General features: G+C 41.8%; 2 protein-coding genes across 2 annotated transcripts; one reads left to right on the forward strand and one right to left on the reverse strand.

Annotated features, from left to right (window-relative positions):
- Window positions 1-2,000: 2,000 nt before the first annotated feature.
- puf60a (poly-U binding splicing factor a) lies at window positions 2,001-64,344 on the reverse strand. The gene is made up of 11 exons (XM_029642269.2): window positions 64,246-64,344; window positions 47,498-47,593; window positions 39,173-39,262; window positions 32,767-32,817; window positions 32,296-32,457; window positions 25,128-25,220; window positions 24,827-25,040; window positions 15,561-15,751; window positions 13,936-14,041; window positions 6,085-6,332; window positions 2,001-2,711 (listed from the first exon to the last, which is right to left on the reverse strand). Exons 1-11 carry the CDS (start codon window positions 64,264-64,266, stop codon window positions 2,412-2,414), a joined length of 1,572 nt encoding a protein of 523 aa, XP_029498129.1. The 5' UTR covers window positions 64,267-64,344; the 3' UTR covers window positions 2,001-2,411.
- A 22,130-nt stretch (window positions 64,345-86,474) lies between these two features.
- On the forward strand, window positions 86,475-101,618 carry tmub1 (transmembrane and ubiquitin-like domain containing 1). The gene is made up of 3 exons (XM_029642270.1): window positions 86,475-86,571; window positions 93,912-94,603; window positions 100,557-101,618. The coding sequence occupies exons 2-3, from the start codon at window positions 93,957-93,959 to the stop codon at window positions 100,906-100,908; spliced, it is 999 nt and encodes a 332-aa protein (XP_029498130.1). The 5' UTR covers window positions 86,475-86,571; window positions 93,912-93,956; the 3' UTR covers window positions 100,909-101,618.
- The last annotated feature ends 12,215 nt before the right edge of the window (window positions 101,619-113,833 follow it).

Genomic DNA, 113,833 nt, shown 5'->3' on the forward strand with positions numbered 1-113,833 from the left:
TGTATGGCTCATTAGATTCAGGTAGCATCACGGTTGAATTTTCAATCAAAACTCTAATCAAATTCAGACAAAGGCTTTTGAATGACACTTCCAGTTTTGGCGGGACATACCGGGTAACCCAGGAGAAAATAGATTTATTCTTGGGATGGAACATTGGTAAAATACCGGGAAAATATTCAACCCACCATCAAGGCTTATTATAAAAGCAGGTGACAGCACGCCTTAATTGGCAATGGTCTTGGTAAGAGTGTGAGGAGGAGTGTAGAGGAGTGTGCCAATATATTTTGCATAATGCTTTCTTGACTAGAGGAAAAAGGCTGTGGATTTTAATCCCACATGGGGTGGATATATTTTTTTCTTCAAATGCTTTATTTAAAATATTCATCCCGTGCCCACACCCAATTCTGAAAAGTGAAAGTATAGCTGTGAGAGTGGTCGCCCTGGTAGTAGATGTAGGTTTTCATACAGTACCCAAGACCTACCGATTGTCTCATTCACCCCGAAACTATTCCCTAGGTCATTGCTGTAAATGAGAACGTGTTCTCAGTCAATTTACCTGATTGAAAAAGGGTTAAATAAAAAGAAAATACCAATCTTGTGAGTTAATTTGACCATTGGAAAAGGAGCTACTGCGTAAATACTGCAATGTGGGCAGGATGCACAATTGAGAGGATCCTGTTGGGCTGTATCACCGCCTGGTACGGCAACTGCACCGACCTCAACCACAAGACTCTCCAGAGGGTGGTGCGGTCTGCACAACGCATCACCGGGGGCAAACTACCTGCCCTCCTAGACTCCTAAGGCACCCAATGCCACAGGAAGGCCAAAAAGATAAATCAAGGACAACCACCCGAGCCACTGCCTGTTCACCCCGCTATCATCCAGAAGGCGAGGTCAGTACAGGTGCATCAAAGCAGGGACCGAGAGACTGAAAAACAGCCTCTATCTCAAGGCCATCAGACTGTTAAACAGCCATCACTAACTCAGAGAGGCTGCTGCCTACTTTAAGAAAAAATCACTGGACACTTTAATAACTGGATCACTTGGCACTTTATACAATGCACTCTAAATAATGCCACTTTAATAATGTTTACATATCTTACATTACTCATATCACATGTATATACTGTATTTTATACCATTGCACCTTACCTATGCCGCACGTCCATCGCTCATCCATATACTTACATGCACATATTCTCCTTCACCTTTATATGTGTGTATTAGGTAAAAAAAAAACATACGCTACCAAGGAACCAAATGTTCTAGCTGGGCTTGGTGCTGGTGTTACTGTAGAATGGAACATAGCAACCCCTGGGCATATTGGTTTATTTGTCTTGTCTGCTTCACTAGCAAGAAGGCTCTGTGTTCTGGCGGTGATAACGTTAGCTAGATCAATTTAGCCATCTATGTGTCTGTCTATATCGATCTCTCTCTCGATCTATATACCTATCTGTGTGTCTGTCTATTCATTTGCAATTTTGCAGTGCTGAAATGATCTAGTTGACTACACACTGCTATTCCTTTAGCTACATTTATTATAACGAATGGATTGCTGTACGTTTCAGTAAGCAACCATTTGATACATGCCTTCAATTGCATTAGCCTATTATTGAAATATTTGTCATTCAGTGATATTTATTCGCACAGTAATTCTTTAGGATCCATGAAATGTTTGTTAAGAAAATGTGCATGCATAGTGGTGGGTGTTGTGAAGAGATGTGCAAAGTGACATCAAAGTTTAGAACTTCCACAAGGATGGCAACAGCTTAGTAACAGGCGCTGCCTAGCAACCATCATCACGCGAATTGCTTAGCTTCGAGTTATTTTGTTTGGTGCAACAGGTGTAAATTCTGATCACAAAGTTGGACAAAACTATGTCTGACCTCGCATTTAAAACCAACTTTTTTGTTGTTGTTGTTGACCAAACTAGACTAACCGACCCCTGCTCCCTGTAGTTTCTTTCTGGATTAATATCAATAATCAAAATATCAAACCACTTTATGAATTCATGAGGAATTTATTGTTTTGGGCAATTAATACCAAGAGCTATATAACAAGAGAACCTTTGTAGAATTGACTTAATCAAAAAAGGTGTAACCGAAATAAAACTAAAATCAGGGAAATGAAACTGAAAACAATACAAAAACAAATATCCAGCCCTTCACAGTAGGCCACAATAATAATTAAAAAATCCATTAGCGTCTCCTTGCTTTGTCGGTGTCCCCAAACAGGAGCATTAATAATATTAATATCAACATTGATAAAAAAAATAAAAAAAACAGGTTAAAAAGAGGCCAGCATCACCTACAGTGGTGCGTGGCAGCCTTGTCTGTGTAAGTGTGTGAGGGAGAGAAACACCAGAGGTTGTGGTCGTAGTAGTAGAGATCTTTCAGAAAGGTCAGAACGTCTTATGCAGATAAGTCGCTGTTGTCAAAGCGCTCCTGGTCGTACACCTCAGCAATGACCTTGCGACCTCCAAACCAGCGATTATTGAGTGCCTGGATGGCCTTGTTCATCTCTGCCGCCATGGAGAACTCCACAAAGATCTTGACAATAACCTCCGCATCATCCTCCTCGCCCTGCTTTTCCTGGTAGATGATGACACGGTTGACAGCACCAAACTTGCCGCACTCCTCAGTCACCTCACCCTCCAGGTCATCGTCGATGTCCTCTGGTCCTACCATGTTCCGCAGCACCATCACCGTCGACTGGGCACAGTGGAAGAAAAGCATTATTATTGTACAATGTATTATTAAAACACAAATATGTGTGCTACCAGTTACTTTCTTGATCAGAGAAAACACTGACGGTACAGTTAGTTACCCACACGTTGCGACTATTAATGTTGTGGAAACTTTTCAGAGAATGCAACTGTAGCCCTTGTGGCTAAACTGCGCACTTTCAACCCCAACCAGGGCTCCAAACGTGACCACTCAGTAAAATTGTGCGACCCTTTTACTTGGCTGTGCGAGTTCAAGTTTTAATTGGAAGCATCGGCTGCACAACCTACTTGATCACCTCAGTTAAAACTTTGGGAGGCTAAAACCATGATTTGGTGAAAATTTGGTGCACTATCCTCATGTAGGGCTGACCCCATTTAGTAGACTGGTCAAATATTTTGGTCGACCAAGATTTTTTGGGGTTCAGCAGTTGCAAATATATACGGTACCAGTCAGAAGTTTGGACGTGCCTACTCATTCCAGGGTTTTTCTAAATGTTTTACTATTTTCTACATTGTAGAAATCTATGAAATAACACATATGGAATCATGGAGTAAACAAAAATATATAAAATATATTTTAGATTCTTTAAAGTAGCCACCCTTTGCCCAGATGACAGCTTTGGACACTCTTGGCAACCAGTCAAGGTAGTCACCTGGAATACATTTCAATTAACAGGTGTGCCTTCCTAAAAGTTAATTTGTTGAATTTCTTTCCTTCTTAATGCGTTTGAGCCAATCAGTTGTGTTGACACATGGTAGAAGATTGCCCTACTTAGTAAAAGACCAAGTCCAAATTATGGCAAGAACAGCTCAAATAAGCAAAGAGAAATGACAGTCCATCATTACTTTAAGACATGAAGGTCAGTCAATGCGGAACATTTCAAGAACTTTGAAAGTTTCTTCAAGTGCAGTCGCAAAAACCATCAAGCGCTATGACGAAACTGGCTCTCATGAGAACCGCCACAGGAAAGGAAGACCCAGAGTTCCCTCTGCTGCAGAGGATAAGTACATTACAGTTAACTGCACCTCAGATTGCAGCCCAGATAAATGCTACAGAGTTCAAGTAACAAACACATCTCAACATCAACAGTTCAGAGGACACTGCGTGAATCAGGCCTTCATGGTTGATTGCTGCAAAGAAACCACTACTAAAGGACACCAATAAGAAGAAGAGACTTGCTTGGGCCAAGAAACACAAGCAATGGACATTAGACCGCTGGAAATCTGTCCTTTGGTCTGGAGTCCAAATTTGAGATTTTTGGTTCAAACGCCTTGTCTTTGTGAGACGCAGAGTAGGTGAACGGATGATCTCTGCATGTGTGGTTCCCACTGTGAAGCATGGAGGTGGTGGTGTGATGGTGCTTTGTTGGTGACAATGTCTGTGATTGATTTAGAATTCAAGGCACACTTAACCAGCATGGATACCACAGCATTCTGCAGCGATACACCATCCCATCTGGTTTTCGCGTAGTGGGACTATCATTTATTTTTCAACAGGACAATGAACCAACACACCTCCAGGCTGTGTAAGGCCTATTTGAACAAGAAGGAGAGCGATGGAGTGCTGCATCAGATGACCTGGCCTCCACAATCAACCAACCTCAACCAAGTTGAGATGGTTTGGGATGAGTGAAGGAAAAGCAGTCAACAAGTGCTCAGCAAATGTGAGAACTCCTTCAAGACTGTTGGAAAAGCATTTCAGATGAAGCTGATTGAGAGAATGCCAAGAGTGTGCAAATCTGTCATTAAGGCAAAGGGTGGCTACTTTGAAGAACCTAAAATATATTTTTATTTGTTTTACACTTTTTGGGTTACATATGTGTTATTTCATAGTGTTGATGTCGTCACTATTATTCGACAATGTAGAAAATAGTAAAAATAAAGAAAAACCCTGTGTCCAAACTTTTGACTGGTACTGTATATTTTTCATGACATCTGTCGAAATCATGTCTGTCTCAGTGGACTAATCCATTGTGCAGGCCGCTGGGATGGCACACCAGCATCACCAGTAGTACATTAGCCTTTAATTCCAATAATGTCTAATCTACAATGTTTGTTTGGTTACGGTATTTTCTGGTAATGCATTAATAATAATATATTCAGTATTTTACAGTTCTCATTGTGGAAGTGGACACGTTTACGGACCGGACCGCACAACCTAGGCTACACTTGTGAGGAAGACGTTTTGTCAATATATTCATTGTCTTTTGTTTGTGGCTCTCCTGTCAATGTTGAGTTAGGATGCGCATCTGACTATGCATAGAAGTAGGCCTAGGCTACCTGGCCTGCATGCAAATGTAGGCCTATAAATGTGCACATTTGGAGATCTGATAGCATTTCTGAACTCACCACCACTGTGGAGCTTCTCAAAGTAATGTTTTCTCCACCTCAAACAGCAAGTAAAGAGCAAGTAAATTGAGAATGACAATAGTTCCTTAACCTTTTTGGGATAGGGGGCAGCATTTTCACTTAGCGTGCCCAGAGTGAACTGCCTCCTACTCTGTCCCAGATGCTAATATATGCATATTATTATTAGTATTGGATAGAAAACACTGAAGTTTCTAAAACTGTTTGAATGATGTCTGTGAGTATAACAGAACTCATGGCAGGCGAAAAGCTGAGAAAAATCCTACCTGGAAGTGGGATATCTGAGGTTTATAGTTTTTCAAAGCTTGGCCTACCGAATACACAGTGTCTCTGGAGTTAAGTTGCACTTCCTATGGCTTCCACTAGATGTCAACCATCTTTAGAAACTGGTTTGAGGATTCTACAATAAAGGAGGGGCTCATCAGACCCGTTTGAGTCAGTGGTCTGGCAGTGTCTAATGACCTAACATAATCATATGTTGTGCTTTTGCTGTAAAGCATTTTAGAAATCAGACATGATGGGTAGATTAACAAGATGTTTATCTTTCATTTGCTGTATTGGACTTGTTAATTGGTGAAAGTTACATATTTCCCAAAAATATTTTTGAATTTCGCACGCTGACTTTTCAGCGGAATGTTGTCGAGGAGTTCCGCTAGCGGAACGCCTGCCCTAGAAAGGTTTTAATGGGAAGACAAAGATTAGCTCTCCAGTTGGTACAAAAATACTCAAGGGCCATTTTCACTAAAGTGATGTTACAAGTTAAATTACTTTCCCATTGTTCCTCAACTATGACGTACCATTTTGTAGCTCTAAGTCTCTACTTTTATCCAAAATAATAAACACAATTTCAAATTTTGCTACATAAGATCAAATTGAGCCAGTCGGTCACAAATATGGGCTAGTGCCACAAGGGGAAAAGGTTAGACTGGAGCACTGCTAACTCATCCACTGTGTTCAAGAAGAAGAAAAACCCCAGGAACATTTCAACCCACCTCTTGCTTGCGGAGCAACTTCTGCATGACCATGTGTCTGGCGCTGCTCCCGGAGATGCTCATGTGCTCCTGCTCACTCAGCGGCTCCTGGCCCGTCCCGTCCTGCAAGGCCTCCTCCTCCACTTCCTTCTTCTTGGCCTCCTGGGCTGCCACCAGAGAGGTGACCAGCACCGGTGGTAAGGCCAGCACTGGGTTGACCAGGCCCACCTGAGGTAGCACAGGCAAAGCGGGCCGCACTGGGGTTACCCCTGTAAGAGAACGGAAGGAGGCAGCACAAAAAGGTCAAACCCCCCCAAGGTTGGACAGCCAACAGAGGAGCCTCCCCAAGCCCTAAGCCAGTGGCAATGGTGGGAAAACCCCTCAGGGGCTTTTCCCAAGATAACTGGCTGGGTTGGCTCCTGTCTAGCAATGTTTAATTGTGACACGACAGCTCCCTGTCAAGTAAAAGGGTGCTATCGAACTGGAGCTAGCAATCATGGTATTGGAATGTTGTGTCCACTAGCAGGCTGTGACTGGACTGACCACATTTGTTCTGCTGCATAAGGAACATTTCCACGTGATGTTTGGGGCTGGCAAAAGTTAGATGGCAAAGAAACTCTATAGCAAAGCCTTCCAAACCCCTTCTAAAGCTCTACCATCTATTCCAGGTAAATATGGTTTTCCTAGTCCATTAATCTTTGTCAAGTAAGTGTTAAAGCGGCAATCAGCAGTTGAATCAATAAATAAGCGTCCTCCTCTCCCTGATTCGGTAAAAAGCTGAGGGAGGGGGCTGGAGAAATATAACCACTCTTGTGAATAGACAGAGCTATGGATGCAAAGACTGACCATCCAGGATATCAAAAGTATCGTTTTAACCAGTGTTTGTTTACATTTACTTTGATTCCAAACATTGGAGTAAAACAAGCTTATATATTTTGGGTTCTGGTGGAGTACATCAGTTGAACTAAGCTCAGGAGGCATTTATAAGTTAGTGCCTTCAGAAAGTATTCATACCCCTTGACTTATTCCACAGTGTGGTGTTACAACCTGAATTCCAAATGGATTAAAAATATTTTTTTCTCTCACCCATCTACAAACACCCCATAATGACAGAGTTAAAATGTTTTTAGAGTTTATTGAAAATTAAATGCATACATTTCTAATTTCCATAAGTATTCACAGCCCTGAGTCAATAGTTTGTAGAAGCACCTTTGGCAGTGATTACAGCTGTGAGTCTTTCTGGGTAAGTTTCTAAGAGCTTTGCACACCTTGATTGTGTAGCATTTGCCCATTATTCTTTTCAAAACCTTCAATCAATTTGGTTGTTGATCACTGCTAGACAATCATTTTCAGGCCTTGCCATAGATTTTTTCATATAGATTTAAGTCAAAACTGTAACTCGGCCAATAAGGAACATTCACTGTCTTCTTGGTTAGGTTATTTTCATGCTGAAAGGTTGCTACAAATAGAATGCATTTAAAAAATATTTGTATATTCTGTAAAGGCGTCCTTTTCCTCTGTCATTTAGGATCGAATTATGGAGTAACTACAAAGTTGATCCCATCCTCAGTTATCACAGCCATTAAACTCTGTAACTGTTTTAAAGTCAACATTGGCCACATGGTGAATCCCTGAGCGATTTCCTTCCATTCCGGCAACTGAGTTAGAAAGGACACCTGTATCTTTGTAGTGACTGCTTGTATTGATACACTATGTGTGGGGTACAGACATTACTCCTGAACTTATTTAGGCTTGCCATAACAAAGGGGTTGAATACTTATTGACTCTTGACATTTCAACTTTTCCTTTTTAATCATTTGTAAAAAATAATGAATAACATAATTCCACTTTGACATTATGGGGTATTGTGTGTAGGGCAGTGACTAAAAAAACAAAATGTAATCAATTTTAAATTCAGGCTGTAAAACAGTAAAATCTGGTAAAAGTCAAGGGGTGTGAATACTTTCTTAATGCAATATATATTCTTCAAGAATCAATGGGTACATCATTAATTCACAATCCAAAAATGGATGTAGCAACTGCAGACTGCCCCTTTAAAGGGGAAAGGGAGGAGGGGCATGGGATGCAAACTAAACACTCCTTACAATAAAATGAATGTATTCAAATGAATCCCCCCCACCCTCTAACCACCCTGGTTGTAGCTTCTTAATGGTCATGTTGATGCATACCAAAAGTAAACTCCACAAAACACACAGGATCTGAGACTCACTGGCCAATAGGAATGAGGGGCTATGTTTATGAGGGGAGGGGCTAGAAACAGTCCTCTTCACACTTGGTTGGTCAGTGTGCAGCAAAGGGGAGGGATTAAGTGGCCACTGTCGGTGCGATTGTGGAGTCAAGAGAGGGAGGGGAAGAAAGGAGAGAGAAAAAAGAGAGAGACAAGGAGAGAAGAGACAATAAAAGAGAATCTATTAGTGGAGTGGTCCTCCGACAGGCTATGTACAACTAACACACTGTAGGAGACAACAGCAGCCTGAAAAAAGTACAGAGGCAATTCCACTTCAGACAAAAAAATATCTATATGCACCGGTTTAATTCCTCATCTCGTTTTGGTTCCACCATATAACATTATAGGGTGTTAACAGATGGCATCACTAAGTGTAACGCTACACCAGCGGTGTCAAACTCATTTTACCCCGGGTGCCGCAGTCGTTCTTCATTGAGGTCCGGAGGGCTGCACTGAAAATTGGTTATACTTACTTGCCAACAAAGTTAACAAAAAATTGTCCTCTATCCATAATTTTTTAAATGTTCTATGCTCCCTGACACTTCTAGCAAGCTGGACAGTCAAGAAACTATGAATATGGGTCCATTATTTCTACACAGTTTTGGTTTGTTTCAAGTCATTTTAAAGCATATTGAGTTCGTTCCCCCCCCCCCCCCCATAAAATATTTTTTTTCTATAATTCTTTACTCAAACCAACCCGCGGGCTGGATTGGACCCCCTTCACTGGCCAGATCTGGCATGAGGGCCATATGTTTGACACCCCTTACCTACACAGAACTGTCTCTCTTCTTACTGAACTCAAAACAAAGTGAAAGGCATTGAGATGCCAATTGATAGTCATTTTGGGAGAATGGTTAAAACCCTAATAAATGCAATCTTTAATAAGAGTTTGTCAACAACCTGTAGTTGTTAATATAGGCAAAACACATTACTTCATGTTTGGTCCCAAATATGTCAACTGAACAGCCCCTCTATTTGACTTAAAAAGACTGCTACAAAATTGCGCGTTTACAGCGTTGTTTTGGGAAATGGCCTCTAAATGACCACATAACACAGCTAACATAAATCTTATAATATATGTTGCATAAGCTTGTCTGTTGCCAGTACCTGGATTTGTCCAATTCATTCCCAATGACCCTACAACTGTCCAATTCTGCACTTACCTGGGCATCTGGCCTCTTTTCATACACACCAACTCACTGTCTCACTCTGGATAGCCCATGCAGTGAAAGGCATGCTAATAAATGCACACATTTCCTTCGCCAGCCAATGAGAGGCACATTGTTCAATGGTGGTGCAAAGAGGGTGTTTAAAAGTAACACTTATTTTTCTGATTCAAGGCCAAACAAAAGGCTGAGTGTGAAAGCTGCCATGACCAGCACCTGCTCAACTCAATTTCTTACTGTCCAATCTTCCATCTTCCCATTTCAACTCAGTCCACAAAAGCTAGCCTGGTGGAACAAGCCTGATTGCTGCGTTCATCATTCTATTTCACTTCACATATTAGCCTGGCATTCGTCCTCATTGAAACTGTTTGAGCCATTGTCTGTTATGAGGGAATTATACATAACTAAATTGGCAGTGATTGAATCACCTTTAACCAATCAGAGGACAGACGGGCATATTCAAAGCACTATATTTGGCCACAGGGTTTTTGACATAAACCCAGCCACTGTTTCTATTTGGAGCAGCCATTTTCTGGCATATTCCAAACACACATCTGTTGAAGAAAGGCCAGAGTGATAACAGCAGTAAAACAGAATCAGGCTGTTTACAGCAGCGATCAGATTCCTCTACCACCCCCCATGATGTCCTTTCAAATCGGTGAGGTTACCAGGAAGTAAGAGTTCCTCTTTCCACATCCCCTTTAATCTTCTGCTAAATCCCAAATGAACCCCCACAGAACTTCTTCATGGCCAGTAAAATGATTCTCTACACAATGACTGCTTGTTTTGCCACATAAACTGAAATTAGGAAAACTATTTGAATTTTGCAAACAGGAAAAGGCAGAGATATTTCTGCATATTGCAAATTTCATTTGGCTCTATACTCCAGCATTTTGGATTTGAGATCAAATGTATCATATGAGACGACAGTACAGAATGTCAACTTTTATTTGAGGGTATTTTCAGACATACATTACCATTTAGAAATGAATGCACTTAATTTATCTGTAGCCAGGTGTACACATTTTCACTTGTGTATTAAAGTAGTCAAAAGTTTACAAGTTGGTCTCATATTCGTAGCACGTGTCGCCACAAACTTGTTGGATGCATTTGCAGTTAGTTTTGGTTGTGTTTTGGGACATTCTTTGCCCATTAGGAACTGAATGGTGAATGGAGCAATTTTCTTTCTAAGTAAAATGTTTCTGAACACTTTGATATTAATCCTGATAGCATGATTAAGAAAAATCATGAATAAATCATTATTAATCACCAATACCAATAGGAGGGGCATCTAACTTTCTCACTCATCATTATTAAAATTGTATTTATGATTATCCATAATCTTGGTAGCATCCGCATTAATATAGAAGTGTTCAGAAACATCTATTTTTACTTTCAATAAAAGTGACTTCAAAATGACAATACATTATTCACCATTCAGTTCCTATTATGTAAAATATAATCCGAAACACGAACAAAACAAACTGCAAATACATCCAACAAATTTGTAGTCACATGCTTGATGTAGTCATTGGGTGCAAGGAAAATGGGACCAAATACTACATTTTTGACTACTTTAATACACTATAAAACTATATGAATTTGTCAAAATACTTTCAAATGGCGAGACTAGATACTAGTGCTGAGCAATTAGTGTTTTTATGGTCGGTTCGGTTTTGATATTAAACAAATAAAAAATGCATTATGTGGGTTGAATGATACACAGAATAAAACAATTGATGGTATAACTGTCCACTACTATCACTTATTAGGCCCTAACCTTCATTTATTCACACTACTTAAATGATATGTATATTTGTTTTTGGTACGATGACTATTATTGAATTAATGATGATGGTAGAAACGGCCTATTACTGCGTATCACTTATTGATAAACTATCCTTTAGTCACATAACTTTACTTTAACCCCTGTAGGTCTAAGCCCTTATAGCTCAATATCTACTAAGCTAACATACAGAATTGTTTTAAGATGGTCATAAAATGGATCATTTACCCACTTGATTTTGAATGAGGCATACACTACCAGTCAAAAGTTGTAGAATACCTACTCACTCAAGGGTTTTTCTTTATTTGGACTATTTTCTACATTTTAGAATAATAGGGAAGACATCAAAACTATGAAATAAAACATATGGAATCATGTTTGGCTTGTAGACAGCTTTGCACACTCTTGGCATTCTCTCAACCAGCTTCATGAGGTAGTCACTTGGAATGCATTTCAGTTAACAGGTGTGCCTTCTTAAAAGTTAATTTGTGGAATTTCTTTCCTTCATAAATGCGTTTGAGACAATCAGTTGTGTTGTGACAAGGTAGGGGGGTATACAGAAGATAGCCTTATTTGGTAAAATACCAAGTCCAAATTATGTCAAGAACAGCTCAAGTAAGCAAAGAGAAACGACAGACCATCATTACTTACTTGAAGGTCAGTCCATATGGAAAATATCAAGAACTTTGATGATCTTCGCATGTGTGGTTCTCACTGTGAAGCATGGAAGAGGAGGTGTGATGGTGTAGGGGTGCTTTGCTGGTGACACTGTCAGTGATTTATTTAGAATTCAAGGCACACTTAACTAACATGGCTACCACAGGATTCTGCAGTGATATACCATCCCATCTGGTCTGCGCTTAGTGGGACTATCATTTGTTTTTCAACAGTACAATGACCCAAAACACACCTTCAGGCTGTGTAAGGGCTATTTGACCAAGAAGGAGAGTGAAGGAGTGCTGTATCAGATGACCTGGCCTCCACAATCCCCCGACCTCAACCAAATTGAGATGGTTTGGGATGAGTCGGACCACAGAGTGAAGGAAAAGCAGCCAACAAGTGTTCAGCATATGTGGGAACTCCTTCAAGACTGTTGGAAAAGCATTCCAGATGAAGCTGGTTGAGAGAATACCAAGAGTGTGCAAAGCTGTCATCAAGCCAAAGGGTGGCTATTTGAAGAATATAAAATATATTTGATTTGTATAACACTACATGATTCCATATGTGCTATTTCTTAGTTTTGATGTCTTCACTATTGTTCTAAAATGTTAAAAATAAAGAAAAACCCTTGAATGAGTTGGGTGTTCTCAATCTTTTGACTGGTAGTGTATATCAAAATAAAATCAAAAAATGTGAGCAAACATTGAATTTGGCCTTTACTGCTAGATCCCATAGAAACGCATTGAATAACACATTTGTACATGGCAAAACAGACAACTATCAATGAATTCGATGTATTTCGGTTAGAGATACCTAAGCAACAGCTCTCTATCGCTCTTCCTCTCCATGTCTGTCTGCTGGCCCCCAAGCGAGCCTGGGCAAGTACCAATGAGAACAGGCATCTGTAGGTGTAGATTGTAGTTGGTGTAGATCATTGTAGTCAATTACCACATTTTCCGCACTTAACTATGATGAATATTGATTAGCCTGTTGAAAACCACATCTTTCTACAACCTACCACAGTTCATGCTTGATTAAATTGAAGATGCCTAGAAACTGCTTCTCCAATAGAAATCCCGATCACGCTTGTAGGGGATGTCATGGCAGCGTTGGCTAGCTAAAGCTCATGCGCAGAAACAAGCTCATGTGTAGTCATCGGGTTTAATGGTTATCTCCCGCCGAACTGCGCATGTGCAGGCCGTCAAATCAAAGGCACTTCATCGATATAAACTTGTTTTTGACGAAAATTAAAACATGTTAGTTTATCACTTTCACGAGGTTGGCGTGTTCAGTTACTTAAGAGATTGGCTCGAATCAAGGTTGTGCGTTTAACTTGAGAAACTTAACAACAAAGAGTTTTTATTTTCTCCAATTCACTTCCCAAACCCCTGCCTGGTCTGTCGAGTCTGCTTCGCGAAGCATTCCCAGAAGTATCGGGATGTTGGGTCTCTGGGTTTAGAAACTCTGTGATTAGATTTCTCTCTGGAGAAACGGTGTGTTGCGCTCACAGAAAAAACCGAACTAAATGGAATTCAAATAAGTGAAGTTATTTCAAAACCGTAAATAAATCAAAATTTCGGGATAATCACTCAGCACTAGTAGATACATAAAGTGCTTTCATTTCTAAATGGTAAAACAGATACAGTATGAAAATAGCCTCAAATAAATAATACATTCTGTACTGTTGCCTCAAACATTTGATCTCAAATCCAAAATGCTGGAGTATAGAGACAAATTGTTTTGCTTTACTGTCCAAATACATGGCGTTGACTGTATATACTTTACTAACGACTCTACTCCAAACCCCTCCCAACTGCACAGGCATGGCCAAGGTCCTTAGTAGTAGAAACATTGCCATTAAACTTTTAGGAGCTTTTAAACAGTATACTTTATTCCCAATTGGAATTGTTGGTAGCCTGCAACCATGGAGGCTTGTTGGATGTGCATACACTTTTCTTTAAACAAACGTGTGTGTGTGTGTGTGGGGCTGGGGGTTGAGGTGCTTGGCTTACCTGTGATGACCCCCGGGGCCTGGGCTGCCATGACGGCTTGGGGCAGGCCACCCAACTGTTGAGAGAGGAGGGCGGGTCCAGCCAGCACCGATGACCCAACCGTCTCCTGGAAGAACAAAGCCAGACATGAGGGTACACCACCTGGACTGTGCCAGTGACGACAAGGACAGAAAATGAGAAAGGCAAAAAAAATTGAGTCGGGATAGTCTGTCCTGGAAGACCAAGGTGTGCATTGTTTTTTGTTTTCTCCTCCAGCACATTAGTGCATTTTATATGGAACACATCAGTCATGCGCGCATTCACGTGCGTACTTAAATTTGAAATATAATATATTGAAGTGGACACACGTAAAAAAATGAGGAGTCGGGATCTGGGGCTCACTGGGGACACCCTCTCCCAAAGGAAGGGGGCAATGCAGCGAACTTAAAGTATCTGTCCAGTGTTCCAGATTTAAATTAAATATGACCTAAAATGTATTACAATATGTAATAAATAGATGTCCTTTCCAATTTTTTTAATTAAGGATGTTAAAAAGCAGTTTCTCTGTGCCCTGGTTTGGGTGCATAACAGGAAAAAAAAGAAGAAAAAAAGCCTGCTGATTTGCCTGCTCAGCCAATTAGATGAACATACACTTGGATGTTCAAATGAGCTCCAACGTGGGGTCAGAACTACCCCGGCAGGCTTGCCCTTTGCTCATGCTGCAGCAAACCAAGTGAAATAGTATGGATGGATTCAGTATTTGAAAACATATGATGGAATTACTAGGCACTTTACTAAAACAGCAATAAATACAGACTGTGTCATTTCTGTCCATTGCTTTGTCACTACTCCGTTAGAGATGATCAGCTTGAGCTAAGTAAGGTGCAGAGTCACTGATCTACAAACAGTATTCCCTGCCAAATAATAGGTTTTGTGCAATTCCCAGAGCTACGCATCCCCTGATTTAGGCAATTCCCCCACATGCACAACCAGACATTGATTGATTGGATACCGCTTGTGTCAATTAAAGACAATTCCCTCTGATTTTCTACCTGCAGCAACACAAGTTGATAATGCTGGATATACCAGTAAAATCAAAGTGCCTCAAAAAAAGTACCTAAAATGCAAGGCCCCAGTTATGTTTTGCCTGTGTTTGTTTCCAAAAAGTACCTAAAATGCACGGCCCTAGTTATGTTTTGCCTGTGTTAGTTTCCAAAAAGTACCTAAAATGCACGGCCCTAGTTATGTTTTGCCTGTGTTTGTTTCCAACAAGTACCTAAAATGCATGGCCCTAGTTATGTTTTGCCTGTGTTTGTTTCCAAAAAGTACCTAAAATGCATGGCCCTAGTTGTTTTGCCTGTGTTTGTTTCCAAAAAGTACCTAAAATGCATGGCCCTAGTTATGTTTTGCCTGTGTTTGTTTCCAAAAGGAAATAAACCCTGTCAGTTTAATATTTCATATACACAAATGACAGCTAATATTAATTGGGACTTACTGAGTCTGGCTTTATGAAACAATACATAATTCAAAGAATATGTCAGAGCTTGAATTGAAATTGAATCTCGAGCCAAAGTAAATTCAATTTGCAACTGACCCCAACAGTGGAAAATAGTGTCTACTAAAACGAGGGCACAGACAGTACTGACCTGGGCAGTGATTTTGGCTGTGGCAGCTGCAGCCGCCACAGCTGCAGCAGGGGGGAGTCCGCCAGGTGTGGTCGGAGTGAGCAGGGGCATGGGGGGGGTGACCGCTTTGCCCACACGCAGGTATTGACCCCCTAGGTCAAAGAGATTCATGGAGGAAACTGCATCCTGGGAGGACTGAGCCTTGTCGTACTCTAACGGGTGGCAGATGGGAAACCAAAGAGATTCAATTAGGGCTGGAACAATTACATATAACTGTGTAACCAACTGTTATGGATGAATACCGCCATGAAAATAAAATAACCGTCATACAGTAAATAAAAAAATTAAAAAATGGCTGAAGACGGGACGGTTGGGAATTTGTGCGTTTGAGTCCGTTTCTGCTGTAACATGGACTCTACACGGTGATTAAACTTTGTTGCTCCTTGCTAAAACAAGAAAGGTGTTGTAGCAAACAAGTCTTTGGTTGCCTAGGCAACGCCCCCCATGCAGTTAGGAGTGGAAAAGAGGAGAAAATGTGCGGCGAATTCCATGACTGTCACAGCCCTAGATTCAATACCTGATTGTCTTATTAGGGAGGCATGTTTAACAGATGCATAATATAGTACTGGCATGAATATTATTATAACATAATTGCTATTACCTGATTATCACCCAAAGTTATGATACCTGCACCATTAAGGGGTTCGTTAAAGAACAAACCCCAATGTGGTAATGCATACGAGTGCCGTAGCCTACTCTGCAAAATGCACAACACATTGTATTACTGTCGGTCACACCATAGCCATCCCGGACAGAACATTAACTAAACTCAGCAAAAGAAGAAACGTCCTCTCACTGTCAACTGCGTTTATTTTCAGCAAACTTAACATGTTCAGATATTTGTATGAACAAAACAAGATTCAACAACTGAAATATAATTCATGCTAGCTAGCTGAATGGAACTGTTTTGATTTGAATGCAACAACACCGGAGAAGCCTGAAGTGAGAAGACTGCCCGAATGGAAATGAAATGACTTGAAATAGTGAAGATTTTCTACTCTGGGCCTACGCGCCATTGGTGGCATCACCCAAGTGGGTGCTACACAAATATTAGTGGAAGAGTAGCTAGCTATCTACAAAGCCCAATGCACGGAGTTCTCAGTCAGTCTCTGACTTTTAGATGAACTGTCTTCAAAGTAATGACTCGGGACATCAGGTTTGATATGAAAGCTTATTTTAGTAATAATACTTGTTCACGTTACATCCATCCACCACAGACTGTCCAGGAGTTGGCGGATGCTTTAGTCCAGGTCTGGGAGGAGATCCCTCAGGAGACCACCTCATCAGGAGCATGCCCAGGCGTTGTAGGGAGGTCATACAGGCACACTACTGAGCCTCATTTTGACTTGTTTTAAGGATATTACATCAAAGTTGGATCAGCCTATAGTGTGGTTTTCCACTTTAATTTTGAGTGTGACTCCAAATCCAGACCTCCATGGGTTGATAAATTTGATTTCCATTGATCATTTATGTGTGATTTTGTTGTCAGCACATTCAACTATGTAAAGAAAAAAGTATTTAATAAGAATATTTAATTCATTCAGATCTAGGATGTGTTATTTTAGTTATTTAGTCAGCCACAAAATTGTGCAAGTTCTCCCACTTAAAAAGATGAGGCCTGTAATTTTCATCATAGGTACACTTCAACTATGACAGAAGAAAATGGAGAAAAAAAATCCAGAAAATCACATTGTAGGATTTTTAATTAATTAATTTGCAAATTATGGTGGAAAATAAGTATTTGGTCACTTACAAACAAGCAAGATTTCTGGCACTCACAGACCTGTAACTTACTTCTTCTTTAAGAGGCTCCTCTGTCCTCCACTCATTACCTGTATTAATGGCACCTGTTTGAAGTTATCAGTATAAAAGACACCTGTCCACAACCTCAAACAAAACTGTAGACCTGCACCAGGCTGGGAAGACAATCTGCAATAGGTAAGCAGCTTGGTTTGAAGAAATCAACTGTGGGAGCAATTATTAGGAAATGGAAGACATACAAGACCACTGATAATCTCCCTCGATCTGGGGCTCCACGCAAGATCTCACCCCGTGGGGTCAAAATTATCACAAGAACGGTGAGCAAAAATCCCAGGACCACACGGGGGGACCTAGTGAATGACCTGCAGAGAGCTGGGACCAAAGTAACAAAGCCTACCATCAGTAACACACTACGCCGCCAGGGACTCAAATCCTGCAGTGCTAGACGTGTCCCCCTGCTTAAGCCAGTACATGTCCAGGCCCGTCTGAAGTTTGCTAGAGAGCATTTGGATGATCCAGAAGAAGATTGGGAGAATGCATTATGGTCAGATGAAACCAAAATAGAACTCTTTGGTAAAAACTCAACTCGTCGTGTTTGGAGGACAAAGAATGCTGAGTTGCATCCAAAGAACACCATACCTACTGTGAAGCACGGGGGTGGAAACATCATGCTTTGGGGCTGTTTTTCTGCAAAGGGACCAGGACGACTGATCCGTGTAAAGGAAAGAATGAATGGGGTCATGTATCGTGAGATTTTGAGTGAAAACCTCCTTCCACCAGCAAGGGCATTGAAGATGAAACGTGGCTGGGTCTTTCAGCATGACAATGATCCCAAACACACCGCCCGGGCAACGAAGGAGTGGCTTCATAAGAAGCATTTCAAGGTCCTGGAGTGGCCTAGCCAGTCTCCAGATCTCAACCCCATAGAAAATCTTTGGAGGGAGTTGAAAGGTTGTGTTGCCCAGCAACAGCCCCAAAACATCACTGCTCTAGAGGAGATCTGCATGGAAGGAATGGGCCAAAATACCAGCAACAGTGTGTGAAAACCTTGTGAAGACTTACAGAAAATGTTTGACCTCTGTCATTGCCAACAAAGGGTATATAACAAAGTATTGAGAAACTTTTGTTATTGACCAAATACTTATTTTCCACCATAATTTGCAAATAAATTCATAAAAAATCCTACAATGTGATTTTCTGGATTTTCTTTTCTCATTTTGTCTGTCATAGCTGAAGTGTACCTATGATGGAAATTACAGGCCTCTCTCATATTTTTAAGTGGGAGAACTTGCACAATTGGTGGCTGACTAAATACTTTTTTGCCCCACTGTAGCTCAAGTTGGGAGGGTTCACACCTAGTTCGGCTATTAGACAATTATTTAGTAAAGGTTGACTAGTCTATTGTTCAGCTAATAGCCCATCCTGCTACTCGTGTGAAAAACTAATAATAATACTTTTCCCCTTTCCACATGTTAAAGATTCCAATTGATAAAGTGTTTTAACCACAATCAGACCCAACCCCAATTAATACATTTGGGCACAGTCGATTGTGTGCTGGACTTCGGGCTAGATTGTTGAGGGTTCGAAACCTGCTCCCTGCTTGTTTCATTATATTATTACGCTGGTCTAAGACAAATAGCCTGGATTGTTACTCCCATCTCATTCCCCACCCTCTTCCACGTGTCATTCTGCACGCTTGTGGGTGTGCTGGCAGGATGTACTGTTTTTTATTCTGTATATATGAATTACAAATCAGCCTTTACTTAAATAGTTACAATGTGTAATCATTGATGTCTCAGGAGCAGGAGTGGTAAACACTGTTGAAGTGTATAATGAATGAGTTTGATACACCTAGTATTGGATATGGCTGAATTTTCTTTTGCTAAATAGCGATTTTCGTAAATTTACTTTTTGACAACAAAAATATGCACAATTGTTTATCTCTTCGACTTCTGTAACCGTAATAGCCTTGGTTTCATGCATGTTAACATTAGAAGCCTCCTCCCTAAGTTTGTTCTATTCACTGCTTTAGCACACTCTGCCAACCAGGATGTTCTAGCTGTGTCTGAATCCTGGCTTAGGAAGACCACCAAAAATTCAGAAATTTTAATTCCAAACTACAACATTTTCAGACAAGATAGAACTGCCAAAGGGGGCGGTGTTGCAATCTACTGCAGAGTTCTGTCCTACTATCCAGGTCTGACCCAAACAATTTGAACTTCTACTTTTAAAAATCCACCTCTCTAAAAACAAGTCTCTCACCGTTGCCGCCTGCTAGACCACCCTCTGCCCCCAGCTGTGCTCTGGACACCATATGTGAACTCATTGCCCCCCATCTATCTTCAGAGCTCGTGCTGCTAGGCGACCTAAACTGGAACATGCTTAACACCCCAGCCATCCTACAATCTAAACTTGATGCCCTCAATCTCACACAAATTATCAATGAACCTACCAGGTACCTCCCCAAAGCCTTAAACACGGGCACCCTCATAGATATCATCCTAACCAACTTGCCCTCTAAATACACCTCTGCTGTCTTCAACCAAGATCTCAGCGATCACTGCCTCATTGCCTGCATCCGTAATGGGTCAGCGGTCAAACGACCTCCACTCATCACTGTAAAACGCTCCCTGAAACACTTCAGCGAGCAGGCCTTTCTAATCGACCTGGCCGGGGTATCCTGGAAGGATATTGATCTCATCCCGTCAGTAGAGGATGCCTGGATATTTTTTTTAAATGCCTTCCTAACCATCTTAAATAAACATGCCCCATTCAAGAAATTTAGAACCTGGAACAGATATAGCCCTTGGTTCTCCCCAGACCTGACTGCCCTTAACCAACACAAAAACACCCTATGGCGTTCTGCATTAGCATCGAACAGCCCCCGTGATATACAGCTGTTCAGGGAAGCTAGAAACCATTATACACAGGCAGTTAGAAAAGCCAAGGCTAGCTTTTTCAAGCAGAAATTTGCTTCCTGCAACACTGTCAAAAAAGTTCTGGGACACTGTAAAGTCCATGGAGAATAAGAACACCTCCTCCCAGCTGCCCACTGCACTGAAGATAGGAAACACTGTCACCACTGATAAATCCACCATAATTGAGAATTTCAATAAGCATTTTTCTACAGCTGGCCATGCTTTCCACCTGGCTACTCCTACCCCGGTCAACAGCACTGCACCCACAACAGCAACTCGCCCAAGCCTTCCCCATTTCTCCTTCTCCCAAATCCATTCACCTGATGTTCTGAAAGAGCTGCAAAATCTGGACCCCTACAAATCAGCCGGGCTAGACAATCTGGACCCTTTCTTTCTAAAATGATCTGCCGAAATTGTTGCCAGCCCTATTACTAGCCTGTTCAACCTCTCTTTCGTGTCGTCTGAGATTCCCAAAGATTGGAAAGCAGCTGCGGTCATCCCCCTCTTCAAAGGGGGGGACACTCTTGACCCAAACTGCTACAGACCTATATCTATCCTACCATGCCTTTCTAAGGTCTTCGAAAGCCAAGTCAACAAACAGATTACCGACCATTTCGAATCTCACCATACCTTCTCTGCTATGCAATCTGGTTTCAGAGCTGGTCATGGGTGCACCTCAGCCACGCTCAAGGTCCTAAACGATATCTTAACCGCCATCGATAAGAAACAATACTGTGCAGCCGTATTCATTGATCTGGCCAAGGCTTTCGACTCTGTCAATCACCACATCCTCATCGGCAGCCTCGACAGCCTTGGTTTCTCAAATGATTGCCTCGCCTGGTTCACCAACTACTTCTCTGATAGAGTTCAGTGTGTCAAATCGGAGGGTCTGCTGTCCGGACCTCTGGCAGTCTCTATGGGGGTGCCACAGGGTTCAATTCTTGGACCGACTCTCTTCTCTGTATACATCAATGAGGTCGCTCTTGCTGCTGGTGAGTCTCTGATCCACCTCTACGCAGACGACACCATTCTGTATACTTCCGGCCCTTCTTTGGACACTGTGTTAACAACCCTCCAGGCAAGCTTCAATGCCATACAACTCTCCTTCCGTGGCCTCCAATTGCTCTTAAATACAAGTAAAACTAAATGCATGCTCTTCAACCGATCGCTACCTGCACCTACCCGCCTGTCCAACATCACTACTCTGGACGGCTCTGACTTAGAATACGTGGACAACTACAAATACTTAGGTGTCTGGTTAGACTGTAAACTCTCCTTCCAGACCCATATCAAACATCTCCAATCCAAAGTTAAATCTAGAATTGGCTTCCTATTTCGCAACAAAGCATCCTTCACTCATGTTGCCAAACATACCCTTGTAAAACTGACCATCCTACCAATCCTCGACTTTGGCGATGTCATTTACAAAATAGCCTCCAATATCCTACTCAACAAATTGGATGCAGTCTATCACAGTGCAATCCGTTTTGTCACCAAAGCCCCATATACTACCCACCATTGCGACCTGTACGCTCTCGTTGGCTGGCCCTCGCTTCATACTCGTCGCCAAACCCACTGGCTCCATGTCATCTACAAGACCCTGCTAGGTAAAGTCCCCCCTTATCTCAGCTCGCTGGTCACCATAACATCTCCCACCTGTAGCACACGCTCCAGCAGGTATATCTCTCTAGTCACCCCCAAAACCAATTCTTTCTTTGGCCGCCTCTCCTTCCAGTTCTCTGCTGCCAATGACTGGAATGAACTACAAAAATCTCTGAAACTGGAAACACTTATCTCCCTCACTAGCTTTAAGCACCAACTGTCAGAGCATCTTACAGATTACTGCACCTGTACATAGCCCACCTATAATTTAGCCCAAACAACTACCTCTTTCCCAACTGTATTTAATTTATTTATTTATTTTGCTCCTTTGCACCCCATTATTTTTATTTCTACTTTGCACATTCTTCCATTGCAAAACTACCATTCCAGTGTTTTACTTGCTATATTGTATTTACTTTGCCACCATGGCCTTTTTTGCCTTTACCTCCCTTCTCACCTCATTTGCTCACATTAGATATAGACTTGTTTATACTGTATTATTGACTGTATGTTTGTTTTACTCCATGTGTAACTCTGTGTCGTTGTATCTGTCGAACTGCTTTGCTTTATCTTGGCCAGGTCGCAATTGTAAATGAGAACTTGTTCTCAACTTGCCTACCTGTTTAAATAAAGGTGAAATAAATAAAAAACATTAACTAACACATTCCTCTCAATTGTGAATGTTTTGCTTGACTCATAACTACTTACATCTGCTTCCCCCGTAATGTTTTGTCAGCCATCTTTGCTGAAGTCACCAGGAACGGGTGGCCCGTGTCAAATTCGTCATTGGAACCACTCGATATGATGGCAATATAAAAACCTTGGGACCCAAATGCATAATGAGTGCTCTAACTCCCCCCTGTGGTGGTCTGCAGCAATGAAGCCGGGACGCTGGGTACCTCTAAGTCCTGCGGGGTAAACTTGCAACATTTTAAAGGAGAAACCACTGTAGTTATTCCCTTCCCTAGTTATTGATTGCAAGGCAATCAAACAAGTGAAATGCCTGTAAAGGGACAAAGTAGAGTCGCAATTCAACGGCTCAGACACGAGACGTATGTGGCAGGGTCTACAGGCAATTACACACTGCAAAAAGAAAACCAGCAATATCACGTACACCGACGTCTTGCATCCTGGTCTTTCTGACAGGCCGCCCCCAGGTGGTGTAGGTAGGAAACAACACCTCCACTTCACTGACCCTCAACGCTGGGTCCTCACAAGGGTGTGTGCTCAGCCCCCTCCTGTACTCTCTGTTCACCCATGACTACGTGGCCATGCACGCCTCCAACTCAATCTCAAGTTTGCAGACGACACAACAGTAGTGGGCTTGATAACCAACATCGATGAGACAGGGAGGAGGTGAGGGCCCTCGGAGTGTGGTGTCAGGAAAACAAGCTCTCACTCAACGTCAACAAAACAAAGGAGATGTGTGGACTTCAGGAAACAGCAAAGGTAGCACCCCCCTATCCACATCGACGGGACAGTAGTGGAGAAGGTGGAACGTTTTAAGTTCCTTGGCGTACACATCACAGACAAACTAGAATGATCCACTCACACAGACAGAGTCGTGAAGAATGCGCAACAGCGCCTCTTCAACCTCAGGAGGCTGAAGAAATTTGGCCTGTCACCAAAAACCTTCACAAACTTTTACAGACGCTCAATTGAGAGCATCCTGACAGGCTCAATCACCGCCTGGTACGGCAACTGCCACCACCCATCAACCGCAAATCTCTCCAGAGGGTGGTGCGGTCTGTACAACGCATCACCGGGTGCAAACTACCTACACTCCTAGACTCCAAAAGGCACCCGATGTCACAGGAATGCCAAAAAGATCATAAAGGACAACCACCACCCGAGCCACTGCCTGTTCACCCCGCTATAATCCAGAATGTGAGGTCAGTACAGGTGCATCAAAGCTGGGACCGAGAGACTGAAAAACAGCTTCTATCTCAAGGCTATACAGCCATCACTAACACAGAGAGGCTGCTGCCTACATAGACTCAAATCATTGGCCACTTTAAATAATGCCACTTTAATAATGTCTACATATCTTACATTACTCATCTCAAATGTATATAGTGTATTTTATAGCATCTTGCCTGTGCTGCTCGGCCATCGCTCATCCATCTATTTATATGTACATATTCTTATACCATCCCAATATATTTGTGGGTATAATGTAGTTGTTGTGGAATTGTTAGATTACTTGTTAGATATTATTGCAGTCGGAACTAGAAGCTCAAGCATTTCGCTATTACCATCTGCTAACCATGTGTATGTGACCAATAACATTTGATTTGGATTTAATTTGAGAGATCCTTGATGAAAACCTGCTCCAGGGTGCTCAGAACCTCAGACTGGGGCAAAGGTTAACCTTCCAACAGGACAACGACCCTAAGCACACAGCCAGGACAACGCACGAGTGGCTTCGGGATAAGTCTCTCAATGTTCTTGTGTGGCCCTGCCAGAGCCCGGACTTGAACCCGATCAAACATCTCTGGAGAGACCTGAAAATAGCTGTGCAGTAATGCTCCCCATCCAACCTGACAGAACTTGAGAGGATCTGCAGAGAATGGGTGAAACTCCCCAAATACAGGTGTGCCAAGCTTGTAGCGTCATACCCAAGAAGACTTGAGGCTGTAATCGCTGCCAGTGGTACTTCAAAGTACTGAGTAAAGAAAGGGTCTGAATAATTATCATTATTTTTTTTAAATACATTTACAAAAATGTTCTAAAAACCTGTTTTTGCTTTATCATTATGGGGAATTGTGTGTAGACTGAAGCTGTAACTTAACAAAATGTGGAAAAGATCAGAGGACCAAACGCTCTGAAATAATACTAAACCAAAAAAATATATATCTTTGTTGATTTAACTGCATTATTTTATTTGTTTCAAGGGGGTTAGTTTGCAACCAATTTGACGTCGCAGTCTGGAGATGTTTTCCTCACCAATAAAGCCGTAGCTCTTGTGTTTCCCTGTAGTGGGGTCTCTTGCTAGAGTGCATGACTTGATCCGGCCGAACGCCTCAAACACACTCTTGATGTCCTCGTCCGAGAGGTCGGGGTGCACAGACGCCACGTATATTCGGTTGAAGGCGCGTGCCTCTTCTGCCAGCTGGTCAATGATCGGCTGGGCCTGTCCGATGTTGCTCGGTCGTCCCACCTTAAAGTGTGATGCGTTAAAATAGTGTAGTCATGGCATTGAGCAAAAAAATCTAGTTACTCTTTAAAAATTGACAGCAGAGCTCACCTTAATGTTTCTCCCTCCCAGCATAACGGAGTTCATCTGCTCAAGGGATAGCTGGGCTGCCTCAGGCACCTCATACTCCACAAACGCAAAACCCTGAGGGACAGGGGAACAACAAAAAAGTCAGGCTTCAACCTGAAGCAGGGAGACTGGTCTTTGCAAAAGGGATTTACCTGTTTGGGAAACAATGGCTATACACTCTGAAGAAACTTCAGCTAGGACTAAAATTAAAATACATTTGTTAGGGTTTATTTATTTGAACCTTTTTGGGATAGGGGGCAGCATTTTACTTTTGGATGAATAGCGTGCCCAGAGTGAACTGCCTTCTACTCTGTCCCAGATGCTAATATATGCATAGTATTATTAGTATTGGATAGAAAACACTGAAGTTTCTAAAACTGTTTGAATGATGTCTGTGAGTATAACAGCACTCATATGGCTGGCGAAAACCTGAGAAAAATCCAACCAGGAAGTGGGAAATATGAGGTTTGTAGTTTTTCAAAGCTTGGCCTACCGAATACAGTGTCTATGGGGTCAAGTTGCACTTCCTAAGGCTTCCACTTGATGTCAACCGCCTTTAGAAACTTGTTTCAGGCTTCTGCTATGAAGGAGGGGGGAATGGAAGCTGAATGAGTCATGGGTCTGGCAGAGTGTCTCAGGCTCGTGACGCGCGCTCCTGACAGAGTTAGGTCTCGTTCCAGTGCTTTACTTCAGACAATGAAATTCTCCGGTAGGAACAGTATTGATGATTTATGTTAAAAACATCCTAAAGATTGATTCCATACATCGTTTGACTTGTTTCTACGACCTGTAATGGAACTTTGAGTTTTTGTCTGGACGAAGAGCTCGCGCCTCATGAAGATGGATTACTGGGCTGAACACGCTAACAACAAGTGGCTATTTGGACATAAATGATGGACTTTATGGAACAAATCAGTAATTTATTGTCGAACTGGGATTCCTAGGAGTGCCTTCTGATGAATATCATCAAAGGTAAGTGAATATTTATAGTGTTATTTCTAACTTCTGTTGACTCTAACATGGCGGATATCTCTCTGGCTGGATTGGGCTCTCAGCACCGTTCTCAAATTATGCTTTTTCCATAAAGTTTTTTTAAAAATCTGACACAGCGGTTGCATTAAGGAGAAGTCCATCTTTAATTCTGTGAATAACACTTGTATCTTTTATCAATGTTTATTATGAGTATTTCTGCAAAATCACCGGATGTTTTGGAAGCAAAACATTACTGCACGTAACGCGCCAATGTAAACAGATTTTTTTATATAAATATGCACATTATCGAACAAAACATACATGTATTGTGTAACATGATGTCCTATGAGTGTCATGTGATGAAGATCATCAAAGGTTAGTGATGAAGATCATCAAAGGTTAGTGATTAATTTTATCTATATTTCTGCTTTTTGTGACTCCTATCTTTGGCTGGAAAAATGGCTGTGTTTTTTTGACTTGGCTATGACCTAACATAATCATATGTTGTGCTTTCGCTGTAAGAAATTGGACATGATGGGTAGATTAACAAGAAGTTTCTTTCATTTGCTGTATTGGACTTGTTATTGTGTTAAAGTTACATATTTCAAAAAAATATTTTTGAATTTTGCGCCCTGCCTTTTCAGCGGAATGTTGTCAAGGGGTTCCGCTAGCGGAACGCCTGTCCTAGAAAGGTTTTAAGAGGTATGGTAGCTGCAACTACCATCAATACTCGTGGTTAATAACTTACTCCTAATTACAAGAGATTGCTTACAATTATATTGCAGGGCAGGAATATTGATGACTGTAACACACTGCACCAACAACATAAAGGGGAATTCCACCGCTTTTCAACCAAATTTTCATTATCTCCAGCACAATACGAGTGTCTACATACACCGAGTGTACAAAACATTATGAGCAACTGTTATTGAGAGAATGATCAGATGAAAGCTATGATGTCACTAAGCTTATTGATGTCACTTGTTAAATCCAATTTGATCCGTGTAGATGAAGGGGAGGAGACAGGTTAAAGGATTTTTAAGCCTTGAGACTTGGACTGTGTATGTGTGCCATTCAGAGGGTGAATGGGCAAGACAAAATATGGTAGTAGGCGCCAGGCGCACCAGTTTGTGTGTCAAGAACTGCAACGCTGCTAGGTTTTTCATGCTCAACAGTTCCCTGTGTGTAGCAGGAATGGTCCACCACTCAAAGGACATCCAGCCAACTTGACACAACTGTGGGAAGCATCGGCATCAACGTGGGCCAGCATCCCTGTGGAACGCTTGAAACATTGTGGAGTCCATTCCCCGACAAATTGAGGCTCTGCTGAGGGCAAAAGGGTATGCAACTCAATATTAGGAAGGTGGTCCTAATGTTTTGTACACTCAGTGTATGTGAAAGCAGCGCATTTCAAGTTTTGTCTAACAAATTTCTAAAGTTAAAAGGTTCTACCCAATGACATCATCAAAAGTTAAACCATTTTAAAAACAATGATTTTCAAACACTGAGATTCGCGGTGACGGTAAGTTCAGATAAAAAAAATAAAAAGACAAATATACATTTGCAAAATACCAGTAAAGTAATACTTGACACCCAACGTCATAACACATTACGACACAGTAATAACAGCTGACATACCTTGTCATAACCTGTTATAATATAATCATAACACTGTCATGATATATTTAGACCTGTTGTGACATATATTGCGTTATTTTATGGCTGTTATGACACCTAAATAAGTGGCAAAACCTACCACACAAGGCATTACATTACACCATAGCCTACATGTCAACTGTATGTTTTAGTTATATAATTATTCTTTAAATTGACCATGTTAAATTATCATTGTAATTGCACACACCTACCCCAATATTCTGTTGCTGATGACTGGGCTGAATGCAGGAGCAGATTTCAGGAGCAGGACGAGACACCCTCTTTTTGATTGATATAAGGGCATGATGATGGTAATAATGCTTTTTGTTAGTGTCATAAAGTGTATTTTCTTATTCCACGTAAAGTGACACAGTATGGTCATAATGAGTCATGAGAGTGTCATAAATTGTTTTATCTACCTACATGTTATTTAAAATATGATGGGAAAAAACAACTAAAGAATGAATTTATGAGAAACTTTCAAACAAAAGGAATCTTCTTGGTAGGGAAAAAACTCATTTGAATAAATATGTATATTGAAACTCTTATGTAGGTGTCATAACCAGCCATAAAATAACGCAATATTTATCACAACAAGTGTAAATATATGGGTCGTGACAGTGTTATGGCAATGTCAGGTTATGACAAGTTATGTCAACTGTTATGACATGGTTATGTCACGGTGTCAGGTAAAGTGTTACCCAAAATAATGCTTTTTATTCATTGATGGAAATACCAGTCGATGTGCTCCAACTTCAAAGGCAAATACACTTCATAGGCTAATAAACCCCAAAGCTGCTTGGAAATTAGTGTGGTGTGTGTCTTTCACGCAAAACATAAGGGACTTCAGCTAGAGTAAGTGTACCCCGACTCAAAATCGGCAAAAATCGTGTTCATTATCCTTGTTTCTAGTGTGCCTGTGAGAGGTGATTCTTTCTCCAAAACAGTAAATACGGCCCAAAGATCACATCCTTCTTGAGGACAAAGTAACGAGGCTGACGTGCATCAAGTTGCTCCAAGGAGTTCAAAAGTTTTGACTTCCCAACAAGAGCAGCTCACTTTGAGCAGGCCAAGGTTGGCCACAAACGCAAGTAAATTAGAGGCAAATTATTGTGTTAGTCAGGCCCAGTCCTAGCAGTTCTGCTGCTACCCTAGGCAAGATCAACATATGCATCATGTATAGTATAAAGATTTGAAATGGATTGATAGACTAGAGTAATGATGTGTATCGTGAGCAATTGGTGCATATCAGTTGAGGTTATTCAGTAGCACTTGGAAACGAAACATCGCTGCCAACTATTCAGATTGGAGAGTTACAATGTTGTCATCACTAGGCAGCCAACTACCTATAGTAGGAAACAGTTGTATCAGTAAGTCATGTATAATCACACGACTCGAGTCACGTGACACGAGTCTAACCCTCACCCTAACCCCACGATAGTTCAAATTACAATAAACATTTACAACATTTACAGCCTAATTTCTATTCTGTTATGATGAACTGTGATGTCACAGAGAATCAGGTTTTAGGACCGTATCTTTTTAATCACTGATTAATCACAGCGCTGTTTTCACATAAGACTCTAGTTTGGTGCTGAAGATAATGAATGAGGTTGAAAAGTGGTGGAATTGCCCATTAATATGGTCAAATTAGAGCCCAACCAATATATGGATATTGGCATGTTAACTATATATCAGCTAATAATATCAGTCAACATCCACTCCCTTATTCTACTGTATTTTCTAATCTGAGCTTCTGGTGAATCAATTTTACAACCAAACAAAAAAAACTGACATATTCATGTGTAGTTGTAGCATGAGGTGTAGATCTGTGGTTATGCATCATGTAAAAAAGACTGTTGTTTAGTCATTTTAAAGAATATACATAGCTCTACTCTTATACTTCCAATATAAAGAATTTTCATGAAGCACTTGCTGTTCTGCCACAAGTGTCATCAGATGCTGCTGCTGCCGCTCTTGCATTCAACCCAACATTACAAAGTAGCGATTGGCTACACTGCTCAGTCTGATCCAACGTTAAGAGCCAATTTCTGAAAACAATTCCTTTTTGGTAGCCTGGTCCTCCTGGCTTCAGAGTCTGGGAGGCCATTTTGATGCTAGTCGGCACGATGAGTCGATAATGAAGTGCTTTTACTGATTAGTTCCCCTCTGTGTCGTTCTCACTCAAAAACCCACATGTAGGGCCCTATTAAATCCACCATGCGGAGAAAGCGGACAGAATCACGGTCCAGATGTTCAAATGGAATTAAACAATATTTTAAAATGTGTTGACGTTAGTAGAAGATCAATAAATTGTATTAAACTTAGTCGAAAAAGTATTGTTTTGCATGATTTTCTCTCAAGACATGAAGAAAAATGTATCAAGGATTAACATTTCCTACAATGTTCTGAAAAAGCAATGGCATGTTAATTCCCCTGTCTGTGTAGTGCTCACTTTTGTCTCTCACTTTGTGTAGCCAGTTAGCAATGCTAATGACAAACGTCTTGTGGGTAGAGAGGAAGGCCTTCAACAAAACCTTCTGAATTAAATGTTAACTGCAAATTAGGCCTACCGGGCAGAATGATATCATGATTATTTGTATCAATCGGGTGGGCATTTTTTTGCAAACTATGCCATCACATGTGCAGTACAGAAACATCGTTAGCCAAACATTCCTCTTGTTAAATGCACAATTAAAGGGGAATTACAAAAAAAAAAATTGTGTGATTTATGCATTGTTATGGACTCATCCAGTTGTAATTTTGAGTCACAAAATAAAAAAGATTTAAGAAATCCCAAACCAGGAAAACTAAAACCGGGAAAACCGATTTTGGGAAAACACAAAGATTTTATAGGGCCCTGCACATGCAGTCACACACAGCGCCCAAACGGCAACCCCTTCCATTACAACGATTACAAAATCCAATCAAAACAGCGAGAGGTCTCAACCCCCCAATAAATGCATGCACTTTTTGAGAGTAGAATATGGATTAATAAGGAAAGGGTGTCCAGACCATTGGGGCACAGCTCCTCTCGCTGTGTCACGTGGTCTGTGCGTCAGCCAGGCTACCGGTTTGGTGCAGCAGTCTACAAATACAGTGCAGTGAAAAAGTATTTGCACCCTTTTTGATTTTCTCTATTTTTTCATACTGAATGTTATCAGATACTCAACCAAAACCTAATATTAGATAAAGGGAACCTGAGTTTACAAATATGTATATATATATTTAAAGTATACTAATTTGATTTATTTAATTAACAAAGTTATGCAACACCCAATTCCCCTGTGTGAAAAAGTTATTGCCCCCTTACACTCAATAACTGGTGGTGCCACCTTTAGCTGCAATGACTGCAACCTCAGACAGATGGCCTGACATTCTCCTGTAGAATTCTCTGATAAAGAGCAGAATTCATGGTTCCTTCTATTAAGGCAAGTCGCCCAGGTCCTGAGGCAGCAATGCATCACACTACCACCACCATGCTTGACCGTTGGTAGGAGGTTCTTAATGTGGAATGCAGTGTTTGGTTTTCACAAAAGATAATGGAGGCCGTCTAAAAAAATTCTACATGAAAATGGATAAAGCAACAAATTTGAAGTTTTGTACAGACCTAATCCCAATTAAGATGTTGTGGCAGGACTTGAAATGAGCAGTACATGCTTGAAAACACAAATGTCGCTGAGTTAAAGCAGTTCTGCATGGATGAGTGGGCCAAAATTCCTCCACAGATACGTGAGACTGTTAAACAACTACATGAAGCATGTGGTTGGAGTCATTGCAGCTAAAGATGGCACAACCAGTTATTGAGTGTAAGGGGGCAATTACTTTTTCAACACAGGGGCATTGGGTGTCGCATACCTTTGTTTATGAAATAAATTAAATAAGTAATAAATATGTAACTGTTGTGTTATTTGTTCACTCAGGTTCCCTTTATTTAATATTATGTTTCGGTTGAAGATCTTATAGCATTCTGTAAATATGCAAAAGTAGAGAAAATTGGAAGGGGGGCAAATACTTTTTCACAGCACTATACATCAACAAGCTGCAAAAGTAGCTTTCAACAGGTTTAAACATTTAGAGACAAGCTTGCTTACCTAGTATTTCAGCAAGCTAGCTAGCAACAAGTTCAATCAGCTGATATACACAAAATGTGTGTATAATAATTAAGCTAATTCTGCCTGTGTCAGAGATTCATGCGAGACCTCAGTAATTCCAGAAATTAGGAACTATGTTTTCATTTTCTGTGGCGGATGCTTAAAATATAACAATTTTTATTCCACGACCTACAAGACAGGTCGGTTGAGGGACGAGCGTTGCACAGGAGTGGCACCACCTGACGGAAGACAATGATATTGGTCGGGCTATAGTTTAAATTATACACAAATGCAATAATAATAAATATCCTTACAACATTGTGGGTAGATACAAAGAACATACAGTAAAGGAATCCCTCATTCAACAGCTGAGTTCAGCTGAGGAAAACAAGTCTGGGATGTTCTAATGTTCAGTTGTGAAATCTCACCTTGTGTTTCATTGTAACAGAGTCCCAGGACATGTCGATGCTCTTGATGGGGCCGAACGGAGCAAAGGCCTGCCGGACCGTGTCCTCTCCCAGCTCGTAGTAAATGGAGCCCACGTACACTCGGCACATGATGGCTAATGCTCGCTGTCTCTGAGCCGCTACCTACAATAGGAGGAAACTGCTTGAATATAGCACTGACTTGCTGTTCCACTGTATATTACAAACACAAACACTGACCAAAGACACACAAGAATTGGAGATCGGTGGAATTGCTTCCTTCAGTTATTGACATTCCATATTGCATGGACTTCACGCCATTGATTGTGTAATTGAATAAAAAAAATAGAGAAAATCATGCAAAGATTCTCTATTTGACACTGGTTTAACAACAAGACATACATGTTTGATAAAAATAACATTTTTTAACATAAGTTTTTAGTTTTTAACATAATAAATTATATAACAGCTTACCGATTGTAAAGGTGAGAGGGGATCGCCAAAGCCCATTGTCAGCGATGCCATCTAAGAGAAAAAGTATACCTTTATACATTTAAGGATAAAGGCCCATCAATGAAAAACTATTCTAAAAAGCAGCATTGAAAGTAATTGAGTCATGTTTTATACTATACCGAACAAAAATAAACGCAACATGTACAGTGTTGGTCCCATGTTTCATGAGCTGAAATAAAAGATCCCAGAAATGCTCAATGCGCACAAAAATATTATTTAAAAAAAATGGCACAAATTTGTTTACATTTCTCCTTTGACAAGAAAATCCATCCACCTGAGAGCTGTGGCATATCAAGAAGCTGATTAAATAGCATGATCATTACACAGGGATACCTTGTGGTGGGGACAATAAAATGCCACCCTAAAATGTGCCGTTTTGTCACACAACACAATACCACAGATGTCTCCGGTTTTGAGGGAGCGTGCAATTGGCATGCTGACTGCAGGAATATCCACCAGAGCTATTGCCAGAGAACTGAATGTTAACTTCTCATACTCCCCAGTGGGTGGGCATCAATACTCATTTCAGGAAAGTAGATGTATGTCGCACGTCACTACTTCCCAGGAGCAGCCATCGAACGTAAACATTTATTTCTTATCAAAATGTGTTTTATGGCAGAAATTCCTTCTGGACAGGTGAACTTTCATATACCTTACTTAATAACACACATGTACTCCATCCATATATATGAATACAATTTTTTAATTACGAGCATAGTTGGCTTAGCCACAGAATAAGTTAGGAACCTTCCCACTAGCCATGGGTGGGCTGGTCATGCCAGGGGATGAGTTTGGATTGGTCTGCCATGTAGCATGATTCTGTCTATAACATGAACTGTTCAGTATGTGTTGACAGTCCTTTGTACCCTGACTTTCTGAAAGATATCACGTTAGCCATTGAGAACTACAAAAGTTTTGCTACTTTTCTCAACAACATTGATTCCCTGAATTTAGCAGCCGCTATCGACAAATCAGTTGGAAAAGTGATGTGCTTCTCTCTGCACACGCCACGGTCAGTGTGAATAGGAGATAATTCCTTGACACAACGCTGGCCAAAAACAAGATGTAGCCACTAACGAAACAGAGTTAAATATTTCCAGTCTGCTGTGAAGTGTTAATCCATGTATACAGACGGTTAAGAGTCTAGCTACATTTTCAGATATAAGTTTAATTTAGTCAGAAAGTATTTTTATTGCAAGTTAAAGTGTACTGTTAGTGAGCTAGCAAACGCTAGCTTGCTGGCTTACTAGCTAACGTTATGTGTATGATCTATGTAGTAATATTATTTCAATCAGAAATCCATTTAAATGTAAATAACAGTAGTGAGGCTAAATGTACAGGGGGAACCAGTACAGAGTCAAAGTGCGCGGGCACAGATTAGTCGAGGTAATTGATGCAATAAGTACATGTAGGTAGAGTTAAAGTGACTATGCATAGATAATAAACACAGAGTAGCAGCAGCATAAGAACAGGGGGAGGGACAATGTAAATTGTCTGGGTAGCCATTTGATTAGCTGTTCAGGAGTCTTATTGCTTGGGGTAGAAGCTGTTTAGAAGACTTTTGGAACTAGACTTGGCGCTGCGGGAGCGCTTGACCGTGCAGTAGCAGAGAGAACTGTCTATGACTAGGGTGGCTGGAGTCTTTGACCATTTTTAGGGCCTTCCTCTGACACCGCCTGGTATAGAGGTCCTGGATGGTAGGAAGCTTGTCGTGCCCTCTTCACGAGTGTCTTGGTGTGTTTGGACCATGATAGTTTGTTGGTGATTAGGACACCAAGGAACTTGAAACTCTCAACCTGCTCCACTACAGCCCCGTCGATGAGAATGGGGGTATGCTCGGTCCTCCTTTTCCTGTAGTCCACAATAATCTCCTTTGTCTTTATCATGTTGAGGGAGAGGTTGTTATCCTGGCACAACATAGCCAAGTCTCTGATCTTCTCCCTATAGGCTGTGTCATCGTTGTCGTGATCAGGCCTACCACTGTTGTGTCGTCGGCAAATGTAATGATGGTGTTGGAGTCATGCCACCTGGCCATGCAGTCATGAGTGAACAGGGAGTACAGGAGGGTGACTGAGCATGCACCCCTGCCGTGTTGAGGATCAGCATTGTGGATGTGTTGTTCCCTACCATTACCACCTGGGGGCGGCCCAGGATCCAGTTGCAGAGGGAGGTGTTTAGTCCCAGGGTCCTTAGCTTAGTGATAAGCTTTGAGGGCATTATGGTGTTGAACGCTGAGCTGTTGTCAATGAATAGCATTCTCACATAGGTGTTCCTTTTGTCCAGGTGAGAAAAAGGCATTTCTGGGACATGGGTGTTGATGTGAGCCATGACCAGCCTTTCAAGCACTTTATAGCTACAAACGTGAGTGCTATGGGACGGTAGTCATTTAGGCAGGTGACCTTAGTGTTCTTGGGAAAAGGCACTATGGTGGTCTGCTTAAAACAAGTTGGTATTACAGACTCGGACAGGGAGAGGTTGAAAATGTCAGTGTAGATACTTGCTATTTGGTCAGCGCATGGCACTTAACCAGCATGGCTACCACAGCATTCTGCAGCGATACAGTCTCCCATCTGGTTTGCACTTAGTGGGACTATAATTTGTTATTCCATCAGGAAAATTACCCAAAACACACCTCCAGGCTGTGTAAGGGCTATTTGACCAAGAAGGAGAGTAATGGAGTGCTGCATCAGATGACCTGGCCTCTACAATCACCCAACCTCAACCCAATTGAGACGGTTTTGGATAAGTTGGACCGCAGAGTGAAGGAAAAGCAGCCAACAAGTGCTTAGCATATATGGGAACTCCAAGACTGTTGGAAAAGCATTCCCCATGAAGCTGGTTGAGAGAATGCCAAGAGTGTGCAAAGCTGTCATCAAGGCAAAGGGTGGCTACTTTGAAGAATCTAAAATATATTTTGATTTGTTTAACAATTTTTTGGTTACTTCATAATTCCATATGTGTTATTTCATTGTTTTGATGTCTTCACTATTATTCTACAATATATCAAATGGTAAAAATAAAATAAAACCTTGCATGAGTAGGTGTGTACAAACTTTTGACTGGTACTGTATATTAAATCCAATTTGTTTTGGTCAGCACATGGTTAGCAGATGTTATTGCAAGTGTAGCGAAATACTTATATCTGATATTAGCTATGCTGTGTCTGATTTTGCTTTCCCTGTACAACACAACTATTCTGGCTTCAGACATGGTAAAAAGCCATGCGGCCACAGTAGTGAAGGTTGGGCGATCCCAGATCAGAAATGCAAATGAAAACCTACAACTACAACAGAGAATCTGACAAAATAAGTATCCCCAGATATCTGTACCCATTACCTCCGTACCAGGTTCTTTATTCCCAGTGAGGACATTGAAAGAAACATAAGTCACTGTAGTCTGAAGCAAGTGCCTGGCACCATGAAGTTGCATTGCATCAAAACCGTCAACGTAGTGGCAACCAGAAACCTCTGTTGCTTCTTGGATTCTTGTCTCCATGGGATTGGAGTCTGTGAGAATGGATGATATTTTGCGCAATGGAGAAAGGTGAAACTTCCCAGTCTGCGTGGTACGTAACACATTGCTTACATTATGCAAATCACGTGTTTTTTTGTTTCCATACCAGACCTTTGTAAGATGCCAGAGACCAGATGTACCAGAGACTAGGTGTACCTGATGTACCAGCGGCCAGATGTAACAGAGACCCGATGTATCACTGGCCAGACATACCAGCGGCCACACATACCAAAGACCAGATAACAGTGACCAGAGTATTGAGTGTGGTAGTGGTGAAGAGATCTAATAATGTCATCAAGCCAGAGAAAATGCTGTAAGTGAAAATATGGTATGCAATCTAACACACACACACACACACATCACATTTTGACTGACATGTAGATGTTGTTGCTAGGTGGACTTTTATTCCTGTAACTACACATGTAGATGTTGCTGCTAGGTGGACTTTTATTCCTGTAACTACACATGTAGATGTTGCTGATAGGTGGACTTTTATTCCTGTAACTACACATGTGAAGCAGCAAGAAAATCAGATTTAAATATATATCAAACCATTTAGAAATGTTGACCCCAATGTCATATATTGGCCCCTTTATTTATAGAAAGATCCATATATATATATATATATATACACAGTGGGGCAAAAAAGTATTTAGTCAGCCACCAATTGTGCAAGTTCTCCCACTTAAAAAGATGAGGCCTGTAATTTTCATCAGAGAAAAAACTAGAAAAAAAATCCTGAAAATCACATTGTAGGATTTTTAATGAATTTTCTCAGAGGATCCCGCAGGTGAAGAAGCCAGATGTGGAGGTCCTGGGCTGGAGTGGATTACACATGGTCTGCGGTTGTGAGGCAGGTTGAATGTACTGCCAAATGCTCTAAAATGACATTGGAGGTGGCTCATGGTAGAGAAATTAACATTCAATTCCCTGTCAACAGCTCGGTTGGACATTCCTGCAGTTAGCATGCCAATTGCACGTACCCTCAAAACTGTGTGGCATTCTGTTGTGACACAAAACTGCACATTTTAGAGTGGAGCACCTGTGTAATGATCATGCTGTTTTAGCAGCTTCTTGATATGCCTTTCAGGTGGATGGATTATCTTGGCAATGGAGAAATGCTCACTAACAGGGATGTAAAACCACTTTGTGCACAAAATTTGAGAGAATACTTTTGTGCGTATGGAACATTTCTGGGATCTTTTATTTCCGCTCATGAAAAATGGGACCAACACTTTACATGTTGCGTTTATATTTTTGTTCAGTATAGTTCATATAGTTTTGAAACCAAATTGACTTTGAGGGTAATATTCAATATTATGTGTAGTTTTGAAAATGCCACCAGAGGGTATCAGAGTTTAACGAGTTAATACACTTCTAGAGAGCTGAAGCAAGAACAGACACTTTCTTTGGGAAATGTACCGTTACTAGTTTAGTGATATTAATCTTACCTTAGGCCAGTAATACAGCATCTACCATGAGCCCATGTTTACTTTTTAGGCTGACTAGCATCTACAGAGTTGCAATGTTCCATAAATTGAATGACCAAATCATGAGAACATTATGTTTGCTATAACCTTGCAAATATTCTGTATATCTTTTTTCGTTTAATGTCTACAATCCCATTTTATCTCCAAGCTTGCTATTAGATACCCATAGAGTCCCAGTCATTGCGCTAACGCTCGTTAGTACTACCGCACACTTCTTCCACACTGGACACGCATACATACAATTGGTATCCACAAGTTCATCTACTTCATGGAAGTAGATAAAGGGCCTCATTGCCAACATATGGAATTGTTATAAGAAGGATAATTTAAGTTTTGATTTTGAATTTTAGGACCCCTTGGGGGTCACTAAACTACTTCCACTCATTTTTTAAACTGGTACCGGGCTACCTTCAGATGAGACATGTGGGCTTCCACCATGTACGTGTTCTTGAGAGTCTCACCTTTCCATAGACTGGTCATATTTTAGTTTGTAGGCCAAACCGTTTGGACGCTACAGATGTTTTTGTGAGAACCCCGATTTTCGGGATGACTCATGGTCCAGCAGCATACCACCCTGCATCCCACTGCTGGATTTCTTCTGAAGCTCAGCAGGGTTGGTCTCTGGATGGGAGACCAGATGCTGCTGGAAGTGGTGTTGGAGGGCCAGTACGAGGCACTCTTTCCTCTAGTCTAAAAAAATATCCCAATGCCCCAGTGCAGTGATTGGGAACATTAAACGGGTGTCATGACTCTCTGTTGTCACTAAAGATCATATGGCACTTATTGTAGGGGTGTTAAAGTCGGTGTCCTGGCTAACTTCCCAATCTGGAACTCATACCATCACGGCCACCTAATCATCCCCAGCTTGCAATTGGCTCATTCATCTCTCCCCTGTAACTATCCTCCAAGTTGTTGCTATAAATGAGAACACATTCTCAATCAACTTACCTGGTAAAATAAGGGTTACATAAATTAAGTCTGATAAACACAGCTGTAGATCGGCCACCTTCCACCACAGATGCAGGAGGTGAATGCGGTGGATTGAGACCCAGCCCATGCAAAAAATGTATCTCTGTTTAATCAGACAGATTTTGATGGGGATTTTTGTATTATGCTAATTCAATTTACGCAGAGGTGCAGACATCTAGGTTGTTTGTTTTTTCAACAGTAAATAACTTTGTATGGCTGTATTTGTTTTCCATGAAGTGGGTAGTACGTTGTGTATAACATTTAAATATGTTAAATGTTCCAACAAAATGTGAAGACTGCAGGGGTTCTCAGCACGGTATGAGGACGGAAGCTTGGTGGACAGGGCTGACACCCCACAAATGAGGCCGGTGCAGTGGTGCCAAGGTTCTCCTTACCTGTAAGTTGGTGAGCTGCTGTTGTTGATGAGCCAGGGTCTGTTTGACCAGCACACTTTTAATGCTTTGCTCCATGGCATACTTCTTCGCCTGCAGGCAAATGAAGGGAAAGAGAAGAGGTTGACATTTTCAACATCACATTAGTGACATGATACCAGAAATGTGACCTTTGATACCAATACCAGCCTGCACACTTAGTATCAGAATACTTCATAGTCTATACCGCAACGAGAAAATGCCTCAGTTAAACTGTACTGTTACTGTATAAAACAAATGTAGCCAACTCTTCATCTGGAGAGCTACTGGGGTGCAAAGCTATTTTCCCAGCCATGCTCAACACACTCAGCTCATCAGGGTCCTGTTGAGTATCTTATCAGTAGAAAATGGTGTGTTAGTGCAGGGCAAATATTGTCAAAATTATATTTAGCAATCGAATCACATTCAAATATCAATTTGTTTGCCACAATGGTCTAAGAAAAAAAACTCTTCAGGTTTATCTCTCATTGGGTGTTGTCATAACTCTCCTGTGACGATCTGAAGGATCAGGTTACAGTGGGTCCGCTCTATAGAATAGCATGTTCTCTCTCGAAGAGGGGGAGAGCAGTTGGCTGTTTTATGGCGGTCGTAAAATATGCTGCCTCTATGCTCTGTGGTGTTTGAGATTGGAATGTAAAACTGTGGAACACAGAGAGACACTTGGACAATTAAACATTTGAATAATTAAACAATATTTATATTTTTGAGAATGTGGGAATTGGGTATTTTAAGAACAATCCGGTCAACGTTGTTTCATTTGGTGACCTCATTACTGTATCTCTGTGTACACTTTTCAATGATCAGATTTACATCTAGATGTTGGATAAAATGAATGAGTAAATATGAAACTATTTGTGAAAAGATGTGATGTGTGCCTTCTAAATTAGAATTGTTATTTTTATAAAGGTTTTAACCAAGTCAGTGGCCATGTGGGCATAGACTTGGTCGGTATCATGGAATGCCCCCTTCTTCCAGAGTATAAAATCCACTTCCTACAAAATGTACATTAAGTTAGAGAACGCCGGGATGGAGTCCCCACGTTGGAATGGCTCCAATTCTATAGGGCATTAGACCAGACAGCGTGCAGGTGAGGCTACATGGCTGACAAATGGTTTAAAACTACAAGACCAGAAAAGCACGGAGAGGTAGCTACATGTGAATGGTTAAGAACTACAACTCCATATGCCGAGGAGAGCATACAGCTATAAAGCTAAAAATGGTTCAACTCTAAAACATTGCTACAGAAGGAGCCAATCTTAGACAAGGCCTTTTCAGTCTGCAGCTGAAAATGTACCTAACCTAGGAAGAAGAATACCAACATTTGGAAAAATACTTTTCTTGTCGACTCTCTCCAGCAGATGGACCGGCGACCACAGAGAGAGACAGCAAGACATACACTCGTAAATACGTAAATTGCTACTCGTAAATACGTAAATTTGTTTTCGAATGAGTGGTTGTTCATATTTAAAGTATTAGCAATTTCTATGAGTGTAGTTATCAGCTATGAGTTTCCCACTCTTGAGCGGTCCCCACCCCTTTTCCTTTGTTTACCTAGACGTCATATCGGTTTCATCGACTCGGGACTTTTTTTTGTATCATGTAGTAACCCATGTATGAACTAATTGTGTGTGTTTATGCAATTCAGTGATTTATTTATTTACTAATTAACTTAATCATTGAGCCAATTTGTATATCGCTGATTCATGATTTAGGTGGGGGTTCGTGCAGATATTCAAGGGTTTGCGACATTCAGTAATGAGACTGAAGAGGTAATAATAATACATTAATACAAGACTGTCCCCGATAGGATATGATAATATCTGAAGAGTTATAGTCGGGATTTGAAACTATAAACATTCCCGTGGTGCCCCGACTTCCAAGTTAATTCAAGTTCCATGATTAGTTTTAATCGTGGAATTAAATTACTCAGATAATTGATTTGATAAGATAGTCAACGACACAACATAATGATGCTCCCATGCGAGGAATCTAAGATAAAATGAAGCATTTATTTTGATTCAGCCTATATAAAATTGGAAAGCAGATTGCATTACGCACCCATATTATATTATACAATTTGGGAGTTGTAGACAGGATTTGTTGACGTGTGTTGCCATTTGAACAATACAAGGAAGTTCCCTCTGTCTTGTTTCTCTGACATAGTCGGTGTAGGGTTAAGATTACACTTATAGTGCTAATTATAGAAATCTGATAAATAGACGCGTTGGGCCAAAGTGCTATTTCTGTCTCTCGTGTTCAGAAGCGGGTAGACTCGGTCATTATTAATGTCAAGAGCGAGGACATAGGGCCAGCCGATTGAAATTTGAGGTCATATTACCCTGACCAATCGATAATTCTCTGTCCCCCACGTTTTCAGCAGCGTGAGGAGACCACGGTGTATTTCGTTGTTTTCTGCGCATTCCGGTTAAAACATCGCAAAAATAGCGCCGTAAAGGGTTTGAATGGAAGGCTTTATTAGTAAAATCATTCCCTTGTTTAACTTGTTATGGCTGGGGGCAATATTGAGTAGCTTGGATGAATAAGGTGCCCAGAGTGAACTGTCTGCTACTCAGGCCCAGTTGCTAATATATTGCATATTATTAGTAGATTTCGATAGAAATGATGATGTCTGAGTATAACAGGACTCATATGGCAGGCAAAAACCTGATAAAAAATTCAACCAGGAAGTAGGAAATTTGAGGTTTGTAGTTTTTCAACTCTTGGCCTATCGAATAGACAGTGTCTATGGGGTCATATTGCACTTCCTAAGGCTTTCACTAGATGTCAACAGTCTTTAGAACCTTGTTTGATCCTTCTACTGTGAAGTGGGGGCAAATGAGAGGGGAATGAGTCAGAGGTCTGCCAGAGAGGCATGAGCTGGCCACGCGCGCGTTCATGTGATAGTTAGCTTGCGTTCCATTGCAATTCTACAGACAAAGGAATTCTTCAGTTGGAACATTATTGAAGATTTATGTTAAAAACATCCTAAAGATTGATTCTATACATCGTTTGACATGTTTCTACAGACTGTAACGGAACTTTTTGACTTTGTCAGCTCCTAGTGATCGTACGTCATGAATTTGGATTAATGAACTGAATGCGCTAACAAAAGGAGGTATTTGGACATAAATGATGGACGGAAGAAAAAAAAACATTATGTGGAACTGGGATTCCTGGGAGTGCATTCTGATGAAGATCATCAAAGGTAAGTTAATATTTATAATGCTATTTCTGACTTCTGTTGACTACACAACATGGCGCTGTACTCTCTGAGCGCTGTACTCAGATTATTGCATGGTGTGCTTTTTCGGTAAAGCTTTTTGAAATCTGACACAGCGGTTGCATTAACTTCATAGTCCGCCCCACCCCGTATGCGGGTTCGTGACTACAGCCTCAAGCTCATTACCATAACGCAACGTTAGCGATTTCTAAAAATCGCAAATGAAATGAAATAAATATGCCTGCTCTCAAGCTTATCCTTTTCTTAACAACACTGTCATCTCAGATTTTCAAAATATGCTTTTGAACCAGAGAAAATCAATCATTTGTGTAAGAGTGTTGATAGCTAGCTTAGCATTTAGCGTAGCATTTAGCACGCAACATATTCACAAAAACCAGCAAAGGAATAAAATAAAATAATTTACCTTTGAAGAACTTCAGATGTTTCAATGAGGAGACTCTCAGTTACATAGCAGATGTCCAGTTTTTTGCTCCGTTTTGTTACTATGCATTTGGTTACCGAAACTAACCGAAAATTCAGTCACCTACACGTCAAACTTTTTTCCGAATTAACTCCATAATATCGACTGAAACATGGCAAACGTTGTTTGAATCAATCCTCAAGGTGTTTTGTCATATATCTCTTCATTGAAATGCCGTTCGTGGAAGCATGCTTTCTTCTCAGAATCGCATGGAAAAATACCAGTAGCTGAGTTTTGCGTACCAATTTCCACGCAGGACACCGTGCGGACACTTGGCAATTGTAGTCTCTTATGGTCAATCTTCCAATGATATGCCTGCAAATACGTCACAATGCTGCAGACACCTTGGGGAAACGACAGAAAGTGCAGGCTCATTCCTGGCGCATTCACAGCCATATAAGGAGATCATGGAAAACGTAGCTTCGGAAATCCTGTTCATTTCCTGGTTGCTGAAACATCTTGGTTTTGCCTGAAGGTTTTGTTCTAGGGCACTCACAGTGAAAATCTTTGCAGTTCTGGAAACGTCAGAGTGTTTTCTTTCCAAAGCTATCAATTCCATGCATAGTCGAGCATCTTTTCGTGACAAAATATTGCGCTTAAAACGGGCACGTCTTTTTATCCAAAAATGAAATACTGCCCCTAGAGTCTTAAGAGGTTAAGGAGAAGTGTATCTATAATTCCATGCATAATAGTTGTATCTTTTATCAATGTTTATTATGATTATTTCTGTAAATTGATGTGGCTCTCTGCAAAATCACCGGATATTTTGGAACTACTGAACATAACGCGCCAATGTATACTGAGATTTTTTAATATAAATATGAACTTTATCGAACAAAACATACATGTATTGTGTAACATGAAGTCCTATGAGTGTCATCTGATGAAGATCAAAGGTTAGTGATTAATTTATCCCTTTTCTGCTTTTTGTGACTCCTCCCTTTGGCTGGAAAAAATGTTCCGTGACTAGGCACTCACCTAACAATCGTTTGGTTTGCTTTCGCTGTAAAGCCTTTTTGAAATCGGACACTGTGGTGGGATTAACAAGAAGTGTATCTTTAAAATGGTGTAACATACTTGTATGTTTGAGGAATTTTAATTATGGGATTTCTGTTGTTTTCACTGGCTGTTGTCATATCGATCCCGTTAGCGGGATCTCTGCCCAAAGAGGTTTTAAGGGGATCCTATGTTATGCTTGAAAGTGTACAAAGTAGGATTAGCTTGCACGAGATGCTACAGCTTAACAAAGGGAGAGCAACCATTTGGTTTTTCCTGTGTCACGTTGAAATTCCTGTCTTGGGCGACGGAAGTCCCGCCCTTTGTACTTGCGTTTTATTTCAGCTTTCTGCAAATCAGTGACCCCTGGGGGTGAAGAAACACCAGAATTTAAAAATAATAACTATATAAAATTAAATTAAAATAATTATTATTTGTGACATCCAACGTGTATCACGTTTATATCAAGTGGTTACTTATGATATCCAGCCAATCTCAACGGATTGGATATCGTTATCTCATTTCAGTTAACTAAGAGGTAAAATTGTCAGACTTACCTTTTTCAAATGGATATTTAAAATTATATCCAAAATGATTGCTTTCTACAAATGAGACAATTTAAACTTTTCCACATTAACCTTGATACAAGCAACACTTTCAGGTTAATTAAAGTTTAAGGTTTGATTTATCAATAACTTTGATTAATCAGTCAAATTTGTTTTTGCTAAGCTTGGAAGTCCCACCCTCGCGGGAATCCCATGTGGCTTCGGCCTTAGGGATATGTGAACCAGGTGGTGAATGTACCCTAACATTTAAACTACTGGTTACACTTATGATAACCCAGACAATCTCAATTGATTGGATATCATTCAATTTAATAAATTAAATTGTCGAACATACCTTTTCAGGTTCTTCCAATTAAATGAGAAATGTTTTACTTTCCCATATTAACCCAGACCAGGTATTCCCAAAACTGGGGTACTCGCAATGCCGTCAGGGGTACGCCAAATAATGTGATTCACATTTAACCAAAAAAAATACTCTACACCTTTTCAAAGTCCATTTATATTTTCCAATGGAGCTATACATTTGAGTGAGTTTTTTGTCGCCTGAGTAGCCTCATTTCACTGCCAAAAAGAAAAACCATCGTGTTCAGCGAAATAACAACTAATTAACATCCAATCACATTAACCGTTACTCTTTCGCAGGAATTCTACTACCGGTCCGAATGTAGCTGCTGCTCATGTTGGTATCTGTACTGATGGAGCAAAAGCCATGACAGGGAGACATAGTGGAGTGGTAATGCGCATGCAAGCAGTTGCTCCCGACGCCACTTGGGTACACTGCAGCATCCACCGAGAGGCTCTTGCTGCCAAGGGACAGCTTGAAAGACGTTTTGAACACAAACCAAGTTAACAATTTTCACTGTAAAGCAAGGCCCCTGATCTCTCATGTATTTTCTGCATTATGCAATGATATGGCCAGGGACCACGCTTTTACAACGTATAAAAGTGCGCTGGATATCAAGGGGCAAAGTATTGACATGGTTTTTTTAAATTGAGAGATGAGCTTAAAGTTTTATTTACAGAACATAATTTTCAGAATTAATTTCTCACATGACTGGCGTATCTGGGTGATGTTTTTTCTCGCCGAAATGATCTGAATCTAGGACTACAGGGACTCTCCGCAGCTACAGTGCCTTGCGAAAGTATTCGGTCCCCTTGAACTTTGCGACCTTTTGCCACATTTCAGGCTTCAAACATAAAGATATAAAACTGTATTTTTTTGTGAAGAATCAACAAGTGGGACACAATCATGAAGTGGAACGACATTTATTGGATATTTCAAACTTTTTTAACAAATCAAAAACTGAAAAATTGGGCGTGCAAAATGATTCAGCCCCCTTAAGTTAATACTTTGTAGCGCCACCTTTTGCTGCGATTACAGCTGTAAGTCACTTGGGGTATGTCTCTATCAGTTTTGCACATCGAGAGACAATTTTTTATGAACATAAGGTTTTATATGTAAGATGGCTAAATAAAGAACAAAATTATTGTTATTATGTTATAATTAAGTCTATGATTTGATATTTGATAGAGCAGACTGACTGAGCGATGGTAGGCACCAGCAGGCTCGTAAGCATTCATTCAAACATCACTTTCGTGCGTTTTGAAAGCAGCTCTTTCCTGTGCTTCAAGCATTGAGCTGTTAATGACTTCAAGCCTATCAAATCCCGAGATTAGGCTGGTGTAACTGATGTGAAATGGCTAGCTAGTTAGTGGGGTGCGCGCTAATAGCGTTTCAAACGTCACTCGCTCTGAGACTTGGAGTAGTTGTTCCCCTTGCTCTGCATGGGTAACGCTGCTTCGAGGATGGCTGTTGTCGATGTGTTCCTGGTTCGAGCCCAGGTAGCGGCGAGGAGAGGGATGGAAGCTATACTGTGACACTGGCAATACTAAAGTGCCTATAAGAACATCCAATAGTCAAAGGCATATGAAATACAAATCGAATAGAGAAATAGTCCTATAATTCCTATAATAACGACAAACTAAAACTTCTTACCTGGGAATATTGAAGAGACTCATGTTAAAAGGAATCACCAGCTTTCATATGTTCTCATGTTCTGAGCAAGGAACTTAAACGTTAGCTTTCTTACATGGCACATATTGCACTTTTACTTTCTTCTCCAACACTTTGTTTTTGCATTATTTAAACCAAATTGAACATGGTTCATTATTTATTTGAGGCTAAATTGATTTTATTGATGTATTATATTAAGTTAAAATAAGTGTTCAATCAGTATTGTTGTAATTGTCATTATTACAAATAAATAAATACAAATCGGTATCGGCTTTTTTTGGTCCTCCAATAACCGGTATCGATGTTGAAAAATCATACTCGGTGGACCTCTAGTAAACACCCAACGCATTTGGATTAAAATCTTGCCGGTCACGTTGTCCGGCGCCAGATTTTGCTAACGGAAACCCTGATGTGGATATCTTTGGTTTGTCACTTTGATATTGATAGGCTGGGCTAACACGTTAAGTCAATGAGTCAAATATATATATACATTTTTTACTGTGCTCTGAACAGAAATTATAAGTAATGTCATACAATGTGTGACACTGATCAACATCAATTGAGCTATTCACTTAACCAATTCAGTTGAAAACTGCACAAACGCATCAAGCATGACTTTTTGTAATGATAGCCCCAGGTCTCCTAAATAAGATGCATAATTGATGGTTCATATAACATATTTATAAAGGGAAATAGTCTCCTAAATAAGACGTATAATTGATGGTTCATATATTTGTAAGGGAAATAATGTCAAGTTGAGGTTAGACTTCATTATTCCATTATTGTTATCATGAAATAGTCTACCATCCAAAAGATGTTGTCATGTTAAACTACAGACAATTTTCCTGCTTTTATATAGGGCACTGTCAATAACAAAAAAATATGTGAGGAGTGACTGCCCCACTCCTTCAGCAGAAAAAAAGAATACTGCAGTCTGTGACTATACCATGTCTGCACTGTTGGCCTCTCGCTTTTGTGAAAATCTCAGGAAAACCGTTCTAGGGGGCCTTACCTTCTGCAGTGCCTCGTGCTGCTCAGGGGTAAGAGGCGGCAGGCCGAGCTTTGAGGCGGTGCTCTGTCCATTCTCCATCATCAGAGCCTCGCCTCCCTGCAGGCACACAAGTGTATGGTTATGATGACAGGGAGGAAACACCCACTACAAATCTCTGCCGGAAACACCCAAATCAAATCTCTGCAACTCTCTACTCAGAAAAGAACAAGATGGTTGAACTAACAAGTACAAACAAGCTAACTACGTATGACCAACCCCTACCCCCAAACTCAAATATGATCCGCGACTCCCAAGTTTAAGGCTCAATAATGAATGCAGTTAACTTACAAGTTCTAATTATATCCACTATCTCCTACTGTGCTGGTTTTGTAACAATAGAATGCAAATTAAGCCTTTTGCACCATTTAGCATACATGACCTAGGTTTGAGAGACAAGTAGCCGTTTATCAAATATGCAGGTACAATTGAGAAGATGCGACTATTTTGAGCTTGCTCTGAAACAAAACGTGCTCATCATTACACTGTGGTGGTAAAATGACACAGAGGAACAGTAACATATTTGATATACAAAAATATAGACAATTTAGATAAACATGCAGTGTGGTTTTGTAACGGGGAAAAAAATTCAGACTAAAATATTTGGTTCAGACATTTAGTGTAGTCTAAGAATAACAGGATTAAAGAAAACATGATGTTAACAAAATATAACAATGTCTTCCAAAAGAAGAAGTGTGGCCACTTCTTTCAATAGCGTGGGGGACTGAGTGCCATCTCCCCAATAAGTGCATGACTCACTCGCTACGAAACACGGGCACTGGGGAAAACACAGACGCATAATCTGACAGTGAGAAAGTTGTAAAAACAACTAATTCCACAAAAAGATTTGCAAGTACAGTGCATTGGGAAAGTATTCAGACCGCTTGACTTCATCCACATTTTGTTAAGTTACAGCCTTATTCTAAAATTGATTAAATATGATACCTTTTTTAATCAAATATAAAACACAATAGCCCATAATGAATTGTCTAGGGACAATTCCTTCGACATCATGGCTTGGTTTTTGCTGTGGTAAATTCAATTGATTGGACATGATTTAAAAAAGGCACACACCTGTCTATATAAGGTCCACAGTTGACAATGCACGTCAGAGTAAAAACCAAGCCAAGTGGTCAAAGGAATTGTCCATAGAGCTCAAATACAGGATTGCGACTGGATCTCAGACTGGATCTGGGGAATGGTACCAAAACATTCCTGCACCATTGAAGGTCCCCAAGAACACATGGAAGTTTGGAACCACCAAGTCTCTTCCTTGAGCTGGCTACCTGGCCAGACTGAGCAAATGGGGGAGAAGGGTCTTGGTCAGGGAGGTGACCAAAAACCCGATAGACGACTTCTGGAGCTCTGTCAGAGTGACTATGTGGATGGGAGAACCTTCCAGAAGGAAAACCATCTCTGCAGCACTCCACCAATCAGGCCTTTATGGTAGAGTGGCAACTCCTCAGTAAAAGGCACATGAATGCCCGCTTGGAGTTTGCCAAAAGGCACCCAAGGACTCTCAGACCATGAGAAACCAGATTCTCTGGTCTGATGAAACCAAGAATGAACTCTTGACGCCAAGCGGCACCATCCATATGGTGAAGCATGGTGGTGGCATCATCATGCTGTGGGGCTGTTTTTCAGCGGCAGGAACTTGGAGACTAGTCAGGAGCAAGGTACAGAGAGATCCTTGATGAAAACCTGCTCCAGAGCGCTCAGGACCTCAGACTGGGGCGAAGGTTCACCTACCAACAGGACAACAACCCTAAGCACACAGGCAACACAACGCAGGAGTGGCTTCGGGACAAATCTCTGAATATCCTTGAGTGGCCCAGCCAGAGCCCGGACTTGAACCCAATCGAACATCTCTGGAGAGACCTGAAAATAGCTGTGCAGCAATGCTCCCCGTCCAACCTGACAGAGCTAGAGAGGATCTACAGAGAAGAATGGGAGAAACTCCCCAAATACAGGTGTGCCAAGCTTGTAGCGTCATACCCAAGAGTCAAGGTTGTAATCGCTGCCAAAGGTGCTTCAACAAAGTACTGAGTAAAGAGTCTGAATACTTATGTAAATGTGATATTTCATTTTTCTGAAAACCTGTTTTTGCATTGTCATTATGGGGTATTGTGTGTAAATTGATGAGGGGGAAAAAACAATGTAATATTTTAGAATAAGGCTGTAACATTACAAAATGGACTTTGGACTTTCCGAATTAACTATTTTGGTCGCTGGTGATTTCATCAGCTGATTTAGTTTGCTGTAGCCTGCTTGCTGCTAGCTAGCTTCACTGACAAACACAGGGATGTAATGTTAGCTAGCTAGCCAAGGTTGGGCACTGCACTGACAAAAAGCGTGTAGCTTATCACTTATTTACGACAGCAAGGCTTCACAGTCTTAACATTTTACTCAGATATGCGCCTAAATATTTAGCTGTGCGACCTGGAAGTTTTAATAAGAAGAACCATTGCGCCTAGAATTTTTGGGAATTCTATCTTTAATACCTCAAATATTTTTAATTGTGCTACTATATTTCTTTGTGTTCACCTACAACTTAGACGCACACATGCTCCTTGCGAGAAAGGTAATAGAGCCCTGGATAGTTTGACAGCTTGTTGAAGAAGTTGTAGACATGTTCCCAGCAGTCAGTCCATACTTCAGCATGTCTCCAAAGCATCAATCGCTACTTTGTAATATTGGGTCAGCTAAAACAATGGTTCCCAACCAGGCGTACTATACCCCTTGGGGGTACCTGGCCTATCAACGGAGTGTACTTAAAAAGACTCATGAGATCATAGGTCTACTGGTAAAATGCACATGGAGTATATCCTGGGGGACTCACGGCAGAGCAAAATTCAATTGGTGGTGCAGTAAACGAAAAAGGTTGGGAACCACTGAGTTAAAAGCACAGCAGCAGACTCGATAGGAGCAGAGCAGGCTGTTCGCGTCAGTCGCTTGCCTTTCTCTGCCATTTTTCCAACTTGACCTCTCTGCGCGCGGAACCCGATAGCGGGATGAAATTCGACAACATACGTGATCGCTACATAGTCATATTAAACATTCATGAAAATACAAGTGTCTCACATGTTTCGAAAGCCTAGAATCTTGCTAATCTAACTGCGTTGTCAGATTTAAAAATGGATTTACTGTGAAAGAATACGATGCGATTATCTGGGGATAGAGCCCCATAAAAAAACTATTTCAACCAGCACAGAAGTAACAAAATCAAACTGCAATAAAATAAATAGTTTACCTTTGACAATCTTCCTCTGTTTCCAATCCCAATGCTCCTTGTTACACAATGAATGTTTTTTTGTTTGATAAAATCCATTTTTATAGCCTAACACTTAACATTTTTTGAACCGCTTGTGTCGTGAATTCCGTCTCATTCCATTTTCGACGACACATTCAAGGTTAATACACACACAGAACGTGACTTTCCTAGTCATGTTTGGTTTCATTGCAATCAACTGGTTTGTTTGGGTCATTTCGCGGGACGTATTGACTGAAAGAAACCGATTTGAAGACAACAAGTAATGACATCATTGTGCACCAATGATTTTCCCGCTGTTTCGTTGATTGACTGTATTTTAACCCAATGACCACTGATCGTCTTGAAATCTAGCTGGGTAGATAGCCAATGAGCTGAGGTAAACGGCAATATGTAATGTTTATGTGTTGGAAGACCAACCCATGTAGTAAACTCCGGCGTAAAGAGGTTCATTCGCCATTGACGATTCATACAGGAAGGAGCAACGCATGTTGCGCACAGCATTGTTTTGGTAAAGTGCATATTCAGCTGTTTATATATCAATCAGTATGGCAACTAAGTCAGGAAAAACTAGATATACAGATGTACACACAATTATAGAAGAAATTGATAGAGGACGATTCATTTTGCGATTCCCAAACGGAGGAATAGTTTTTGAACGGAGAGGTACATCGTTTTGGACTGGTAAGTTCTTCTCATGCTAATGCCGTTGTTTGAAATTAATAATATAAAATAGTATTTGTGAAATGAAATAGCCTATTTGAGGCTGTTGAGGGGAGGGCAGGCCCACAACAATGGCCAAAGTGAAATGGAGACAGTAGATACAGCTGGTCTGTCATAATATAATAGAGACAGTAGATCTAACTGGAATGTCATAATATAAATGAGACAGTAGATCTAGCAGGTCTATAATAATATATTCAACCTTATGTTCCCTGTACTCTATATATATATCTGTTTATTATACCTGTTGATACAGGGCTCATATGTGAAACTATTCTAACTGAACATTTTCTTTCACAGTGACACTGACTCCAAATGGGAGCCCCCAGTGCCAAGGTGTCCATCCCCCACTGAAGCTGGTTCATCCAGCTCCTGCCACAAGTGGTGTTCAATGTATTTCTGCAGGCATGGATGTGCTATGGCACCTGGCATCAGCAGCATAATATTGTGTTTTCTCTCCATTTTGGGGGGTGTTAGAAAACCATTTTGGTATTTTGTATATAGTTATTCCATTCAAAATGAATAACTTCACCAATTTGGCCACTTGGGTACATTTGGGCTACTTGTGTGGGACACCTGGGTGACTTCATGATAAATGTCATGTAGCACACATTTTAGAAGTTATCATTCTGAAACTGAAGTACTGTTGCCCTCATGTTTTTCACTGAAATTGTCCCCATCATCCTATCTGAATGTTTGTTTTATCTTGTTCATTTTAATGATGATACAACAAAAATAAAAAACATATTTTTTTTCATTGTATTATCTAAACCAGATCTATTGTGTTATATTCTCCTACATTCAATTCACATTTACACAAACTTCAGAGTGTGTTCTTTCAAATGGTACCAAGAATATGCATATCCTTGGTTCTGTGCCTGAGCTACAGGCAGTTAGATTTGGGTATGTCTTCAGGCGGAAATTGAAAAAAGTAGGGGGGTAGTAGCTCTAAGAGGTGAATGACGTACGGAGCGCACTATAACCGTGGCAAATAATTGATCAATTCTACCCTGCTAGAGCTACCCCAGTCAACTGCAAGTGTTGTTATTGTGAAGTGGAAACATCTAGGAGCAACAGAGGCTCAGCCGCGAAGTGGTAGGCCACACAAGCACACAGAACGGGAGCACTCAGTGCTGAAGCGTGTAAAAATCGTCTGTCCTCGGTTGCAACGCTCACTACCAAGTTCCATGAAATGGGTTTCGATGGCCGAGCAGCCACACACAAGTCTAAGATCACCATGCACAATACCAAGTGTCGGCTGGACTCTGAAGCAGTGGAAACACGTTCTCTGTAGTGATGAATCATAATTCACCATATGGCAGTCCAACGGACAAATCTGAGTTTGGCAGATGCCAGGATAACGCTACTTTCCCCAATCCATAGTGCCAACTGTAAAGTTTGGTGGAGAAGATATGGTCTGGGGCTGTATTTCATGGTTCAGGCTAGGCCCCTTTGTTCCAGTGAAGAAGATCTTTACGCTTCAGCATAAAGTGACATTCTAGACGATTCTGTGCTTCCAACTTTGTGGCAACCGTTTGGGGAAGGCCCTTTCTTGTTTCAGCATGACAATGCCTGGGTGCACAAAGCGAGGTCCATACAGAAATGTTATGTCCATATCGGTGTTGAAGAACTTGATTGACCTGCACAGAGCCCTGACCTCAACCCCAGCGAACACTTGGGATGAATTGGAACACTGACTCCGAGCCAGGCCTAATCGCCCAACATCAGTGCCTGACCTCACTAATGCTCTTGTAGCTGAATGGAAGAAAATCCCTGCAGCAATGTGCCAACATCTAGTCGAAAGCCTTCCCAGAAGAGTGGAGGCTGTTACAGGAGCAAAGGGGACCAACTCCATACAGGCTTCAAACAGACAGTGGCAAGTCAAATTTCAAGTACTTTTTCAAGCACTAATATTTATTTAATAACCATTCATTTGTAATAGTTCCTATTATGTAATTGTTTCTAGTCGCTAACAGACGGCAGTATATCACCATAACTTCAAGAGGGGAAAAACGGACTTACAATTCATCACTACCTTACAAGTTCTCCTCAATAATACATGTTTCACTCTTTATTTACTACATACATGAGTGGTAAGTCAGGACTGATGATGTTGACTGATTTCCTTATATGACCTGTAACTCAGCAAAATCTTTGAAATTGTTGCATGTTGCATTCATATTTTTGTTCTGTGTACATATTAAATTGTCTTTATACTGTATTTCACTCAATTTGTCATCCCTCTGGCTGTCACAACACAATTACATGAAAAACAATTCTGAAAGTTTAAACGGCCCTTAGTTGACTAAACTGTGTGTTTGATAAGATTAAAGACTCTCAGGGGACCCTATTAAAATTTTAGAGGACCTCACATGGGTCCCGGACCCCAGTTTTGGAACCACTGTACAACTAACCTCTCTCCCTGCATCTCCTTTGCCTCCATTGCAGCCTGACTCAACACTGTATGTCTCACTACTCTCTATAAAGAAAAGGTATTTTGATTATAGCTAACTTAATTTCAGTCATCATCCTTCTAGTCAGCTAGTTATAGCTAGTTACCTGGCTAAGAGCAAGAGCTCTTGAGCTACTAGCTAGCTAGATATCTGACTGAAACATCAACACTCATTCTCCGAGAGTCAGGGGGGGGTTGTTGGGGGAATGTCTGCTGACACCGCAGGAGTCAAGGGATGTTAAAATAATTCCCACCGTCAACAGCGTCTTTGCTACTTGCCACTGTAGGTCTGGACTGAGGTAGCTCATTTCACCTCTCCGCCTATGTCGTGGGAAAAGTTTCCCATTGGACAGAGTGGTGAATGAATGCGCAGCTAACACGGCAAATCCGGAGGAACAGACGAACATAACGAGCACACACAAATCATTCACGATTCCACTTGTTCGCAGAGGCTGGCGCAATTAAAACTCAGATCAAGAAGCTTTCTGAGCATTGATCAAATGCTGGGAATGCAATAAGTGGGTAAACAAAAATTAACAAAATAAAACGGTGCGTAAACAGCGTTTAAGTGTGTTTACCCTCCACTACCTCCCTGGTTGGGTCTGGCAAAACCCATTCATAAACCTCAATATCCTGCCAGGCAGGATTAAATCTACATTTTCCCTGTATTTTAGCTATCCATGTGACGTTTGGCAGTGCCTGATCAAACCGTTCTGTACCTGCCTGGCTTGAGTGGCAGTGTGGGTGGAATGAGCGAGCTCGCCTTGTAGTCCGCCTGGAAATGTATTCACATGACCAATACATTATTCTAATATTTTTCATATTTTATCATTTTCTGTTCTCCACTAATTTTATTTCAAGCACTTTCAAGTACCAACTTGAGGAAATGTCTGATTTTCAAGGTGTTCCAGTACTTCAACTGGAATGAGATGTTCGATGAGCTGGTGTCCACATACTTTTGATCATGTAGTGTATTTCCTTCATTTTTTTTACATCTTAGATTTAGGACAGACACTTCAAAACCTTGTTTCTTAATATATATTTTTTTACTGTCCTTTTTGCCATTGATGAATGTGTTATTCAATGCGTTTCTATGGGCTTTAGTAGTAAAGGCCAAATCAATATTCACTGCTCAAAAAAATAAAGGGAACACTAAAATAACACATCCTAGATCTGAATGAATGAAATATTCCTATGAAATATTTTTTTCTTTACATAGTTGAATGTGCTGACAACAAAAATCACTGAAAAATTATCAATGGAAATCAAATTTATCAACCCATTGAGGTCTGGATTTGGAGTCACACTCAAAATTAAAGTGGAAAACCACACTACAGGCTGATCCAACTTTGAAAACAAGTCAAAATGAGGCTCAGTAGTGTGTGTGGCCTCCATGTGCCTGTATGACCTCCCTACAATGCCTGGGCATGCTCCTGATGAGGTGGCGGATGGTCTCCTGAGGGATCTCCTCCCAGACCTGGACTAAAGCATCCGCCAACTCCTGGACAGTCTGTGGTGCAACGTGGCGTTGGTGGATGGAGCGAGACATGATATCCCAGATGTGCTCAATTGGATTCAGGTCTGGGGAACGGGCGGGCCAGTCCATAGCATTAATGCCTTCCTCTTGCAGGAACTGCTGACACACTCCAGCCACACGAGGTCTAGCATTGTCTTGCATTAGGAGGAACCCAGGGCCAACCGCACCAGCATATGGTCTCACAAGGGGTCTGATGATCTCATCTCGGTACCTAATGGCAGTCAGGCTACCTCTGGCGAGCACACGGAGGGCTGTGCGGCCCACAAAGAAATGCCACCCCACACCATGGCTGACCCACTGCCAAACCGCTCATGCTGGAGGATGTTGCAGGCAGCAGAACGTTCTCCACGGCGTCTCCAGACTGTCACGTCTGTCACATGTGCTCAGTGTGAACCTGCTTTCATCTGTGAAGAGCACAGGGCGCCAGTGGCGAATTCGCCAATCTTGGTGTTCTCTGGCAAATGCCGGTGTAAGCACAACCTCCACCTGTGGACGTCAGGGCCTCATACCACCCTCATGGAGTCCGTTTCTGACCATTTGAGCAGACACATGCACATTTGTGGCCTGCTGGAGGTCATTTTGCAGGGCTCTGGCAGCTCCTCCTTGCACAAAGGCAGAGGTAGCAGTCCTGCTGCCCTCCTACGGCCTCCTCCATGTCTCCTGATGTACTGGCCTGTCTCCTGGTAGCGCCTCCATGCTCTGGACACTATGCTGACAGACACAGCAAACCTTCTTGCTACAGCTCGCATTGATGTCCCATCCTGGATGAGCTGCACTACCTGAGCCACTTGTGTGGGTTGTAGACTCACACAGACCGCCAGCATTCAAAAGTGACCAAAACATCAGCCAGGAAGCATAGGAACTGAGAAGTGGTCTGTGGTCACAAACTGCAGAACCACTCCTTCATTGGGGGTGTCTTGTTAATTGCCTATAATTTCCACCTGTTGTCTATTCCATTTGCACAACAGCATGTGAAATTTATTGTCAATCAGTGTTGCTTCCTAAGTGGACAGTTTGATTTCACAGAAGTGTGATTGACTTGGAGTTACATTGTGTTGTTTAAGTGTTCCCTTTATTTTTTTGAGCAGTGTATATATATTTTTTTAAATCATTCTTTTGATACCCTAAAATTCCAAATCAAACACCTAAAGTATCCATAGCATGACCACCTTAAAAAAAGTCCATGTTTGCTCAGCAAAACTCCCCCTCCCCCAAAGTCTTAAACTTAGTGTTCAGAGAGTTCTGCATTTTTTAACACCTGTAAGTTCCATTTCCTGCGATCAACAACAACAAAAAATACCCTTTAAGGTTGTGTTGCCTGGCTTTAAAAATAACAAATTAGTAAAAAATATATACAGAACCAGACAAAAGGTTGTACATACCTACACATTCAAGGGTTTTTCTTTATTTTTTACTAGTTTCTACATTGTAGAATAATAGTGAAGACATCAAAACTATGAAATATCACATATGGAATCATGTAGTAACTAAAAAAAGTGTTCAATCAGATTCTTCAAAGTAGCCCTTTGCCTTGAGACCGCTTTGCACACTCTTGGCAATCTCAGCCAGCTTCACCTGCAATATTTCTCCAACAGTCTTGAAGGAGTTCCAATATATGCGGAGGTCATTGTCCTATTGTGAAACAAATGATAGTCCCACTAAGCGCAAACCAGATGGGATGGCTTATCGCTGCAGAATGCTGTGGTAGCCATGCTGGTTAAGTGTGCCTTGGATTCTAAATAAATCACAGACAGTGTCACCAGCAAAGCACCCCCACACTATCACGGTGGGAACCACATATGCGGAGATCATCCAATCACCTTCTCTGCATCTCACAAAGAAAGCAGTTGGAACCAAAAATCTCAAATTTGGACTCATCAGACCAAAGGACAGATTTCTACCAGTTTAATGTCCATTTCTCGAGTTTCCTGGCCCAAGCAAGTCTCTTCTTCTTAGTGCCCTTTAGTAGTGGTTTCTTTGCAGCAATTCAACCATGAAGGCCTGATTCACAAAGTCTCCTCTGAACAGTTGATGTTGAGACATGTCTGTTACTTGAACTCTGTGAAGCATTTATTTGGGCTGCAATTTCTGAGGCTGGTAACTCTAATGAACGTATCCTCTGCAGCAGAGGTAACTCGGGGTCTTCTTTTCTTGTGGCGGTCCTGATGAGAGCCAGTTTCATCATAGCTCTTGTTGGTTTTTGCTACTGCAGTTGAATAAACTTTCAAAGTTCTTGATATTTTCCGCATTGACTGACCTTCATGCTTTAAAGTGATGATGGTCTGTAATTTCTCTTTGCTTATTTGAGCTGTTCTTGCCATAATATGGACTTGGGTCTTTTACTAAGTAGGGTTATCTTCAGTATACCAACCCTACCATGTGACAACACACATGATTTGTTCAAACATACAACGCATTAAGAAGGAAATAAATTCCACAAATTAACTTTTAACAAGGAACACCTGTTAATTGAAAAGCATTCCAGGTGACTACCTCATGAAGCTGGTTGAGAGAATGCCAAGAGTGCGCAAAGCAGTCATCAAGGCAAAGGGTGGCTACTTTGAAGAATCTCAAATATATTGTCATTTGTTTAACACTTTTTTTGGTTACTACATGATTTCACGTGTTATTTCAGTGTTGACGTCTTCACTATTATTCTACAATGTAGATAACAGTACATAAATATATAGTGGCGCAGCCCGTCCACAAGATGGAGCAGGGTTAATGGTTAGACGAATTGACAGGAACGGTTACTAAAGTGTGCCTTTGTCCTCCTGTTTCATGGCCAGTTATATGGTTTTGTTCACATGCTAGGTTGTTTTTCAATGTTCGTTTGAGATTGATGCAATTATCTGCTGCTAGGAAGACAACGCAGTACGAGATAATTTTAATCACAGAGAAGTGAGTGCCCAAGTTACCACGGTAATGACCCATCCCTTAAAGGGATTCTTGATTGCACATGAATCACTCCCAAAAACTTTTCTTCATGAACTTTGTCATTGTTCTCCTAGTTGTATTTGTGTGCTCGTTTCTACTTAGGAGCACATCATGTCCTCCTTGTAAAAAACGCAAGCACAGACAGAGCTTTGAACTAAAAAAATAAATAAGCCATATCACTCAGCATTTTGTGGCAGGCCATGCACTTTGTTGATTCCTGATATTCAGTTGTAGAACTTATTCTGTTTTTATTATTGGATCTAAATTATTTATTTTAACATACATTGGTTAAAAGACGCCGGTCACAAATTAAACAATATAGCCCACTACTTCTTACTAGTAATACATTTATTGTTTTTGAAGAATTTAAAAGCATGCTCATGTTTTTTTGTGATTTTTGGTGTAATTATGGAGCAAATAATATTTGTCTGGTAAAAAGTGACTGGTCGATTTTTTTATTTTTTTTTATACAGTGGCTGGTGGACCAAAAAGTTTTTTCCCAACCCTGGGTGTCACCATGGAAGGCAAAAACTTGAAAACAGTTAGTTTAAGGGCTGTGGTAGAAAACTAATTATGAATTATGAACATCAGTTTCTCCACAATACTAACCTAATTGACTGTGAAAAGAAGGAAGCCTGTACATAATTAAAATATTCCAAACCATGCTGCAAAAAAATTGGCAAAGCAATTAACTTTTTGTCCTGAATACAAAGTGTTATGTTTGGGGCAAATACAATACAACACATTACCAAGTACCACTCTCCATATTTTCAAGCACAGTGGTGGCTACATTCTGTTATGGGTACGCTTGTAATCGTTAAGTACTAGGGAGTTTTTGAAGATAAGTAACGGCATGGAGCTAAGCACAGGCAAAATCCCAGAGGAAACGCTGGGAGACAGCAAGACAATAACCTAAAACACAATGCCAAATCTACACTGGAGATGCTTACCAAGAAGACAGTGAATGTTCCTGAGTGGCAAAGTTTAACGTTTTTACTTAAATCCACTTGAAAGTCGATGGCAAGACCTGAAAATGGTTGTCTATCAATGATCAAGAACCAATTTGACAGAGCTTAAAGAACTTTGAATAGAATAATGGGCAACGGTTGCACAAACCATTTGTGGAAAGCGCTTAAGAGACTTACCCAGAAAGACTCACAGCTGTAATTGCTGCCAAAGGTGCTTCTAGACAGTATTGACTCAGGAGTGTAAATACTTGTGTAAATGATACATTTATGTATTTAATACTAAAAACATGTTTTCACTTTGTCATTATGGGGTATTGCATGCAGATGGGTGAGAAAAAAATGTAATCCCTTTTAAATTTAGGCTGTAACAACAAAATGTGGAATAAATCAAAGGGTATGAATACTTTCTGAAGGCACTACCTTATGCTACTTTCCATGATGTGGACAGTATGTGTTACTACACTACACATGCTGACATTTTGAACATATCGAATTGGGGGGAATTACACATCCTTTTAACCTCAGATCGGTGATGTTAGTATAGAAGTTTATGGTCAACACAATGACAAGATCAGCTGTTAAAAACAGATACATTTCTTTGGTTTTGTACTGTTAATTTTGCCACACACACACTGGAGAACACAGCAATCATTTTCTTCTCAAAATGGCACAGATAATTCTGGGCGGTCTCTCTATAAAAGTCACTGACCGCACACCAATACTAACACTCAAGTAACAGCCAACCCTTGTCAGCGTTAATATCCTATGCCAGGTTCGTTGAAGTCCAAAAATTGAAAAAGTGGTTTGTTCCCATTTCCGTATTGGCAGCTCCCGAAATTGACATCCAACATTCCAAAATATAGATAGCAGCCTTCTACATATCCTCATCTAACCAACCATATATAGATTATTCCAAGTTTCTATGCTGTCTTGGTATAATGTTAGTTTAAACAGCGCATACAACTAAGGTGACCACATTTAAAATACCCAAATACGGGACAAAGGGATGATTTTGCAGGACAGTGTAGCCTTCATGAATAAAACACTTTGGCAGCACCAACATGATAACCTGTCCGTATTGGTAACCCCCTTGAAACAAAATGCAACCATTCAAAATGTAGCTGGTGGTCCTCTACAAGTCCTAAACCAATGAGATATAGATATATATATAATTCCCAGATTGCCTGTGGTTTTTCAGTAATGTAACTTTGAACAGGACGTGCAACCTGACTTACACCCCCCCTCTTGTTCTATTGATTTCAACATTATATCGATATGTGTGATTTAGGGCTGGGCAGTATACTGTATTTTATGACATACTGGTATTGATTCAGGGACCGGTTTGGGTTTTTACTTTACCTTCTATACCGGGATTTGAATGTTTGGTTTGTTAAATGTGATACGCCATGTGTAATGTCAATTTTTATAGTTTAATTCGCTACTTGAGTCATCTCTCTCCGCGCCACTTTCCACACAGACCTAGCCACGCCCCCTGTCACTCAAGGAGCGCATTTGATGTTCCTCAACCACGAGACACTTGCGTTCAGTCTGCATGATCAATGCAGCACATGCAACAATGTTGATGACAACAGTGTTGTTTTCACTTTGCTTCTTAATATAAATCCACTAGCGTTCTATAATGACTATTAGTTTGTGTTTCTTACATTAGCAAACAGCTAGTTAGTCTTTTCTTAGCAAGTTGCCCTAAAGCCGCTAATGCTAACAGCTGGCTAGCTAATAAATGTACTGAGTAAGAGCAAACATAGATAGCTATTACAGCCTGATAATACCAGTGATGGTGTAGACCTAAATCAGCATGTTGTTTGTGCAACAGTATCTTCTAAATCAATGAGGAATATGCAAAGCAAGAATATGTTAGCTACATGAAGTATCTAAGAAAAAACATGCAATGAAGCCAAAAGCTTATAAGGTCCCCTAGGAAACACTTAGCAACACTTTAGTTCCTACCCTGTCACAATAACTCCTCCCTGGCATTTTAATTTGTTGTCATCTCAAACACTGTATTCTAACTACAGAATTAGAATAGTCATTCTACTTCCATGATTCCAACAGTTTTGCTGTAATTCACAAGTCAAATCGCAATTGCAACATTTGGTTAAAAATAAGTCCTAGATTATTTGCCCGTATCGTGCAGCCCTACGTGGCAGTGTGGACATTATCTCAATTGAGCAGTGGTGTAAAGTACTCTAGTAAAAATGTCTCAAGTACTACTTAAGTAAAAACACTTAAGTACTTAAAGTTTTTTTTGTATTTTGCAGCTCATTCTGTAGTTTTGACCTAATAATGTAAACTCCTGTATAAAATGTAAGTACCATTAATATTTAAATTCCTAAAACATACACTGAAAATGATACTGTTGCTGCTTCCTGACTTTTTGATTTATGGCCAAGTGTCAAAACACCAGTTTTAGATGTCCAAATTCATAATCAATATGCTGAAATAAGTTGTGGTATTTTGAAGACCAAAACATAAATGTTACTCCCTACGAACGTTTCACACTAAATTAGTACCTTCTAAACTGCACACGCACCATTATTTACCAAGCGTTATAGATTAGCTTGTTCTACTGAAGGGCCTAAAATTAACCAGCCAAATGCAGGTAGATTTTGGCAGTGGTGGGTACGTTGGCGGATGTTCAGGGCACCATTTCACTCACATTTATGAACGAAAATAGTCAAGTATGACCCCACATTTATAGTCAAATAAATGCTGCAGTAGCAGTTTTCAAAGTATTTCTGCCGTTTTGTTTCATAACTGGTCAATTAATTGCACAAAGTCAAAGAACGATGAATCCTATATAGCCTATTCCACCTCACGCTGCAACACTGCCTGGCTGGGGGCTGTGTGCATGTGAAGAGCTGAGAGAAAGTTTCATTTTTAGAAGCGCACAGGTATAAAAGTTGGTCTAATTTACTTGAAAGGAAAGTCTACTGAAGTGAGACTTTGTCCTTGTGTTTCTCAGCTATTTACATAGAAAAATTATCTTGCTTGTGAAAACAAAACTATGTTTGAGTTCCAACTGCTCGCAAAGAGAAGACAACGCAGACTCAATCTCACAGGCACAAACATGACGAGTCAATAACATTGCGCCCTTAAAGGGGCAGGCAAACATGTGTCTCATCTGTGATATTTTGGTTAAAAGACTCAAAAAGTCACAAAAAATGCAATTAAACAATATACCACATTACTTCTTACTAGTAATACATGTATTGTTTTAGAAACATTTACAGAGCATGCTCATCTTTTTTTGTTGGTGTAATTTGAGCAGGGAAAAGATATATTTTGTCTGGTAAAAAATCTGAGTGACTTGTAGATTTTAAAATGTAACTGCCAGTGACTGGTGGACCAAAAAGTCAATTTGCCCTGTTCTACTGTAATCAATAGCGCATGCAAATGAATCACTCTCATTGATATTGTATTGAAATCATTCGCACTCTTCTAACACAGCATCTCCCTAACGTGATCCTGGGCCCACAACGCAGCTGATTTAAATGACCAACTCTTCATCAAGCTCTGATCATTTGAAATCAGCTGGGGGGGAAAAAACATCTGGGGGGGTGCCCAGGACAAGTTTGGGAAGCTATGTTCTAACAGACAAACCTCAATGAACTTGGACACACTACATGTGTTGACAAATGACAACCTGTTGTATGTAGCCATTTATCAACTTATATATGTGAGAAAATGATGGTCAATACGGAAAAGGAAACCGTTTTCACAGGATAATTTCAACCAATCACCACCTTACACCAGTTTCTAAATAGCGACCACGGTTGCATTTCCTTTGAATGATAGTTTAACCCTCAAATTCATGAGGCCAGAGATTTACGGGAGGAGCGGCCGATTTTATTTCCTAGCCACAGTGGTCTGAAAATGACAGTTACGTTTAAGTCCCACTACAGACTGGCGCGTATGACAAAAACACTGGTACTAAACCAAAGTTATTGATCCGTTTTAAGCAATGGAATTTTGAGCTCGTTATGACTATAAACGTGATACTAACATCACCAATCGGAAGTAAAAATGTGTATTTCCTGTTCTTGTGTGTTGATAACGTCAGTCAAACGTAGTAACACTTCCTGTCCACCATAGGGACACTAGCGTAATATAATGAAATATGTCATAGTAACTCAACACATCTTTCTACCTACTTTAACCATGGAGTAAGGCTCATAAACACAATTTAACCAGGAGCTCTATGTCAGAGCGTCAGTCGCCAGAGTATGTGTAGCAGGCTGATCGTTCGACCTCCCTAGCTACTAACGTTACTCGTTCACCTCAGCTATGACAGACTGTATTGACTAGTTAGGTAGCTAGTTAACTACATCCAGCCGACTTGGAGAGCTAGCTAGTTGGCGCCTACCCAGTTTCGCGAGTGACGGTACTACTAGTAACTAACGTGAGTTAACTACTATTATCGAAAGAAGCAAGTTCGTTGGTTAGTACCTAGCGAACGAATGTTAGCTTCATAGTTAGCTAGGTCTATAAATCCCGCTCTTTGCTATCTAGCTAACTAACGGTACTCAATTCACATTTACTCGATAGTAACGTTAGAGAGCTAAATAGCGTTTGGGTTTGTAATGGCTAACTAACGAGCCAGTGTCAGGCTGGGTTAACAAACTAACTAGCTAGCCACCTAACGTTAGCCAACTGAATAAGGGAACAGGATGAGTGCAGGACAAGCTTGTACTGTACGCATTCAACGATGAGCTGTTCAAAATATGGTCAATAAATCCCTTTTAACCATCAGAGTTTGACCATTGGTGTAAAATATAATCGAAAAACAATGCTATTCGATTTATTTACCGCAGAAACTGCCACCGCCATGAAGCACACCTTTCAGCACAGGGCGACGCCAATGAGGAATTCTTCTTCTATGAAGTTTATTGGCTCCTAGCAACCAACTTCAAAGGTGCATTACCGCCACCTACTGGACTGTAGGAATCAGGTCCGGTTGCATCAGCTACACGTAAAGGCGTCCTCATGTATTTATTTGTATTTAATTTTTATCATCTTTATTTAACAAGGCAAGTCAGTTAAAAAAAAACAATTCTTAATTACAATGACAGCCTATCAAAAGGCAAAAGGCCTCCTTTTGGGATTGGGAATAAAAAATATATATATTGGACAATAAATTCATAAAAAATCCTACAATGTGATTTTCTGGATTTTTTCCTCATTTTGTCTGTCATAGTTGAAGTGTACCTGTGATGAAAATTACAGGCCTCTCTCATCTTTTTAAGTGGGAGAACTTGCACAATTGGTGGCTGACTAAATACTTTTTTGCCCCACTGTAAATGCATGAGAGAGCTTCCTACTGCCTGAGCTATGTTGTTGATGTAAATTGAGAAGAGCATGGGGCCTAGGATAGAGCCTTGGTGTACTCTCTTGGGGACAGTCAGTGGCTGAGACAGCAGATGTTCTGACTATATACCCTGCACTCTTTGAGAGAGGTAGTTAGCAAACCAGGCCAAAGACCCCTCAGAGACACGAATACTCAATACTCCGGCCCAAAAGAATGGAATGGTCTACCGTATCAAAAGCATTAGCCAAGTCAACAAAAATACCAGCACAATATTGCTTAGAATCAAGTGCAATGGTGTCATCATTTAGGACCTTCAAGGTTGCAGTGACACATCCATAACCTGAGTGGAAACCAGATTGCATACCTGAGAGCATACTATAGACATTAAGAAAACCAGTCAGTTGATTATTGCCAAGTTTTTCCATCACTTTTGATAAACAGGGCAAAACATAAATTACCGTAGAACAGTTAGGATCAGCTTGATCTCCCCCTTTAAATAAATGATGCACTGTGGCTGCCTTCCAAGCAATGGGAACCTCCCCAGAACGGAGAGACAGGTTAAAAAGGTCAGAGATAGGCTTGGCGATGATAGGGGCAGCAACCTTAAAGAAGAAAGAATCTAAACCATCTGACCCAGATGTTTTTTGGGGGTCAAGTTTTAGGAGCTCCTTTAGCATCTCGGACTCAATGACCGCCTGCAGAGAGAAACTTTGTAGCGGGGCAGGGGGAAAGGAGGGAGGTGCATTAGAAGGGGTGGGAGATGAGGAAATGTTGGACGGGCAAGGAGGCATGGCTGAGTCAAATAGGAATCCTGGCTTAATGAAGTGGTGATTAAAGAGTTCAGCCATGTGCTCCTTGTCAGTAACAACCACATCCTCAACATTAAGGGACATGGGCAGCTGTGAGGAGGGGGTTTATTTTCCAGGTCTTTAACCCTTTTCCAGAACTTCCTGGGGTTAGACCCACAGAGAGAGAACTGCTCCTTAAAGTAACTAACTATGGCCCTCTGGATATTCTGAGTGCACTTATTTCTCATTTGCCTGAATGAGAGCCAGTCAGCCTGAGTGTACGTGTGCTGAGCCTTTCACCAAATGGAATTCTTGAGGTGGTGTAACTCTGCCAGATCAAGGTCGAACCAGGGGCTGAACCTGTTTATCATTTTCATTTTCTTTATAGGGGTGTGTTTGTTTACAATACCACTGACAATATTAAAAAAGAAGGTCCAAGCGTCTTCGACAGAGGGGATCAAGCTGATTCTATACCAATTTACACAGGCCAGGTCATGAAGGAAGGCTTGCTCATTAAAGTTTTTTAGCAAGCGTCTATGACAAATCAGGACAGGTCGTTTAATTAACTGAGCAGCCATTACGAACACAGGTTGTAAAACAGTGATCACTGTCACAAATTCAGACTTAGTGTAAGGTGCCAGGAGAGAGCTTGGGGCAGGTAGGGTACAGGCCGGTGCTGATGGAGGATGATAACACCCAACAACAGTCAACAAAGCGAAATTTGAAAGTTTAATGCTTAAAACCAGCAAATCAAATTGTTTGGGGACATACTTGGTGGAGACAACCGAGCACTGAAGGTGATCCTTGGTAAAGATTGCCACTCCCCCACCTTTGGAAGATCTGTCTTGCTGAAAAAGGTTATAACCAGAAAGGTTCAAATCAGTGTTCAAAACACTCTTTCTTAATTAACCACGTCTCAATAATGACCAACACATCTGGATTGGAGTTGTGAACCCACACTTTCAATTGATCAATTTTAGTTAATAAGCTTCTAGTGTTAATATAAAGAAAACCCAGGCTTTTATGAGAGCAGAAATCAGTGAAGCATAAATCAGAGCACAAGTCAGAATTGGGGTTAGTAACAGAAATGGGCCAGCTATCATCAGCAGTAATTTTTCAGGGCATGGCAAAGGACAGGGATAGCTCTGCAGTGTTGATTTTGTATGCTATTTGAATGTGCATCAGGTGGTAACCAGATCATATTGTACAGCAGTTTCATTGGGCAATATGAATACAAAGCCAGTGAAAGGTGGTTAGAATAGGATGGGAGGCCAAAAGTCTGTGTAACCAATAGAGAGTCAGAGTCCTGAGTGTGGGGACAAACATAGTCTGTCCCACGGTTGGGTAAATGAGTAAGTTCATAGTCAACAAAGCACGCAAGAGTCACGGGGCAAATAGCATAGAGCGCAAGAAAAAACTAAAGTGACTTGGGGCTAGCCATTGTTCAAAGAGATCAAAGAGTCACTCGCCCCAACAAGATAACTTGAGAGAGTAGCTCTCTCTGAGTCCTGTAGGCTATAAAAGTTTGAGATAAAATAAATAAATAATAGTGTATGTGCATGTATGCTGGAGGCAAGCGAAGACTCGTGAGAGGGGGGGGGTAGTAGGGGTACCTGTTTCAGACAGAGGGAGACAGGCAGACAGGGAACAGATCACCCGGTGGGATCAGCAGTGCAACAGGCAATGGCAGTAGGTGTCACACCTGCTTGGGAGAAGCTTTTTTCGGGAGGCTGAGTCTGAGATTAGGCATTCAAGTTTGCACGACTAAAGTCTCCTCGGCAAAAACGTCAATATGAATATTTCTTGAGTTATGTTACATTCATTCTGACTGTTTTGAGGAAGTGCCTATTTGTGCATCTTTATTTTACCTTTATTTTTACATTATTATTATTTAACTAGGCTAGTCAGTTAAGAACAAATTCTTATTTTCAATGACGGCCTAGGAACAGTGGGTTAGCTGCCTGTTCAGGGGCAAAACTACAGATTTGTACCTTGTCAGCTCGGGGATTTGAGCTTGCAACCTTCTGGTTGCTAGTCCAATGCTCTAACCACTAGGCTACCCTGCCGCCACGGCAGAGATGCCGTAGCCAGTATACTGCCTGACAATAGTCAGAATTAATCTAAAATAACTAAAGAAATCTGTCATTAATTTGTATGGGTTTGCCGAGGAGATCTTAGTCGCACAATTTTACATCTAAATAACATGTTAGGTGCAGTATTTCTCAAGTGAAAACATGTGCATGACACAGAAGTTCAAAGCCAACCTCTTCTAATACACCAGATTATTTTAAAATCTCACACAGAAATTCTCCAAATAATTTTGTTGTTAATGGAAGCCTGCAGTATCCCGATCGGCCTTCAATTTGAGTTGTTCAATGAGAGGAGGCAGCACTGAGCTAGCCTGCAACGTCACTTCCTGGAGTAGCTCAAAAGTTATTGCCTAATTTTTATTTTATTTTACCTGTATTTAACTAGGCAAGTCAGTTAAGAACAAATTCTTATTTTCAATGACGGCCTAAGAACAGTGGGTTAACTGCCTGTTCAGGGGTAGAACGACAGATTTGTACCTTGTCAGCTCGGGGATTTGACCTTGCAACCTTCCGGTTACTAGTCCAACGCTCTAACCACTAGGCTACCCTGCCGCCCCTTGAAGACAACTGGAAACTCGGAAATCTCTGACTTCTGACTTCAGTGCGTTCAAGACAACTGGGAACTCGGGAAAACATGAGCTCCTTCTGGGAAAAACCTTTTGAACGGTCATCCAACTCAGGAACACTGGCATCTTTCTAGAGAAGTGTCTCCCAGCCCTGGTCCTTGAGTACCCCCAACAGAACACAGTCTCATTGTAGACCTTGACAAACATGCCTAATTCAACTCATTGAGGGCTTGACGATTAGTTGACAAGTTGAATCTGGTGTGCTTGTCCAGGGTTACAATAAAAATGATTGTAAACGCAATACAGTTCATGGCTCACTCGGAATACGTCATCAGAGTCGGTACAGCTACCTGGCTTCTTCACGCATCGCGCCTACAGAAACGAACATCTCTCTGGTAAGAAGAAGGGCGGGGGTGTATGCCTTATGATTAACGAGACATGGTGTGATCATAACAACATACAGGAACTCAAATCCTTCTGTTCACCTGACTTAGAATTCCTCACAATCAAATGCCTACCGCATTATCTACCAAGAGAATTCTCTTCGATCATAATCACAGTCGTGTGTATCGACCCAAAGCAGACAAATCGACGGCCCTGAATGAACCTCATTTGACTCAATGTAAACTGGAAACCACATATCCTGAGGCTGCATTTATTGTAGCTGGGGATTTTAACAAGGCTAATCTGAAAACAAGGCCCCCTAAATTTTATCAGCATATCGAATGCGCGACCCGGGCTGGCAAAACCCTGGATCATTGTTATTCTAACTTCCGCGACGCATATAAAGCCCTCCCCCGCCCTCCTTTCAGAAAATCTGACCACGACTCCATTTTGTTGCTCCCAGCCTATAGACAGAAACTAAAATATGAAACGCCCATGCACAGGTCTGTTCAACGCTGGTCTGACCAATCGGACTCCACGCTTCAAGATTGCATCGGTCACTTGGACTGGATATGTTCCGCATAGTGTCGGGCAATAACATTGATGAATACGCTGATTCGGTGAGCGAGTTTATTAGCAAGTGCGTTGGGGATGTTGTACCCACAGCGTCTATTAAAACATTCCCCAACCAGAAACCGTGGATTAATGGTAGCATTCGCGCAAAACCGAAAACGCAAACCTCTGCTTTTAAGGTGACCGGAAACATGACCGAATACAAACAGTGTAGCTATTCCCTCCGCAATGCAATCAAACAAGCTAAGTGTCAGTATAGAGACAAAGTAGAGTCGCTATTCAACAGCTCAGACGCGAGAGGTATGTGGCATGGTCTACAGTCAATCACGGACTACAAAAAGGAAAACCAGCCCCGTAGCGGACACCAATGTCTTTCTCCCAGACAAACGAAACAACTTCTTTCCTCGCTTTGAGGACAATACAGTGCCACTGACACGGCCCGCTACCAAAACCTGCGGGCTCTCCTTCAATGCAGTCAATGTGAGTAAAACATTTAAACGTGTTAACCCTCGCAAGGCTGACGGCCCAGACGGCATCCCCAGCTGCGTCCTCAGAGCCTGCGCAGACCAGCTGGCTGGTGTGTTTACGGACATATTCAATCGATCCTTATCCCAGTCTGCTGTTCCCATATGCTTCAAGAGGGCCACCATTGTTCCTGTTCCCAAAAAAGCTAAGGTAACTGAGCTAAATGACTATAGCCCCTTAGCACTCACTTCCGTCATCATGAAGTGCTTTGAGAGACTAGTCAAAGACCATATCACCTCCACCCTACCTGACACCCTAGACTCACTCCAATTTGCTTACCGCCCCAATAGGTCCAGAGACAACGCAATCGCAATCACACTGCCCTAACCCATCTGCACACTGCCCTAACCCAGAGGAATACCTATGTAAGAATGCTGTTCATCGACTACAGCTCAGCATTTAACACCATAGTACCCTTCAAACTTGTCATTAAGCTCAAGACCCTGGGTCTCGACCCCGCCCTGTGCAACTGGGTCCTGGACTTCCTGAAAGGCCGCCCCCAGGTGGTGAGGGTAGGTAACAACATCTCCACCCAGCTGATCCTCAACACTGGGGCCCCACAAGGGTGCGTTCTCAGCCCTCTCCTATACTCCCTGTTCACCCATGACAGCGTGGCCATGCACGCCTCCAACTCAATCATCAAGTTTGCAAACGACACTACAGTGGTAGGCTTGATTTCCAACAACGACGAGACCGCCTACAGGGAGGAGGTGAGGGCACTCGGAATGTGGTGTCAGGAAAATAACCTCACACTCAATGTCAACAAAACAAAGGAAATGATCTGACTTCAGGAAACAGCAGAGGGAGAAGCCCAGTATCCACATCGACGGGACAGTAGTGGAGAAGGTGAGAAGTTCCTCGGCGTACACATCACGGACAAACTGAAATGGTCCACCCACACAGATCACCGCCTGGTACGACAACTGCTCCGCCCACAACCGTAAGGCTCTCCAGAGGTTAGTGAGGTCTGCACAACGCATCACCGGGGGCAAACTACCTGCCCTCCAGGACACCTACACCACCTGATGTCACAGGAAGGCCAAAAAGATCATTAAGGACAACAACATCCCGAGCCACCGCCTGTTCACCCCGCTATCATCCAGAAGGCGAGGTCAGTACAGGTGTATCAACGCGGGGACCGAGTTGAGAGACTGAAAAACAGCTTCTATCTCAAGGCCATCAGACTGATAAACAGCCATCACTAACAGTGAGTGGCTGCTGTCAACATACTGACTCAAATCTCTAGCCACTTTAATAATAAAAAAATTGGATGTAATAAATGTATCACTAGCCACTTTAAACAGTGCCACTTTATATAATGTTTACATACCCTACATTACTCATCTCATATGTATATACTGTACTCTATACGATCTACTGCATCTTGCCTATGCCGTTCGGCCATCGCTCATTCATGTATTTTTATGTACACATTCTTATTCTTCCCTTTACACTTGTGTGTATAAGATAGTTGTTGAGAAATTGTTAGGTTAGTTTACTTGTTAGATATTACTGCGTGGTCGGAACTAGAAGCACAAGCATTTCGCTACACTCGCATTAACATCTGCTAACCATGTCTATGTGACAAATCAATTTGATTTGATTTGAGTAGTGGTGTGTGGGTAACCAGGAAAAAAATCTCCATATTACAACCCATGTGTTGTGATAATTGCGTTGTTTGCTCTATTGTTAGTTCATATTCCTTGCCACCAGTGGCAATTTTAGCATGTAAATATTGATGGGGCAAACAAAACAATGTGGAATGCATGCCAGCAAAGCCACTACACAACAAAACAAGTTTACATACACCTTAGCAAAATACATTTAAACTCAGTTTTTCACAATTCCTGACAATTAATCCGCGTAAAAATTCACTGTCTTAGGTCAGTTAGGATCACCACTTAATTTCAAGAATGTCAAATGTGATTTATTTCAGCTTTAATTTCTTTCATCACATTCCCAGTGGGTCAGAAGTTAACATACGCTCAATTAGTATTTTGTAATATTGCCTTTAAATTGTTTAACTTGGGTCAAACATTTCAGGTAGACTTCCACGATAAATTGGGTGAATCTTGGCCCATTCCTCCTGATAGAGCTGGTGTAACTGAGTCAGGTTTGTAGGCCTCCTTGCTCGCACATGCTTTTTCAGGTCAGGGCTTTGTGATGGCCACTCCAATACCTTGACTTTGTTGTCTTTAAGCCATTTTGCAACAACTTCGTTGTCCATTTGGAAGACCCATTTGCGACCAAGCTTTAACTTCCTGATGATGTCTTGAGATATTGCTTCAATATATATCCACATAATTTTCTATCCCTCATGATGCCATCTATTTTGTGAAGTGCACCAGTCCCTTCTGCAGCAAAGCACCCCCACAACATGATGCTACCACACCCGTGCTTCACGGTTGGGATGGTATTCTTCGGCTTACAAGCTTCCCCCTTTCTCCTCCAAACATAATGATGGTCATTACAACCAAACAGTTGTAACAGACCAGAGGACATTTCTCTAAGAAGTTCAATCTTTGTCCCCATGTGCAGTTGCAAACCGTAGTCTGGCTTTTTATGGCGGTTTTGGAGCAGTGGCTTCTTCCTTGTTGAGCGGCCTTTCGGGTTATGTCAATATAGGACTCGTTTTACTGTGGATATAGATACTTTTGTACCCATTTCCTCCAGCATCTTCTGGGATTGATTTGCACTTTTTGCACCAAAGTACATTAATCTCTAGGAGACAGAACGCGTCTCCTTCCTGAGTGGTATGACGACTGCGTGCTCCCATGGTGTTTATACTTGTGTACTATTGTTTTTGCAGATGAACATGGTACCTTCAGGCATTTGGAAATTGCTCCCAAGGATGAACCAGACTTGTGGAGGTCTACAATTCTTTTTCTGAGGTCTTGGCTGATTTATTTTTATTTTCCCATGATGTCAAGCAAAGAGGCACTGAGTTTGAAGGTAGGCCTTGAAATACATCCACAGGTACAACTCCAATGGACTCAAATGATGTCAATTAGCCTATCAGAAGCTTCTAAAGCCATGACATCATTTTCTGGCATTTTCCAAGCTGTTTAAAGGCACAGTCAACTTAGTGTATGTAAACTTCTGTCCCACTGGAATTGTGACACGGTGAATTATAAGTGAAATAATCTGTCTGTAAACAGTTGTTATAAAAATTACTTGTCATGCACAAAGTAGATGTCCTAACCGACTTGCCAAAACTATAGTTTGTTAACAAGAAATTTGTGGAGTGGTTGAAAAACAAGTTTCAGTGACTCCAACCTAAGTGTATGTAAACTTCCGACTTCAACTGTATATATTGTTTTCTGTATTTCTCTATCGACAATGTTTTTCCAGTCTTTGTCAAAGAGAAGGTCATTGGGACAAGAATTAACATTTTGTAGGTGGTTCCTAAATAATATAGATTTTGCTTTGTTGTCTTTGATCTTGTTACTTTAGCACAGGCATTATATTATTAGTTTTGTCTCCATTAATTGTTTAGATTTTTTGCCAGAAGGTCCGGGGGTTGGTGTCTGTTTCTAGCTGGTGATAAAAGCAGTCCACTGTTTCTGCTTGTGGAGGGTGAGTTGGTATCTGATATGATTCTGTTACCGATTAACTTCTGTTTTCAGGTTTGGTGCTCTTGTTCTAATAAAATCTCTCCAGACCGTTCTCTTCTGCTTGACGAGACTAAGGATATGTGGTGGGAGTTGTTATTGTGGTGGTCTGATGGTGGTAAGTGAAATAGTCTCTTCCTGGGCCTGGATGAGGACACTCCCGTTTCTCTCAGCCACCTGGTCCAAATCCTTGGGGTTCTGTATTGTCTGTAATGCATTTTCTGTATTTTTCCCAGTTTGCTTTCTTGTAGTTGTACCTTTGTTTTGCCGGTTGAAGTTGGTTGAAGTTGGAGAGAAAAGGAGACAAGGACAGGAAGGTGGTCACTTCCCACGTCATTGCTGACGAGAAGCTAAGGAGTTTAGCAGACAAGTCCGGGGAACAGAGGATAAGACAAGAATGTCTGCCATGGAGGTGGAAGAATAAATGTGTGTTGGCTCATCGGTGTTGAGGATGGCCAGGATTGTTGTCAAGGATATCCCTTAATACCCTTCCAGAGTGATATGTAGTATTGCAGTTAAAATCAATGTGTTTGGCATTAAAATATCCCATTATGATTGTGGTCTGTAAGGGCAGTAATCCATTTTTCAGAGGGTTTTTGTGGGTGGACAGTATAGAGCTGTATGTGGATTTAAGGGTATTTTTACTGCAGCGTACTCGTTGTTAAGTTCTTCTTTGGTGAGGTTAAAAACAGCTTCAGAGTACTCAATTCCTTCCTTTAAAATAACACACTACCTCTGCATCCCTTTGGCCGATCCTTTCTGAGAATGTTATAGCCAGGAATGCCAAATCTTGTATTAGTACTTAGAAAGGTTTCATTGATAGAGGCAATGCTAATGAGCTTTTTCGAGAAGAAGTTGCATCAGCTCCTATTTGTTTCTCCTTATACTTCTGATGTTTACATGTAAAACATGTAGCCATTTGATTTGGAGTGTAGTTAAGGCTAAAAAAAGTTGTTTCAGAGTTAAGGGGTCATCTCTGTGTTTCTTTATGCTGTCCATAACTCTCTCCAGGCTGACACCTGTTTCAGGTTCTCTATCCACAGGATAAGGTAGGTCCATTACGGTTTCTGTGCGTCTCTCTGGGTGTGTTGTTTCATGTATTTTTAACAGGTGTCTCTGGTTCCTTCTGTAAATTCTCTCGTTTGGTGTTCGTACTATGTATTAACTAACTATTAACCCAAGTACACTTGCTGGTTGCCATTTGTTGTCTTGTCTGATCCTTACTCATTCTCCTTCTTTCATGACCGAAAGCTTAGTGAAAGTAGTGTTTTTGTCTCTGTTGTCTGCTTGTGAGACGGCTCCTGAAATGTTGATCTCTTTGATGTTGGAAACTTTCTCTTCAGCCTTCTTCCCATTAATAGTTGTGCTGGTGAGATACCTACTCCATCCAGGGGTGTGTTTCTGTACTCAAGGAGAGCTATGTAATGTAAGCCATCTTGTACTTTTCTCAACAGGTTTTTCACAGTCTGAACTTCTCTCTCAGCTTGGCCGTTTGACTGTGGAAATCTAGGGCTCGGCGTGACATGTTTTAAATCCCAGCTGGTAGAGACTCTGACATTTCTTGACTCACCAACTCTTCCATTATTTGAGCACAAAACATCAGGCACCCCATGCCTTGCGAAGATTGACTTTCGTGCTATAATGATGTGTTTACTTGTTGTTCCACTGAGTTTAAAGTTTTCTGGGTATTCTGAGTAGATATTCTGTGTCATTGTAAACGAAGAGGTCCACTCGATCTTTGGCCCAAGCGCTCTCTGTGACTGGATGAGACATGGATGAGGCTCTTTGGTATTGTTTTTGTGTGTGTTGCAGACTGCACATTTTGTTACATTTGTGTAACATTGTTACATCTTCAAATCTGTTTAGCCAGAACATCCCTTGCTTGTTTCTTACATTACGATTCCCCTGTACACTTCATGGACTTTTTCCAGAATTTATTCTCTCATTTTCTGATGAACGACACGTTTTGAACAGCAGTCCATCTCTGAAGGTCCAATAGTGCTGTATTTTCTTTGCAATTCTTCCTCTCGCAATCCTTTTTTTTAAAAACTGTTTCTGTGACCGGTCTTAACTCTTCGTCTTCCGCTGTTGCTGTTTTGAATTGCTGCAGTATTTCTTCTGAAACAGGAAGTTGATGAGCAATGTAGTTTACATCTAGCGATTTCTCTCTCTGTTCCTTCAGGTATGCTCGTTTCAGCACATCAGTGATGTGCATCTCCTTTCCTGGTTTATGTCACATGTAGACTATCTCTGTAGTCTCATCAGCATTCTCTGTAGTCTGGCTGGTGATCCACCTGGATCTGTTCTCCATACAGGTATTGATAAAACTTCTCTCAGCCATACACTATCGCCAGTAGCTCTTTTACATTTGAGCATATCTCTTGACAGCCTGAGGGATCTTGACTCATATGCGATTGGCTGACCACCATGCAGATTCACAGCTCCCAAGCCTTCTGAGCTTGCATCCTGAGATAGTGTCACTGTTTTTTTCACATCATAGTACTTTAACACTCATTGCTGATGAGTGATTTCAAGCTTTTGAAGCTCTGTTACTGTGAAGACTCCCAGTGCCACTGAACGTCCCCTTCCAGCAGTTGTTTCAGTGGTGTGCTGACATCTGAGAGATTTAAGATGAACTTTGCGAGATACTGCAACATTCCCATGAACCTCTGAACCGCTACTTAGTCCTTTGACTCTGGCATTTATTGTATTGCTCTTACCTTTCGGGAGTCTTATTTCAGGCCTTGTTTGCTTTTCACATGTCCAATGTAGCCAATTTATGTAATTCTGATTTTGCACTTGTCCTTATTCAGTTTCAAGTTGATGCTTCTCAGTCTGTCTAGTGGCTGTTTCAGTCTCTGGGCGTGCTGCTCTGTGTCATCACCCCAGACAAGAATGTCATCCATGATGTTTATGACACCTTCCAGATATTCCAAATGCTGGGCGAGGCACCTCTGGAACACCTCTGGAGCAGATGCCATTCCAAACCGCAGTCTCTTGAATGAATACCTCCCTAACAGTGTATTGAAAGTACAGAGTCAGGAGCTCTCTTCATCCAGTTGGATTTGCCAGAATCCTTGGTTTGCATCATCTACTGAAAATACCTTAGCGTAGGCATTTCAGTAACTACCTCTTCAATGGTACGTAAATTACAATGTTCTCTCTTGATGGCTTTGTGTTTAGATCCTGTGGGTCCATGCATACCCGCATTTTGATTGTCTACCCTCTCAGGGTGCCTGATGACAACATCCATGTTTTCCATGCGGTTCAGTTTTTCACTTTTCTAGGTGAGTGAACCACTGGTGTGACTTCTGGGTCTATTTGTATGTAATGAACTCCTGGAACACATCCAAGTCGTGAATAAATCTTCATATTCACTCAATGTCAGTCTCTGTCTTTTGTTCAAGCTTGAATATTCCCTGTATTAAGCCCATTTGCGGACAAGCTGATCTTCCAAGTATTGCAGGTGCGTCTTGTTCTTTCACTTGAAACTCCAGTTCCAGCTTTACCTTTGTATTGACATTTGAGTGTTTTCTTGCCTTTGGCTCCAACTGGTGGTCAGAATACATCACTGGCTTGCAGTTGGATTTTTGCATGGAATTGCCACTTTCTTTCACTTTCAGGGTTGTCAAGTCTCTCATGGACAACACATTACACTCAGCTCATGTATTTGTGGTGTTATTTGCATATTGCATTCTGATTGGCCATATGCTAATCATGGCCTGTGGGAATGTATGGGTTCATGAGGAAAGCATTTCTCTCTCGTGACTTGTAATGTGAAGCAACATCAAGTTAGCAATAAATATGCCTTCATAAAGATTCACCGTTAGTAGTTATTTTACTCACTTACATTCAAGTTTGATTGCACAACATGGGGATAGAACGAGTGTATTCACTAACAGTTTAAATTACAGTACTGGGTTAAAAAGTTTTGGGTAAACAAAAAAATAGAGGAGGCTAATCAGCATGGATGACGTCGCGGGAGAAGCGCATCAGCCACTGGCAGCAGTGGGAAGAGGCCTGCCGCCAGTGCAGGGGCACAGATACTCGCACATACAGGCCCAAGTGCTACATTTAGCATTCAGCCACTGGAGCCGTTTGATTTTTCTAAACCTCAGGAATGGACCAAATGGATTAGGAGGTTCGAGCGCTTTCATCAGGCGAGTAATCTTCACACATCTACTTAGGAGAACCAGGTAAACACTCATGTACTGTATGGGTGAAGAAGCAGATTACATTTTGAGGGGTCTAAACCTAAACGAACTTGAGCAAAAAAAGTATGGACAAATAAGAGATGGATTTCTTGCATTCTCCATTGTGAAAAAGAACATGATCTATGAGAGAGCTCGCTGTAACATGCGGAGACGTGGGAAATGAAACAGTGGATTATTTTGTCACAGCCTTATATGCCTTAGCAGAGTATTGCAACTATGGACTTTTGCATGATGAGCTAATTAGAGACAGGCTTGTCGTTGAGTTAGCAGACATGCATCTTTCAGAACGTATGCAGCTAAATAAAGATCTCACGCTAGAGACAGCCATTGAGATGGCAAGGCAAACTGAAGAAGTGAAAAAGCAGCAAAGTTGCTTGCGAGGTGACACAGAAATAACAAAATAGGCATCTCAGTGGATAGAGTTATGCAGAAAGGCAGCCAGTGGAAACAGAAATTCCAGCGTGAGAAAGCTAGCCATGGAAATGCTAATGCTAATGACAAAAAGTAGTAAAAGTGTGGAAACTGTGGCAAAATCCTTGCACAACCAAGAGCATAGTGTGCAGCTAATGAAGTAGTGTGTCACTCCTGTGGGAAAAAGGGACATTACCTATGTGTATGTCATCAAGAGCCGTAAACATGGTTTAAGAAGATGATGATAGCATTTTCCTAGGAACATTGACAGCAGGAAGTGACCCATGGATGATTGACATTCAAGTGATGGACAGAAATGTGAAATTCAAAAGATGTGACTGTTATCCCAGACAATGTGTTCAATCACATTTTTGCAGTAACCAGCAAGCCAGCTCTGCAAAAACCAACAAAACTTCTGCTAGGACCAGGAAGAGCGCCGCTGGACATGATCAGCTTCACAAGTGTGGTTCTACCAAAGGGAGAAAAAGAGACCCTCGAGGTCATGTATGATGTCATCAGAGATCTACACAGCTTTACTAGGCAGACCAGCTATCACAAAGATTGAGCTAGTTGCGCGACTCCACAACATTGATTTACAGACACTGAAAGAAAGCTATCCAAAGCTGTGCAGCGGTCTTGGCACAGTACAACACCCATATACCATCAAGCTGAAACCCAGTGCAGAACCCTACTCACTCTTCAACGGATTCCTCTGACAGGATATGTGTTGATTTCATCAGTCTCAATGAGTCAGTGTGTAGAGAAAAATACATACTTCCCACTGTCGAACAGACCCTTGGCTCACTAGCCGGGGCAAAGATCTTCAGCAAGCTCGATGCGAACATGGGCTTCTTGCAGATCCCGCTAGCCGAGGAGTCAGTTAAGCTAACAACCTTCAGCACACCTTTTGGACATTACTACTTCAACAATCTGCCTTTTGGCATCGATTCAGCACCTGAACACTCCCAGAATAGAATGGTGACAGAGGTCACTGAAGGCCTGGAAGTTGTGGTCTGTCACATGGATGATTTGTTGGTCCGGGCCAAACACAGGAGGCGCATGATGTAAGAGCTCATGCCGCATTGCAGAAGATGGAAAAAGCAGGCATAACTCTGAAGATGGACACATGTGACCTGACCCGACAAAGACAGAGGCTGTCAAGGAGATGGCGGAGCCATCCAATGTAAGCGAGCTGCAAAGTTTTCTAGGAATGGTGAACCAACTTGGAAAGTTCATCCCTCAGTTAGCAGAAAAGGACAAACCTCTCAGAAACCTACTCTCAAAGAAGAAACACTGGTCCTGGGGGGCCGACCAAGTTAAAGCCTTCAAAGAGCTGAAGGAGGAGCTGACATCCACACCTGTGCTAGCCTTGTCCGACCCAAACAAAGAGATCAATGTGTCAGCTGATGCGTCTTTCTACGACTAGGAGTGCTGCTGCAGAAGAAGAGTGAGGAATGGAGACCCAGTTGCCTACCCGGTCTCTCACACCGACTGAGCAGAGATACGCACAAGTGGGAAAGTAAGCTCTGGAGCTGACATGGGCATGTGAAATATTCAGACGCCTTCTCATTGATCAACACTTTCAGCTGCAAACTGATCACAAACCACTCCTGAGCCCTCTGGGGAACCCATCCTTGGACATCCTTCCTCCACAAATCCAACGCTTCAGGATGAGGCATGAATTACTCCTACACGATCATGTCACTGGAAAGTATCTATGGACTGCAGACACGCCGTCACATGCACCAGTCAAAGCCAAAGCTAATGCAGCAGAAAAGGAGCTCACAGATACTGGAACACAAATATAGAGTACCAGTCAAAAGTTTGGACACCTACTCATTCAAGGGGTTTTCTTTACAACAGTGTAGATTAATAGTGTAGACATCAAAACTATGAAACAACATATATTGAATCACGTAGTAACCAAAAAAAGAAGAGTTAAACAAATCAAAATATACTTTATATATTTGAGATTCTTCAAAGTAGCCACCCTTTGCCTTGATGACCGCTTTACACTTTACACATTGTGTAGGGTATTGGAGGCTATTTTGCAAATGACATAACCGAAATCGAGGATCGGTAGGATGGTCCGTTTTACGAGGGTCTGTTTGGCAGCATGAGTGAAGGATGCTTTGTTTGCGAAATAGGAAGCCAATTCTAGATTTAACTTTGGATTGGAGATGTTTGATGTGAGTCTGGAAGGAGAGTTTACAGTCTAACCAGACACCTAGGTATTTGTAGTTGTCCACGTATTCTAAGAACCGTCCAGAGTAGTGATGCTGGATAGGCGGGCAGGTGCAGGCAGTGATCGGTTGAAGAGCATGCATTTAGTTTTACTTGTATTTAAGAGCAGTTGGAGGCCATGGAAGGAGAGTTGTATGGCATTGAAGCTCATCTGGAGGATTGTTAACACAGTGTCCAAAGAAGGGCCAGAAGTACACAGAATGGTGTTGTCTGCGTAGAGGTGGATCAGAGACTCACCAGCAGCAAGAGCGACATCATTGATGTATACAGAGAAAAGAGTCGGCCCGAGAATAGGACCCTGTGGAACCCCCATAGAGACTGCCAGAGGCCCGGAAAAACAGGCCCTCCGATTTGACACACTGAACTCTATCAGAGAAGTAGTCTGTGAACCAGGCGAGGCAATCATTTGAGAAACAAAGGCTATCGAGTCTGCCGATGAGGATGTGGTGATTGACAGAGTCGAAAGCCTTGGCCAAGTCAATGAATACGGCTGCACAGTATTGTTTCTTATCGATGGCGGTTAAGATATCGTTTAGGACCTTGAGCGTGGCTGAGGTGCACCCATGACCAGCTCTGAAACCAGAGAGCGGAGAAGGTGCGGTGGGATTCGAAATGGTTGGTAATCTGTCTGTTGACTTGGCTTTCGAAGACTTTAGAAAGGCAGGGAAGAATAGATATAGGTCTGTAGCAGTTTGGGTCTAGAGTGTGTCCCCCTTTGAAGAGGGGGATGACCGCGGCAGCCTTCCAATCTATGGGAATCTTTGTTACAACATACTACTTTTACCCTGGCCCTGTGCAGTAAGCACAGACGTGGTGAACAATAGGGATCCCAGGTCAGCCATGGTGTTTGGTTGTGTGCTATGGGGACTTGTGACATATCTCTTGTAGCCAATTCACTGAAAGGGACTGTTCACATGACAGCACTGTTAGCCAAGTTGCTAGTAATAGAGGTTGAGTCTCTTGTTTCTCTGATGCTTGTTCCCTTTTCAATATTTCAACTTTAACCAGTAAGGCTGCCTTTTCAGCCTCCAAATGGAGCCTGATAGAAGATGTGGTGGATTGTACAGAGTGCCTGCTGTGTTGTGATCCATTTCCATGTTTTGAGGAGACATTTTAGATACTGTCCCTTGGCAGTATCTCCTCATCAGTTTTGTTAGCCGCTGAGCACTGGTGGGCTTCTTCCAGCCATGCGTCCACTGTGGTTGCAAAATAATCCAGTGTTGATGCATTTGGGCCATACCATTCTTCCGGATCCTTTCCTGCCTCCTCGGCAGGTAACAAAGATTTTATGGACACATGGAGATCATGCAACTCATTAAACAACTTTGAGAAATCAGTGCACATCTTTGTGTCAACCAAGTCAACATTTCCCCCATAAACTGTGTGATCTCTTTTTAGAAGTGCACCTAACTTAGCACTTCTAGATCCTTTCAATTTCTGCAGTTTCCATTGTAAAGGCACCTAACACTGAACATAAATCCCATTCAATTCCATTGATTTGCAACCATCAGCACAGTATGAACGCATTTTAGCACGTCACAGCTTATATGAATGAGCACAACAGTCAAAACAGACACAACCTCAAAACAGACACAACAGCCAATCAGCAAAGCGACCGATTTTCTCTCTGCTCCACAGCCAGTTCTCAACTCAGAGCGGAATCCAAACATCAGAAGACACACACAATTTAAACTCGAAAAGTAACCAAAATTCGAGCAGATTGAGCAACAGAAAGAGCAACTGCACTTCATTCCTCTCGCCCCACAGTGAGTAGCACAAATCAAACAGTCAGAGAGTTACAATAGCTTCCGTCACTTCTTAATTTATACAGTAGAGCATCAGCGCTTTTTCACCTTGTTCAAATTAAATCTTTACCTCCAATCCGATGTTTGATCATGCTGATAACCCATTCGTCAGCCTTCCATCCAGCGATAGTTTTTTGGCAATTTGTATTCCAACTCCACAGGTATGTGATGCAGGGCAGTCAGATGCGCTTCCAAAGTAACCACAGAACAGGGAGTCCAAAACTCCAATAATGTAAAAATAAACATTTATTATGCAAGCAAACCATAATTTCATAGGCTATATTCCATCGATTAACAAAGTCAAAGCGATCGGATTTAAAGTGTATAGACTTCTATCAGCTTGCTTAGTGTAGCGGAGGGAACTGAGGTTGACCCATACTGCTAAATAGTTAAGGGGAAAAAAGGAATGTGCCCAGGAAAGGCTCCATAATGGTTTTAAATACCCATGATAACCATAGAAAACCAAAAAAAACACGAGTTAATCAATCATACTCCATAATGCAATATTTATACTTATATTCATATAATGTTTTTTCTAAATTGAGCAAAACAATAAATATAGCACAAATAAAAAAAAATGGGAATTTGGCTCCAACACTATGTATGTGTGCGGCGTCGTGTGGCCGAGCGGGTTTGCTGTCAGCGTTGTGAACAGAATGACCCATTGTGGCAATTTAAATGCACAAAAATACCTTGACGAGATCCTTAGGCCCATTGTAAGGCCCATTGTAAGGCCCAAGGTATTGTATCTGTGACCTGTGTTTCCAGGCATATCTGTGTTTCCAGACTGTTTCCAGTCATGTGAAATCCAAAGAATTTATTTTAATTGACGGACTTCCTCATGTGAACTGTAACTAAGTAAAATCTTTGAAATTGTTGCATGTTCAGTATAATTATGGTGAGCTCTAAAGAGTTCAGACATGTAACAATGCTAGTGGTCATGAAAAGGAATGCATCATCAGTATTCCTTTTAGCTATGAGTAACCCTGTGTTCCTATATTGTGTCATATCTGGAGAGTTGAATGGACCACTGGACTATAGAGAAACAAGGGCCTATACAAAACCAACTACAGAAATTAGACCAAATCTATGCGTGAAAGCACTACTCAAAATCCACTGGTCCATGCTCACCCGGAGGCTCTCCTTCTCTACTTACAACACCAGATCTGAAACATGTAACCTTGTTGTTAATCTACTGAAATAACGATCATGGAAATGCCTTGAGTTAATCCATGATTCTTATTAAGCTTTATAAGGGATTGACATGGCCTAGCCTACCTGCTATTTACGCTTGGCATTCATGATCATTTTCACAGATACTGGCCAAGCACGACTCCAACACCATCATTAAGTTTTTCGATGAAACAACAGTGGTAGACCTGATCACTGACAATGATGAGACAGCCTACGGGGAGGAGGTCAGAGAACTGGCCGTGTGGTGCCAGGACAGCAACCTCTCCCTCAATGTGATCAAGACAAAGAAGATAATTCTCATCGACAGGGCTGTAATGGAGCAGGTTGAGAGCTTCAAGTTCCTTGGTGTCCACATCAACAACAAACTATCATGGTTCAAACACACCACAACAGTCGTGAAGAGGGCATGACAAAGATTGTGCCGACTAGAGACATTGTTATCGTAAAAGCAGGTGAGGTGGCGATGATGGGACTGGGGGTTGGCATCCTCTCACATCAAAACATACCTGCAGACGAGAGACAGATGGAGAGAGTGAGCATGTTTAAGCCTTGTGTATTTATTTTTTTAATCTAACATTGTTAATCATCAATCAGGAGGTGAAATGCAAAACTGACCTGGGATCATTAACTCTGGGACTACTGCATCTCTATCTGTATTTCAATGTAAAGCATCTCTTTAATAATACTTCCTGTATAATATAAACTGACCTGGGATCATTAACTCTGGGACTACTGCATCTATATCTGTATTTCAATGTAAAGCATCTCTTTAATAATACTTCCTGTTGTCCTGACCAAGTGACCTCTCACCATGCTGTGTCCTCTATGTAGCCAGTTCAGATGCAGGAGGGGTTCACCTAAACAGCTGATATAACCTATAGGATTTAGGGAGAAGAGGAGAGAGGGATGAAGTGAAGGAGAGAGACTGTTATTGAGAAAATAAGGTAGTTAAAACTGACCCTGTGTTCAACAGGAATCTGTGTGAGGTCTCACCTGGTGTCCACACCACACTAAGTGGCTGCAGAGTACTTTATGCTGAAAAACATGAACGGACCCACAAGGACAAACAATACATTATAGTTATAGAAATAATGAAGTGTCTTACTATTCTCCATGGTTGGCCCTCTTGCCTATTCTTTGAAGGTGGAAGGAGCCACAGTTATACACCTGAACCTGCTTACTGCACAACACAATCCAACAATCAGATCGATACATGAGTGTGTAGTTGTGGATTATCGGGTGTCTAATTGTTCTACATTTTTTTCAAAATGGGTGATTTAAAATAGCCTGTTTTGTTTTTTTGCACAGACATCACACCCTTACCTAAACAGCACCCTCACCTGGGAAGTAGAAATCAAAGGGAGAGAAACTGGGAATGGAATAACTGCAGTTAACATAGCTAAGTAAATGGAAGAATACTCTTATTGCAATGTGAATGGCTCTTAAAAGAGCCTTTGGTTGTGCATAGTGTAGTCTATGGTGTTGCCAGGGAACAGCAGCCTCTTTGAAGAAGTAGGAGGTGAAGATCTCCTGCACACGGATTGCCTCTCTTGCTGCGTTGTTGGACCCCATCCTTGAAACATCCTGCAGAACAGCAGACTCCTCCTCCTGGTCCTTGTGTCCATCATGAAGTTACACAGGACACAGGTAGCCTTCACACACCTGAATTCCTCCAGGAGGCAGTCCCAGATGACATTGGTCACCCAACCTTGCAGTGCCCTACACGGTAACTGTAGGCAACCGTTTTGAAGGAATCTCCAGTTTGGAGATTTATATATTTATTTATATTCAGTGGCCTGACTGCATCCAGTGGCCTGACTGCATCCAGACTGTCAAAGGTCCGTCCTGGTAGATCTGAACCTAATGCAGTTTGGAGTGATCAGATGACAGATGACAGGAGTCACTCGATTGTGCATCTGTATAATATGACTAAATGTGTTTCCTTGTTACAGGGCAGGCAAGAAATGGAACAGCACCTCTTTAAGGAATACCTAGGATAGGATAAAGTAATCCTTCTCACCCCCCCCCTTAAAAGATTTAGATGCACTATTGTAAAGTGGCTGTTCCACTGGATGTCATAAGGTGAATGCACCAATTTGTAAGTCGCTCTGGATAAGAGCGTCTGCTAAATGACTTAAATGTAAATGTAAAGACAATTCCCCCTCAGGAGACTGAAAAGATTTGGCATGGGTCCTCAGATCCTCAAAAAGTTCTTCAGCTGCACGATCGAGAGCATCCTGACTGGTTACATCACTGCCTGGTATGGCAACTGCTCGGGCCTCCGAAGGCACTACAGAGGGTAGTGTGAATGGCCTTGTACATCACTGGGGCCAAGTTTCTTGCCACAGGACCTCTATACCAGGCGGTGTCAGAGGAAGGCCCTAAAAATGGTCAAAGACTCCAGCCACCCTAGTCATAGACTGTTTTCTCTGCTACCGCAAGGCAAGCAGTACCTTTGCCCTCCCAGGCCCACCCACTTCATGTGAAATCCATAGATTAGGGCCTAATACATCTTTTTTTAAATTGACTGATTTCCTTACATGAACTATACCTTAGTAAAATTGTTGAAATTGTTGCATGTTGCATTTATATTTTTGTTCAGTATAGATCAAATCAAATCTTATTTGTCACATGCGCTGAATACAACAGGTGTAGGTAGACCTTACAGTGAAATGCTTACTTACAAGTCCTTAACCAACAATGCAGTTGTAAGAAAATACGAGATAAGAATAACAAATAATTAAAGAGCAGCAATAAATAACAATAGCGGGGCTATTTACAGGGGGTACTGGTAGAGTCAATGTGCATGTGCACCGGTGTTGAGGTAATTGAGGTAATATGTACATATATAGTTATAGGTATAGTTATTAAAGTGATAATAACAGAGAGTAGCAGCCGCAGTGTAGAAGGGGGGGGGGGGGGGGGACAATGCAAATAGTCTGGGTAGCCATTTGATTAGCCATTCAGGAGTCTTATGGCTTGTGGGTAGAAGCTGTTAAGAAGACCCTACTGAGTATTTCCAACCCCACTTTTACATCCACACGTACACATTTTTGTCTCATTAAGCCAACATGTAATTGATAGGCCTAATGCATTGGGGGCATTTATTTAACTTTGGAAAATGTTTTAAAACCCACAAATAATGCAAATGTCACATAAATATGAACAAATATGAATCATTGTTAATGTTTGGACAGTTTTTTTGTTTATATATACACACACATGTATACACACAATAATAATTATATATATATATATAGACACATAAATATATACACATACACACTTTTATTTTGAAAACTTTTGATTTTCCGTGACCCGGAAGTACTTTTTTAATGTTGATGACGAACTGCTGATGTAAGGAAGTGCACATCAAATTGGATAATGATTTAGCTACAATGATGCTATTTCAAATGTTAACAGTAAGTTCTACTATGCATATATTTTGTTGAAGTATTGTTGTAGTAACACTAGTCGTTCGTTTGATTGACATTAAACTCTGGTTGATTAATCTTTTGTCGTTAGAGCCGCTACAGTTAATAGTTAACTAGCTACTATGGCTTGAATTGTTGGGATATTTGACGAATGACTACCTGTTAGGGCTAGGCGGATACTTGCTAGTCTAGGTAACTAGCTGCTGTACTAGTTAAACACTATCGTCGCCAGCAGGTAGCTAACTAGCTAGCTAAGCGAGTTTGCAGGAGATAAGTTAAAGTTAACCAACTGCCCTCGTAGAGCCAGTGGTTAAGGAACTTGTGAACGTACGTAGCTAGGTAACTAACTAGGCCTGGCTTGTTAGCAAACTAACGTTAGATAGTTTGTGTTAGCTTTCTAGTGTAAGTTAGTCGAAGTGTGTAGGCACGACCCTGTTCACTACAACCAACTAACTAGTTGGTGGTAGCTACTAATGCAGAATTTATGGTAGGTCAGTTAACTACTTACTTTGTATCCAATAAATATTGACCAATAAATGGTCTATTGCCAGCCTATCATTACGTTCAGGATCACAGAGAGACCGATCACCACATAGCAGGACTTTTTGACCCCACAGTTGTCATTGACTGTCTGAATGTACAAGACAAGTCATTTAGTTATTATTCATGTTTTTTACCAGGCAGGGCAGTTAAAAACGAATTCTTATTTACAATGATGGCTTGGCAAAGGGCAAGTATATCTTTACTTTTACTTGAGTCAAATTAAAGATAACTTTTTAATAGAAAATGACTTTAGTAAAAGGGAAAGTCACCCAATAAATTACTACTTGAGTAAAAGTCTAAAAGTATTTGTTTTTAATACTTAAGTACCAAAAAGTAATTGTAATTTCTAAAATATACTAAAGTATCAAAAGTAAATAATTTCCAATTCCTTATATAAAGCAAACCAGATCATTTTTTATTTACGTATAGCCAGGGGCATGCTCCAACACTCAGACATCATTTATAAAAGAAGGATGTGTTTAGTGAGTCTGCCAAATCAGAGTCAGTAGGGATGACCAGGGATGTTCTCTTGATAAGTGTGTGAATTAGACAATTGTCCTGTTCTGATAAGCATTCAAAATGTACCAAGAACTTTTGGGTGTCAGGGAAAATGGAGTAAAACGTACATTATTTTCTTTAGGAATGTAGTGAAGTAAAAGTTGTCAAAAATATAAATAGTAAAGTACATATACCCCAAAAAACTTAAATAAAAATACTTGAAAGTACTACTTAAGAACTTTACACCAATGAGTAAAAATACTTTAAATTAAGTTAAGAGTTCATATGAGGAAATCAGTCAATTGAAATAAGTAAATTAGGCCCTAATCTGTGGATTTCACATGACTGGTCACAAATATGTAAAAGGAAAAAATGGGCCTCAGTATCTCGTAACGGTATTTTTGTGCATTGAAATTGCCAATTGATAAAATGCAATTGTGTTCATTGTTCGTAGCTTATCCCTGCCATACCATAACCCTACTGCCACCATGGGGCACTCTGTTTACAACGTTGACATCAGAAAACCGCTAGCCCACACGACGCTATAAACATGGTTTGTGGTTGTTAGGCTGTCTGAATGTACTGCCAAATTCTCTTACACGGTACACCTGGCGCCGACAGAGATGGTCGCCTCACTTCGCGTTCTTAGGAAACTATGCAGTATTTTATTTTTGTATGTATTATTTCTTACACTGTGTTACCCCAGGAAATTTAAAGTCTTAGGACTTTCCCGAAGCGGATCCTCTGTTTGGACCACCACCCAGAACAATGGATCGAATCCCAGTAGGCGTCCCAAAACAATGGCGCCGCAGGAGGGGAAGACAGAGCAGTCTTCTAGTCAGGCTCTGTAGACGGTCACATTGCGCATCGCTCCCAAGCATACTACTTGCCAATGTCCAGTCTCTTGACAACAAGATAGATGAAATCCGAGCAAGGGTAGCATTCCAGAGAGACATCAGAGATTGTAACATTCTCTGTTTCACGGACACATGGCTCACTCGGGATATGTTAGCAGAGTCGGTACAGCCACCCGGTTTCTTCATGCATCGCTCCAACAGAAACAAACATCTTTATGTTAATTAAGAAGAAGGGCGGGGGTGTATGCCTTATGATTAACGAGTCATGGTGTGATCATAACAACATACAGGAACTTACATCCTTTTGTTCACCTGACCTAGAATCCCTTACAATCAAATGCCGACCGCATTATCTACCAAGAGAATTTTCTTTGATTATAATCACAGTCGTGTATATCCCCCCAAGCAGACACCTCGACGACCCTGAAAGAACTTCATTGGACTCTATGTAAACTGGAAACCATATATCCTGAGGCTGCATTTATTGTAGCTGGGGATTTTGCACGACCCGGGCTGGCTAAATTCTGGATCATTGTTACTCTAACTTCCGCGATGCATACAAAGCCCTTCCCCACCCTCCTTTCGAACCAATCTGACCACGACTTTTATGTCCATTTTGTTGCTCCCAGCCTACAGACAGAAACTAAAACAAGAAACGCCCGTGCTCAGGTCTGTTCAATGCTGGTCTCACCAATCGGATTAAACGCTTCAAGAATGCTTCGATCACGTGGACAGGGAACCACTGCTTTTAATCGTGGCAAGGTGACCGGAAACATGACCGAATACAAAGAGTGTAGCAATTCACTCCGCAAGGCAATCAAACAAGCTAAGCGTCAGTATAGAAACAAAGTAGAGTCGCTATTCAACGGCTCAGACACAAGACGTATGTGGCAGGGTCTACAGTCAATCACGGATTACAAAAAGAAAACCAGCCCCGTAGCGGACACCGATGTCTTGCTCCCAGGCAAACTAAACAACTTCTTTGCTCACTTTGAGGACAATACAGTGCCACTGACACGGCCCGCTACCAAAATGTGGGATCTCCTTCACCGCAGCCAACGTGAGTAAAACATTTAAACGTGTTAACCCTCACAAGGCTGCCGGCCCAGACAGCATCCCTAGCCGCATCCTCAGAGCATGCGCAGACCAGCTGGCTGGTGTGTTTACGGACATATTCAATCGATCCTTATCCCAGTCTGCTGTTCCCACATGCTTCAAGAGGGCTACCATTGTTCCTGTTCCCAAGAAAGTGAATGTAACTGAGCTAAATGACTATCGCCCTGTAGCACTCACTTCCGTCATCATAAAGTGCTTTGAGAGACTAGTCAAGGAACATATCACCTCCACCCTACCTGACACCCTAGACCCACTCCAATTTGCTTACCGCCCCAGTAGGTCCACAGACGACGCAATCACACTGCACTATCCCATCTGGACAAGAGGAATATCTACAGTTGAAGTAAGAAGTTTACATACACTTAGGTTGGAGTCATTAAAACTTGTTTTTCAACCACTCCACAAATTTCTTGTTAACAAACTATAGATTTGGCAAGTCGGTTAGGACATATACTTTGTGCATGACACAAGTAATTTTTCCAACAATTGTTTACAGATGGATTATATCAATTATAATTCACTATATCACAATTCCAGTGGGTCAGAAGTGTACAATACACTAAGTTGACTGTGCCTTTAAACAGCTTGGAAAATTCCAGAAAAGAATGTCATGGCTTTATAAGGTTCTGATAGGCTAATTGACATCATTTGAGTCAATTGGAGGTGTACCTGTGGATGTATTTCAAGGCCTACCTTCAAACTCAGTGCCTCTTTGCTTGACATCATGGGGAAATCAAAAGAAATCAGACAAAACCTCAGAAAAATCATTGTAGACCTCACAAGTCTGGTTCATTCTTAGGAGCAATTTCCAAACGCCTGAAGGTACCATGTTCATCTGTACAAAAAATAGTACACAAGTATAACCGCCATGGGACCACACAGCTGTCATACCTCAGGAAGGAGACGTATTCTGTCTCCTAGAGATTAACGTGCTTTGGTGCAAAAAGTGCAAATCAATCCCAGAACAACAGCAAAGGACCTTGTGAAGATGCTGGAGGAAACGGGTACAAAAGTATCTTTTTCCACAGTAAAACGAGTCCTATATCGACGTAACCTGAAAGGCCGCTCAGCAAAGAAGAAGCCACTGCTCCAAAACCGCCATAAAAAAGCCAGACTACGGTTTGCAACTGCACATGGGGACAATAATCATACTTTTTGGAGAAATGTCCTCAGGTCTGATGAATAGAACTGTTTGGCCATAATGAACCATTATTATGTTTGGAGGAAAAAGGGGGAGCTTGCAAGCCGAAGAATACCATCCCAACCGTGAAGCACGGGGGTGGCAGCATCATGTTGTGGGGGTGCTTTGCTGCAGGAGGGACTGGTGCACTTCACAAAATAGATGGCATCATGAGGTAGGAAAATTATGTGAATATATATTGAAGCAACATCTCAAGACGTCAGTCAGGAAGTTAAAGCTTGGTCCAAAATGGGTCTTCCAAATGGACAATGACCCCAAGCATACTTCTAAAGTTCTCGCAAAATGGCTTAAGGACAACAAAGTCAAGGTATTGGAGTGGCCATCACAAAGCCCTGACCTCAATCCTATAGAAAATCTGTGGCCAGAACTGAAAAAGCGTGTGCGAGCAAGGAGGCCTACAAACCTGACTCAGTTACACCAGCTCTGTCAGGAGGAATGGGCCAAAATTCACCCAACTTATTGTGGTAAGCTTGTGGAAGGCTACCCGAAACATTTGACCCAAGTTAAACAATTTAAAGGCAATGCTACCAAATAGTAATTGAGTGTATGTAAACTTCTGACACACTGGGAATGTGATGAAAGAAATTAAAGCTGAAATAAATCATTCTCTCTACTATTATTCTGACATTTCACATTCTTAAAATAAAGTGGTGATCCTCACTGCCCTAAAACAGGGAATTTCTTACGTGGATTAAATGTCCGGAATTGTAAAAAACTTAGTTTAAATGTATTTAGCTAAGGTGTAAACTTCCAACTTCAACCATAAGTAAGAATGCTGTTCATCGATTACAGCTCAGCATTTAACACCATTATACCTTCCAAATTCGTCATTGAACTCCAGACCCTGGGTCTCGACCCCGCCCTGTGCAACTGGGTCCTGGACTTTCTGACAGGCCGCCCCCAGGTGGTGAGGGTAGGAAACATCTCCACCCCGCTGATCCTCAACATTGGGGCCCCACAAGGGTTTGTTCTCAGCCCTCTCCTGTACTCCCTGTTCACACATGACTGCGTGGCCATGCACGCCTCCAAATCAATCATCAAGTTTGCAGACGACATTACAGTGGTAGGCTTGATTACCAACAATGACGAGAAGGCCTACAGGGAGGAGGTGTGGGCCCTCGGAGTGTGGTGTCATGAAAATAACCTCACACTCAACGTCAACAAAACAAAGGAGATGATCGTGGACTTCAGGAAACAGCAGAGTGTGCACCCCCCTATCCACATCGATGGGACAGTAGTGGAGGAGTTGGAAAGTTTCAAGTTCCTCGGCGTACACATCACGGACAAACTGAAATGGTCCACCCACACAGACATTATGATGAAGAAGGTGCAACCTCAGGAGGCTGAAGAAATTTGGCTTGCCACCTAAAACACTCACAAACTTTTACGGATGCACAATCGAGGGCACCCTCGAGGGTATCACCGCCTGGTACGGCAATGGCACCGCCCACAACCGCAAGGCTCTCCAGAGGGTAGTGAGGTCTGCACAACGCATCACCGGGGGCAAACTATGTGCCCTCCTACAACACCCGATGTCACAGAAAGGCCAAAAAGATCATCAAGGACAACAACCACCCGAGCCACTGCCTGTTCACCCCGCTATCATCCAGAAGGCGAGGTCGGTACAGGTGCATCAAAGCAGGGACCGAGAGACTGAAAAACATCTTTTATCTCAAGGCCATCAGACTGATAAACAGCCATCACTAACAGTGAGTGGCTGCTGCCAACATACGGACTCATCTCTAGCCACTTTAATAATTAAAAATTGGATGTAATAAATGTATCACTAGCCACTTTAAAAATGCCACTTTATATGTTTATATGCCCTACATTATTCATCTTATATGTATATACTGTACTCAATACCATCTACTGCATCTTGCCTATGCTGTTCGGCCATCGCTCATCCATATATTTATATGTACATATTCTTATTCTTCCCTTTACACTTGTGTGTATAAGGTAATTGTTGTAAAATTGTTAGATATTACTGCACGGTCGGAACTAGAAGCACAAGCATTTTGCTACACTCGCATTAACATCTGCTAACCATGTGTATGTGAACAATAACATTTGATTTGATTCGTAAAAGACGTTTGAAGCGTCTTATGGTAGAGAAATTAACATTACATTCTCTGGCAACAGCTCTGGTGGACATTCCTGCAGTCAGCATGCCAATTGCACGCTCCCTCAAAACTTGAGACATCTGTGTCGTTATGTTGCGACAAAACTGAACTGGACCCTTTTATTATCCCCAGAACAAGGTGCACCTGTGTAATGATCATGCTGTTTAATCAGTTTCTTGATATGGTACACCTGTCTGGTGGGATGGCCCGTGATGGCACAAAGTCAGTTTGACAATCTAGATACCGCCTAGTTGCCGCCACTCCAAAAAAATAAGCAAAACAAAACTTCATGTATTGTTTTATATTTCTTGATGGTAAACATTGTCAGTGTAAACTGAAATGACTAAAAACAAAGTATGTTTTTGACTAAGAATCTTGGAGAACTAACAGTCACAAATTAAAAACTAGACAGTTGGAGACAATCTAAAATTCATAAAATGTTGTGGCATGTGGCCGCAATTGTTAAAATGTTTGAGTCGCTCAGATAGTATAAGAAGACGGATTAAGCCAAGTCACAATGAAAAAGAATATCAAGAAATTAGCTTTAAAGGTGAAATGTTTTCTCAGCCCCAAGACAAAAAGTGTATCATTGCTTTAAAAAGCAAAATATTGTCTCTGTGACCAAGAGGGCCTTTACAAATGTTGGCCACAGCCACTACCATGCCCCCTACAATCATTGCAGCTCAAGAACTCAATTCAACTTCCTCTTGCAGTACGCAGTCAGACCAATCTATCTTAGATGCTCCTATTTTTCGTATGTCATGGAGAAATGTGCTGAATAGTGCAATTTCTGTTTTGAAACATGGTTTTTATTTATGATTTTAACAATCCATAATTGAGTAGTCTTTGTGCCGTAAGAACTGAACACCTCAGAATGTTGCCTACATGAATGTCATATTTGACTAAGCTCTGGCTAGGCAAACCATTTGAGTATGTGTTAGACTGAGCCCCAACCAAATCCTTTTCCTCCCTCCCCCTTTGTTTCAGGTGCCTAGTCAAACCTTGCCTTAGTGTGGGACCCCCGGCCTGGGTATGGCTCTAATCGAGGGGGTGGGGGACGAGGTCACCCTGCTCTTTGGGGCGGTCCTCCTGCTGCTGGTACTGGTGATTGCCTGGGCCTCCACGCACACGGCCGAACCCCCCGAAAACCTCTTCACCACACCCCCTACCTCATCCTCCTCCTCTTCAGTCTCTGCCTCCCTCCAGCTCCGGACCGCCCCCTCTGATCCGCACCCGGCTCCCAATAACATCACCACCAATGACAGCGACAGTTCGGAGTTGCCACCTACCACAACCACTCTGGTCAGCCTGACCCCACCTTTGGGGGAGGAAGGTAAGGCAGAGGCAGGAGGACAGATTCCTGAGGTGGGTGGAGAAAGGGGAGTAGAGGGGGCAGGTGGAGAGAGCAGCCTTCTGGAAGAAGAGGGGTCGGGCTTCAGGAGGGATGGTGTGAGACACCGAGAGGGCGTCGGAGGTGGCCAGGCTGGAGCCGGCCCCTCTCCTTCCCCTTCTTTCCCCACCCCGACTCCACTAGACAGTGCCTCAAGTGACAGCCACTTCCCTGATGTGGATACTACTGCCGCTGCCGAGAGGAACATGGTCTTGCGTCTTAAGTTCCTCAACGACACAGAGAGGATGGCCCAGGTCAAGCCTGAGGACACCATTGGTTACATCAAAAGGTACCTATTCTTTTGAGGTTTGTATCTATCTATTGCATTTGGCCTATTCATTCATATGAACACTTGAGACACATTCAATTTGGTTTGCCTCTTAGTTAAGAGGGCAGCTTACAAGTAGACCTACACTTCCTCCTATTTTTTCAGGGACTATCTGCAAGTTTAAATGTATTTTTATTGTTTTATGTAATTGAACCTTCATGCAGAGACTTGCAGGGATTAACCAAGTCCAAGGTTTAACTCATTCTTAACAGAGCCTTCTCACAGCATTCTGTCTCTCCTTATAGACCTTGGATGGTGACACACATGGCAAGGTGTTTCAGGATGCTGTTTAGGCTGACCTATAGCATCAAGGGAATCGACTTAATCGTCTTCCAAATACTTAGGCAGAAACTAGGGATTTGTGGGTTGTAGTAAGATTGTTTGAATATAATCCCTATGGTTAAGATTTGGGTAGTGTGTTTACATAGATTCACACTGGTGCCGACCACTATTGAGGCTGGCAGAGGTGAAGGGGTGGGTGTGTATCAATCAGACCTGCGTTCATAGAACTATATTTAAATTATTTTCAAGTACATTTGGCAAAAACCATTTAGATTAGGTTATTTGAAAATACATCTATATTTAATTTAGTATTAAATGCATTTAGAAAATATTGGCAGGCATTTACAACTACGTCTATTTGAAGAAGACTAGTTGGTTTGGGCTGTGTATTTGAAAATATCCAAAACACGAAAGTGTATTTCCAAATAAAAAATACTGCTGCTTGTGGCAACATACTGCTGAGTCTCATTTGAAGATCGTGTACAATTTATAATGTGGTGCCCTTAACTATGTAGCTTATTTCAAAGTGGGAAACCATTGTTTATGTTGTAGGGTTAGATTTACTAAGGAATGTTCTATATGAATTTAATCACTCTTTTACCTCAGCCCCTTTGATTTGAACAAAACCTTCCATACATGTTTGCCCATGGTAGAAGTGGTCAGAAAGAGACGTTTTGGACCTGTATTACAAAATATTAAGGAGATGGAGGTTCTCAAAGTTTACCCATCTGCAAATGTAATGACCCCCCCCCCCCCAAAAAAAATATCACATTTACATAAGTATTCAGTCCCTTTGCTATGAGAATCAAAATTGAGCTCAGGTGCATCCTGTTTCCATTGATCATCCTTGTGATGTTTCTACAACTTGATTGGAGTCCATCTGTGGTAAATTCAATTAATTGGACATGATTTGGAAAGGCACACACCTGTTTGGAACCACCAAGACTCTTCCTAGAGCTGGCCGCCCGGCCAAACTGCGCATCGGGGGAGAAAGACCTTGGTTAGGGCGGTGACCAAGACACCATGGTCACTCTGACAGAGCTCCAGAGTTCTTCTGTGGAGAACCTTCCAGAGGGACAACCATCTCTGCAGCACTCCACCAATCAGGCCTTTATGATAGAGTGGCCAGACGGAAGCCACTCCTCAGTAAAATGCATGACAGACCGCTTGGAGTTTGCCAAAAGGCACCTAAAGGACTCTGACAATGAGAAACCAGATTCTCTTTTCTGATGAAACCAAGATAAAACTCTTTGGCCGGAATGCCAAGCATCATGTCTGGAGGAACCCTGGCACCATCCCTACTGTGAAGCGTGGTGGTAGCGTCATGCTGTGGGAATGTTTTTCAGCGGCAGGGACTGGGAGACTAGTCAGGATTGAGGGTAAGATGAATAGAGCAAAGTACAGAGAGATCCTTGATGAAAACCTGCTCAGAGTTCTCAGGTCGTCAGACTGGGGCAAAGGTTCACCTTCCAACAGGACAACAACCCTAAGCACACAGGCAACACAACGCAGGAGTGGCTTCGGGACAAGTCTCTGAATGTCCTTGAGTGGCCCAGCCAGTGTCCGGACTTGAACCCGATCGAACATTTCTGGAGAGACCTGAAAATAGCTGTGCCGCGATGCTCCCCATCCAACCTGACAGAGCTTGAGTGGATTTCCAGAGAAGAATGGGACAAACCCCTCAAATACAAGTGTGAGAAGCTTGTAATGTCATACCCAAGAAGACTCAAGGCTGTAATCGCTGCCAAAGGTGCTTCAACAAAGTACTGCGTAAAGGGTCTGAATACTTGTGTAAATGTATTATTTCAGTTTTTGTTTTTAATACATTTGCAAAAATATCTAAACAGTTTTTGCTTTGTTATGGGGTATTGTGTGTCAATGGGGGGACAGGGACTATTTAATCCATTTTAGAATAAGTAATGTAACAAAATGCGCAACAAAATGCACATCAAGGGGCCTGAATACTTTCCAAATGCGTTGTAAATGTAAATGATCCAAAAACTCAAATAAAAAAATAAAAAAGTTTTGCATATGTCATAGCTCAGACCCTATTTTACTATAGAAAGTTACGGGGGAATAATCTATCCCAGGAAAAATAGTTTTGGGGGCGTGCTCTTTGCATCTGTAACTGTGCGTCTGAGTTTCATCATTATAAACTATTTATTCATGACCATCCATAACCGTGGTAGCATCCACATTAATCTAGAAGTGCTCAAACATATTCTATTCTTATTTACAATAAAACGAACTCAAAAATGACACTAGATTACTTAACAATTCATTTCTATTGGGCACAACAATTCCAAACACGACCAAAACAAATTTCAAATGCATCCAACAAGTTTGTAGTCACAAGCATGATGTAGTCATTGCGTGCTAGGAATATGGAATCAAATAAACTTTTGACAAAATTGAATACACTAAGTGAATTTGTCCAAACACTTATGACCCCTTCAAATGTGGGGACTAGATACATAAAGTGATTTAATTTCTAAACAGTAAATCAGATAGGTATGAAAATACCCTGAAATAAAAAGGTGACATGTACTGTCACGTCATATAAAACATTGTATATCAAATAGAACATGCTGGAGCAAAATGTAAAGTTTTAGCTTCACTGTCCAAATAAGTAGGGGAGCCATTGGTTCTTGAGGAATAGAACTTATAAATGTGTCATGAACTTAGCTACTGAACAATTATATAAAAGAAATTGTAAAGTATTCATGAGCTGAAATAGAAGATCCCAGAAGTTTTCCATGCACACGAAAAGTTAACTCTCAAATTTTGTGCACAAATTTGTTTACGTCCATTGCTGAGCATTTCTCCTTTGCCAAGATAATCCATCCACCTGACAGGTGTGGCAGCTTGTGCTGGAGACAATAAAAGGCCACTTTTAAAATGTGATGTTTTCTCACACAATGCCAAGTTGTGAGGAGTGTGCAATTGGCATGCTGACTGCATGAATGCCTACCAAACCTGTTGCCAGAGTACCAGGCAGATTGCAGATAGCGTGTATGGCGTAGTGTGGGCAAGCGGTGGGGTTATGGTATGGGCAGGCATCAGCTATTGCATTTTATCGATTAAAGATTTGAATGCACAGAGATACCGTGATGAGATCCTGAGGCCCATTGTTGTGCCATTCTTCCACCTCCATCACCTCATGTTTCAGCATGATAATGCACGGTCCCATGTTGCAAGGATCTGTACACAATTCCTGGAAGCTGAAAATGTCCCAGTTCTTCCATTGCGTGCATGTCACCCATTGAGCATGTTTGGGATGCTCTGGATTGACATGTACGACAGCGTGTCCAGTTCCCGCCAATATCCAGCAACTTCGCACAGCCATTGAACAGGAGTGGGACATCAAGCCACAATCAACAGCCTGATCAACTCTATGCGAAGGAGATGTCGCGCTGCGTGAGGCAAATGGTCACACCAGATACTGACTGGTTTTCTGATCCACGCCCCTTCTTTTTTTGTTTAAAGGTGTCTGTGACCAACAGATGCATATCTATATTCCCAATCATGTGAAATCCATAGATTTGGGCCTAATGAACTATCCTACCCCAGCAGAACCTAAAATATAAGGGCAATTCTAGCATTCTGGATGTGACACCCCCATGCAATATCACAACTTTAATATCTTAGAGAATGGCCAAACAGAACATACATTAAATGTTTGGTGTGTGTTTCTATAGTCCCCCTTGGTGAGGGAGTATACCCCAAAAAGCAGACTTTATGGATGTGAATGGCCAAGCTTTTTGGGGAGATTGAACATATTAGCATAAGTCTGAGTTCATAAGGCTTGGGTAAAAACATGGCTAGCCATTTCAAAGGAAGGCTCTACTGAACACAAAAATCATACATTTGAAAATAACAATATTTTCAATATTACCTTGGAGGGAAAAAACAACGGTTATGGAAGTTACACCCTTTTGTTATGGATGGGACTGAGTCTGAAATAGACATTTGTTGTCGCCTGGAACATTTTTATATTATTATTACTATAATTTCAGCAGAAGGTAAAGTACTTTAGGGTAGCCTGAATAATATACGGCGTAGGCTAAGGCCAGGCACCACACCAAAATAGGGGAATTTGTACTCTTTACATACACTGAGTGTACAAAACATTAAGAACACCTTCCTAGCATGGACTCTACAAGGTGTTGAAAGTGTTCCACAGGGATGTTGGACCATGTTGTGTCCAATGCTTCCCACATTTGTGTCAAGTTGGCTGGATGTCCTTTTGGTGGTGGACCATTCTCAAAATGTTGAGCGCAAACCCAGCAGGGTTGCAGTTCTTGACACAAACTGGTGCGCCTGGCACCTACTTCTATACCCCGTTGAAAGGCACTTTTCTTCGCCATTCACCCTCTGAATTACACACATACACAATCCATGTCTCAATTATTGTCTCAAGGCTTAAAAATCCTTCATGTACAGTGATTGAAGTGGATTTAACAAGCGCCATCAATAAGGGATAATAGCTTTCACCTGGTCAGTCTTTAACCTGTCTCCTCCCCTTCATGTACAGTGATTGAAGTGGATTTAACAAGAGCCATCAATAAGGGATCATAGCTTTCACCTGGATTCACCTGGTCAGTCTTTAACCTGTCTCCTCCCCTTCATGTACAGTGATTGAAGTGGATTTAACAAGAGCCATCAATAAGGGATAATAGCTTTCACCTGGATTCACCTGGTCAGTCTTTAACCTGTCTCCTCCCCTTCATGTACAGTGATTGAAGTGGATTTAACAAGAGCCATCAATAAGGGATCATACCTTTCACCTGGATTCACCTGGTCAGTCTTTAACCTGTCTCCTCCCCTTCATGTACAGTGATTGAAGTGGATTTAACAAGCGCCATCAATAAGGGATAATAGCTTTCACCTGGATTCACCTGGTCAGTCTTTAACCTGTCTCCTCCCCTTCATGTACAGTGATTGAAGTGGATTTAACAAGAGCCATCAATAAGGGATCATAGCTTTCACCTGGTCAGTATGTCATGGGAAGAGCAGGTCTTCATAATGTTTTGCACAATCAGTGTATATCACAATTAACCATAACCAGTTGAATGTAGACACAAATTTGAGATTTGTAATAAAATATACATGTGCCTATACCACCAATTCAATTGGAGACCAAATAAAACCTTGATGGAAGTTAGCTTTACAGAGAGTTTCAAGATCATCCGATGTGAGGTGCATTTTTTATAAAAACATTTTTTTTAAATACACAAAAAAACATGGATGTTGTTACATTACAGTTGCAATCGTCCCTCTTTCTTTTTACATTACTTTAGAACTCGCAAATAAATCCCAGGACACTTCAGTGTGGTCTGTATTATTTAATTGTGATGTTAACTTCATAAACACTGGGGGACAGCTGTGAGTGTCCAGCATAATAGCCAACATTCATGCAATTTCTTACTTAAACTCGTCATATAAAGCATACATTCCAACATATAGTTCATGACATCTGTTCGATCATCTGGTCTGAGACCACTCTCGGCAGATGTCCACATGTTGCATGTGGTCTCCCGGAGGTTAACCACAATATGAGAGTGATGGCAGCCAGCAGAAAACTACCTAACTCTGATGTAACCCTTGTCCTTTCTCCCCAACCCCACTTCAGGACCTACTTCGCCGGTCAAGAGCACCAGGTGCGCCTCATCTACCAGGGCCAGCTGCTACAGGATGATGGCCAGACACTGGCCTCGTTAAACCTGTCTGACAACTGTGTCTTGCACTGCCACATCTCCCAGCACGCCACCAGGGCAGCACCAGCAGGGGCCCGGGCTGCCGACCAGGTCCACGTGGCCCTCAATGTGGGCAGCCTCATGGTGCCCCTGTTTGTGCTCATGCTGTCTGTGCTCTGGTACTTCCAGATACAGTACCGTCAATTCTTCACCGCGCCCGCCACCGCGTCACTGGTGGGCATCACCATTTTCTTTAGCTTTGTGGCGTTTGCGGTCTATCGCCGCTGAGGTGAGTTTCCCTTTGGTACGAGCCACATCCCGGATGTTCTTAATGAGCTTCGTTAATTTGCAGTAGTAAAAGTGGCTCCGGATTGTCTCGTTCTATTTATCTGCACTGGTGTGGAACAGCAAGACAGACAGCTATTGCCTCAGTAGGTGTCCTCTAGTCTACCATATTGTGTTTTCACATGAGTGCAGATGGAAGGGGAGATGAGGCCATTTTAGACTATCGAGATGTACCCTTACTTAGCTCCTCTCCCTCGTGGCCATGATTCTCTGTGAAATAAGCTTTCTGTCACACTTTCCTTCCCCAAATGCTCCATTCATGTAAAGAACAATGTCACCAGATGGATGTGCTGTGATTTTTTTTTTTTCTCCCCCGTGTTTTTTCTGTATAGCGATTCTCATTGTGCCTATCCTAATATTACAGTTTTTTTCTTATGTATTCTGGTATGCTACCGCCTCCAGTTTAGTTGGTGCTTGCCTGTAGATGAGTCTATTTTTGGGGCTTACCCCCTTTTGACTCGAGGCAAGACTTGGACTTGGCCAGAGGACAATTAGTCTGTTTGCCTGTCTGCAGTCTTTCTCACTGCAGTGATGGAGGTTCAACTTCTGTTGTGCTGTATGTATGTAGGTTGGGACTTAATGCCTAATTTATGTTTAAAATATGGCTTTTGAAAGGAAAAGATTCAAATTCTATTAAATCATTCTTTTATTTACTGCTGGCTTTTGTGTGTGCATCTTTTGAAGAGGTTTTCAATATTTCAACATTGGGTTTGCATCAGTCATTGTTTTTGGGCTTTATATTCAATATTAACCATTCATTTATTAAAGCTACAGACTGGATTTGGGAAGTTGTTCGAAGGTCATTTTAATTTGTGATATTTACCCATCGATTCTTGAATAATTGATTATCTGCACCCGAGTAAATCAATGGATTTGATTAATTAGATTCAATGCAATTTCATCTTTGTGGATTAGATCCCGAAGCTTCTGCCCATGTACGGGATGCTCTACTCATTCGGCTTCCCAGAGAACAAGCTACTCCGGTGAATTTCAGTGATGAATGGCGCTCGTTTAATCAAGTTAGATCAAAGCTGAATCAATGTCTGCAAGATCACATAATGATAGAATTCTACATAACAGAACCAAATATAATAGCACAGTACAACATTATTTTAAGACAAAAATGCCACCTTATGATTGGTTGCATTTTTCTCTCGTGGCCAAAACTCAACGTGCGAAAACGAGGCAAAATATTTGTGGAGTGCTGCAGAGATGGTTGTCCTTCTGGAAGGACAGAAGTTCCAAACTTCTTCCATTTAAGAATGATGGAGGCCACTGTGTTCTGGGGGACCTTCACTGCTGCAGAAATGTTTTGGTACCGTTCCCCAGATCTGTGCCTCGACACAATCCTGTCTCGGAGCTTCTTTGACCTCATGGTTTGGTTTTTGCTCTGACATGCACTGTCAACTGTGGGACCTAATATAGACAGGTGTTCCTTTCCAAATCATGTCCAATCAGTTGAATTTACCACAGGTGGACTCCAATGAAGTCGTAGAAACTTCTCAACGATGATCAATGGAAGCAGGATGCACCGGAGCTCAATTTTGAGTCTCATAGCAAAAGTTCTCTGTTTTCACTTTGTCATTATGGGGTATTGTGTGTAGATTGATGAGGAAAACATTTTTTTTAATACATTTTAGAATAAGGCTGTAAAGTAACATTGTAGAACAAGTCAAGGGGTCTGAATACTTTCCGAAGACACTATATGCTTCATGATAAAAACATTTCTTCATGCAACAAACTTGGATAGTTAGATTGTTTTACTTTGAGGTTAATTTTAGTGTCTTAACGACTATTCCACAGGTGCATGTCATTTGTTTATGGTTCATTGAACAACCATGGGACACAGTGTTTAAACCCTATACAATGAAGATCTGTGAAGTTATTTGGATTTTTACGAATTATCTTTGAAAGACAGGGTCCTGAAAAAGTTACTTTTTTTGCTGAGTTTACATATGATATTGGCAGAAAGTTTAAATTATTGTTAATCTAACTGCACTGTCCAATTTACAGAGAGAGGATGTCATGCTATTGTTTGAGGAGAGTGCACAATTGTGAACTTAAAAGGATTTAACCAATTTGGCACATTTTGGCAGTCTTGATACAACATTTTGAACAGATATGCAATGGTCAATTCTAAAACTCATCACTAAGCTAAGAACCCTATTAAACACCTCCCTCTGCAACTGGATCATGGACTTCCCGATGGGCTGCCCCCAGGTGGTAAGGGTAGATAACAACATATTTGCTTCCATGATCCTCAACACGGGGGTACCTCGGGTGCGTGCTCAGTCCCCTCCTGTACTCCCTGTTCACCCACGACTGCATGGCCAAGCACGACTCCAACACCATTAAGTTTGCAGACGACACAACAGTGGTAGGCCTGATCACTGACAATAAGACAGCCTTTAGGGAGGAGGTCAGAGACCTGACCGTGTGGTGCAAGGACAAGAACCTCTCCCTCGATGTGATCAAGACAAAGGAGCTGATCATGGACAACAGGAAAAGGATTCCCGAACACACCCTTTCAGATCGGATGGGGCTGTAATGGAGAGGGTTGAGAGTTTCAAGTTCCTTGTTGTCCACAACACCAACGTACTATCATGGTCCAAACACACCAAGACATTTTCCCCTTCAGGAGACTGAAAAGATTTGGCATGGGTCCCCAGATCCTCAAAAAGGTCAACAGCTGCACCATCGAGAGCATTACCACATGGTATGGCAACTGCTCGGCTTTCGCCCCTAAGGCAATACAGAAGGTAGTGCGTACGGCCCAGTACATCTTGGGGCCCAGTACATCTTGGGGCCAAGGGTCACCCTAGTCGTAGACTGCTGTCTCTGCTACAGCACGGCAAGTGGTAACGGAGCGTCAAGTCTAGGTCCAAAGACTCCTTAACAGCTTTTACCCCCAAGCCAAAAGACTGCTGAACAATTAATCAAATGGCCACCCCGACTATTTACATTGACCCCCCCCCCTTTTTACACTGCTGCTACTGGCTGTTTATTATCTATCCATAGTCACTTTACCCCTACCTACATGTACAAATGACCTCGATTAACCTGCACATCGACTCGGTACCGGTAGCCCCTGTATATAGCCTCGTTATGTTATTGTGTTCGTTTTTATTTGTAAATATTTTCTTAGCCAACAATGCAGCTCAGGAAATAGAGTTAAGGGTTTGTAAAGTAAGCATTTCACATTAAGGTCTACACATGTTGTATTCTGCAGATGTCACAAATAATATGTAATTGGATATACACTAAAGCAAGGCTTGTTTTGGTCATGAATATAGGCTACAAGATAGATAGGCTGTTTGTAATAGGTGAATTACCCTTTGAAAGAAGCGGTACACACAGCTGTCTTACCAAAATAATGCAAACTAAATGCTTGAAAGTAGTAGCCTACTTATTCATGCATGCAAACAAAAATACTGAATAGCAGTTTTGCTTAGAATATCAACACAACTGGAATGCGAAGGAATGAATGCAAGCAGAACAAAACCGCAGTAACAAGTGGGCCTAGTAAACTAAATAAAGCTATGACACAATGTATATTTAGGCTAGTTACAGTACATTAACAGTAAACACACCACATAAAAGGTGAATGGAGATCCAAATAACCAAAACACAGCGATATGCAGCCATGCACAGCTGTCTTGCCAAATAAATAGGCCTATAGGCCCACTTCAGACATGGAAAATCGTGCCGCTCATTAGTACAGCAACACGTTGTAGTATGGCACAATACACTTCTGTGAATTAAATTCCATCCACCCACGTAATCAAATAAACAATGCTGGCCTACCATAAACATGTTTCCAGAGTATTAAGATTGTTAAAATATGTATATTCTTCTGATTATTTTCGGGAAAATTTGCAAACAATGTATATTTAGGCTAGTTACAGTACATTAACAGTAAACACACCACATAAAGAAGAAGAACATTTGCAAACTATATGCACATTTTGTGTCACCTTTTTGGGCCTTCACCAGTTTGTATCCCTGCTTCCTCACTGCCTCCCTCTGCTTAAGGCCTCAGCATGCTTCAGTTCCCGACAGCCGAAGTTGGCTAGACGAACCAAACGAGTTTGTTCGAGTACTCCCTTAAGACATTTGCTTAAAAAAACTAGAAAAAATAGTCAACATTACTGTTTGTCCATTTTGAGATGCCATTGCCAGTATACACTTCCTCAAAATAGTCAGAATTAATCTAAGATAACTCAAGAAATCTGTCAATTATCTTTACTTTTTTATCAAACTAAGATGTTTGGTGCAGTATTTCTAAAATAAAAAATTATGTGCATGAAAACAAGTTGTCTCTCATTGAATGACAACAAAGACTTTACTGAAGAATCCCTACTGTTTACCAATCACCGACGAAGGGGTGTAGACTTTGGGTACGGACTTCGGCTTTCCTCAAGAAAAATAGCTTGAACAATCAAAAAAGCCTTAATCGAAGTCCAAAACTAAGAAAAACACCACAAAACGTCGTAATATATGCACATAATCTTCCGAACTGTTTTGGCTATGCGGACGCCTTAGAGGCCTCCAGCTCCCCTTGAAAGAAGGCAGTGGCAGTGAGGCCTTCTGCTTTGTAAGTCTGGCTTTTTTTTAGAGCAGGTAAAGTACTTTACCTCTCTGGTCTGATAAAATCAAATCAAAGTTTATTTGTCACGTGCGCCGAATACAGTGAAATGCTTACTTACAGGCTCTAACCAATAGTGCAAGAAAGGTATTAGGTGAACAATAGGTAGGTAAAGAAATAAAACAACAGTAAAAAGACAGGCTATATACAGAAGGTGAGGCTATAAAAGTAGCGAGGTGATCATCGTTGTCGGTGATCAGGCCTACCACTGTTGTCGTCTGCAAACTTAATGGTGTTGGAGTCGTGCCTGGCCATGCAGTCGTGGGTGAACAGGGAGTACAGGAGGGGGCTGAGCACGCACCCCTGGGGAGCTCCAGTGTTGAGGATCAGCGTGGCAGATGTTGCTACCTATCCTCACCACCTGGGGGCAGCCCGTCAGGAAGTCCAGGATCCAGTTGCAGAGGGAGGATTACCAGGACGTGCAGGTCTTTGTGTTCTTGGGCACAGGGACTATGGTGATCTGCTTGAAACATGTTGGTATTACAGACACAATCAGGGACATGTTGAAAATGTCAGTGAAGACACCTGCCAGTTGGTCAGCACATGCCCGGAGCACATGTCCTGGTAATCTGTCTGGCCCCAGAGCCTTGTGTATGTTGACCTTTAAAGGTCTTACTCACGTCTGCTACGGAGAGCGTGATCACACAGTCGTCCAGAACAGCTGATGCTCTCATGCATGCCTCAGTGTTGCTTGCCTCAAATCGAGTATAGAAGTGATTTAGCTCATCTGGTAGGCTCGTGTCACTGGGCAGCTCGCGGCTGTGCTTCCGTTTGTAGTCTGTAATAGTTTGCAAGTCCTGCCACATAAGACGAGCGTCGGAGCCGGTGTAGTATGATTCAATCTTTGTCCTGTATTGAACCTTTGCCGGTTTGATGGGTCATCGCAGGGCATAGCAGGATTTCTTGTAAGCTTCCGGGTTAGAGTCCCGCACCTTGAAAGCAGCAGCTCTACCCTTTAGCTCAGTGCAAATGTTTCCTGTAATCCATGGCTTCTGGTTGGGGTATGTACGTACAGTCACTGTGGGGACGACGTCCTCGATGCACTTATTGATAAAGCCAGTGACGGATGTGGTGTATTCCTCAATGCCATCGGAAGAATCCCGGAAAATGTTCCAGTCTGATAGCAAAACAGTCCTGTAGTTTAGCATCTGCTTCATCTGACCACTTTTTTATAGACCGAGTCACTGGTGCTTCCTGCTTTAATTTTTGCTTGTTAGCGGCAATCAGGAGGATAGAGTTGTGGTCGGATTTACCAAATGGAGGGCGAGGGAGAGCTTTGCACGCGTCTCTGTGTGTGGAGTACAGGTGATCTAGAATTTTTTTCCCCTTTGGTTGCACATTTAACATGTTGATAGAAATATGGTAGAACTGATTTAAGTTTCCCTGCTTTAAAGTCTCTGGCCACTAGAAGCGCCACCTCTGGGTGTGTGGTTTCCTGTTAGCTTATTTCCTTATACAGCTGACTGAGTGCGTTCTTAGTGCCAGCATTTGTCTGTGGTGGTAAATTAACAGCCAAATAAATTAATGGAGGAGCCATCACTGAGGTAGACAGGTAATCTCTGGGCTGGTGTTAAGAGCAGATCCACCTGCTCCAGGATGTCTTTCCCTGTGGTGCTTGGCCAGTATCCCATCATTGGCAGCTCTCATGGGCTCTGTCCATCGACCGTGGTCCAATACGACCCTTGCTTGATGGGCCCAGAGCAGGCAGCACAGGGAGAAGCTGTCAGGGACAGTGGTGTTGTGGCTGGCAGCGGCCAAGGTGTGCTTGGCAGATCTAAAAGAAAGGCACAATATTCTTTGAATGACAAAGCCTCGACTATACACTAACCTAAATAGTGTGTGTGTGTGTGAGACAGAATGAGTTACAGTGCCTGCAGAGGGTATTCGCACCCCTTGACTTTTTCCAAATGTCGTTGTATTACAGCCTAACTCAGTTACCGGAGAGAAAAGAAACCACTCAGGGATTTCACCATGAGGCCAATTGTGATTTGAAAACAGTTTGAGTTTCATGGCTGTGATAGGGGAAAACTGAAGATGGATCAATAACATTGTAGTTACTCCACAATACTAACAGAGTGAAAAGAAGGAAGCTTGTACACAATACAAATATTCCAAAACATGCATCCTGTTTGCAATAAGGCACTAAAGTAATACTGCCTGCATCATGTAATGGGTATGCTTGTCATCGTCAAGGACTAGGGAGGTTCTTTTATAATAAAAATAAACGGAATTGAGCTAAATACAGGAAAAATACTAAAGGAAAACCTGGTTCAGTCTGGGAGAATATTGCACCTTTCAGCAGAACAATTTTTTTTATTTTATCTATATTTTATTTAACCAGGTAGGCTAGTTGAGAACAAGTTCTCATATACAAGTGTGACCTGGCCAAGATAAAGCAAAACACATTAAACAACACAGAGTTAAACATGGAATAAACAAACATACAGTCAATAATACTGTAGAAAGGTCTATATACAGCATGCGCAAATGACGTAGGCTAAGGGAGGTAAGGCAATAAATAGGCCATGGTGGCGAAGTAATTACAATATAGCAAATAAACACTGGAATGGTTAATTGTGCAAGAAGAGATACTGGGGTTCAAAGGAGCAAGATAAATAAATACATAAATACAGTATGGGGATGAAGTAGATTGGATGGGATATTTACAGATGGGCTATGTACAGTTGCAGTGATCTGTGAGCTGCTCTGACAGCTGGTGCTTAAAGCTAGTGAGGGAGGTAAGAGTCTCCAGCTTTAGTGATTTTTACAGTTCGTTCCAGTCTTTGGCATCAGAGAACTGGAATGAGAGGCGGCCAAAGAAAGAATTGGCTTTGGGGGTGACTAGTGAGATATACCTGCTGGAGCGCGTTCTACGGGTAGGTGCTGCTATGGTGACCAGTGAGCTGAGATAAGGCAGGGCTTTACCTAGCAGAGACTTGTAGATGACCTGGAGCCAGTGGGTTTGGCAACGAGTATGAAGCGAGAGTCAGCCAACGAGAGCGTACAGGTCACAGTGGTGGGTAGTGTATGGGGCTATGGTGACAAAACGGATGGCACTGTAATAGACTGCATCCAATTTGTTGAATAGAGTGTTGGAGGCTATTTTGTAAATGACATCGCCGAAGTCGAGGATCGGTAGAATGGTCAGTTTTATGAGGGTCTGTTTGGCAGCACGAGGTAAGGATGCTTTGTTGCAAAATAGGAAGCCGATTCTAGATTTAATTTTGGATTGGAGATGCTTAATGTGAGTCTGGAAGGAGAGTTTACAGACTAACCAGACACCTAGGTATTTGTAGTTGTCCACATATTCGGGTGGGCAGGTGAGGGGCAGCGATCGGTTGAAGAGCATGCATTTAGTTTTAATTGCATTTAAGAGCAGTCGGAGGCCATGGAAGGAGAGTTGTATGGCATTGAAGTCTGGAGGTTAATTAACACAGTGTCCAAAGAAGGGCCAGAATGGTGTCGTTTGCGTAGAGGTGGACCAAAGAATCACCAGCAGCAAGAGCGAGATCATTGATGTATACAGAGAAAAGAGTCGGCCTGAGAATTGAACCCTGTGGCACCCCCATAGAGACTGCCAGAGGTCCAGACAACTGGCCCTCCTATTTGACACATGAACTCTATCAGAGAAGTAGTTCGTGAATCAGGCGAGTCAATCATTTGAGAAACCCAAGGCTGTTGAGTCTGCCAATAAGAATGTTATGATTGACAGAGTCGAAAAGCCTTGGCCAGGTCGATGAATACGGCTGCACAGTAATGTCTCTTATCGATGGCGGTTATGATAGCCACGCTCAAGGTCCTAAACGATGAGGTGCACCCATGACCAGCTCTGAAACCAGATTGCATAGCGAAGAAGGTACGGTGGGATTCAAAATGGTCGGTAATCTATTTGTTAACGTGGCTTTCGAAAGACCTTAGAAAGGCAGGGTAGAATACATGTAGGTCTGTAGCAGTATGGGTCGAAGAGGGGGATGACCGCTGCAGCTTTCCAATCTGTGGGAATCTCAGACGATACGAAAGAGAATTTTGACTGATAATTTTAGAAAGAGAGGTTCCAGATTGTCTAGCCCGGCTTATTTGTGGTGGTCCGTATTTTGCAGCTCTTTCAGAACATCAGCTATCTGGATTTGGGTTAAGGTGAAGTGGGGAGGCTTGGGCCAGGCCAGTTGCTGTGGGGAGTGCAGGGCTGTTGACCTGGGTAGGGGTAGCCAGGTGGAAAGCATGGCCAGCCGTAGAAAAATGCTCCTTGAAATTCTCAATTACAGTGGATTTATCGTGGCGACAATGTTTCCTAGCCTCAGTGCAGTGGGCAGCTGGGAGGAGGTGGTCTTATTCTCCATGGACTTTACAGTGTCCCAGAACTTTTTTGAGTTTGTGCTACAGGATGCACATTTCTGCTTGAAAAAGCTAGCCTTAGCTTTCCTAACTCCCTGTGTACATTTGTTCCTAACTTCCCTAAAAAGTTGCATATCACGGGGGCTGTTCGATGCTAATGCAGTACGCCACAGGATGTTTTTGTGCTGGTCAAGGGCAGTCAAATCTGGAGTGAACCACATATCTATTCCTGGTTCAATTTTTTTTAATGGGGCATGCTTATTTAAGATGGTGAGGAAGGCACTTTTAAAGAATAATCAGGCATCTTCTCCTGACGGGATGAGGTCAACATCCTTCCAGGATACCCGGGCCAGGTAGATTAGAAAGGCCTGCTCGCGGAAGTGTTTTAGGGAGGGTTTGACAGTGATGAGCGGTGGTCGTTTGACCGCAGACCCATTACGGATGCAGGCAATGAGGCAGTGATTGCTGAGATATTGGTTGAAAACAGCGGAAGTGTATTTGGAGGGAAAGTTGGTTGCAATGATATCTATGAGGGTGCCCGTGTTTATGGATTTGGGGTTGTACCTGGTGGGTTCATTGATAATTTGTGTGAGATTGAGGGCATCAAGCTTAGATTGTAGGATGGCTGGGGTGTTAAGCATGTCACAGTTTAGGTCACCTAGCAGCACAAGCTCTGAAGATAGATTGGGGCAATCAATTCACATATGGTGTCCAGGGCCCAGCTTGGAGCAGAGGGTGGTCTATAGCAAGCGGCAACGGTGAGAGAGTTGTTTCAGGAAAGGAGGATTTTTTGTTGTTGTCTTTAAAAAAAATGTTAACACAGCGCGCATCCAACCCGGAAGCCAGCCGCACCAATGTGTCGGAGGAAACACCTGGCAACCTTGGTTAGTGTGCACTGCGCCCGGCCCGCCACAGGAGTCGCTGGTGCGTGATGAGACAAGGATATCCCCACCGGCCAAGCCCTCCCTAACCCGGGCGACGCCAGGCCAATTGTGCATCGCCCCACGGACCTCCCGATTGCGGCCGGTTGCGACAGAGCCTGGGCGCGAACCCAGAGTCTCTGGTGGCACAGCTGACGCTGCACTTAACCACTGCGCCACCCGGGAGGCCGGAAAGGAGGATTTTAAAAAGTTAAAGCTCTAATTGTTTGGGTACAGACCTGGAGGCTCGCTCTGCAGAACTCTGCAGGCTCTCTCTGCAGTAGATTGCAACACCGTCCCCTTTGGTTGTTCTATCTTGTCGGAAAATGTTATAGTTAGGGATGGACATTTCAGGGGTTTTGGTGGTCTTCCTAAGCCAGGATTCAGACACAGCTAGGACATCCGGGTTGGCAGAGTGTGCTAAATCAGTGAATAAAACAAACTTAGGGAGGAGGCTTCTCATGTTAACATGCATGAAAGCAAGGCTTTTACGGTTACAGAAGTCAACAAATGAGAGCACCTGGGGAGTAGGAGTGGAGTTAAGCACTAGCCTCTTTAGCTAGCAGGGAGAAAGGGCCTAGCATGGGCTTGCTCCAGGCTAATTGGTGCTTGCTCCGGGATCGACGTTAACCAGTAGTTACTCGGATAGCAGCAAGCTAGCTGCGATGATCCAGGTGAAAATGTCCAGCTTGCGATAGGAATCCGGGGATATGGAGAGAAAATAGGTCCGGTATGCTCTGGTTTGAGTCGCGTTGTACAAACTGGCGAGAGCTTTCTGTTGGGGGAATTCCGGATTCGAGGTGAATAAAAATACTTTAGAAAAAGAACAGGGTGGGTTGCAGGAGAGTGTTCTGAAGTTGAGGTTTAGAAAAAAAGATAAAAAGATATGCGAAGAAAAAGATAAAAAAGATATGTGAAGAAAAATATTTTAAAAAGGTATATACATGGGCCACGACAAGACGAAAGGACAAAGACGTCTGACTGCTACGCCATCTTGGATTGTAAAATAATCTAAAACAAAGCCAAATATACACTGCTCAAAAAATAAAGGGAACACTAAAATAACACATCCTAGATCTGAATGAATGAAATATTCTTATTAACTACTTTTTTCTTTACTTAGTTGAATGTGCTGACAACAAAATCACACAAAAATGATCAATGGAAATCAAATTTATCAACCCATAGAGGTCTGGATTTGGAGTCACACTCAACATTAAAGTGGAAAACCACACTACAGGCTGATCCAACTTTGATGTAATGTCCTTAAAACAAGTCAAAATGAGGCTCAGTAGTGTGCCTGTATGACCTCCCTACAATGCCTGGGCATGCTCCTGATGAGGTGGCGGATGGTCTCCTGAGGGATCTCCTCCCAGACCTGGACTAAAGCATCCGCCAACTCCTGGACAGTCTGTGGTGCATGGAGCAAGACATGATGTCCCAGATGTGCTCAATTGGATTCAGGTCTGGGGAACGGGCGGGCCAGTCCAATGCATCAATGCCTTCCTCTTGCAGGAACGGCTGACACACTCCAGCCACATGAGGTCTAGCATTGTCTTGCATTAGGAGGAACCCAGGGCCAACCGCACCAGCATATGGTCTCACAAGGAGTCTGAGGATCTCATCATCGGTACCTAATGGCAGTCAGGCTACCTCTGGCGAGCACATGGAGGGCTGTGCGGCCCCCCAAAGAAATGCCACCCCACACCATGACTGACCCACCGCCAAACCGGTCATGCTGGAGGATGTTGCAGGCAGCAGAACGTTCTCCACGGCGTCTCCAGACTCCGTCACGTCTGTGCTCCTCCTGCTCCTCCTTGCACAAAGGCGGAGGTAGCGGTCCTGCTGCTGGGTTGTTGCCCTCCTACGGCCTCCTCCACGTCTCCTGATGTACTGGCCTGTCACCTGGTAGCGCCTCCATGCTCTGGACACTACGCTGACAGACACAGCAAACCTTCTTGCCACAGCTCGCATTGATGTCTCATCCTGGATGAGCTGCACTACCTGAGCCACTTGTGTGGGTTGTAGACTCCGTCTCATGCTACCACTAGAGTGAAAGCACCGCCAGCATTCAAAAGTGACCAAAACATCAGCCAGGAAGCATAGGAACTGAGAAGTGGTCTGTGGTCCCCACCTGCAGAACCACTCCTTTATTGGGGGTGTCTTGCTAATTGCCTATAATTTCCACCTGTTGTCTATTTGCACAACAGCATGTGAAATTTATTGTCGATCAGTGTTGCTTCCTAAGTGGACAGTTTGATTTCACAGAAGTGGGATTGACTTGGAGTTACATTGTGTTGTTTAAGTGTTCCCTATTTTTTTGAGCAGTGTATCTTGCAGTTGTTTACCTAGATGACATTGAATGTTCCTGAGTAGCCTAAATACAGTTTGACTTAAATCTATGGCAAGACATGGAAATGGCTGGCTAGCAATGATCAACAACCAATTTCACAGAGTTTGAAGAATTTTTTAAATAATGTGCAAATATTGTGCAACCCAGGTGTGCAAAGCTCTTAGAGATCCATAAAGACTCACAGCTGTAATTGCTGCAAAATGTGATTCTAACATGGGGGATTGATTACTTATCTAATCAAGATATACAGAAAATAAGAATTTGTTCTTAACTGACTTGCCTAGTTAAATAAAAGGTCAAATAATTAAAATGGAAATAAATGTATAACTTCTTTGACATCTGTTTTTCTGGATTTTTTTGTTATTCTGTCTCTCACTGTTCAAATAAACCTACCATTAAAATTATAGACTGATCATTTCTTTGTCGGTGGGCAAACGTACAAAATCAGCAGGGGATCAAATACTTTTACCCTCACTGTATTGTTTTATTTGTAGGATTATGTCAGGATTATTCTTCCACTTTGATAGAGTATTTTGTGTAGATTGTTGACAAAAAACTACAATTAAATACATTTTATTCCCACTTTAACACAAAATGTGGACAAAGTAAAGAGGT

The sequence above is a fragment of the Oncorhynchus nerka genome, linkage group LG9b (assembly GCF_034236695.1).
Source record: "Oncorhynchus nerka isolate Pitt River linkage group LG9b, Oner_Uvic_2.0, whole genome shotgun sequence".
NCBI lineage: Eukaryota > Metazoa > Chordata > Actinopteri > Salmoniformes > Salmonidae > Oncorhynchus > Oncorhynchus nerka.

What these genes read in the sequence shown, in the direction of transcription:
- puf60a (XM_029642269.2), bottom strand. Translation starts at nt 64,266, where the DNA reads ATGGCGGTGGCAGTTTCTGCG. An exon ending in CCCTCTCACCTTTACAATCG is followed by an intron (nt 32,458 to 32,766) that starts GTAAGCTGTTAT and finishes CTCCTATTGTAG; the next exon opens with GTAGCGGCTCAGAGACAGCG. An exon ending in CAAGAGCTACGGCTTTATTG is followed by an intron (nt 15,752 to 24,826) that starts GTGAGGAAAACA and finishes GCCACCCGTTAG; the next exon opens with AGTACGACAAGGCTCAGTCC.
- tmub1 (XM_029642270.1), top strand. Translation starts at nt 93,957, where the DNA reads ATGGCTCTAATCGAGGGGGTGGGGGACGAGGTCACCCTGCTCTTTGGG. An exon ending in ACCATTGGTTACATCAAAAG is followed by an intron (nt 94,604 to 100,556) that starts GTACCTATTCTT and finishes ACCCCACTTCAG; the next exon opens with GACCTACTTCGCCGGTCAAG.